The sequence below is a fragment of the Durio zibethinus genome, chromosome 6, assembly GCF_047325235.1.
Source record: "Durio zibethinus cultivar Kanyao isolate XHJ-2024 chromosome 6, ASM4732523v1, whole genome shotgun sequence".
Lineage (NCBI taxonomy): Eukaryota > Viridiplantae > Streptophyta > Magnoliopsida > Malvales > Malvaceae > Durio > Durio zibethinus.
The window spans coordinates 32,157,404-32,290,889 of NC_143167.1; the positions used below are offsets into that span (position 1 = coordinate 32,157,404).

The window sequence follows — 133,486 nt, forward strand, 5'->3', positions numbered from 1 at the left end:
AGGTTGGATGCCAAACAAATTGTTGTTTAATAAGAACCGCACATGCTGGTTGGTGGGTTGGGTGGGTCTTGTTGGTTATGGACAGAAACAGATCATAATTCAAGTATTTTGGAAAAATTAAGATGGTGGGTTAATTCAAATTTTGAAGTCAATGATAAATAATTAATCCCACATCAATTTTTATTGCATTCTGGAATATGGAGCATTATTCCTATTCTCCACTGAAAATGAAAGAAAGCCCATATTGTTTCTTCAAAAGTTTCACCAATAAATTATGCTTGTTTTGATATTATAATGTGGGCCATATCTTCCATTTTAAGTTATTTTTAATTCCAATAAACTAATCATATATATGTTTTAATTTGGATTTATATAATTGCAAACGAAACTGTGTCATATGAGGTAGAATTGCTAGTCATGTTTGACGGTGTGAACTACATTATTCCAATAATGTTGTCATGGAAATTTTAGTTCAGATGAAAGTTTTAAATGAGTTAAATTTGTATTTTTGTTTATTCCATCAATACTCCATATGTGGTTAAGAATGTCGATGTCGTGGGGAGAACTTTCACCGTCGAATCATTGATTCCAGTTTCTTTATTTATTTATTTAAGGGTTATTATAGTAAAAAAAAATTGACTGTAAGACAAGGATGTTCGAATTTCCATCCTTGAATGCAATAGTAGTATTTATTTCTTCTTTCATTCACAGTATAAAAGTGTAAGGTCAATTTCCAAAACCGCGAGATTAGCAAAGAAACTTGACTTGTATTCAAAGCTTTAGATGTTTTTGTTTTCATTAGATAAAGGTTAAAAAATTTGAAATCGATGATTTTGATCAAATTCAAACTTTTAAAATTAATTTTTTTTTTAAATTGAATATCAAATCAAGTGGTATAAAAAAATTTCATGATCAAATTTTAAATAAATTCAATTTTATCTATTCGATATCTATTATTTTTTAATTATTTATTTAATTATATATATATTTAATTTTATATTTATATTAAAAATAATATTTTATTAATTTTAAATCGAATCAAATATAATTTTATATAATATCAAGTTAAATTTAAATATAAAAAATTAAAAAATTTATTAAATTAAATTAAATTTAAATTTTATATATTTAAAATTAAATCAAATTTTAAATGAATAAAAATTTATATCGATTCAATTCGTTATCATCGTTAATTTTTAGTGGGTTGGCCGACATAGCAACTCATGACGCTTGTTATAGCGTTTTCCAGAGCAGTGACGCCCGTTGTCTTACCAGCTGCGAAGTACCAAAAATTTCAATAACGGATTCACATCATTTATAATTTTTTATTATAATAATTATAATTAATCAATTATAATAAAATTTTTATTTTATTAATTATAAATAATATATTCTCTTCGAGTACTTGCACGATTAAACCAAAGTTCTTCAAGTTTTACAAAATGAAAGAACTCTCGGATCTTGGGACACTGTAGATACCGTCCATTGGATTCTCTAGGAATATCACTTCCTCTTCAATTCTTTTGTCAAGTCACGTGGACATTACTTTTTTTTCCCTTTTGGTTAAAGCGTTTACTTAGTCATAGACCTCCGGTCGTGACTCTCAAGTCAGTGGAAAAAGTTGGCGAATTTTTGTTTCTCCAATTTTGTTCTCTCTTTTTTATTTTTTCTAACCATTCTTTTGCATTGAGGAGAATTTACGACGCCCTTGTTTGTTTCTAACCATTCATTACCGAAGCATTCCACGACGAGCAGCTGTACTATAGGCTGGAGTGAATTCTTAAGAAACTAGTTTTTTGCTCAAAGTGATATAATGGGATTAAGAAACTTGTATTTCTAAAACGAACCCCAGCTATAAGCTTGTAAGCATCATTAAATAACTCCAGCTATTGGGTTAAGGGGAATTTACTCATAACCCAAAAGTAGATGTTGAAAGCAGATAAAAGTTTGGCATAATTTAATTCTTTCATTCATCTCATAGATGAAAAGGTCATCATTTACACAGTTCAAACCCTTCTCTCATCCTCAACAAAAACACCAACTGCCTCTGAACATCTCATCATCATCACATCATCCATATTGCAATACTCAAAACCAAACACCTGAACCGCTCCTTCCAAAAAGGCTGCTTTCTTCTATTCAGAGTCAGATTCCATATTACCCATAGCCTTTAAACCTCTTGGTCTCTGCATAAAGATTATATCCAAATGATTTCAGCTTCAATTTAACGCAGTGGTTATATCAAGTCTAATTCATAAAGTTGATGAGCCAACTCAAAAACCAAATTTCCACTATTTTGGTACCTTCTTTGAAATCTTCTTCTCCCTGACCTCGTAGCGCTCAAGGGTTAAATCGCATAGCCATGCCCCCGGACTTACCAGCTGTAAAACAAGTTTCCAAAAAAAAAAAAAATTGTTTAAAACGTTAAATTAATATATAAGAAAAGAATAATAATAATTGGTCGTGTTCTTATGCGTTTGCTAATGTGGTCCATGCTGGAAGACTAACTATTTCAACCACCACCTTAACAAATGCAATTTATACAAAAGAAACCCTACAATAATAGCATATTGCAGAATAGGCCCCGACAATGATGGGTCGACCAACGGACAGTGCCATCTTTTGTCGGTTGCTCTTCATTTATAAAAATTAAAATTAATAGAATACTGCTTATTCAAATATTTTATTGGAGGACAGTAACTGTCTTAGTATTTTTTATTTTTCAAGTTTTGCTTAAAAGAAAAAAACTAGAACACTGCTTTTTAAAGCCTTTTATCTGCCAAAAAAAAAAAAAAGAAAAGAGAAAGAAAACAAATAAATGAATAAAAAAACCTACAACTAGTTTCTTTTAATATTATTTTTATTTGGAAAATCTAGATGGCCAGCATGCATCGCGCAGTTACAGCACAGCAAAAGCCAATGGCAGTATATAAGGCACAACGCACAACATTATCTTGGCAATTAAATTGTGACTGTGTCACAGTCACAGCCTTTCTAGCGGGCCGCAAACTCAGGTCATCTCTTAATTAGGAGCTAGTCCGATCCTTCATTGACATGTATACTATTACGTTTCACTTACTATCGCTTCGCCCACTGCCTTGGCTTTTTGTTTTAACTTTTCTCCTGTTTCTTTTCGTAGTAAAGCGGGCATAAGAAAATAACAAAAGCAAACCAAGCCATTTATTCGTTTATTTGACGTAACTCGTAAGTACTCTCCCCTGCACTAAATGTTGTACCCCAACTATTCCCTGTACCAATAGTAAATTAAATTTCACTTTCAAATCAAATTCTACTCTAATAACAAAAAAAATTCAATTTGCCCAAATTTAAAAATTTTCAGAAATTGTGTAAAAAAATTATAATTACGAATCAATTCAAAGGAAAAGGAAAGAGAGGTGCTTACATTGAGGGTACGTTGAATAAGCTTGGCTCGTTTTTTTGGTCTTTGTGGCAGCTTAGATCCTTTAATGGCCATGAAATCTTCTTCTTTCTCTTTATTAGTTAAAGCAATCACGAATTTCGGTGGCCAGACGACAGGTGGATCTGCCTCACCGCTCCCGGAAGACGAACCTCCCTTTTTGCTATCATGAGCCGTCTCCGAAGATGCCGCTGATTTGTTGTTGTGGTGGTTGTTATCATTGTTGCTGTGGTGGTGGTTGTTATTGTTATGATTGGCACCTCTCTTATCGTGCGCACCTCTGTCTGGCGAAGCCAATCCCCTTAAACCACCGTTGCTTTGGCCTCTCATAGCACTGGAATTCTCAGAGTTCCTGAAAGATTAGGCAAAAATTCACATCGCATAATAATAATACCATAACCCAGAGACAAATATCTTGAATAAGGTAAAAAAAATAAAATAGATGAAAAAAGAATCTAATTGCTGTGAGTTTTAGGAAAGTTAAAAGTCAAAGATGTAAATGCAGAATTACAACTATAACCTTGAAGTGATCGAGATCGGTGGGTGGCAGAGACTATTGCGTAGAAAATGGGGGTGGGATTTTTGTTTGGCTTTCTTTGGGGAAGGGTGGGACTTTGGGGTTGGATTTTTATGTAGGGAGCCGTTGTTAATTTCCTTCTTTCTTTGTTTCGATGAAAAATTTAGATATCCTGAGAGAAGCGAAGCAGAGTGATTCTATCTCGATCTAAGTTGAACTGCTGGTTAAGCCGTCGGATTTAAACTTTTTTTGTCTTTCTGGTGGGTTGAGGATACGTGCTGAAATATGGCCTGGTATGGGGGATAACGTGGACCAGATTCCTAAATCGAATTTGAGATCGGACGGCTGACGAGGGCTGGGATGAAAGTAGACTTTTCGTACACACGTGGTGAGGTATGCGTGAGGCATTCTGGATCAGAATACAAGGTCTAGGATCAGGTGTGGTAAGGTGCAGAAGATTGTGCATAACAATCAATCAATTGTCGAAAGTTTCAAGCAGGACAAGCGCCATTAAGAAAAAAATATTAGTAAAAGAATACTGATAGGTATCCAATACGTAGACAACAGATGCATCATATAATAATACGAGTGGCAATTATTATCAAAATGAGAACAAAATCAAACACTGATTTTCATCGAATTTTATATGGGATTTAACCTTCGTTTTCATGGAAGATGGAGGGTTGTGTAAAGGGAGGGGGCTACCATATTTAGGCCAACCATTAAAATCAAAGAATACAAACAAATAAGACGCAGTCAGAAAGAAATCGAAAAAGAGAACTCAATATCTCATAATCAGTTTTTGCAAGAAAAAGGATCACTAAAATTATAATTCTCCCAATTATGCGTTATTGAAGGTAGCTTAACATCTAGAAAAAAGATTATTCAAACAATGCACAAGAGTTTATTTGGTAGTATAGTGGGAGGGAATTACATTGCATCGCAATATCATTTTACAATTGAATTATAATCAATAACAGATTTATCCTTAAAGATAGAATGTTCATGAATAGCTCAAAAATTGAAAAATAAAAATATTTAAAAGAAAATTTTTCATTGAACCCCTCCAAAAATTTTCTTTAAATATATTTTTTGTTAACAAAATTTAAAAAATCATCTCAAAAATTTAAAAATTTGCCATTGATTTTGGTGCAAGTAGAGTAGAGATCCAATCATAAATCGATATCACGGCACGATGCTAACCCTCCTATCATGTTACCAAATAAATCCTAAGGAAATACTTAGAAAAAGACACTTAATATAGGTATTCAACCAGAACTTGAAGCAAGCACAACCTTATTTATACCATACTACTTGTTAAGATCCTTGTGTTAAAGCAAAAGCTTCAACCCATGATTCTTGTATGTCTATTTAAAGAAAACAATCACTAAATTAGTATGAACAACCTGCTTAAGTCAGATGTAAAAAGGCCTAAACATAGAAGGCGCCTTTAATAAACTCACCATGAGTTTCTCCTGAACCATACACTGGCGCCAACCTGACCAATTGGATTGTGCACAAATACAAGCCTCATAAAAATAATTCAGCCCTGAAATGCATCAATCATATAGTTTTGTAAAAAGCTCAAATCTTTTGATGATTCCGGATCAGAAAAACCTCTACAGCACTAAAAATAGCAAATCTGAGGCTGAAATATTATTTCTATTTTATAAATATGAGACCCATATAATGCCATCACCAACTATCAAAAGGCCCATATGGAAATATATCCATCCAAATTTGTGTAGGTTTTAGGATTTAGGAGTCTCAATGGCACCAACCGTGCAGCTTATCCATTCCTGGAACAGACCTTTCCACTACCAGATTAAAAAAATGGAAAAAAGAAAAGGATAATTGACAATCAAAACCAATCAAGAACAAAGGAAAACCTGTGAAAAGATTGAGAAGTTATGCCTCTCACAGAATTGAGGATCTTCGTAGTATGATTGAGAAGACTTTCTTTCAGATCAAGTGAATTTCAAATTCTCGTGCGGGTAGACTAACAAATTCAGTAAAAAAGTCAAAAAAAAAAAAAAGAAAAGGAAATTGTGATCCTGCTCAAGTAGGAAAATTATTTGACCTCAGAAAACTTATTTCATCAAACGTTATATATTTGTCAGACAAGTTAATCCAGGTCAGTAATTTTTGCTTTTAAAGGTGAAAAAAGAAAAGAAAAAGAAAAGGTTTAAGCATCTCAGACATATAAGACATATAAGGACGTGGGACCCGGAAATGCTGGATCTAAATCTTTAGAATCATTTCACTCGCGCCAATTTGAACTGAAAACCTAACGCAAAACCAAGTGGCAAAAGAAATCAAACATCAAAATATCCAACACTACCCCCTATCCAACCCCCCATCTCAAGGGAGCGTATCCTACACGCGCACAACAGCCAAAGAGCAAATGTAAATACGAGTAAATAAACTCAAAAGAAAGTGCAATTTAAAAAATATACAGTACCGGAGAACGCGCTGAGGTGGCGGAGGCTGAGGAGAAGTAGGCCGCTGACGGAGGTTAAAATATCCATTCCCGTGATTATTATTATTATTGCTTGGCTGATTTGAAGAGTCCTTATCGGCCCTCACGACCCGGCGATCGACTCGAACCGTGGTTCGATTAACCGGGCCGGACTGATCGTCTTTGACCTGGATCTTCATACACCTGAGACGCTTCCGGTTTCCCCACTGCAAAACAAAATCAGACGCCGGCGCTGTTTGCTTGGCCGGATCAGAGGTGGATCTTAACAATCCCCCATCGCCTCCGGCTCTGTCTCTGCTGTAGTTGATGCTATTACCATTGTTATTGGTCCTTAATGAGTCCTTTTCCATCCTTTTCTGCACACCTGTCCCATCGTGAGAGTAAAAATTGAAAATTAAAAATATAATTTTGGATTAAACCGCTCCCATAATAGTGGGTTCAACTTCCGAATTAAAGTGGGAGCGCCGAAAGGATAAGAAAAGGAAGAGATTAGGAGAATTTGATGTGGCTTTCTCTTAAAACTTCCACGCAATTTCAAACAAAAGTTGCATCAGCTTATCTCTAGAATATGTGCACCGTATGGCCAGGAATTTCCTCGGAAACTTAGAAAAAAAAAAAATTAGAGGAAAGAAAGTGGCCTAGGCGTGAAGAAAAGTTGAAGATGGAGAAGGGCAGTCATCAAACGGCTTTACATCTTCGAGGAGAAAAAAAGGTAAACGAATTAACGAGGGAAAACGAAGACGGTGAGAATTTTAGGTGGGGTTGAGAAAATTAAGACTAGAAATAGCTGCCCTAATTTGCAAATTTGTTAAGGAGGTACTCTCCTCATAGTTGTAACTTGGAAGAGACAGGGAAAACAAAACTGTCTTTGGTCGTAGTTAAAAATATAAGTACCAGGGAAAATAATGGATTCGACGTTCTTTTTTGTTAAAAAAAAGGTAACCCAACTCACTTCATTACAAGTTTTGAGGTTTTCTTTTTCTCTTTGTTTCATGGAAACCAAACGGAAAGTCATTGGTAAGAAAAACGAGATGAAAAAAAGAGACCGTCATGAAAAGAAAATTCAACAGAACCAGGAAAACATCGCAGCAAAAGAAGAAAGACGTTTTCTCTGTAGAGATTTTAAGGAAACTAGAATTAAAGATAAAGACAGAAAAAAGCGAAATCAAAACATAGATCCATCGAGAGGAAAAAAACTTAGCGGAAAAGGTCAAATTCTTCTTTGAACTGTTTGAAAAAAGCTATTGAAGGATTAGGAAGAAAATTGTGACTAAAATTGCGAGAGCAAAAAAAAAAAAAAAGGGAAACAAATAACATTTAGAAAGTGAAATTAAAATCTGAAAATACGGACTGCAAATGCCCTCCAAAGAGATGGAGTGGAGGTCGATGAAGAAGAAAATCTAACATTCTCGAAATAAAAATCGACTGTCAAAGGAACCTTCAATTCTCAATCAAATCCAACTAGAAAAAACCGATTACTGAAGCACTGAGCTAGCTATAAAAATCAAAAAAGAAAGAAGAAGACACCGAGGAGAAGAACAATGTAACGGGTGATTTTCAAAAAACAAAAAGCTTGGTGTATCAATGGCGAGTCAATCATCGTTTGGTAGATTTAGAATCGGCACTCCGATTGTCAGATTCCTGATCTTATCGGTGAGATGATGACTCTCATACCTGAATTATTCAAGCTCTGCCTTTACAACTTTGCTTCTTCTAGTCTTTGGTAGGAACACAAAACCCACTTTAGATTTTCAACGAAATAATGACATTCGAAGCCTTTTCTTCCGACTCTCATGTGATGTAAGATTCTAATCTTTTGATGTGTTAGCAATTGATCTGCCGATTTGCAGATGAATTTAGTCCAAATTTCCTCAGAAAGAAGCCCTGCAGTCTTCGAAATGCATCTGTCAAACAAAAAATTGAAACAAAAACAAAATCATTTACAATGAACAAAGAGAACATGGTCGTTGTCGCAAATCTCTTGAACTTGAACTTTGTATACCTTCTTTTTCTTGCAGATTCTTAAATTTTCAACAAAAGAAAAGCAATCATCACGCTCAGTTATTAGAAGTTTAGAACCAGCAAAAACGTTCCTCCAATATCTTCAGTTTTATCTGCAGAAACAAAAAGAAGAAAAAAACAAGGGAAATTATTCGTTAACAGTTATCCATTGAAAATAGACAATGAAATTTAGAATTTAATTAATCTCTGCTCTCAATTACACACCTAACAAATCCTCAGATTCTTCTCTCCTCTCTCTCTGTCTCGCTCGCTTGGATTTGAATTTAGATCCTCAACATTTATTCATCAAATTATCATCAGTTTTTAGTTTTTTCTTATGAATTTTCTGTTTGGTTCTCAAAAAAGAAGAAAGTAGAAGCAAATTACCATAGAACAAGAAGAAAATAAAAAAAAAAAAAAACAAAGACAGAGTAACAGGGAGGCTGTTTGTTCTTCTGATAAAACGAATTGTTCTCTCTCCCTTCCAAAGCCAATTTTTATACCTCCTCACACCCTCCGTTACACCACAAAGGTTCATCACCGATAATTCCTAACCGTTGATCATTAATCCAACGGATCCTATCGCCTTCTCTTTCGAACCGTCAACACCGTCTATCTAAAATCCCCGTTACGGGTTTTTCTTGTGCCTTGCTACCCGTAACTTTAACTCACGGCGTTAATAGATCTAGCGGAATCTTCAAACAACGCTGAAATAAAATAATGCGATTAAGTACTAAAAAAAGCGATTATAATTTTTTTTTTAAGAGAGGTCACTTGTATTAATATAATTTTTACATTTTTTATTTTTAAATCAAAATTATTAAAATTAAAAATTTTATTTTGAGTTTAATTTTAATTAAAAAATAAAAATATGAAAATTATATTAACGTAAATATATTCTTACTTTTTTGTTTATTTTATTTTTTATATTTTATAATTTTATTTTGTTTTATTTTTTCTCGTTGTTCGGGTGAGGTGTGCTTAGCGCAACAAGTTAACTATGGTTGGTTAAAATGTCTGGTTACCTAACCATGGTTAGTTTAAGCCGGTTTAAAATCTCATCTTGTCACTCTTATAGGACAATTTAGTAATTCTTGGCTGATTCTGGATCAAAGGGTAATTGTGCTTTTCTCGGTTTTCAAGTTTTTTTTTTTTTTTTTTCAATATTGTCAAAATGACATGAGAAAGTTCCAGGAAATTATATCCTCTGTCCAAATTACGTTTTTAATATTATTTAATTAAGTTTTTCAATTTTTAGAGTTAGAAATTTAATTTTTATTAAAAAATCATAAATTTAAAATAAAAATAATTATAAATATTAAACTTTGAATATCAAATTTATTAAATATTATATTTTAATGATAATTATATAAATTTATTAAATTAAATTTAGATTCTAAATTTAAAATATTTATTACTTCAACTGATAAGGAACTTTTGAAAAATTAATTAAAGAGGTGGTCAGTAATTGTATTTTCTAATAATAAAAAATACCGATGTTGAATCATTTCAATTCAAACTAAAATCCAAAAAAGTTTCTTGAAATATAAAAAAGAATTGTATGTCGCTTGAATGTGTAATTAATGGTGGTAATTAAGCAAATTTAATAATACCAGTTTCTTGACGGTATTCTTGGTTGGGGTGACGTGGAGTCTAATAGGGAGATGATTCGGAGTAAGGGAGGACATGAAGGGAGAAAATATGGTCAGGAAAGTGTAGGAGTTGGGATATTGAACCGTGACTTTGACGCTGAAGTTAGCAAAGTGGGAGAGGTGAAGGGGCAAAGAGAAGAGAAGGAAAAGAGACTAGGATTCAGAAAAATGGTTAGAACGACTGTATCTTATGTTATCTTGAGAAAAATGGCTAGAATGACTGAATTTTTATCTTCCCTTACTTTATAAATGATACGTGTATGATGATGTAATATGAATAGTTGATAGTTGATAGTTGATCAAACGTTTATTTAAGTTATTATATGATGAGCGATAATCATGAGCAAATTTAGCGAATGTTGACTTCATATGGGTGAGCGATGTGGATATTAATTCTATATTAATTTGGATAGTATGCGATCGACGTATTACTCGATGATGGGGATCAAATATAATTATTAATTAAGAGTTTGAACCACACAATAAAGAGTTTTGAATTTTTTTTATGAAGTAAGATTTTTTAATCTTAATACATTAAAAAAATGGTAAAAAAAAAATTGCTTTGAATTAAAACTTGATAAACAAATAATTTTTTTAAGTAAATATACATATTCATACTTAATTTTATATTTTTACAACAAACTCAAACTTTTAAAGACAGAAATAGCCATCCGTGGGCTGTAGTTGGAGGCTTTTTTGTCCACAAAACATGTTTATGATTTATAATTTTTGTTCTCAATAGCGCGGCCTGTCCTGTCTCGTCACAGGTTGGTTACGCGAAGCGAGCAAAGGGGCGGGAAGGAAATCCCCGATTTCCATCAAACAGTAACAAGAAGGCAAGTTGCGGTTTGTTTTTATTTATTCAGTGTTTTAAAATTTTACGTCTCTTGAATTTTTATGCAATGTGATTTTTCAAGTTCTCGGCGATTTGTCAAATTGGGTTTATCTCTATTTTTATTTATTCTTGTAATTTTCTATTCAATATTGCTTTCTTTTATTTTTCTTTAAAAATCCTTATCTGCTGCTGAAGATGCTAAATTTTGGTCTCTTTGATTGAATAGCTAGGTTCGGTGAGCTAACAAAAAATTGGAAATGTATAATGGAATAGGATTGCAAACCCAAGGAGGGTCTGGGACCAATGGTTACATCCAGAACACAAGTCCTCTGTCAAGCCAAAGCCTGGCGGCGTTGCTGAAAATGCCTGCGTATTTTGGGCAGATCAGGCATGATCAGTAGGAAGGCCGATAAGGGTTGCTTGAGCATGATCGCAAACATCAGATAGAGCCCAAACTCGTGATGCTTGAAGACAAATTTGTCGATAAAGGTTACACCGATTCCGAGATTGCTGTGAAGTTGGAGGAGGCCGGGAAGGCTTTGGAAGCCAAGGAAAATGGTCAATAACTGCACTAAATAAGCAATAGCTGCTGATAGAAGTAACAATAACACTCATCTCTATAATTGTCTCTGTTCTCATTGCCTTGGGTGTTTTTCTTTCGGGAAATTCATGCGTATGTTTTAAATTGGCAATAGATATTGATTTGAACAATAGACTTAGAGTACCTTACTCAGGTTGTAAATGTAGAGAGGAGCGATGAGAGAAAAGAGAAACAAATGGAAGCATTTTCATCCATGTAATGATGTTCTGAACTTGGTGAACAAAGTTGCTCAAGGGAGAAGTGAAAAAGAAGTTGAATAGTCTAGGAAATACAGCAATGGAAAAAAAAAAAAATGTTCTCAGGCATAATGGAAAGGTAGAGGAAATAGAAGAGCAGTGATAATATCGAGCATGGAAACAAACAAGTTACATCATGTTAGAGAAGAAAAAAGGAACGTGTTGGAGAGTTTAATGTTCCTTTTCTTTCTTTTCATTTCATGTATCTTTCGATTCATTATTTTGCGAACTGTTCAAAATGGAACCAGGTCGTGTCCGTCTTGGTCTTTTGATTCTGTGCCTGGCTTATTGAATGACAGTTTACTATGACTTTATGGATGGGTAGACCGACCGAGTGTTTACGAGCCACTGTATTGAGATAAGCACAAAAGTTAACAATTCGGCAAAAAAAAAATTTTCTTCAGTCTCTCCCCTTTCTCTGCAAATCTCTGAGTAGTGACCCAGATGTTACGATACCGGTAATTTTTATTTTTTTTTAATGATAAGGAAGATGATCATGGCATCTAGTTTATTCACCCTCCATCTCCTTGGTTCACTTTCCGCCGAAGTTTCTGGAAACCTTCGAATACCTGATAATGAACCATGTAATTATTGATTAAACTATATTTACGGATTGAAACTTAGAAGGAGGACCCCAATTAAAATTCGCTGCCTGGATTATGCATGACTCAAATGTAGATGTGATCCAACGAATGATGAGAATTTGTTAGTGAAGAAATGGCCCAGTCTTGCTCATACGTCAGCTCTGAAATCACTTCAGGACCTAATCTTTAAGCAGAAAGGTAGCAACTTGACATAGGGATTGTGACTCCCTTATGAGAGCCACGTTGGCCGATCAAAACATGCCGAAACGGCTATTTCACAATTTGCTATCAACCCAGCTTTTAGAAAACATGATAAAGACTGAAGATGTTACCACCTTTGTCTCGATAGGAAACCACAAAAAAGGAAAGATATCCTTCAGGATTTTCACATAGTAACATTTCTTACCCATTCAACACATATGGAAGAGGTTCATACAATCATTTACAGACTCTTTTTTTGACAGAATCATATACACACTTGCATCTGATGCATGTTTACTTAAATTAAGCAGTCTAGTACAGAGCTGCTCCTAAATAATTGTAGACAGAAGCAATCACATGAACAATCATCTGTTTTGGCCTTTAATATTTGCCCATTCTGCTATATTCATGCAGTGAATCCTTTCTGAACAGAGCTCCAATGACCAGTAGGAATGCTGACACAAGCTTGTGCTGCCGCCTCATCCATCTGTTCAGTCTGAATTCCAGCATTGCACACGTTTGCAAGGGAACGCATGTGTTTCATCCCATACTGGGCTAGCGAACCACAATGTGTCTCAAAAGTTCTCACCTGTGTAGATGAAGAGAGGGTCTTCTTAAGTAGCAAGACAACAAAACAAAGCAACGAAAGAAAGGCTGAGAATCAAGAATATTACCATTTTTTTAAGGCATTTCCAGTCATCAACAAGAGGTTGTCCAGCTGGTCGAACAGTCCTTAGAACTTCTGGGCCTCTTTCAATTCCAAATAAGAGCTTGCCAATGAGTTTCATACTGTGGTCTATATGCATTCTATGAGACATGGCTTCAACGAACTGCTTTTGGGCTTCAACCTTCCTAACAGAGCCATCAGGTGCCTTGCGATACTGCAAAGTAGGTTGGAAGAAAGCTTGAGTGAGATAGGCCCTAAAACTAGCAAAGCGGATGCTTTCAAATGTATGGAACAAGTATTCACAACTTACATTCATTCACAAATAGAGCATTTTAAAGAAAAAGTAGCGTATACTGACAGCATGGGTTCCTTTCAAATTCTACCAAAGCATCATCACTACATATGCTTGGTTAAAAATCCACCAGTCCCTTTTATACTTTCTTGAGTTGCATCCATCTTGCAATTTCCTTCAAGATAAGTAGTTACACAAACATAACTCCAGTCTCCTGTTGTTCTAACCCCATAAGATATTACAATGTCCATCTAAATATTCGATTACAAATCTAAGAAGAAGTCACATTCTTTACACTTTCAATATTCCACTCAGACTACTAATAGAAGTTCCTCCTCACCGCTTTGGGTACTACAAGAATAAGGTAAGGAAATGCTTCCCCATAAACATCAAATACCACATGATCTCCTTTAGCATGCACATTAGATGAATTCTGAGCAAAGTTTCATCAGCTCCCAATCACAGATTCTAATTTAGTTACCATAACCTTTAGAAAGAGACAGCTAACATCCACGTATCATATTAATGTCCATTTCTGAATCTCTCACATGTATTGATGCCTCGTTATGTTTAAAAAAATTGATGGGAACAAGCAATTCTTGTGTTTAATATATAATTCAAAAGATGTAAGACACAAACCTTATCCCAGAAATGGACAAGATCAGCATCACGCTGGTTAACAGCTTTTGTAGGTGGATGCAAGGAGTTCTCATCAACAAATGTGAAGTTATCATTTGCAGGATTTGTACCCAAGTATGCGAAGAGATTGTCCTTGCTAAGCCCTACATCACCATATTGCATGACATGAGAGCCATATGCAGAATTGCCGTTGATAGTCCTCCTTTTCACCTGCAAAAGACAGAAAAATGAAATTGCATAATAGATCTCAACAGCAAAACTAGAAGGTTTTTAAAACACTACAGTACTGAAAAAATGAGTTATTGACACTTGAATTTGATGTCAAAGGAATTTAGACCTCCCATTTTCAGGATATAGTTTCATATTTCTTAGATATAAACAGTAATAAATAACTACTGCAGGCAAAATGAAATTTAAGTCTTCCTTTTTTCCTGAGAAAAGAAAGAGTGCATGCAAATAAACTATTTAAAAGCCTTACAAGTTCATATTGCTGGTGCAAAGTCTCTGTCCGCAAATTATGTATGTCACTGCTCAACAGAAACAGAATATTAAAATTCATATCAAGGGATGTAATTCAACAAAAATAAAACAAAAGCTTATTCCACAGCTTTAAAAATCTCCTAATTTAGTCCAGATCATACTAAAGGATCAAATTGGCATGTATATCACCCACTTCTTCTCTGATTTTTTATATTTGTCTACTGATTCTTAAATTCAACAAGATGGAAGCGTGGAGCCATGAAATCAACTGATGATGTTAATTTATATACAACTTTCTCAAATCTTAGAAGAAAACAGATCTAGGCAATCAGTTTCAGCTTCAAAAAAATTACAGATTCAATGTTTTCAAGGGTAAATGAAAAGGCCATATATGACGAACAGGCTCGAATCCGTACCTGTCCTCCATCCAAGCAACACTGTACAAGTCTCCCAAGCAAGTTTCATACTCTGGAGGAGGACTTGGGTGCTCTCCAGGACAATAGGTTCCCCAGCTACTCTCTTCTGCATTTGATGCTGTGGTTGCATAGATATTCAAACCCTCAGGAAGAAGACCCTCAAATATACTTCCCGACTCACAAGCTTCAAGATAGAATACCTACAAAGTTACACGTAAACAAAAAGTTAAAAGGGCACTAAAGTGATGGGTAATGCATCAAGAAATTGACAGTTATTTAAACAACAATTTACCAAGCTTTTATAGGTCCCTAAAGCATGCTTTTTCTTTAAAACGTCAATCAGATCATCAGCATAAAGAAAAGGAACGGTAGGCATCCCTGAATTAACACAAAATGAATCATTAGCAGCTTAGAAACTATGTTAAGTTTCAAGCTGAAAACCATACTACAATCCCAAGTAATAATAGTTATAAAGCGAAGGTGCAAGCTGAAAGCCATCAGAAAGTAACTGCTAATGAGATATTACTAACCAAGCACACCAGCACCACCATGGTCAGTGTAGTATATGAAGATATGATCATTGGGACCACTATCCACAACCTTCCCGCTACCACCAGTGAGAGCAGTTTTGTTTCCAAGGATAGCAGCAAAAAAGTTGTTAACAGTAACATCTTCTCCAGTATAATCCTGCACAAATAACACCAATTAGGCAACGGTGAGAAAGAAATTGTACAATTAACAATCTTTTTTAAAGAATTAAAAAAAAAAAAAAAGACCTTTGGAACTCCCTTATAAACATCATCGCCATGAGGACTATTAATGATGATTCCAGGCCTGGGGTTTTCTTCATTGTAAGCGATATCATCGTACATAAAGACAATGATGTTTTCCTCTGTCAGACCACCCTTTCTTAGGAGTTGATAAGCATGACAAACATCAGCCTGAAACAAATATAAAATATCTTTAGCAAAAATAAGATCGATCAATCAACAATCAATTATCAATTAACCAATAAAATCCAAATAAATAAATAAAACTTTAACTATGTTAACAAATTAGATGTTTTTGAAATGGAGTGAACATTGAAGAATGATCACAAATATTTTCAAAAATCATGTAAAAGAAAAAAAATCAAATTTGGGGAAGAATTTTTTATTACCTGATGCCTGTAATTCCAATAGCCATTAGATCCAGCAATCAGGACCGCCCATCTCGTGCCCTCAACTTCATCATTGTCGCTGCGATGAAAGAACCTAGAAGCTTCCGACGGTAACCGTAGGACGTCTCCAGTGGCATCTCTACCGGCGGAGACGATTCCAGCCACCGTTAATAGCAAAAGAATCACACCGGCCACGAGACGGGTCATGATTTGGCCTAAGCTTTGATCAATTAGAATAGGAAAAAAGAAAATTCTGATTTTTGATGATTATGCAAAATTCAAGACTTTGCAGTTAAGATATATAGCATAAACTTAGATATGGTGACGTACGTGGCGGGCCCCAGAGCTACTCTATTTTATACATTTTTACGTAACTGTGAGATTGCACCTGGGACGTCGATGTAGGATCCGTTTATAATATACGGCTATGATGGGAGTGAACGGAAAATCGGGTGGAGGCCCAGTTGAATTTCGTGGGCTTCGCAGGGACCAGCAGAGTCGGTCTGTCTATTACGTAATTGTTTCCTATTGGCTGGTTATTTCCTGAATTCCAATTTTCTTGCTAAAAATTTGAAACAATCGAGGACCAAACTCTTATGAGGATTTGGTTTTCTCATTTGTTTGTCCGCATTAGGGAATCTGTTTCCCTCCCTTATCTTGAAATGTAGGGCATGGACTTGAATATACTGGAATCGCTGGATGGTGACATAAAGTAAGAATCCCTTGCCCACACTCCTCTTCCTCTGTGCATCATTTTCTTGCCGCTGGAAGGTATCTTTTGGACAATGAACCTTGTATTATTGGTGACCGTAGACAGTAGTTTGGGCTTGCGGAAGCGAAAATTATTTTGGTACAAATTCATACTCAAAACTAATCAAAAATTTAGTGTTTGATCATTTCATGATTTTTTGTTTGGTACTAATAATTTGATACAATTTTCAAGGGTTTTCATTTTCATGAAACTTTTATTATCTTTGTTTTCTTATCAATTATCATACTTCAATACCAGCAAGCAAAGTTGGGTCAAGTTTCAAGTTGGGACAAGAAGAGTTTCCTTCAAAGTAATCAAAAGAAAAAAAAATTCATTTTCATTATTAGCTTGGAAGAAGATTTTTTGTTTTTTAAAATTTTAATCTATTTTTAATGCCTAACTCTTATTTACTTAACTCTTATGGATATAATAATAAGCATTTAAATTTATTAAATTCACATTTTTAAGAATTTAAATAATATATATCACCTGAACTAATACTCAATTGATGGTTTAATCATATATTAAAGTAATGTATATAATATACAAAATTGTTTTATTCATTCTTGTTCCCTGAACCATTAGTTTTGAATCATTTGCCTTGCTTTCTCATCCATGAAATTTTTTTTTAAATATTGATGGTGGGTATTTGATTTTTATGTTTGATTTAAGATAATCTGATTATAAAAAAATATTATATTTTCAATAATACTCAAATTTTCTAAATCAAAAACTCATATTTTTTGTAATATTTTAGGATTTGAGGAAAAAAAAACTATTTTATTTTTAAGTTTAATTTGAATAAAAAATTATGATATAATCGTTACTTTTTATGTCTAAAAGTGACAAAATATTAGTTGTAAGTTTTTGTTTTTGTTTTTGTTTTTTTTTTTTTGGTTTTTACATATTGCAAATAAAGCGTTATAAAAAAATAAAACGAATCATTTAAGTTGTTTATGTATAAATGATAATTCTTTTTTTTTTAATAAAATTATCATTTAAGGTATTTTTGAATAATCTTTTAATTTTTTTCATAAAATAATCATTTAAGGGTACAAAAACATTTTAAATATTTTTTTTATAAAAAAATTAAAATTAAATGATTATTTAAAGGGTTTTTGTACATAAACACATTAAATGATTATTTATTTTTCATAAAATATTATTTAAAATGATCATTTAATTTTAATTTTTTTTATAAAATAATTATTCAAGGTATTTCTTTATTTAAGACGTATCTATACAAAAATACCTTAAATAATTATTTAAAAAAAATTAAATGATCATTTAAATTGGAGATTTGTTGATCTTTTTTCTAATAAATTTTTATATCAATTAAGGCATGCAAAATGCCAAATGAATCAATTGATGATATTTATAAATAAAAATAGCAATCACATAAAAATATTTATTTATTTTTGTTGTTAAAGGCATAATTTATCATTTAAATATTTATTATTAATAAAATAAAATGAAAAGTTACTATCATACATATTAAAAAGATTATAATAATTATATAAGACTTAATATATATAGATTCTCTCAATCAAATAAATAAATTTAAACACAAAATACTTTAAAAAAAAATTAAAAATAACACTTTTTTTTATAAGAAAATCCAGAGATAGATAAACTGTTCAGTTTTTTAATCAGAGTAAGATGTACCGTATTTAACAGTTTATGACAAATGATTGCAGATCATAAACCAATAATTTATTAATAATATAACACTTTTCAAAAAATAATACTTCCTTTCGAAATCTCAAAATTTTCTAACCATATGCCCCCGCAACGAGAATATGGTTTTCTCATTTTTTTGTCCGCATCAGGGAATCCGTCTCCCTCCCTTATCTTGAAATGAAGGGCATGGACTTGAATCTACTGGAATCACTGGATGATGACATCAAGACGGAATCCCTTGCCTACACTCCTCTTCCTCCATATTTCATTTTCTTGCCAATGGGCGGTACCATTTGGACAATGACCCTTGTATTATTGGTGAATGTAGACTATAGTGTGGGCTTGGGGAAGTGAAAATTATTTTGGTACAAATTCATGCTAAATGCTAATCAAAATTTAGTTATTAGTCATTTCGTGATTTTTGTTTAGTATTAATAACTTAATACAATATTCAAGGGCTTTCATTTTCATGAAATTTTTATTGCTTTTGTTTTCTAATCAATTATCATACTTTAATACTAGCGTGCAAAGTTGGGGAAAGTTTCAAGTTGGGACAAGGAGAGTTTCCTTGAAAGCAATTAAAAAAAGAAAGTTTCATTTTCATTATTAGCTTGCAAGAAGATTTTTTATTTTTGAAAATTTTAATCTATTTTTAATAATTAACTCATATTTACTTAACTCTTATGAATATAACAGTAAGCACTTAAATTTATTAAATTCACATTTTTAAGAGTTTGAATAATATATATTATTTGAATTAATACTGAAATAATGCTTTAAAGTAATGTATAAAATATAAAAAAAAAAATTTAGAGATGGATAAATTATTCAATTTTTTATATCAAAATAAGATATGTCGTACTTGATAATTTAAGACAAGTGGATGCAAATTATGTATTCGATATGACCCTAATAATTAACCACTGACAAGATTTGAACCTAAGATCTTTTTCATCGAAAAAAATAAATTTAACTGATTGAACCAACCACTTATTAGTATACAATTTTTTATTCATTAAATTTTCCCTTACGTCTCCTAAACCATTAGTTTTCAATCATTTGCCTCGCTTTCTCATCCATGAAATTTACAAAAAAAAAAATAAAAATGGCGCCGGTCTAATTCTTTTAAAAAATTTAAAATCTTGATTTGAATTTGAAAGTTTTAATAATATTAAATGATAACGTAATCACATATAGTATATTTTTCAAGTATATATTACTCATTACTAACATCTTAAAGCCATAATTCTAAGGCCAATTATATATATATATATATATATTTATAATAATATGATTAAGGGTATTTATTAATTTTGTATTAAATCTAATTTTTTTCTCCCAAGATCTTAAGAATAATGCATTTTCTATATTGACACGGTGCGTTCATGATATTGCAAGTTAAATATATTCAATTGTTCAATAACAAATTTTTATCCCATGAATTATAACTCCTTAAAAAACACAAAAAATTAAGTAAAAAAAAAAAACAAAATGAAAAAGAAAGAAATATGACCAAGGCCTTATAAGATGAATACTAGCCAAACTTGATCCATAGCATTTTGTTATGCATTATTCATTTGGGCTAAATCCATTATTACAGACCAAAGAGGCCCACTAGTTGAACACGTTAGTCTTGGCCCTTGCCAGGTTAATGCCCCAATTAAATATCCATCCGCCCTGCCCAAGTAACCGTCTCAAATCTCTCACCACAGAATCAAAGCCCCTCACACGGACTCGAACGACCAAACCATCAGTTACAGTGAAAGCTCGGCTGACGAACTTCTTATTTTCCATTTAAAATTGGAAGTTTGGGATTTTTTTTATTGATTTTTTTTTTAATGGAGAAAGGAGAGAGCATTTTGGAAGCGATCTACGAAGAGGACGATTTAGGAGATGACGAAGATGTCGAGATGCTTGATGTAGAAGAAGGAGAGCTCGTAGATAGTAACTCGGCAAATGATCTGGAAAAAAGCGACGTTGCAGATGTTAATGGTGAAAATCAAGGGTACCAAAGTAAAAACAAAAAGCGCAGAGCAAATAAGAGGAAGAACAAGAAAAAAAGGGGTGGTTCGGGACCTAAAGCTTTGGATATAAACAGGTAGTTTTCAGTAAAATTTAATTTTCCTTTGCGTCAATAAATAAATAAACATGAGGACTTGTTTAGGCGTAATTTTGGTTTTTGAAGCTTTTTTAAAATTTGGTTTTTGCAGGTTTGTGATAGATACTTGTAGACGGTTAAAAGAGAGGAAGTCGTACATGGTGTACACTGCTGTGGGATGTTTGGGGGTTTCTGCATTGTCTGATCTTGTTAGAGAGGTATTTTTAATTTTATCCCTTTCAAGATTGTGCATAATGTGAGATTTAATGCTGGGTTTAACGTAAATAAGTTGTTTAATTTATTAGTGGAAAGTTATTTGTGCGCTATTGTCGTGTGACATATGAAACTTGTTTAGATTATGCTTTCGTGTTCTTCAGAAATTCTGTATGGTAGATAAAGCCATGTTAGTATTCCCAGGATGATCCGACAAGCTTGGTTGAGTTTGGCTCATGTCACGTTGTCTAGTTGGGATTACGGTGCACTATTAACTTCTATTCCGAAGTTATTAAGTTTGTTGCTCGGTAGCATTTCTGTCCTATAGCTTGTTGTGCTGTCCTATGTAATTTCACTCTTGTCTATTGTTGTTATCTTAATGGGCACCTATAACTTCTGAGTGATCTGAGCTTACCCGTTTACATTGACCACAAATTTTTTTCCCAATAAGATTTGTGCTGTTAGAAATAACATTTGCTGTCAGCAAGTGAGAAAATAGTAATTTCTTTCTTAAAGGGAAGGTGAGAATTTGGGTTTTACTTCATTTTTTTTAGCCTGTCTAGGCTGACAGTGCTTGACCACTCTCTAAAAACCATTTCACTCTTAACATCTGATGATCTACATTGTTTTCCCTCCCATTGCTGCATTTTTCTTGCAGATACCAATTGCCACTTCAAATCCTGTGCACTGAGCTGAGATGAACCCACTTCATAATTTCCTTTTGATATAGGTTATTACCGTTTTCTCTTTCTTGGACATGCACCACACAGCTGTGATGTAAAATAATTTATCAAGTAGATTTTCACTTATCAAAGGCCAACTATAAGAATGGGTATGTACAAAATTTAAAAGACAGCCCTTCATATTTCTTCATCTAGATGGTAGGATAGTGGCAAAAAATTGAAACTTCTTTTTTTTCTTTTTCTAATTAATAACATCAAGTTTGCTGGTATTCTTTTTTTTGGTAGTTAGGAGTGGGATTTGTGAATATATACCTTTTTTTTTTTATTATTTTACTTTTCAAGGAATTTCTTAGAAATAAAGTTGAGTGGTATGAACTCAAAATAAATGTTAAGAATCAATTTTATCGTTGGTTGATAAGCCTTTAAGAATTGTTAGTATCCATTATAACTGAATGACTGATGAGAAGTGCAAACATAATTATGACATAATGCTTGACTTCTTGGCAGAAACGTTTGGCTGTGCATGTAAGTAAGGGTTAAACGCTGACCTTTTGTTTGTTTTGGAGATAATTCGTTTATCTTTTTCCTTCGTTTGGTGTCTGATGGAGTATATTTCATTTTTTCCCTGCCTCATAAGATGTGATGTGTTAAAGTCTTCACCTTTGCCACCATTGATTGAGATGTATGCAGGAATAAATGGTAGAAATTAATGACTTGTTTCTCCTTTTTTTCCCTTTACATCTGTTACAAATCTATAGTTTTTGTTATATGTTCAGTGATTGCTTGAAGTGATAATGGTGATTTCAATGGTTTCAGCTTTGATCAAACAATATACTCTCAATTGTCTACGTACTCTCTCTCCCTTTCTTTGCTCATTTCTTTCCTTAATTGTCTTTGCAAGAGTTTTTGCATTCCTTTTACCTGCTATTGTTCCTATTGGGATGTATGATGAAACCTAAATTCCTCAGGTGGATGCAATTCAATCTTGTGGAGGTCAGATGACAGCTGATGGCAGACGATGTCGGACAGGTGGTGGCATTTTATGGAATATCATAAAAGTGCGGGAACCTGCAGCTTATCGAGAAATAATGAAAAAGGCGAAGGACTTTGAGGTGTGTACTTATAGGCACATCAAGTGCTATTCTTTTCTCTGGACACCCGAATATATACACGTGTGCATGAGAACTTTCAGATTCATTTATCAATTGGATGTCTAAATAATGTGGTTAGGTACCAGTTCTCTGGTTGTTTGTATGCTTTGTTATTCTTTGACAGTTTAGGGTTATTGATATTGCAATATCCTGATATAAATAATCTATTTCTTAAATTATTGCCCAATATTCTGTGACAGTTTTAGAGGCTTTGGTAGTTTAGCTGTGTAATCTAATTGCAGCAGTGATAAATTCCTTTTTTATTAAAATTTATTATGATTCAAGCAACTCCTGTTTTCAATACAATAGCCTTTGAACTTGGTTCAGGATGCCATTCCAACGTGATTCATAGGCATTTGGTTCTTGTATCATGTTATGACCCAACTTAGTAGCCAGCGCTGCTTTGTGCTTTTTGATTTTCAAATAGTAATCTAGGATACGTTTCTAATGGTATTTATGATTTTGCAGAAGCAATTTAAGCAACAAAATATCAGACAAGCACCAGCACAGAACAAAGAGAGCTCTTCTCAAGAAACTGCCTGTACACTGACTAATGGAACTGCAGCAAGTGTTTCAGAAGATTCTCAACTAATTCCTCAAAACCAACAAGAGCAGTACAGTGCTGAAGGAACACGCAAATCTGTTCATGATAGGCTTAGGGTCCCTGTTTCATATGAAGACCTTCTAGGAGAAGATCCAAAAGAAGATGAATGTGATCATTAGAAAAATTGAAATTTTGCTTGGCATCAATTTTGCATGAGTAGATTTGTTGATAGGACGGATTTGATATTATTTGGAAGGCCACAGATGAGAGATCATTTTACAGGTTAATAAGAGAATTATTAGTTCTTGAATCAAACTTGGATCTATCATCGTTGAAGGAACGAGGAATCTAATTCTTTCTTTGGAACTTTTCCTTCTCACGCCCATTCCTATAGCTTTCATGGCTTCCATGTAGGTGATTAGTTTTAGATCATTCATCAAATATGACACATCATTGAAACTTACTGTTCCACGCATCTGTTTTCTTTGGCAACGTAATTGATACGCCATCGCTACAATCCATTGGACCAAGATCATTTCAATCTTAGAACAGTTAATGGTGGTTAACAAATTAGTCACAAGAGTATTTAAAAACTTGTTCTGCGATAAAAAACAGAGGAGGCCGACCAACTAGTTAGGTTTCAACAGGCAAGAAACCTGGATACTGTTGCTTTTTTTGGAGGAAGAGGCAAACCACGGTGCAGTCATCTACTTTTGAAGATGGAAACTTCTTTTTCCATGAGGCGATAGCTGCCTCCACCACTGTCCTTGCCGCTGCCTGCTCGCTCTCTGCCTCCATCACTACGGAGGCAACTTGGTTGTTGTTGAGCACATCCCATACCTAACAAAACAGGCCGAAAACAAATGTTTAAGTTCATTCTTTTATGGACACCCTTTTTTTATATTTTTTTATAAAAGCATTGTTATTTCATTGAAATGGGCTTACCCCATCAGTTGCAAGAACAATGAAGTGATCATTTGGAGTTATGTGGTGATAGAAGATGTCAGGGATTGCAATTATTCCATGGTTCTTGAGTAGAAAGTCTCCAAAAGCTCGAGACATGGCTAGGCCTGGATAATCTTCATGAGGTAGCCACACACGCTGGATATGTGCTTCTTCCTTTAAAGCAAGTACCCTACCATTGCAATTCCTTATTCTTTGGGCTTCACCTGCATCAAAATAGTTGATCAAACCGCTCAAATAGAACAAGGATGGCTTGAAAAATATAATATAGTAAAAATTTAATTCGATGGTTTGTCCTTCGGAAAGACTTATAGCAAGAAAGATGCTGTGAGAAAGGAAACGGAAAAGGGTCATACTGGGTAAACCAGGCTTCAAATCGGTAGTTAATTGAACAGCCTTGATCCCATTCTCGGTTTTTGTTCCTAGAATCGCCCTCGAATCGCCAAGGTTTGCAATAACAAGATTTTCACCCTTCGAAAAAATCAACAGGAAGAAAAAAGATGAAACTTTAATTTGAAAGCTCATCATATAATTTGTGAAAGCAAAGTATGGATCTGACAAAACAATTTCTTAAATCTCAACACTATCTTTCTTACCTGTCTCAAAACAACAACTGCGGTGGTTCCACTGGTAGAGCAATCCAAATTCTCTTGAAGCTTAATCTCCTTGTCCATCACCTTGAAGGCACTGATGCAAGCCTCTTGCCATTTAAGAACATCCTTGTTTGGTACCGATCCACCTTTTGTTTTTGCCACCTGATCTTGGAAATTCGTCTTAATCTTTGCCAGAGCATTCTTTTGGCTTAGCAAGAGTGATGGCAACCGATTTCTCACCATATTGCTCACTACGTGACCATTCTTTCCATGACCATCAAAAACTCCACAGAATGCTCCACCTTCCATTCCATAGTCCTTGAAGAACAAAAAACTAAACATTTTAGCTATATAATCTAAACCAATATTATATATCAAGTTTGATCCAATCTCAATTCAGCCATATCAAAATTTTTTGGTTAAAACTTTTCTCTTGCACAGAATAAACCGATTAAGACATGAAACATTTGTCAGGTTCTTGAAGAAGATTTTCAGAAGGATCAGAGAACAAAAGCAAAATATTCCATTCAAAACTTGAATAATATTATAACAAAGGAGTAGCAGTGGCAAACCTGATAAAGGATGGCAGCATCCTGGTTTAGTCCTTTGCTTCCCTGCTTAGAGTAAAGAGAGCCAAGTTTCTGAATTCCAATAGAAGCAGTGTTTCCAGCCAAGTAGAGAACATTTTCCTGGCAGTCTTCAGCCTCATAAATCTCTGAAGATGCAACGGATATGCAGATTCCCATTCTCAACTGAATACCCAAATTTCCTTATTAAATTCCAATGACTTTTTGTGAAATAGTCCCCTCAATTATGTATTTAAGAACTCCATAATGCGCATTATAGCAAGATAATAATATTAATATATAGCAGAATAAGTGGCTCCTAATTAGCTGATTGCACACTCCAACTCATTAATCAATTTACTGTTTTTTTTTTTTTAATTGTTGAGTATTATCATACGCTACCCCAAGATTCACTTCAAGAAGCATATGACGTGTATTCTTGCAAAGATTAGTGTCTTGACAAAACAATCAAACTGGCCTCAAGTACACAAAGGAAATTTCTTCCATCTTGTCTCAAATTCCCAGTTTCCAAACTTATTCATGAAGATTCCTCAATAAAATACAGTCATAGGAGCCGTAATCATTTATTGTCGATTTTTCATATCATATATGATTAATTTTAGATTTTTTTGCATATTACATGATTTACAAGCCATTATTTTCCTATAAGATTACATAATTTCCTGGAATCTCAATCAACAACTGAGCTGAGTGACCGAGAGGCATTGTATAAGCCTAAATCAAATGTAAAAATGGACAGTCGGTTCCTTCCAATAGTTAAAAGGGGTGGTTGACACTAAAAAAAACTGGATCCGAGGCCAATGGAACTGCTTAAGGTTAACTCAACAGCTTTGGGACAGAATTATGAAAGATGCATCAAAATGTTGGTCAACTGTTAGAAACAGAAGAAAAACAAATAATTATAGCTATTAAAAAAAGCTTAATCCTACCCTTCTAAGTCAAGAGAGCGTAATCATGGTTTATTATAGTCTGCCAAGCATGCACAAACGGAGAAAGGACTTGTTTTGGATACGTCAGGCTGAGCCATTTGCTTAATCGTAACGGTAAAACTTGTGGACTTGCTTTCAGATCGTTCGATTATAAAACTTGGTTGATTATCCGAGTTGACTTTTTCTTTTATAGACAATTAATTGAATTTTGTTTATGCTGTGACATAGGAAGCCAGTTTGATTGGGAGTATTAATAATTTGGTCATTCAAATTTCATGTTTTTAGTTGTTTGCATAAATGATTAAATCAATTTGAATGGAGGAATCGGATAATCTTGCCAACTCGCCCTGGCTTCCATGGAACCATTGACTGCATTTTAACAAGTATTCACTAGAATTTTATTTTTCAATACTTCATGGAGCGGTGAATGTCGCTGATTCTTACTCTTTAAGATCAATAATTGAAACGGTGTTAGAAGTTATCAAAACCCAGAGTTTTTCATTTTTTGTTGGTTAAATTATCTATTATACCCTGATTGGCAAATGCACCAGGCCAGAAGCCTATAAACACGCGTTAATGATGACAAGTATGAACATAATCCCAACATTTTGATTCCTGCCATACATTTTTATAAGCATGCTTCATTTCTTTCTTTAGTCAAATAAACTCACCAGTCTCCTACCCCTTGCATGTCACGTCAGATTTTCCATTGTTTTTTTCCCGTTGTTTTGAATCAGTAGTTTGGATAACCCACACATCTTATCAGATAAAGAAAGTTCATCTAAAATGCCGACTTTCATTTCTGTAACATTATAATTCTTTGATGGAAATCTATTTGTAATCAAAAGGAAACGCTTGGAAACGTCATGCTTTGGAGATAAGACTCTCAAATCAAAGCAATGTATTAGCACGATCAAGCATGCTAGAATGATGAAAAACACCATCACCATTCATGAACTTGGTTTGGTATGCATCAAATCAATGGGATATAAAAGCTTCAATATGCACCTTCTATGTGGAATTGGTCAATTTCGCTGCATCTGGTGCTCTGTGACATGCTTTGTCTGGTATGCCTGTGTACAAGTAAAGGATCAAGGTGACTTCATTACTAAATAAATTGCTAAAAGGGATGCTCGTGCGGTTGCATGCGACATGTTACGGAAATTCACATTGTCCTAGCCATTAATCCATAGCAAATTAACAAGTATGGCGATGCACATAGCAGTCAGTTCACATCGGAGCATCTTTCCTACAAGAAGCTGAAACATAAAAATGTAAAATATACGCCGGATTTGATGAGCAATTACTCTTTGTAGGTGTAACATAGTGAATATTGCATCTTATATTAAATGAAACAGTTTCACACACACACTCGGAAAGGATTATTCTGTACAGAATGTTTGCATAAGATTTAAGAGGTTATCTGGTCCGTTTATTTTATTTCGGCACATCTAGAAATCATACTGATAAGTGATAAGACCCAAGGATTGAAGCAACATGAAGATTTGGTGGTTGATATTCTCACTGGCTGGGGGATACATGAACATTATCTTCACCATTAGCTGATTCAGCTGACTTCTTCATAAGAGGCTTGGGTATATCACAATCGTCTTGAGGGCAACGTTGTTGAGGGTGAGACAACAGCATAGACATGAAACGGAAGAGGGTTCGTGGTAGCCCATGTCCACTCTCATGGATGTATCCTTCATACTCACTAACATGTTCAAGAGCATCAACAAGCGCATCATAGACCGCCTGGGGACAGTTATCTGGTCCAGGCTTGTCGTGGAGGTACATTACATCCAATGTGAAGAGTTTTTGGTTTACAGGCCATTGATGATGGGGTCGTACCGATGATCTGCAGTATATAAGAATCTAAAAGACAGCCAAATATCACACCTGTATCAGAATTTTGAGTAAGAATTGAGGAAATATAAAGATTTAAATATCAACTTTAGGATTCACATAACAAAACTAAACTCTTTACAAGAAATGGGAACAAAGTGAACCAATCATTCATAGCAATTCATTCAACAAAGCATGCCTTGAAATTACAAACAAAATCATCTAAGCATGTGTATCATGAATGATAACTAAGTTACTAAGACAGAACTTAATTGGTAACTAGGAGTCTGAGTTCGAATCCTTTCCACAATATAACACAGTCATTGATAAAAAGAGGAAAAGAAATGGTTACTGACCAATCTTAATATCCGGTTCTGGGCACGAGATTTCTTGGCTTCATAAGCTGCTAAGCGGAATAAACTGGTGAGATCTGCTTGACCAGAAGAGACAGTGGTAGCCGAGAGTGCCCGAACCGCACCAATGGCAGACTCAACATCACTGCTGAACTCTTTTCTCAGCTATAAAAAAAAAAATCACAATAAATGAAAATGAAATATCTAAATAAATGAATTTCAAACCCTTTATTCAAATTAATAAAACCATAGATTATATTCTTCTATTTCCCACATCTCCAATCAATTTTTTTTTAAAGAGAAAAGTACCCAAGAGGCGGATTTGGAGAGAGTGGCGAAAGCGAAGCGGTGATCGGGGTTGATAGAGAGCTTGGAGTTGACGAAGAGAAGGATGGCTTGTTTTATGGAATCCAATCTGGTGATTCCCGCTGTTTTCATTTCAACAAGCGACTCTGCGTCCACATCCACGCAAATTATTATGTCCTCGTTGCTTATTCGCGTCGGTTTCAAGGTGTAACGCCCACCGCCTCCCACCGAGGCGTCTCCTTCGATATCTTCCATTTTCGTTTTTCCTCGATGTCCTTCCTTCGGCATAGAAGACATTGGAACCAAACAAAGGGGAAGGAGAGAGAGGAAAGGAAACTGCCAAAGAGACGATTGAGACGGTGCGTTTCTAGTCTTGCAAAAAAAAAACAAACATATCTTAACGGTGTCGTTCTAGAGTGTTAGAAGAAACGATGCGTACTTGCCGCGTTTTTTAGTGTCTGTATTCTCGAGTATTCTCGGTTTGTTCTATTTGGCTTTTTCCTCTTGGATTGTTTGGCTGCGAAAGTGAGCGATCGGGCGAAAATGGCGTGTACGCATGACCATAGCTGCGAAGATCACGATTGTTCTTCTAATTGGTCTCTTTACAAGCACATCGACCTTCCGAAGGTCCTTTCTCTTACTTTTTTACTGGAACATTTGAAGATTCAACCGACTCGTTACCTTTTTTTGGTCTCCCTAATTGATTTTTGAAGTATAATTTCTTTATATTTTTCCACTCTCATAAGTAAATGAATTCACATATTGCTTTTATTTCTTGGAATTTTTGGTTATTGTCTAGGTAACCGCTTTAAATGAGGCCAATCCAGGAAGTGTTAAATCTGTGTTTAAAGCTTGGGAGGAGCGATTGAATTCTTTTGGGGTAAAATTTTGTTTTATTGTTTAATTAAATTTTCTTTTATATTTTTTGGTATAAAACAAATTAATAAATGCATTTATATATATATAAATTTATTTTGAAAAAATGATTGAGTGTAATGAACTATTTCTGCAGTCTCTTGTTTGTGTTAACATTCTTCTGGGGAAAAATTATTTTGTATTACGCATCGAAGTGTCTGTCGTTTTCATGGTATGTGATAGCTTAATCAGATTGTTTGACTGTGGCAGGAACACTTAGAAAGCAATGAGGGCGATCCCGAGTTACTTGTTTACATTCCGTAAGTGACTGCTTCTAGTTGTTTTAGTGCCTTTTATTTTATGACTTGAAAGTTTGCTTTGAATTTCATGTCTTATTTCCGTGGATTTACTAATCACTATCTACATCTGCGGTTTAATGTTATACCAAAGTGTCCATGTTAAAACTTTGGGTGTTTGAGGCTAATTGAAGGAGGCATGCTGGTTTGAATCTCAAAGATGAAAATTTTATAATTTGTGTTTCATTGCTAATTTTCCATATGTTTTTCACCCCTCATGTCTCATCATTCTGTTGTTCCTTGCATGCTAACTTATATTTTAAGTGTATATTATGATTCAAATGATCAAGTGTATTGGTTCATTTTCAAAATGGTTGAATGAGTCTTGATCGTTGTTCTTTTTCTTGATTTGGCATTTATTATGTTCTAGAAGTGCTTGTCTGATTTCTTCTATACTCATTGGACTTATTCTAATAGATTTACATCAGATGTTAAGATCAAGAGTATATCAGTTGTTGGGGGTGCCGATGGAGCGAGTCCTTCTAAGATGAGAGTGTAAGTTCATATGCCTAACCAAGTGGTTTCATCACTTCTGATATGGTTAATCTTCAGTTAGCACTTAGTTGAATGTCATTTTAACTGCTTTCACATTGAAAATATCTTTGATTTTGGTACCTGATATTTCCAAAGAATATAATATTGTAGCGTTTTGAAAAGGATGTCTTCTGTTTGTATGGCTTTCTTCTAGTTATTTTATTAGAGATTAAAAATTTCAATTTGTTTTAATTAGGTTTATAAATCGAGATGGCATTGACTTCTCTGATGCTCAAAGCATGCAACCTGTTCAGGTATTGCTCAATTCCCTTGCCATTAAATATACTGATAAATTCTACAAAGTTGATCTAAAACGTGTACTTTTGTCTTTCAAGGAGTGGGATTTGATTGAAAATTTGCAAGGAGTGGCAGAATACCAGACAAGGTAGGTACTTACATGCTCCACACAGTGTTACCTTTGTTTAGGAACAGTTATGAACCCTTTCTCAGCGGTCAACTTGCTTGTTTATTCTGCATGAAGACTTGTTCCACATGGCACCTACAATGTTAAGTTGATGCTCATAAATGACTTGATGAAGGTAGTAGACGACTGTTTCATTCTCTCTGTTTTCTAGTTGCTGATGCCATATTAACATGCATATTTAGGTATTCAAAATTTCAAAGCGTGGCGAGTATTACGTTGCATTTCCCTGAGAGTTTTGGTGGTGACACAACTCAAATTCACTACATTGGTTTTAAAGGTGAAGCCACACAGGTACTTCCCTTAACAAATCTCAGATTAACTGATGATGGTGATTTTGTCTGTTTCCCTAGTGAAAATTTGGTGCTTCAAATGATATATTTCCTGAATATGATTGACAGTTGAAGAGGGATGTTGTTGCAACGATTGTTTATGAAATCACACCCAATCCTTCTGATCACAAGTAAGTTTTTGATGTTACTAAATGGTTATATATTGGTGTTGATGTTGAACCAAGGATTTGAGCTTGCCTACTTTCTTGTTGAATGGTGAATTATTCTGTTAATTGGTAGATATGTCTAGATATTGTAAACCTTGCTCATGCCTTCACATATCTACAGCTGACATAGTAAAGCCTATATTATATTGAATAACTTTCTGGATGTCCATATATGAGCTTGGTTCAAATGGTATTTGAACATATAACAAAAGTGTTATTTATAAAAATTGATTATATTCATGCAGGACCAGGGCTGGAACTGGCGGGGGCCTTTCTCATGTGGAATAAAGAATTCGTGTTGCCTCTGGCTGTTCTTATCATGACTCTAACTACTCCTGTATAATAATCTATGGCGAAAATTACACAAATGTTATAATAGTTGACGGAGAACCCTCTACCCCCTACCCACCGGGTTATTATGTTCTTTTATTTCCATCATGTTGCCAAAGATGTATGCTTCATATAATGTGGGAATGATGAATAGTTTAAGCTTTAAACTGAACAGAGTCGAATGGTGCAAGCAACATTGCATCTGCGATTTCCATTTGCTATCTCACTGGGTTTCAATTTTGGAACTTTCAGATCGAGTTGACCTTTTTTCCAAGCTAGCTGATTTCTCGGACTAAATTCGTTTGAATATGTCCACATTATCAAATGAGTTGGTTTAGGTTCATTGTAGTTGAAAAATGTGGCATTTTCAGGTTATATGTACAAACCTTCTCATGCAAAATCTTAAATTTTGGCAAGTTTTTTAAAAGAATAATAAAATGGCAGGTATATCTGTCATTTTTAAACCTTTTCATGATTAGTTTATGTTGTCTAGTATCCTACCTTAAATAAAATGCGTAATCGAAGCTTTTAACTATTTTAAACAACACAATATTCCATAATCAATTGATCAGGACACTTGGCAACATCAGAGTGATATACATACGAGGAGACAAAATAGACTAACCCGCAGAAGAAGTATTTCGCTTCTGAGACTTCTGACCGATGTTTAAAAGTCTCCACTATCTAGCTTTTCCATTTTGTTCTTTATATCATGTATATTTTCTTTGCCTCTAAAGCAAACGGCTCAATTATATTTCTAGGGTTTTAGCTACTGAGTTCATTTCAACCTTTGCACCCTCCAAAAAGAAAACGTGAGAAACCCAGAGAAAGAAAATACTCTTCCTATTAAGTAGGCGTCGTCTTCGTCTTCTTCTTATTGAATTCTATCCTCTTTGTTATTCATATCCGGTATTGGTTTTTTTTTTTTTTTGGGATTTTTGTCAGTAATACTTTTTTTTTTTTTTTAATTTGTGAATTATTAGCGTTTTAAGGTATCCTGTATTTTTTTAGCTAAACATGTTTTAGGTTAAAGTTCAATTTGTAAGTGTCAGCTTTTCATCAGTCTCCTACAAAAACTTCACTTTTCAAAGTAAAATTCCATTTTTGTTTCCCCTTTTCTTATGGATTAAGTCTTAAAGGTTGTTCATGTTTTGCTCTAACTAGCCAAATTAATTGGTGTTGAGTTGAATTTTTTTGTTTTAATTCTATGTTTTGTTCCATTGTAAATTCACAGGAAATTTGTGTGGAATATTAGTGGAAAGCGAAAAATGCAGGCTTGTAGCGGAGCTGCAATGATGGGTTCTTTGCAACAGCCCATGAGGGTCAATAGACCAGCATTTCCTTTAAAAGGGTCTGCTATTACTGGATTTCCACACCAGATTAAGCTCAACTCAGTGAAGCCCTGTAGAGCTCAATTTGAGGGGAGCTTAGTTACTGGGAGGCCTCCCTCTTCAGTCTCTGTTCCCTTGCTTGAAACCAGCTTTGTGGACCACGGCATCAGTGAAGCTGATCCTGAGGTTTGTGCAATTATTAGCAAGGAGAAGGAGAGGCAGTTCAAAAGCCTTGAGCTTATTGCCTCAGAGAACTTTACATCCCGTGCAGTGATGGAGGCAGTTGGGTCATGTCTCACAAACAAGTATTCTGAAGGACTACCTGGTAAAAGGTATATCTAATTAAGCAAAGTGCATAGAGATTTAACCTTCTTTTTTTTTTTTGTTTTGATTTGATTGTGTGCAGCTGAAAGATCTTATTGTTTATTGCAGGTACTATGGTGGCAATGAGTACATTGATGAACTTGAAACACTTTGTCAGAAGAGGGCTTTGGCTGCATTTCACTTAGATGAAAAGAAGTGGGGTGTTAATGTTCAACCATTGTCAGGTTCTCCTGCTAATTTTGAGGTTTATACAGCAATTCTGAATCCACATGACCGACTAATGGTAAGATGCTTTTTGCCTGTTTTAGCCTCTGTAATTTAATTATCTGTCGGGTAATACACTAATTGAAAATTTCTTAATATATTTGGTATAGGGGCTGGACTTGCCTCATGGGGGACATTTGTCACATGGATTTATGACTCCTAAAAGACGGGTATCTGGCACATCAATCTATTTCGAGTCAATGCCTTATCGACTTGATGAATCTACAGGTTATGCATCCTTATTATTAGACTTACTAAGGTTAAATAGTTTTTGCATTGGCTTGGTGGTTGATTCAATTTGTCTGCAATTTGGAACAGGCCTTGTTGATTATGACATGCTTGAGAAGACGGCTACTCTCTTTCGACCAAAACTCATAATTGCTGGTGCCAGTGCATATCCTCGAGATTTTGACTATCCTCGCATGAGGAAGGTAAGAACTAATGCTCTTGTTAGTTGTGCTATAATGCCTACCACATTTTACCTAACATTTAGTGAAAACATTTTTTTCTAAGTATTGCATACATTCCTTATTTTAGCATATAACTGATTAGAATTGGTATCTGTTGGAAGATCGCAGATGCTGTTGGTGCATTTCTAATGATGGATATGGCTCATATAAGTGGACTTGTTGCTGCTTCTGTAGTTGCTGACCCCTTTGAATATTGTGATATTGTGACAACAACTACACACAAGGTTTGGGATGAATGTTTTCAATTGCTGTGTTGAACTCTATATATGCAACATTCACTGGAGATACTGCTATTTTTGCTTGTCGAAATATTTATATTTAGTAAGGGGTGCTCGAGAAAATTTACTTTCTTGTAGCATGGTTAATCTCACTTGATCTTTTCCTTCACCTAGCACAGAATATATTCTTCACTTTGTTTGGATCCTGATTTGGTTAGCATGTGCATTAGAAAGATCTGCTGTTTCCATAAACTTGCCAATAGTGATGTATCCTCCCAATTACTACTTACTTCCTTGTCATTAATGTCCATGTGAATAACCTGCTTAATTTTCTTATGCGTTTCCAGTCTTTGAGAGGTCCAAGAGGTGGCATGATCTTCTTCAAGAAGGATCCTGTTCTTGGAGTTGAATTAGAATCTGCCATAAATAATGCTGTTTTTCCAGGTTTACAGGTTAGTTTGACTTGTCTCCTTTGCTCTTACTAATCTGAATTCTCTTATTCTAACCTTCTGTTGACTTTCACACTGAGGTTTTTAAGTTATGAAACTATTTATATATCATGAGAGGCATAATGTCGTCAATGCAGGGTGGTCCTCATAACCACACAATTGGTGGCCTAGCAGTTTGCTTGAAACATGCACAGTCGCCTGAGTTCAAGGCTTACCAGAATCAGGTACTATCCTTCAAGGATTAAAAATTTAGTTGAAGTTATGTCCTGATCCAAGTGTAATATGGGTACTTCATCCTGCAGGTAGTTTCTAATTGTAGAGCTCTTGCAAGCCGATTGGTTGGACTTGGCTATAAACTGGTTTCTGGTGGCAGTGACAACCACCTTGTACTTGTGGATCTGAGGCCATTGGTAAGTTATTATCTTCATTTAAGACATGCAGACATGTGCACTCTTTATCTTTGAAAATTTGAGTAGCATTGAAACTATTGGCCCGATTCATTATAGACACCCTATGCCCCCTTTGCCTCGTTTCTTTATATTAATTAACTTCTTCTTCACCAGGGTATTGATGGGGCTCGGGTGGAGAAAATACTTGACATGGCCTCTATCACCTTGAACAAAAATTCGGTGCCTGGTGAGTTCTGCATTAGTTACTTATCTTTTAACATCTATCTTTTAAATTCATTATCACTAGTACTTACACATAAAATTTTGCAGGGGATAAGAGTGCACTTGTGCCTGGTGGCATTCGCATTGGATCACCTGCCATGACCACTAGAGGATTTACAGAAAAGGAATTCTCAGCTATTGCTGACTTTATCCATGAAGGTGTGCAGATAACAATTGATGCTAAAGGATTAGTTTCTGGATCAAAGCTCCAGGAGTTTTTGAAATTTGTGGCATCTCCAGATTTTCCTTTGATGGATAAGGTGTCAAATCTCCGTAATCGAGTGGAAGCACTTACAACCCAATTTCCCATCCCTGGTTTATGAATGATATAGATGCATTTTACAAAGTACTAATGAGAGATTCAGAACATAATCCATCCTACATTTCAGGGTTCATGTTTGAATGTAATAAAGATTTATAAAAATTTTGAAGTGTTGTTGAGATCTAATGTCGAAGTACGAATTTATCTGATATTTCAAGAGGAACTAGTCTTCTAATTATTAGTATTCATTGAAAGAGATTAAAAACTAAACAACAATTGGTCAGGTGATCAACTTTCCATGATCATTTATCAGCAATCTTGTGGTGTTTAGAGTTTGAGTTTTATGGAATATTTTGATAATGTTGTTAAATTTGGTCTTTAAAATTTTATGTCCTATAGTATATAGGATTTTCCTGGTATATATCTTGTAAGGAAGGATCCGATTCCTAAATTCCTCTTTAATATTCCGTTTTGGTGAAGTATTGGAAGAGAGTGAAGCGTTGGTGCTAAGCTAAATAACAAGTAGCTCAAAGAGAATAAATGGACGCGTCAAGATTTCCCTTGCACGAGTCGGCCGAACTAAATTGAAATGGTAAACCCAAAGTACAGAGATGGCCCATTCATGAGAAGACCAAAATATTTACCAAAGCAGCCCAAAAAAATGGAAAAAGCTCAGTCCAACTCCAAAACAAACAAAGGAAATACTCCTCGTGTTAGGGTTTTACATGAGGAAAATTTCTCAGTCTCACGCTCTTCTCTTCCATCTCCTGATTTTCTATCGGATCTCACTGCGAGGTAGGCTACTGTTAATTAGAAAGATATTTCCATTCCATCTATGGTTTTTTTGTTTTCGGGTTTTACAAGGAGTGTTTTATGACAGTGTTGTGAATGATGAGAACATCAATAGTTTTACAGTTATCCCTGTCTGATTGCAGTTGCTGATAATTTTTTCTCTGACACAACACTTTTATCTGGCTTTTTTTTTTGAAGAAATTCTCTTTTCAGTTTATTTTTCTGTAAATCTTTTTTTTTTTAATCTTTGTGGGCTTTGATTTTTTTTTTCTTGTGACTTGCAGATTTAACTAATGCCGAAGAAGAGTTCTTCAACGACGCCTTCAAAAAAGGCAGAAAAGAAAGAAGAAGAAGAGCCTGTTCTGGAACAGAAGAAACCGTCTTCAACCCCTAAAAAGGCTGGTAATGAAATTGATGAGATATTTGCTGGTAAAAAGAGGAAGAAACCTGAACAAAAAAAGACTGAGAAACAAAATGGTAATGAAATTTCGAAACCCAAGTCGATAAAGAAGAATAAAAAGAGTAAAGAAACCAAAGAGGAAGGTTTCAATGAATCATCTTCTCGGCCTCGAAAGAGAACTGCAGACGGGTTTGCTATTTACACTGAAGAAGAATTGGGTATTAATAAATCGAATGCTGGAAGTACACCTCTTTGTCCATTTGATTGTGATTGTTGTTTTTGATAATGGGGTTGATGTTTCTTTAGTTTTGTTATTTCCATTTGCAATTTTTTGACATTTCAGTTTGCAGAATTTGGAGTAGGGTTTTAGGCTCTGCTTGTTGTACACAAGGAATGAATTTTACATGAAATGCACTTTTGTCTTGGTTCTCATAAATATGAGCTGATTCTTATGTTTATTTTGAATGATACAGTGCTGTCATTCTTGATCTGATTGGATGGAAAATGGAAATGCTATTAGCTTCCCAACCTTATAAAACCCCATCACTCTGGTTTTCAGTAGTACTTGCATTTTCAATGTGTTTCCATCCTGTTACTCTTGGCATTGAAATAACCCACTGCTTTATCAGAATTTCAGTGGGATAATCTATTCACAACCTTTGCAGTTTTAACAAAGCAATGAAGCTGATGTACAGTTTTTTCTTTGTGCTCAATCAGATGTATTCAATCTGAGCTGTTGCATTTCACTTCCAATTCTGGTTTAGATGTTGATTCGTTCAATCACAATGGAAAATTACATACGGAGAAAAGCCAGAGAGAGCCCTGGCAATTAAAGTCTATCAGCTTATAACATTGCAATTACAGTTGAGATCCCTTCACAGAAGAGATTTCAGATTTCTGAATTACTGGTTATATTTACTAATGATGCACAAATAATCTAAACATACAACAATATTATTCACAGTGGGGGAACTAGTTTTCTTTACAAAATCCACAAGCAAACCAATACATTTGTCTCTGCCAATACGCCTAAACCTCAGAGTTAACAGTGAATCTCTCATAACCAAAGGCTATATAATCCAAGTACAGCTTCCGTTCCAGAAGCCAAAGTCAGGATTGTAGCAAATGAGTAATGAGGTGCATCCTGCAATCAGCAGTGAAAACAAAGAAATCAAAAGGGGGTCTATAGCTCTATATACGCAGAGGAATGAAATTAATAATAATTAAGTATAATATCACCAAGAAAAGAATCAGGAAGAGAGAAGTGGAGTTGACAGAAACTGTTGCCGAAAATTGTATAATTCCTAACATGAAATTAGGAAATATTTCAAGCCATCTTTCAGCTAGTCTCTATAGGCTCCCAGCGGCAGATAAGGCACCATGGAGAAGGCACTCGCTGCTGACTCAATTCTGGAGCCAATTACATGGTTTAGACTTCAGAGTATAAATGTATGCAGGTAACAGAATCATCTAATACCAATAATGCAAAACAATTTGCCAAAAAAGTGTAAACATAGAAAACTGGAGGAATATAAAAGTAACGAATTTAGCTCCTTTAAATTTGAAGGAAACCATGGAGAAGCAAAGGCTCCCTCCAATCGTGTAAGTAGCTCGCTTTGGGCACCATGCAAAAGGTGGATTGCTATTGTAAACAACAAACACCCGTGTCTGACTGGATGCCCCTCAACTGTTGAGCTCCTAAAAAACTACATTGCAACTTACATTTTCGTTCTTAAAGCACTATAAAATAACTAAAAACAAGAACATGAAAAAAAGCTCAAAAATTTGAAGGGAAACAAGACAATAGTGAAATGTGAACGGGTTATTGTGTCATGAAACAAAGTGAGTTTCATGGGTCTTCTCCCGTTTAACTAAATCTACGCTCCAAGCGGCAGTCAGGTCGCCATGGATTGGCACCTGCTGTTGACTCTGATATGGAGCTAATCTGCTATCAGTCTAATCACATTTTACCGGAGAATACTCATTCGCAAACAAAAAAATTAATAGTTTAGCAACCCAGGGAAAAAGGGTTTAATACGAAACAAGACGAAAATCTCCAGTACCTGAAAAAATTCTGGACTCAGCTGACTGAAAATTTCCTCTTCCTGGCAACAACTCCCAAGGTAGCAAGAAATTTGTTCTTTGAGGCTATATTTTAACTGTCAGAGGAATTCCACTCACTGATAGCTACCCAAGTGATCAAATAATAAGATAAGATCCAAAGAAGAAAAGCAAGATAAAAGCATTTACCTCGGTGCCAGAGTATTTGTATAATATGCAATCGTACGGATTGCTGCTGCATAGAATATTAGACGACTGATAGTGAAAAAGGAAAGATTCTGGGTGGAAAGAGCGATAGCGTTGAACATTCTGGCTGTACTATTAAGGTTTGGGATCTAAGATAGGTAAGATAAAAAAAAAAAAAGGCAAGGGAAGGGAACTCAGAGAAATGGAGGAAGTGAAGCAGAGTGAACTGAAAAAGGGGAGGCGGCGTAAGTTGAGTTGAGAAGTGTTGAGATGAGGAGGCTGCAGACGAAGTACGTAGCTTAAGAGTTTAAACTTGCTTTTATAGAGGTTTCTCGAAAACCCTAAAACACTGGTCCTGTCCTAGTGAAATTACTCAAATAGACAGTGATTTAACATTATTTTTTTTGCCCTTTCCTTTATTTTCTTTATTTTTTTTAAATACTAATATTTTTTCTTAAAATAATTTCATCAGTTATTATGCATTCTTCGTGGCGGTCACTTTCTTTTGTTGTCCACAATTATGCCACCAAATCAGAAAATTGCTCAGGCTTCGGGTCGGTGCACTCAGTGATGACAAAAATACTTCGACGAATTTTCATCCGCTTTAATTTCATAAGATTTTTTTTTTTTTTTTAAATTGAGAGTCAAGTGAGTCAGATATTTTTAAAAAAAAATTAAAATCAAATCTAAAACAAGTTTTAAGATATTTCATTTTGATATATATAAAAATATACATTTTTATATAATTAAAATATAATTATATAAATATTATATTAAATTAACTTCAAATTAAATACGAATTAAACACAAATTATACATATATATTTTAGGTTAGAATCGAATATAAACAATAATAATTTAAACTTTATATTTTCTATTTTCAAAGAGGTGTTGATAGGCCGCTTACGACCACATGTTTTACATATATCTGCCACTTCTCTCGAGAGAAATATATAGCTGCCCAGTGCCAGACTGCCACCGTTTTATAAAAAAAAAAAAAAGGCTAAACAAATCACACTTAAACCTATAAAGAGTGATTAAAGATTACTCCAGTCTGCAACATTTTTTATATACGCAATTAACATCTATCGGTTAATTTCTGAGTCAAATGGTTACGCTTAGCACCCTTTTCCTTCAACCTCTAATTGGTCAAATTGCAATGGATATTGGCGTAGCTTATCATGAGATCCATCATTCATGCAATGAGGAATATGGAACGAGAGAATCATTGAAACAAATGGCTTGTTGCTAACTCGGTTATTTTTAAGAAAATCGTATGTTATGACAAAAACATCAAGAAAAAGACCATGGTGAAAGCTGTTGTTGTTGACTCGATTAGACGTAGTAACCAGTGAAGGTGAACCCTCGACCAACAATCTCTCCAGCACAATACCAAGCAAAACATTCTAAACCAAATAAAGTAGCAATGCCGGCGTCCTCGATCTTCAATTCCTTCCTGTTCTTCCACATATGCTTGACATAATCAATCTCCTTCTGGAATGCCTCATAACGACCAGGAACACTGCATCAAATTCAGGAGATTACATATCATTAAAACTTAAAAGCTATTTACCCTATGAGACAGTAGAAAATTTTGATTGATGCAGATAACAACCAAAGAAAATCACAATCAAAAAACACTTGGCCTTCTTAATTCCAGATGTTCTGAATGTCAGCAATGAGTAAATCAGCAAAGACTCAGAAGTAAAAAACTATTCACAAACGAAGTAACAAAATTCAATGGATCAGCAAGAAGGTTTGATCAATGCATGGAAGCATTAGGGTAGCTGATAAATGTTCAAGGCAAAAGAGAAAAACGAATATATGATGTTGGGAGAAGTCTAGACTGGCGTTTAATACTAAAAGGCAGCCCACGCCTTTTATTTCAACCCGCTGCCATGCTTAAGCACAACAATGATTGTTGTAGGAGAGGTTGCGAAAGTCACAATGCAATGCTTGAAACAAGGACAGGGGCCCTCTCCCTTTCCTTTTAACCCTGACACCATCATCAACTACCAGCATAAACTTCCTGCTCAGACCTTTTACTTTCCAGCCATCATATCCATGTCAATCGAAATAATGCAAAGATTTAACACCCCCCACCCCCAAAAAAAAAAAAAACCAAAATTACAATATAACAGAAGAATGAAAAAGATTAAAGGGGTAACCTGGCTAGACGAGTGTAAAACAATTGCTTTGACAAAAGATCACATTTCTCAACAGTGGGTGGTTCCTGAATGTAGTGCTTATTCTGCTCTAGTAGCTGCTTGTAGTATAAAGGACCATGCTTTGCTACAAATTGAGATGCCTGAGTTGCCTTGGACTGCAACTGAGCTAACTTGGATACCAACGCCATCGGCTTCACAAACAAAACCAAGTAACTAACCACCAAGATAGAATCGTAATATGTTTAAGATACACAGAAATTCCATTAGAAATATTCAGCCAAAAAATTTTCAACTCAACAATGATGTTTGCATAATTTGGCAATTTTCCATCAAATAATTACAGAATCAAGAGCTGTTAAATTCATAATACCATAACTTGATTCCCAGGCTATAGATCTAAAGAAGTAAAATTAATAAATCAATTTACAAAACAAGAGACGTAATTGAAGAATCTAAGAATAAACCGAATCGAAACGCCAAAAACCAGAATCGATAAAAATTTCAAAATCTTTGATAGATAAAAACAAGGAAAGATAAAAACGAGAAAAGCAGCATTACAATCTGGATGAAGGAAGGAACGAACGAACGGATACCTATCGATATCTGTTTTTGGCGATATGAGAAAGAGAAAGATATATATAGAGCAGCAGAGGGGGAAGTAGGGTTTTACAACTTTTTATTATTATTTTTTATTTGTATAAATACCTGGTGATTTTAACTTATGTTCTGGTGCGGTGAATCCTCTCCAGTATCCTGCGGTGAATACTCATTATCTCTCCAGTATCCTGCAGTCCCCAACAAACAAAGTCAACCATAAGAGGCACTATCATTTTTATTTTTTTGCAGTTTTAATATACGCATAGCACAAAGGAAATAACTTGCATACGATTTTTTCGAATCTGCTCCCTATTTTTTAGAATTTACATGATTAACATTTTTATTTCTCTAAATTTTGAAGTAAAGATTAGAACTTAAAAATTACTACTATCAATTATTTAAGTTTTAAGAGGTATTTTTCTCCAAATAAAAAAAAATTTTTAAAAGGCATTGATTTTATTTCAATCTGCCTTCATTACACTTAATTGGGTAGAGTTAACTACTAGCTCGCTTCCAAAATGGTGGATTTTTGGGCCAGTTGACTATTGCTTAAAATCCAGCCTTCAGCTAGAGCAGTTGAAATCTCTAGTGAGGTCAACTATGATGTAATGCAGCTTCAGCCTTCTGAAATATCATTATCAACTTCACTGGATTTAGACATTCCTCAAGAATATCAATCGTAAGTTCAACCAAACCAGGTGGAAATATCAGAATAAAATCACTACTTAGAAACAAGCAGGCATAGTACTCGGTTTACACCAAAAGCATAAAGGGAGACAAATAAACTATCCAAAACCATTTGCAGCATCAAAATATTCGAAGTGAAACACTACTAGCAGTGTCTTAAAAACACTGCAAAAACTAACTTCACCTATAACTGGAATACAATAAGCCATCTGCATCAATTACCAAAATATAAATTGTCTTCAACAAACTCACCCCAAATCAACTTTGGGGCGATGCCTTGGCAACTCCACCTTGTTGAGCAGTTTGAGAAGCTGGTGTTGCCTCGTAAGTCCCACGTGCGCTCCCACTTGCATTGCTGTCAGCAGGATATGCTGGAGCCTGTGAGTAACTACCACCATAAGAAGTGTTATAAGGTGCTCCATAGGGTGGGGGACCATATCCTGGCTGAGCAGATGTGGCACCATAACTAGATGATTGAGCACGTTGTGAACCTGTTTCTGGTTGACCATAACCAGATGATGGTGGCTGTGAATGATATCCTGGCTGGCCATAGCTACCTGGAGTGGTGGGCGACTGCTGTGTCTGCCCATAGACAGGGGGATTGGCCAAAGGTTTCTGCACCGGTGGTGGTCCATATCCAGGCCCATAGCCAGTCTGGGAAGTTGGAGGAATTCCATAGCTAGGTTGAGTACCTCCTTGAGGTGGATAACTTGCAGGATTTGGGCTAGGCTGCTGGCTTGTATTGTACCCTTGCTGGCCCATCGCAGGTGGTTGGGTAGATGTAGGTGCTTGACCTGAATCCCCTTGACCAGCATAGGAGGGTGTGTGACCCTCTTGAGTTGGGTTCATTGCATTACCATAGCTCGGTGCAGAACCGTAACCTTGTTGCTGATCATATGATGATTGCTGTCCATAACCTGATTGTGGAGGTGCATGGTATCCACCATAGCCATCCTGAGCATAACCTTGTCCTGGTTGCATATAGCTAGAAGCTGGAGGTTGACTGTAATTATAACCACTGTTATCAGCTGGAGCTGTTGAACCACCAGGTGTTTGCTGCGGCTGTGAAGACTGTTGGTTATAGTAATCATAACCACTTGCAGCAGAGCTTTGCTGGTTTGGTGGTACAGCTGACTGGTCCCAACCAGAAGCATATCCACCAGATGATGGTTGGGAAGGATAGCCCCCATATGGTGGCTGAGACATGTTATACTGTGGTGATGGGCCAGGATATGCCCCAGGCTGCATATAACCATAACCAGGTTGCTGCATTGGAGGAGGCCCTTGGCCCCAGCTTGTAGGTGGTCGTGCTTGATAACCTTGCTGTGGATAGCCTCCAGCCATTGCTGGATTTCTCATACGATTCTGCACAAAATTGTTTTCTCAAATAACCAAAGTGGACTTTTCGATGATGCTGGCAAACACATACAGCATAACAGAATATGCATCTATATACAAATAGGAATATACAAAAAAAAAAGAAAAACTAAATAGCAAGTATCAAAATCAGCATAAAACTGCAAAAATAAGCAAAATATGTCCACAGTGGATTTAATGGAGTTTGCACTATAGTATGAAGGGTATAAATGCCTACATACCGTATGGTCGGAGGGGTTATTGAATTTACTCCTGCAGAAGCCCATCCTCTCCCTATTCGAAGTGAATGGGTGCAAAAAGAAAAAAAGAACCCCACAAATACTAATAGAAGATTTCACATCAAAGCAAAAAAAAAAAAAAAAAAACTATGAACCCCATTGCCATATACAGGCAAGAAACTCATAGTTAAAGTACGTTATCTATCCAATATCCAATCATAGTTAAAAGTACGTTATCTATCCAATATCCAATTGATGCATTGTAACAAACAGAAGCATCAAATAAGGAATGACAACATCCTAGAAAAATCAATCAACATGCATTAAGCAAATGATCTCTCTTAAGAACAGACCCTAGAATTCCCCAAGCAAAAGCAAGGAAAAAAGCATTATAGGTCAAACACTTATAAGATGATTATCAACATTTAGATAAGATAATCAACTTGTATCACCAAAATAGAGGATTTTGCTAAATATTTGAACCCTAGCCACATTGGGAATAATTCTGACAAGAAATACTAGAGCAGAGCTAACTTTTGATTGTAGAGAGAAGTTTTCTAGAATAAATGCAATCAAAATTGCAACTTTTAGATAAACTTTTAAATAAAACAACTTCAACACAAGAATAAATGAGAGACAAGACGCCAAAAAAAACAAATTTTAATCAAATATGCCACCTTAAACTTGAGGTTTTCTAAAAGACAAAATCCAACTAAAGTAGTGAACAACGTGAAATCCAAAGTGAATAAAAATTCGTTCAGTTAATGTTAAGAAAAGAGAACATCAAGCAACATGCTACTAAGAAAATGACATTTAGAAATATGGGGAAGTTTCTATACTAACACAGATGAAAACAATCTTTAAGCAACTATAGGAAGTTTAATTTACAATCCCAGGAAACACGACATTTCAGTGCAAGATATCCACAAATCTAGAGTTATGTGAATTTGTCAACTCCCAGCCAACACTATTAAATTATGATGACAGAAGAAATCAGGGACAATACAAAGAAGTAAAGATAGGATTGAAAAGGTTTAAAGATTCAAACAAAAAAGCCAAATTACAAATCAAAGGCTATATCATCCTTCTTTACTATTGAACAAAAGCGAAGGTTAACAGAAATAGGAATATTGTTGTAATACATATTAAATATCCTGAAGTGTCATAATGTTAAAAGAATCTAGTATTTAGCAACCTTTATATCCAACAATAACTTCAAGCCAATCTCCAGTATAAGATCACTAAATATTAGAAATAGGATCTGAAACCATACCAGGGTAACGGAGAGGAAACACCAACAGAAAGAAATCAATGTTGGTGTCACCAATTGTCCAATACAGACTAATCCTACAATAGTTCCCAGTGACAATATCAGTCTCATCCTTTACAATTAATAAGCACATTTGGTGGCAAAACATGCCATAATCCCAACGAGTCACTTAGACATAAAACCAAAGAATGATGAAAATATTGGAGTTTTATCACCAGAATGAAGTCCTCATTTATACTGTGATATCCTAATATAAAATGAATGGGTAAGACCAGCCTTAAGTATCAAAATATCAGCACAAAACTTGAGCAAAACTAAAGTACAATAACCATCACTCTTCACAAAAATTTGGCAATTCCAACTATTGAGTTTGAACTCTGTCCAAATCCTAAACACACAATTTAGCTTAATAATATTTAAGAAACCAACTGCAGATAAGACCTTGACAGTTTAAACCTAACATGTAAAATTATAACTCTGCCCATAAGATTTCAAGAAGGATACCAAGAAGTGCAAATCTCCACGTTATCCAGCTCCTAATATCAAACTAGAACCAGAAAATTTTGATACAAACAGCCTTGAATCTCTTACAAAGTGGAGGAGAGGCTCATTTCCCACTAGTCATTTTGACACATATTACAATTTCTCAACCAGCTGTCATAGCAACAAGGATCACCACCAAAAGATCTCTGCAACTCTCAAGATTTTACAGGTGGAACAAAGGGAAGAAAAGAAATCGATGATAATATAAAATCCAAGCTATATCTCAAAGCGACTAATAACTACATCAAGAAATGGGATGCAGAAGCAAGTCTAGGATAATTATTCCGCAGAATACTCAGAAGAAATATTATAACCTGCATGGGACAACCATCTACTTCCTCAACAGGTATATAAAAGTAAAAGAAAATGTAAGAATTTTGTTAAAATAAAGGGGTGACTTTCAGAACATTGACCAGAGGCAATGCTTGACAGGTCATAATAATGCAATATCTATTTAGGAAAAAATAAACACAGTATAGAGTAGAAATTTAGTTCCTACTTTACCCAAATGAACAAAAATGGTTTTGCCCTGCAATTAAGAAATTAATACCTCTACAACATCTGAACTAGTAAATTTCTTAAGCAATGTTAATGAGAAAGTCTCGATAAAAGTGAAATTATAAAAGAGTCCTACTGTTACTAATGTTGTAAAGACTAACATGATGCTCCAGAAGATCACAACAAATCAACACTCAAAGCAAAATTAAACTGTAAGAGAAGTTATGGATAGAACTACAGGACCCTACAGGAGTAGGCATACATAATAAAAGTACAAAACAAATACTAAAGATTCTGTTAAAGAAACGGGACAACAATAATTTAAACTGAGGAAAACCTTTACTCCTAACATCACAACCAAATATACCTCACTTATGACCTCATCAACCAATTCTCTTGCATTTTTAATCTGTTCACTTGACCCATCTATGTGTAATGTCCTTTCTGTCGATGTATCACCTGGGGGCAAGTGCAATGGTATCACCTGCACGAGAACAACAGTGGGACTGCTGTCACAAACTGTATTTGCCGGTTCAATTACAACAAGATTCAGAAGGGTTTAGTGAAGAAACTGATTAAAAATACATAAAAGTTTGTCCCAAATTAGCTATTATAATTCAAAAAATACATGTCAGCAAATATGTAGCTAGAGCAACAATAGACAACTTCCAAGTAAAGATGAAACTTAAGATTCAAACCTGAATACGTGCTCCAGTTCTAGCTTGCATATTTTTAATTGTTTCACCACCTTTACCAATCACCAGACCAACCTGAGATCATGCACATATTAATATTACCTTGAAACAAATCAATGAACAAAGTTGGGTAATGATTTTACACAGGCATACCTTGTTATTTGGAATTTTCATTTCAAAATGTTCACTTCCAGCATGTCCTGTCAATCTTCGAGAAACTATGCCAGAACCTCCTGCTTCAGCCTGGACAAAAGATTAAAGAGTATAATTATATTCCATATATTCTGCATAAGGGCAATACATCGATTTCACATAAATAAAATTGCAAAATGAATAACCTCAGCAAGAACATCATTTATCAACTGCTCTGCCTTAGCTATTTGTTCAGCAGTGCCTGTGAGCTCTACAGGCCTAGTCACGGAATTAGGATCTGCATCCATATCTCGTTGGACTTGAATCTTTGCCCCAGATTGTAGTTGAAGATATTTAATGGTTTCTCCAGCTTTCCCAATTATAACACCAACCCTGATTTGTGGAACGTCAATCTTTTTGCTAGTACCATGGTAGCTACCATAAGAAACCGGTATAGCTGAAGGAGCAGAGTTTGACATAGGCTTTATATCTGTATTCACTAAAACTTTTCATTACGCTTTACATCAACTTTCAGAAATCAGATCTACACTATTAGCATGTTAAAAAGAGCAGCAGCGAAAAGCTAATTAATATATATTATTAAAAGTTCGAAATCCTAAATACAAAACCCAAGATGCAACAACCTACTCAAACAATGAACATATCTCTTAAAGAACACGTCTCACAAGCAGGAAAAAAGAAGGGATAAAAAGAGAAGTTATACCAGAAGGAGCAGAGCTGAATCCCTTGTCGTTATCAAAACCACCGCCAGAGCCGTTTTCGACGCGAGGGCGCTTGGTCTCAGCGCCAGCGGAGGCAGCAGAGAGAGTAAGGCGAGCAGCAATCTCCTGAGCTCGCTGCTTGGCCATCTCGATGCCGTCAAGCGGTGGTGGAACGCTGTTGTAGGAAGGATGAACCGAATCTGGGATGGAGGAAAACCCTGTCGCCCTCCTGCCACCGGAAGAAGGCGGTGTCTGGTCATCGTATTTGCGCTTGTTGCTGCCGGCGTCGGGACCCGAAGAGTACTGTGGTTCATCTGCCATTGTGTGCTTGTGTTAGAGAGAAAGAGAAAGAAACCCTAGAGGGATTGAGAGAGAGCGTGAGGTTGGGAGAATATATAAGAAAGAGAAAAAATTATTGTTGGGTTATTTATTTATTTATTTATATATGTGCTGGATGCTGGACTTGAAAATTTTTTCCCCTCTTTGACTTAGAGCAAGTGAATTGAATATTTCGAATTCTGAAGTAAATGGTAAAAGATACTTTTTGTGTATATGGGATAGTAGAAAGGTTGTGTTGCTTTAGTGTAGGTGAAGAGTAGGGGCATTCAAAATTTGATTTTAATTAAATTAATAGATTAAATTGATTTAATTTGATTAATTGATTAATTATTGAATTAATTTTAATTGATTATTAAAAATAATTTTTAAAAATTTTTAATTTTAATTAATTTGATTCGAAAATTAAATTAATCAAAATTTTTATGACAATATAATAAAATTTATATATATAACTAAAATTATAAGAAATTACTCATTTTATTTTAAATTATTAAAATTTTAATTTAATAATTTGATATTTGAATATTTTTATTGAATAATTTTATTTAATTTATTTTAAATATAAAAGATTAAAATTTTAAAATATAATATAATGTAATATATGTTGTTATTTAATTAATCAAAAAATTAATCAAATTGATCAAATTAATTTAATTTTTTAAATTTTTAAAATTAAAAAATCAATTTAATTAACAAAAATAAAATATTATAATTTAATTAAATCAATTTTAAGTAATTCAATTGGAAAATGAACACCCTACCTTGACTAACTTCTGCTTACTATTATTTATTTTACCGAGGTCATTTTAAAGAAGTCTTTCATTAATAATGATGATTAATGCATGGCATGACAAGTTACTAATAACACAGGCTATGGCGTAATAACTTAATTTTAATTGGTCTCTGAAATTTACAATCATATATAAGAACCTGATCCTATTACTTGGCCCAAAAATACAAAGAATCTTTTTCCCCGTTGAGCCCAATTCCACATCTTTTTGTTAAAGAATCTTATCTTCAAGTTTGTAAATCTAGAAATATTTCAGTCTTTACCACCATGGGATCTTACATTCTTGTTGTTGCTATAGCAGATGGAAATATCTCTATCAATAATTTCCTATCTTGGATCTTAATCTCCATGAGAGACCATTCTAATGGACCGAAGAAAATTCCACCTAAATCAGAAAAGAATTCTCGTAGTGCTGCTCAATTCACATTATCGACACAAACTTTACTCAATGAAGTGGAAACCCAAACTCCCCTAACCATGGCAATGGAAACCCAAATCAGCCCTTAAAAATCCACACCATAGGCATTTATGGTCACCATTATGTTTGACATAGTTGCCCGGATATGAAGAAAATACCCCACAAAACTGCCTTCAAAGTTCAAACCATCATATCAGAAACACCACAAGAAAATTAGGAGTTTTATTAAACATCCTCCGAACAATAGCACAGGTAGTTGAAACTTACAAGGAAAGCTATAAGTCAGCGCAAATTGAAGTTCAAATAATAAAATACAGTCACCATAGAAGTAACAGAAACCTGATCTGTAACACTCAGAGACTTTATATTCAAAACCATCTTAATAATCTCCATCTATATGGCATTTCGCCAGAGAACTGATTTATTTGTTCTTAACAATGCCAGTCAAAATAGGCCAGAAGCGATTTGTGATATCCTTACTTGGACCACCAATGAAGGAAATCCTTGCGCCTATTGATCTTTTTCTGCAATTGAAGAACTCCATACAGCAGTGCCTCAGCAGTGGGTGGGCAACCAGGAACATAGATGTCAACAGGGACAATCCTATCACAACCCCTAACAACAGAGTACGAGTAGTGGTAGTATCCACCACCATTTGCACAACTTCCCATTGAAATGACCCACCTAGGCTCTGGCATTTGGTCATAAACCCTGCAAAATATACAACATGATGGTCAAATTACCAAAGCCCAATCGACTTTATACAACTGAAGACTGGGAAAAGAACAGAAAATAGAAAGGAAAGAAGGAAGAAGAAGAAGAAGTAGATAGACATAGACTTGGTTCTTTGCCTCAAGCCAAGAGTAACAAACTTCAAAATAAAAACTGTGTTATACATTATCAAGAAACAAATGAAGGCAAAAAAATTTGGGGAATGCTTCTAAGTATTGTAAAATGCAGTGCAGAGTGTGAACCACCAGCAGATGCAAAATTTTAAGGTTCCATTTATTTGGCAAAACAAGAGAAATAAATCAAAATGTCAAACCACTATTAAAACAACAAAACTTTGCATGCACTTCCCACTCCAAATTCACCATTACACATTAAAGCCTATAGGACTTATCAGACTTAATCACAAGCCAAGTAAGCCAAGCTCAGCCTAGGTTTGGGTAGTTTTCTACATGTGTAGACACACCATAAAACAGTTAGACATAAGTTGAAGGAAACAAGCATCAATGTGTAGTAATATATTACGAATCTAATTACTAAAATACCAAGCCTGTTAGATCACACAAACTTATCCAGGACCATTCAAACTAGACCACACCTTTAAATCCCATGCTCAGCTAACCAAGCTAAGGCCTTGAAAGATTACATACAGAAAATGTTGCAATCATAGTTCTTTATCTTCTTAAATGTTCACCAATTCCCCCGAAATCAGAAAGATACTGATGATATGAATAGACAAATAGAAAACAGAGGTAAACTTCTCTATGGATGTACCAACCACATTGTCTCACACAAAAGAGCACGAAACCGGCGTTTGCTTAAGACTGAAGAAGAAACAACTTCAGCTACCTTTCAGATTATTCTTATTTTATCTACCATATTCCCCAAAATTATCGTGAAATCGAAATCTTCATTATTTGAAATTTACTAACAAACTTAAATCAAAGAAATTATTTCTATAACATCTTAGGAATTCACTCGCAAATCAATATAAATTTTAATTAGCCTAAAAAACCAACAACAAGTAAAAAAATATTAATACTGCGAAAATTCACATTCTCATGAGCCCCCAAATCTAAAATATAAAGATTAAAGAAAAGTTTTATTAAATTGTTAGATAAAAACCCTAGGAAACGAGATTAAACATACTTGCGCAAAGCCGGGGCCATTTTGTTGGTGAGAGTGCCAGCGACAATCATGCAATCGGATTGGCGAGGGCTAGGCCTAAAAATGACACCGAAGCGATCGAAATCGTAGCGAGCAGCACCGGTGTGCATCATTTCTACGGCGCAGCAAGCGAGGCCGAAGGTCATGGGCCAGATAGACCCACGACGGGCCCAGTTCAAGAGGTCATCGACCTTGGAGATCACGTATTCGGCAGTCTTCGAGAGGCCCGCGGGAGGAACGGAGGTAGAGGGAGGGGAAGGACGAGCGTATGTGGTTGGGGTGGAGGAGGACGAGAGTGAAGGGAGGGTGGTGTGAAGAGAGAGGGCCCACCGTGCTGAAAGGAGGTGAGGGAGACGATTGGCGGTGTTTCGGGTGATCAGAGCCATGGCTCGGTGGTTTCTAGAAAGAGAGAATTCTACCTTTTCTCTTCGGAGAGGGCGAGAGATTTGGAAGTTTTGATTCGACGACGACTATCTTTCACACAAAAAATTAAAAATTATTTAAGGAAAGGTGATTTAAAAATTTTATTTTTATTTTTCTTAAAATATGTAATATTAAAAATTTTAAAAATACTTTAAAATTTTAAACATTATAAAATATAGAACTAATTTTTTTTATTCTTCTTAAAATTCTAAAATTTTAAAAATCACAAAAATAACAACAGTAAAAAACAAATTTTAAAAGAGTCGATAAAACCAAAACACAATCGAACATTGAATTCGTAAAAGTAGAAGTTACCGATAGAATTGGTTTGAAATAAAATTTTAATATTAAAAATAATTAATAAAAATATGCATTTAAAAAGAGATTAGAAATTTAAATCTCACCATTCAAAAAAAAAAATTTGATTGGCTTAAATTTAAAACCGAAACCAAAATCCAATTCATCATTCTCTAGTCCAAAAGGACCAAAACCTCTCGAGACTCCTCCAAAAACACTCCCACAGGGTTAAAAAGGTTGGAACTGAAGATGATGAAGCTCCAACCTTCAAGTCCTCTTCAAACCCAAATGAAGAAATGCCATCACCGAGGAAGAAGCTTCCAGCTCGATCTGTTGTTACATTTTTTAGGCACGACTGTTCAAACCTACACTTTGGTCTTGGGCTCCGTGTGGTAAGCACCCTTTTTGGTTATAGGCGTGGCCATGTTCACTTTGCTTTTCAGAAAGATCCCAATTCCCCACCAGCTTTCCTTATTGATCTTGCTATACCAATTAATATTAAACTCCATAAATGAATTTGGCCAAGTACCAGAATCGTTTAAAAAACAAGTCAGGTCTTAACATCAATATTCAAAACTCAAGCCGGGCTTGGTGTGATACATATAAAAATGTATATAATATTAGTGTAAATATTAAAAATTTTATTAAATTATTTATATTTTAAAGCTTGATAGCAGTAAAAATACTAAAGATTAAATTAAAAATTTATCATGTTTTTATTTTTTAAAAATAATAATTTAAGAAGACTTGATCTGTACTATTTACTAATACGAGTAAATCTAGACAAAATTTGAGAGATATTGTCTAAACCGGATTCATAAACACCTCTAGCGCAAACTATTACGATGAGCACCATAGAGTTCACTTGAATCGTGCCCATCAAATTTGACTGCACTAATTAATTCTATTGGATTAAAGCTATAAAAAATCGGTAGGAGAAACGAAAATCATAAATAAAAGAAACGAACCCCAAATGATGATACTTCTGTTGCCTAACAAAAACATCTTTATTGAAAAAATGTTATGACGCAAGTTACTCTGAAAAAATTGAGTCCCAGAATTTAAATGGAGGTCAGAAATTTGATTTAAACGAGGGCTTCTACTTCATCCCAAAACCAACACAAACCAGCAATTCTGTGGAAGAAGAGAAAAAAAAAGTTAGAAATTAAATAACAATAATCATACTGGAATTTCACGTGTTAAATTTAAAGTTGAAATGGTACAAGATTTAAGCACAATGGCACAGACTCAGACTATATCAATGAGAATTGATGCACCGGTATTAGCTCCTTTTTCCTTGGATTTGGTAAGGATCCCATTAGTCTCAAACCCAGCAGCATTGCAGCCTAATTAGAGAAGCTTTTGTTTCATTGGTTGGAGTGCTAATCATCATATTTTCTTCGAACTAAACAAAAAAGAGTAGAGATAGCACTGTGTATATCCCTACAAAGAATATTAAATCAGTGGGCATGATCTGCCCCGAAGCAAAAGTCAATCTACTTCATCCACAAATCAGCTACAGCAACATTGAACTCTGGTGTTAGAAGTTGGTGTTGGAAGACATGATAGAAAATTTCAATGAGTCACCAAGAGTATGATAAATGGCTGTAGCTTATGCATCATTAATTAGGGAAGAAGACAAAGCAAACAGGAAAAGCTCTGCCCAGCAAAATAATCACGAGCTTTGTTGGATCATCTTCATGCATAATACATGTAAAGACTGTTTGATGCAGCACAAGCGAGAGAGTTTTCAGATGGATGCCATGCTAGGTGTAGCAACTTTGTTGTGAAATCAAAAGTAGTTCCGTTTGAATTAACTCCGGAGTTATCTGCTCCTTTCACTGAAAATGGAAAGGAAAGATGCATAGATATATAGATGTTAAATAAACCTCAAGCATACATACAAAAGTCGGAAGTATAAATGCTTTCTATGAATCAAAAATTGTTCAAAATCTAGTTACTTAGAAATCGGTCATAATCCTAATTCACTAATGATCAAATGATATCACAAACCAGTGGTTAAAAGAATTTATTATGCAAAAACAAAGGAAAAACAAATGAAACTGATGGAATAAAAATCAAGACATCTCGATATTTGGACTCTGAATGAAGGACGTGAAACACACACCTCGTCTCACAATACCAGAGAGATTACCAAGGGATCTTGAAGGCCTTGATGACGTCTGACCTTGTCTCCTGGAAATTCATTGCACAACTTAAATGGGAATTTCTAACAATCTGAAGCATTCTTTTGATTCAGGACTTTTCAAACCAAGAAAGGTCAAACAAGTCCCTTTGACAGCGACTCAAATCATTATATTTGCAATAGCCATGTAGCCAACAATATCAGAACATACCTCATGGGGTTTTTGCTTGCTTCCAGTGTCGTAGCTTCTGTACTACCTTCAGAACAGCCAAATACCCGAAACAGATTGCTGAAATCTCAGAAAACACTAGATTATAATAATGTCCAGCTCCTGGCATATAGTGAATGGCTTATTTAAGAAGATAAAGAGAACCATTGAAATATATATAAACCGTACCTGTAGGAACCAGTTGCCACTCGAAGTCCATCTCCACTCAGACAACACTCAAACTTGTCAAAGATAGAATCATTTTCATACAGATCACACAGCTGTCCAAGGTCCAAAAAAGACAGAAAAACAGCCATCATGTGGAAATAAATATGGATTCTCTTTATTATCTAAACCCAACAGAAGAATCTTAGAAGAATATGCTACCTTAGGTCTAAGATGTTCATGGACCTGAAAAGTGGCAACTGGACCAGAATCCATATTTATGTCCCACAACTGACAGCCAATAAATCAAAACCTTGTTACAGAAAAATAGAAGAGGAGGAAAGAGTAAATAAATTTAGAAATTCAACAATTATACTAGCATCATATCCAGTACGTATGATATGACAGCAAAGTGTTGCTCGGAAGAGAAGAAATTAATTTCATATAAAATTATATCAACCTTAAGGGTCATGTAGTCACGACTTAACATATGTCTCCCATCCTTGGCAAACTTAATGTCTGAGATTGATGCTATGATCTCTGTGAAAAAAGACCTGGAGCCAGGAGCTTCTTGTTCCTCAAACCTGTACCATCAAAAAACTTTATAAAACCAGAAAGAAAACAACATAAAGAAAAGACAATAGACTAAACCTAATGATGGCTTTTCAAATCAACATAATAAAATAAACCAAAAAAGAGAAAAACAGAAATACCACAGGCCACTTACAATTTGCTGTGAGTATCACACAGCGCAGACTGTCGCATATCAATAAGACGAATTGAACCCTTTGAACTACTATATGCTAACATATTACAGTGCGCAGGATGAAATTCTGCTGAAGTTATCACCTCTGCAAGTATGAATTCAAGCAAATGAATTATGCATACATGACAAATACAAATATTAGTATTTTTTACAAGAAAACATCATAAATTGATAGGACTGATGTTTGCAAAACTAGGGTTGGCAATCCAACCTGAATTTGTTGGCTTCCAACCCGACCCTATAGGATTGTTTTTTTTTTTTTTTTGGAAAAAGTCCAGGTCAGGTCGGGGTTAGGTGTTTTAGACAAACCCGCCACAACCCAACCCAATATATATATATATACATATATATATATAATATTTTTATTATATATTTAATTTTATATTTATATATTTTATATTTATATTAAAAATAATATTTTATTAATTTCGGGTTGGGTTAGTTGCATTTTTATGCATATGTGTAAAAAAATATTTTGATATCGGGTTGGGTTCGAGTATTTATTATATAAAGTCGGGTTGGGTTCCGAGTGAACAAAAACCCAACCTGACCCGTTGCCATATCTATGCAAAAGCCAAAGAATGAGAAGAGGAAACTCATTGAACAACAGGAGAAAGAGAAAGAGAGAGAACAAGAAGAAGCGACTCAACTGGCGCTCTCCTTTGTTGCCCTTCAATCCCTCCCTTCCCCCCCCCCTAAAAAAAGATAATAATAATAATAATAATAACATAAAGGAAGGAGGATGGTGAAAAGAGGAAGGGAAAGCAAACAGAGATGGGGATACCAGAAAGAATTGATTCTTTTACCAATCAACCATAAGCAATAGAGGATAAAAAAATCCAAATAGATCCATAATTAACAATCTAAAAAACAGATGCCCACCTGTCAAATCCTCCATGTTTGCAGGTTTCACATCAACAATGTTAAAACTTTGGTTACTAATTTCCAGGCTCCAGAGATTAATTCGCAGGTCGTCAGCCGAAATGAAAGTTTCACCATCACTACAAATCAAGAAGAAAGGAACAAAAAGGAACAATTAGGTACTTGGTAAAATCATGAACAACCTTAGAATACCAAGTATTTCAAGTTCTAAAGTCAAGAACCACCCAGAAACCAACATACAGCAACAAAAACGATTCAGCCCCAAGGAAGTTGAAACTCAATGGAAACCGAAAGAGATACACCCTATATAAGTATTAAGAGTGGAGAAAAGGTTAAGGCTAAATTCAATCAAATAAGTATACACACCTGTTAATGGATATGGAATTAATATGATAGTCATGGGCATAAGCATATATTCTTCGACATCTGGCCATAAGGTTCGTCTCACAACTGGTTACCTAATTATGACAGAAGCATTACGTGTTAGATCAGCAAATCATGTACAAGACAACATTGACATATCAAACATTGCCTAAACCATTGAAACAAGACAAAATAACAAACTAGGTTCCAAAGTATCAAAATATATCAAAATTTAATTGTTATTCTTAGAAATAAGCATTCTGGATTGACAACTACCACAGGCAGATGCAATGATGGGAAACCCCCAATGGGAAATGAAAAGTCATTGCTTGGGCATCCTCCATTTGCAATGAATTGTTTGGAGCTTGTTGATATACTGGAACCAACAATAGGACCATTTCTCATGACTTTGGTGGAGTCCACGTTCAAGTCACATAATTTCTTGACCTTCTTTTCTTGTACCTGCCCAAGTTCGAAATGACATTAGAAAGACCAAAATATCAGCAGGTCAGATTTATAGATTTGCTATGCTGCTGCTTTTGGGATATTGACGTTCCTTTGAAAAAAAAATACAGGGAGATTATCGCAATACTAATCTGTGTACAACTTCAGGATTGTAAAATCCAGACTACAAAAGATACATTTAACTACCTTCCAGAACTTGATTGTTTTGTCATTTGTAGACAAAAGAAATAGAGCACCATTAGGGGACTGGCACCACCTTATTTTGTTGATTTTCTCCTCAATTTCCAAGCTCTTGAGATAGTCAAACTGTATTAAACCAATAAATTTGATGATTTCAATGAAAATTCAAGTCCACAAATGTTTTATCATTTAAAACCATACAATCATTATGTTTATGTATGCCATATAACAAAAATAAATACCTCAGGTTCATGGCTCTGAAACTCTGTTTTATAGCGAAATTCAGGCTGCCTATTCATTGGATAATCCATTTTCTCCAGATCTCTCCGGTGTCCAACATGCTATATATTATACATTTTTTGTCAAAGAACAGTGTCAAAAGGTAAGGCAACAGAACACTGGAGCAATATAGTGACTGAAACAACATAGCTTCAGAAATATAAACAAGAAAATGGTGAAGAGATATACATCTCGAGTGTCAGTCCTTTCAAACAGAACCACCCGACCCCCCCGATCTCCGGTAGCAAGGTGGTCACCAGTTCTATCAAATTCAATAGAGGATATGATATCAACTGAGAAAAAAAAAAAAAAAGACATGTAAATGAAGCGTGCAGGGGAAGCAGAGCATGTAAGACAAACAGGTATCAAGCACATCATGCCCACAACTGTTTTGTTCACACAAGCAGAATCATCAAGCAAAGAGCATCCTTAAAATTTTCAATTTAATCCCTCTTACAGTTGGAGACAATGGAAGGAAGGCATCATGGTTAACAACAGCCCAGCCAAAAATTCACATAAAGAAATTATGGTTCCCACAGGCCAAAAACAAAAGTAAATCGTAGATCTAGTCACTCACATTGCCAGATTCTAAGTCGGACCATTTGATTAGTTCATTTGGACCTTTTTCCGTTTTCTACAACACCTTCAATGTGAAGAAACTACTGCAATAAAGACAACATGAAGCTAATATACTTCGATATCGATTATGTTAGTCTAGAAATCACAACCTAAAGTCAAGAGCACCAATCATGCTGGCAAACTCAGTCCAGCAAAGACAGGTTTAATACATTGTTTCATGGTGCCTGGCACCAGGACCAAGACCTTAGTAATTAGATCAACTTACACAAAACAACAGCCAAGCATGTATGAAATAACAGTTTATTGAATTAATTATTTCAATCATTCAGTCAATAACAATTAATATCATCTGAAACTCAACCGATAATTATGGAACATGAACGGATCGATAAACCACAATTTACACGCCATTGATTCAAATCACATTTTGAGAAGCTAGACCTAGATCCTAACATTATACAGTAATCCAACCGAATACATATCGAATTGAACTCACGTATAACCAATTTAAACAACAGAAAATGAAACAGAAATGAGGAAAAGATGATTATATAATAAAATTTGGAGCTATAAGTATTAAAACATTAAGTTTCAATAAGTCATAAACAGTGAGACACAACCAAACCCTAAGAGAAATCGAATCGAATAAATTCAAATATTACACCTTCCTGTACTTCCTCTCCGGCCGTCCGTTCTCCGAACACCTGAGAGAATTTCCAGTCCAGCGTCTGTCGTCCTCCCACCGGAGCCAGGGCTGTTTTGGCACCGCCGTTGTTCATTGTTTTCCCCCCAAAAAACAAAGAAATCAAACTGGTTCCACCTCAAGAAAATAAGATAAAAGCAAACTCAATGCATCAACGAGTCGATCTGGCACTCAGATTCATAACAAAATCGAAACAGTTCATCTATTCGAAGCAATCTCCATTTCACAAATGCAAGCTCTCGATCGATCATCTACATAAGAAACGGCTTTAGCGATGAATAATTATCGACTTTTTTTCTCTATTTTTTTCTTTTTACCAGCAATGAATATCGATTGGTTATATTTTTAAAGAAAAGCAAATTAATTTCTCTTTAAGAGAAAATGAAACTCCACGAGATTTCACTCTCTCATCCCTACTCTCTCTCCGTCGATTGAAACTTTCACAGTTTCTCTTTTTTTTTGGGGGGGGGAGGGGGGGGGGGGAGAAAGGAAGGAGGAATGGAGATTGTTGGCAGATAATGACGAAGCAGGAAATGCGACGTAGCTTTTTGGCTGATAATTGGATCTCTCTCTCTCTCTCTCTCTCTCTCTCTCTTTCTATCCTCTCTCTTTTTTTCTTTTTCTTTTTTTTTTCTTTTTGGGTTTTATTTGGTGTGATTATTTATGTAAATTGGGTTGAAAAAAATGGGTTACTAAAAGCGTAAAAGAGATTGATTTTAGGGTGTGAAAATTTGAAAATAAATGGTATCTGATGGATAACGACGTCGTTTGTTTTCTAGTGAGTGCCCTTCTCAGCTTTATGGAGAGGTGGAGGCGTTGTTTGCCGTAGATTATATGCTCTATAATCTTTCCTTGTCTTTGTTTTTACTTTTTTTTATAGTAAGTCGTAACCATTTTTTTTTTAAAGGAAGACTCAAAAATCAAAATAACAGAAAGATGAATCTTCAGCTTTTAAAAGTTTGGGAATGAAAATAATAATAATATGAGTTTGATTAAATTTTAGTACAAAATAGGAAAAAAAAAAAAGAAAAATTCATTACGTTTTTAAAGGAGATAAAAATGTGAAATGTAAGAAAGAAGAATAATAGTTGTTTCAAATAAAGTTGATTGTGCCCGAATAAGGTTAAAATCAAAATAGAATGTTTTCCTTTTTGGTTTAAAGTACACCAAGTAACATGTAAAATTTTATTTTCTACCTTGAAAGTATTTCAATTAACCAATAATCATGTGATTTTTTGTAGCTAAATCCTAGATTCCACTAATTTTAAAATTTTTAGTTCGTTAAGTCCCTTGCATATCAATCCTTTTCTTTGCGGAAGTTGGTAAGACAAGAAAATTTTTAATTGTATTTTTGTTACTCTTTTAATATTGTTTCATTCATAATTAATAATGTATTAAATAAAAAAAATTATTGTGAGTAAATTTAATTATATAATTATATTTTAATTTATTAATCAATTATTCAATAAGTATAATATAATAATTAATTATAATAATTATATAAATCAGTACGAAGGCCCACACTTCGGGGTGGATTTTTTTTTTTTTTTTTAAGGAAGGTTATTACGTGTTGTAATCATGTTTTTTTAACCGTCAAAAATGACAGTTTCATTGTGTAGTGGTTTGTACTATCAAGCCATCTACTTTCCAATTATCACCTTAACTTTTCAAAATTAACATGTTCATGCAATTTTACATTCTAAACAGTTGTTTTAAAAATTCCAGTAATCTTAAAAACACGTGTCTATGAATTCGAACATATTAATGTGTCCATGCATAGTTGATGAACAAAAAAACGTCATATTAGAGAGAATTGAAATACTATCGAGGGAATGTTGCTGGATGGTCTGATATTGGCTTCACTTGTGCGTTTTTATCGACTATCATTACATTTCCATGGACAGAGTTATGGCTTCTCTTGTTTTTGTTATCAAAAACTTTGAAAGCTGATATAAACTTCTTTACTTCGGGATTAATATGAATTCCATAATCGGACAATCATCAAAATAACATTCTGATTTTGCTAAAACATTGCTAGTTCGAATAATAAATTAATTGTTTAGTTACCTACAGATTTGAAAAAGGTAAGCAGAAGGCCAATAGTTTATGTGATTAGAAGTCAATTACATAGATTAATATTGATGTATACAAATAAGAACAACCTGTTTTATGTTAGTATGTTTTGTCTTCGAAAACAGGCAGTAGGATTCATAACCATAAAGCAACAAAGACTTTCCAGATGACGTGAAGTTTTTAACTCTAACGAAAGTGTAAATGTTACTACTTTGAAATCTAAACATCCTTCCACATGTAACAAGTAACAAGTAATTAATATTAGTATAACTAATAACCGACTTAACGGAAAAGATAATATAGTTAGGAAGAAATAAAAATAAATTAATTAGGGGCAAAAAATGAAAGAAACGTAAAGTAAAATTTTCAAAAATTCTCTAGGAGTACTTTTTTTAAAATTTATTTTTGGTTTTTTATTTTTCTGAAATGCCGTTGGCTCTAATTCAAATGTGTAACTTTATCAAAATACCCCCAATTCCCTCCTTTTTTCCACTTCCAACGCCGTCCTCCCCCCCCCCCCTAACTAGGGTTTCACTCTCTCCCTCTCTCCCTGTATCCCAACTCCCATCACATTTCCTTTCACTTTCCCTCCACAATTCACTAAATATCAAAATTTCAATTCTCTCAACGCTAAGAAAAAAATGATCCAATTCGAGTCGAATTCAAATTCCGCCACCACCGACCATCCAAAACCACCGGACACTTTCCAACAAATGTTAACAGAATCCGTCCACAGGTTTTTAACCGAATACAGTAACGGCGCAACCGATTTCTCTAGTTTCACCTCCATTTTCTCTCGATTGCTTCAGAATTTATCCGATCCACCCCTCGAATTCATCTGGTTTTACTCCGCTGTGTCTTTCCACTCCACTAATAAATTTAACTCTCCAAATTCAATCTCTTCTTCCAAAGACCTTTTCCAGCTTGTGGTTTCGTGCTCCACTTCCTGCAACGCCGTTAAAAGAATCTCCGTCCTTGCTCCCGTTATTTACGAGCTGAACTGTTTAGCTTTCCATCAAAAAGAGTTGCAGAGGGAAGTGGAGAGTTTGTTAGAAGGGATTGTGAGTTACATTAGCATATGTTGCGGTGTCGAAGCTGAGGAAAACGACGATTTGAGTTCGTGTTTTGTGGATTTGTTGCGCGTTTGGATGGTGGATAGAATTGGGGAGGATAGAGGTCAAAAGAGAGATGATTTGAAGGTTTTTTTTCCAATTGTCAGTGAGGAAGTTCGAAAAACGATTGGTGGAGGATGTCGGGTTCGATATTTGGCTGGTGTCGTTATGTGTCAAGCTTTTCTTCTGAGGTTGTGCTTGAAATTTGGGTCTGGGATTCCAAAACTGGAGTTGGAGAAAGATGTGCATGATTGTGCGGTTCAACTGATAACTGGGTTTCGAAATTTTTACTTTTTGGGTAAGTTTTTTCTTTGTTATCATTTTCAGTGGATAAGTTTTATTTGAAAAGTTGTATCGTTGAAGCTTTTTATCTTCATTGTTATGGAACGGTTTAACTTTATTAACTTCTATTGATGCTAATTTTGGTAATTTGATAGGGATGAAGTTGCTTGTTTTTCTCATATCATATGTTGAGTCACCAATGTTGACTTTGATATCAACTTATAGATCATTATCGCTGCATCACTGGCCCAAACCTGGTGGATGTATGCATGTATAAGTAACATAACTTCATGACTTTTGTTGCGTATGCATGTATGCACGTGCATGTGCGCTGTGCACTCATGCCTTGGAAAGCAACGAGCAACCAGTGAAATTCGCAATCAAGCATGGGTGTCAATCATTCTTTTCTTTTCAGTTGTGGACAAATATTTGATTGGCATGTTGTATACGAAGCCACAATTGGGAATCTGATGTCTTTTTCTGCTTGACAATGCTTTTGTTCCTAGCTTAGTGCCAGCAATGACATGATATTCCTTTTTGCAATGAGGTTTTTTGTTTTTATCCTTCTCGCGTTCAATTGTTGATGTTAGTAGCTCTAATTCATTGTTGGTGTGTAACAGATATCCTTTTCAGGATGCTGTTGGAACCCCTTTTACCTGTCACCTCTCTACTGGTCAGCTTCTTCACTTTTTTCTTGCTTTAATTTTTAATGCATCCCTAATTACAGTTCAAAAGTGAATTTCAGACAGTGCCTTTGGTTGTTCAACAAGGCAACTGTCTTGGTCTCAAATCATAGGGCTAAGCAATTTTCTCATTTAGAACGTTTCAAATGAAATTTTGAACAGTATAAGATTACATTGTAGAGAGTCCAATGGCAACATGTTGAAGTAAGACTAGAAAAATATATAGCTATTTGTCATCACTTGAGGAACATCTTCTTCTTAATATGCTAGATCCTAGTCTGGTCCTTGCTTTCTGCTTTTATGAATAATTACCTTTATGTTCTTTACTTGTGGTTAATGTACTAAATGCATAATTAGGCATGACCTTCAATTTAGTGGAATGAGTTGCATGTCTTGTGTAAGAGACTCAGAAAAAATATATATGCCCAGTTGTCATCCCTTCGTGAACAGTGCCATTTGTTGATGATCTTCAGTGGATGCTGAGAATCAGCAAGATATGTCTTTGGCAGTGTGACCACCAAAAACATTCCCTAATGGCAAGCACCAGTGATAATCATCTGTGGATAAATATTTCTGTTTTTTTAACTATCAACTATCTTCACCTAGCATTATTTATGCGTTTAAGTGGTTGTTTCGAACTGCATTTTATCTAACACTGACAATAGATTGTTTTTCTTGAAAAAAGTTCCCCTGAAGATTAATTTAGGATCAAACAAAAATAGTCCAAGCAGTAGTCTTTCTTGGGTGTTTTTAAAATTCCTTGGACATTTGAAATGTTCAAACTATCTCTTTGCACTTTGAGCTTTTGAGTTATTTAGTATGCTCGAAGAATGATTGCTTGTGTTTTCCCCTGGGATACTTGAATAAACCTCCATTTTATTGCAGGGCCATGGAAATGAAGTTCTTTTAAGAGAAATTTTATATGATGCTGTGATAAAGATGGACCACACATTCCTCAGTCCACAGGTGGGGATTCTGCTACCTGGCAAACAACTAAAAAATCTTGCATTGATATGGTCCCTTGTTGCTAACAATGCCATACAGTTGGCAAGGTATGATTATGAACGTGGAGATTGTGGTCGGATACCATTTTTATCTATTAGAATATCTCATCCAACAAATCTCACTAGTCATGATCTAATGCCACAGGGAGAATGGTAACCAGACAAAAGCTAGCTCTTACATAAATGCTTTCTTTGAATCCTGCCTACCTTCTCAGTTGATCAAGTGGGTTGCCAGTCAGACTGGGATGGCGGACAAAGCAAGGAGCTTGAATGTTTCCACTCCTGTAGCTTTTATCAGTGAGTTGTTCTGCTATTTCTACAATCTTGTCATTTGTTGTCACTTGTCAGGACTTCAGCACCTGTTTCAATGGATTGTCTGGTTAAGATTGTCAAAATGCTATGTGATGATATGATGATATTTTGTTCTTTCCATTGTCCAAAGTGGAGCATATGTAATCGCTAGACCAGCAACCTCTGCATTGGATGCGTAGCACTTAGCTAAAAGGGCAAATTTGGAAAGACATCTAATCATAGGATGCTCATGATTCGTACTTCTTTCCTCTTTATTCAATAAGTTATTGACTTTGGTTTCTTAAGTGTCTAATAAGGTGGTTTCATTTTCAGAGTGGCTACTCATCATTGAAGATCAAGGGGTGAGAATATTTGAATGTAACATCTCCAAGGTTTATGCCAAGGCTGTGCTTTGCAAGTCAAGGGTTGAATATGAGATCCCAGTTGTTAGGACCAATGGCAAAAATATGGGTGAAAATCTTGTTTACATGGTTTGTGAAGGGAAAGAAGCCAAGAAAGCTGATGGTGATGTAGAGATGATTGATTCTATGGAAATTGTTTCCTTTGCTCCTCCTGGCTTAATGAAACCAGCAGCAACAGATGGTGTAAGAAAACGTAAAGAAGGGAGCAACATTGAAGAGGAAATACCAGTTAAGTTTGTCAAGTATCAGTTACAAGAAAATTTAGTAAGAGATGAGCTGTTGTTGTTGGCTAATGATGATGGCTTGAGTAGTGGGAGCAAGGTTGAAACTCCAGCTTCGGATGAAGATACTAGAGATATGGAAAAATAATTTCGGATTAGGGCAACAAATTGATTGCAGTAACCAAAATAATTTTGGTGATAGTGGTTCCCGAGATAGTTTATGGTGAATGCTGTTTCATTTGATTTGGAATCAAGAGTAAATGAGAAAGTTCTGCAACTGAATTTCACTATGGCCTCAAGTATATCTGAGGCTGGTTGCATGCTGATAAAGATAGAGAAGCTGCTCGTGATCTTTTTGTCCATTTGCTGACCTAGTTTACAATTCAGCTTTACATGCTGATTGCCTTAGTTTTATCAATGTTGGAAGGCTTTGTAGCTGAAGAAGTCAGAAATTTTCCATTGGATGATGGCTTCTCATTTCAGCATCAGCTCTTAATTTTCCTCTTGAATTGTTCATTACGCCGTTGTAGGGGAAATATCTGAGTTTGATTGTAGTATAGGATCTACAAACAGTAATCAAGTAGTAATAGAAGTGAAAATAACTGCCAATATATTGGAGAATGCATGGATAATGTGCTTTAGTGCATACTCTCTTGATTGCTGGCTTCGGGCATTTGCAGGCTGAATCAATTCCCTTGTTGAGTTTGGGGCCTTCTGGGCCGGGCTGAGCTTGAATATCGACTATTCAAACTCACAAACAATACTTCTTCCAAAAACATTAGGCTGGGCCGCAGAGCTCGTTCTCATTTTGCATTCATTAATCAATTATTCTACTCTTTATTATCATTTCTTTTCAAATTTTCATTCAGTTTTTCGAGTTCAACGAGATTCAATAATGCACTTTAAAGGCAGTCTAAAGAGTGAAAATTATAACTGAAATTGCTCAATGAGATTTTAAGAACTCCAAAATTCAAATCCCACCGACACTAGAAATATACCCAAGAAATATTCGCAAATTTGGCATTGCAATAATTAAAAAAAAAAGAAATAAATAAAGCGAAGAAACATCTAGAAAAGGCCAGATTTGTTTGAAGGGGATAGGCGAACTGATCTCCATAAAATAAGGCTTAGTTCATCACGTGTAATTCATGGTAGGTCCAACCCGAAAACGCTTTTCAACCATAAAAAATAAGGCCAAAGATTTCATAACTTTTTTCTAATATTTTAATTCAAAAAATTTGATCAATACACGTGGTCTGGAATCAGTAAATGGAAGGACATCCCGATCGCTTTAATGAGAGGGCAAGTGAATTTCAAACCATTCAAAAAAAAAAAAAAAACATAAATTTCACCAAACTCTTTTCTTTTTTTTTCCTTTTTCTTTTTGTGTGAACGTGCCACGTAAGTAGAATTCCTACACTTTTATTAAACTTTGCTTTAGTCCAAATCCTCATCCGGCCACGTCATGAATGCCAATCAACTAATCATGTCGCCGACACTTACTATTATTAATAAATAAAAAAGAGAATCAGCTTCCCTTTGGCTTTACATTTCAGAAACAAAGAAAGTAAAGGCAAATACATAGATTTTCATGACTTTGTCTATTCCATTCTCCCATGTAAAAGACATCACCAATAATGTACAAATATCTTTTTTCTTACTTTGTCCACTCTTCGAATTGTTTAGATATTGGAAATGAAGTTTAATCCAAAGTTAGAAACACCCCCCGTTCCAATTACTCGGCTCATCTCATGGGTCGACTCAGTTGTTCAGTTGGACCACAACTGTGTCGGTGCTAGCCGTTGCAAGTGCAAGGGGCTTGGTAGCAAAATGTACGCCAAGCAAGAAATTTGTGTGGTTTGTTGACTTTGTAGACTACAAGCTGATTCAATAAATTCTCACTGATTCACAGATTTTTCTCATTGAAAAGTGGTTTTGTCGGGCCAACGGAAATTAAGAATATATAAGTTTTTTTTTTTTTTCAATGGTTTTAAATCAATACATGATGTCGATTACAAAACTTGTAAATTTTAAATAAATGAGGTTGTTGGGTTATAAATGATAGGCAAAATGGTAAACAGGACATTAGAACTTTCGTATATGTACTTTGCCAATTTCCTAGTCAAAGATTCGAGATTAAGACTGCCATTTCATCAGCAAAATGGTGAAATTAGCACAGCCAATTCGATTTTCTTAGACGGCCTGCTGCAGCCGTTGTTGCCTCTGGGACAAAAATTGGAAATGGCTAAAATGAAAATTTTAGGACGGCTTTGTTTGGAGTTCGTGTTCATTTTTCTATGTCCTTTCATATTAAGGCAACATGGGAACGAATCCAAAGTCCTGTGATGGCACTTTCATTAATTTCTGATCTGAATTTGATATCATTGGTTCAGGGAAGATGTAGTCGTAATAATAATATTAAAGTCACGATATTAATGCTTGATTTTTAGCTTAGAAATTTGAATTTAATACTAGCTTGAGCACGTCAAGAAGTTGGAGATCTCAGCTTATAAATTATTTTCTCCAACATTATTATTACTAGTAGTATTTATTAATATGACATTAACAATTTATAGGTGAGTCACATAAATATATACAACAACTATGAAATTTATTAAGTAATATTTGTAAAGAAAAGATAAATTAGAAAATAATTTTTTGGATATTTTGCTTAAAATGGCTAGTTCTAAAAGTTTAAAAATATAGATTTAGAGTTTAACTCAATTATTAATAATAGATTTGAAATTTAATTTTTAACACATAATTTTTTTTATTTAAATTATAAAATCTTTTATAAAAAAATACTTCGTTCTAAAGCTGAAATTACAAACCATAAAATATAATATTATATGCCAAATAATACATGACTTGAAAAACTAGAGAAAGGTCATAATCTTGATGACAGTGTTCTTAACCCACTCATTACTTTAAGAACAAAATAAAAAAAAAAATCTTTAGCAAATTTATGTGTGATGGTGATTTTGTATCTGCATGACAAAGGAAACTAGCTGCAATTAAGCCAATTGTTTTTAATTTTCTTTATAATATGGTGATTAATGGAGATAGTAATATTATATTATATTCCTTTATTATTATTTTTATCTATTTGTGAAAAAATATATAAAAGTAAAAGCAAAACGTTTTCTAAATTTGAGTAAAACGACATGAAAGCGGTTTGAAGAGGGGCTCGCGGGGGTTACTGTCTGGTGAATGGTAATGACAGATACCAACTTGAGCGGAAAATGACGTGCATTGTTTGCATGCGTTGGATGGATAATGGGTGATTGGACCCCATTTTAATCTAACCCGTATCAACCGTTGGATCCTGTGGCTGATAGCCTGACTTTGCATCTTTTATCCAATTTTTATATCAACAAGTCATAATTTCTCGGAATTTTATTTCACATTTTGAAAATAAAAAAGAGAAATTCTATTATCAAAAGAAAATAATTTAAATTTTATCCACAATTTATAAGATATGATACATCTGGTTTTGGTTTAAAAAAATTAGATAATTTATTTACTCTTAGTTTTTATTATATTAATAATTAAGCTTATTTGAAATGAAATATATTTTTTTATTTTAAAAAAATTCAATATTAGTCGGAAAAAAATCTTGCATAACAAATGCCAACAGAAAAACAACAATAATAAGAAAAATAAAATATATACTTTTGGCTCGCCGCTAAATCTTCGATGGTAAATGAGTGAATTGGGAAAAGAAATGGGGGCGATATTGTAAACTGGAAGAAACTGTCGGCCTCTTAACTGGGGTTAAATAGACCCGACACCCAGGTTAAGGTCCATTTGTACGGGACCCTTGTGAGGGTCGTGGGTTTTTTCTCTGATAAATCGAGCGTCGGTGACTGGGTCCGAGTTAACCCGAGTTAAACTTGAAGTTTAGAAGATAAGCAAATTTTAAAATATTTATATTTTAATTTTCTCGTCATTATTATTTTAAATTTAATTTTAATAGAGAGAGAATCTGAAAGGGAGGGACAGAGGAAGATTTGATATATAAGCATGGAAGCCAATTCTAAAAATGCGTCTTCATTTTGGGGGAGGTAGAGGGGAAATGGCAGATTCTAGCGATTCCGTTTCCATTGATCTGGAAACGTTCACTCTTGGCGGCAAGGTATAACCTGCATTCCTATTATATTCTTGTTTGGTTACCGGGAAAATGAGGGAATGGAAGTGAAAAAGAAATGAAAAAAAAAAATGCTTTTCCTGTTAAAGCTTAATGCAACTATACGTCTTTTCTTTCGCTAAGACGGATTTTGCTTCCATTCCTTGTTTATTTCTATATTTTCAGTTATAAAGCAGATATTTTAAATTATTCATTCCTTTTTACCATAGAAAATTATTTACATTTTTGCTACAATTATATTTGAATGATCACATAATTTGTTCTTTATAGTCCATTGATTAATGGCTTCTGAAATTTTCTCATTTGAGAAGTACCCAGATAAATTAAATTTAATTACATTAATAAAAAAATAAATTCAATGATGTGTTGAAACTTTTAAATGTTTTTTTTTTCCACTTATTTGCTTTATTTGCTAGAATAAAAAAATCTTAGACTAGTAATTTCATTTGTTTGATATCAATGTCTTGTCAAATTAGGAGTTTGGATGATGCAGAATTTGCCTAAATGAGCAAAATAGTTAGGTCTCTTAAAAAGGTTCTGCTGCACATGCTGACTCTGTCTAGTTAGAATATACTCGGCTTGGGCTATGCTTGAAACATTTCTCTGTTTAAACTAAATGACACCGAAATGAGTTAGGTTTTTATTACCTAGCTAGATCATACGTTGTATTTTTCCTCCCTATTTATTTGTTAAAATCTAGGCGTTAGCTTTCAAGAAGGTTTGTTAAATGAATAACAATGCATTGTAAAATCTATCTGCAGGAGTATCTTGTGAAAACTCGCAATGGTACTATTTCAGTTGCTGTGTTTGGAGACCAAGATAAGCCGGCTCTTGTTACCTATCCCGATTTAGCTCTAAATCGTAAGTAATGCAGAAACCCTTACTATACTGTCTATTTTCCTTATGCTTCCCTCCTTATGACAATATCTGATTCAGAGCCTAGGAAAATTTATCTTTTTTCTGCTAACAGTTTTGGCTAAAAAGGGTTCACTCTAGTTTGACTTTTCTTTAATCTTTGACTAATGAATTTTCTCCTTAAACATAGATATTGTTTTAAATTTAAGACCTTCATTTGTGTTTCATCATAATGCATGAGACTTTGAAGCTGTAATGTTTTTAATTTGAGCTAAAGTTTTACATGCTAGTGTAATATGTTTGAACTTTGTAACATTATTTGTAAGATTTCCACAATGACCAAGACCCTTTCATCCAATGATACTGCCGGTTTCTAACCTTAACTTATAATTGTGTGAGATTGTGCAGATATCTCCTGTTTTCAAGGCTTGTTCTTTTGTCCAGAAGCTAGTTCCTTACTCCTCCACAACTTTTGCATATATCATATAAGTCCTCCCGGGCATGAGGTCAGTTCTGTGCATGTTTTAATCTTGTATTTGCTATTTTAATCATCTTTTTTTGGTTGAATCCTATCATTCACACCTTTCTTATCCGGAACTTTCTTCAAGAAATATTGCAGTTAGGAGCTGCCCCAATCAGTTCTGATGACCATGTGCCTTCCGTTGATGACTTGGCAGATCAGATTGTTGAGGTTCTCAACTTTTTTGGGTAACCATAGAATTTCATAGTAACTTTATTTTCTTTCTGTTTCTGAATGCCAGCTGATTAGAAATTTACTTTACTGTAATCTCTTCTGTTCTAGACATTCTTTGACAAAGTTTATTTTGTCATGATGGCTGGTAATTGTTGCAGTTGTCTGAAAATGATGTAAATTGATGCACCTACTACCCTTTATAAATTCTTAAGCTGTCGTTTTCTTTAATATGTTGTCATCATTAATTATTTATATGGAAAAGAATAAAGGCACGCAAGCTTATATTCCTTATCTTTTAACTCTTCTTTTTCCTGTTTAAACCGTAGGCTTGGTGCTGTAATGTGTATGGGAGTTACAGCTGGAGCATATATTCTTACCCTATTTGCTGTAAGTCAACTACCTTGGCATAGTATACAATTTATTTCCTTTTTCATTTCCAAATAAATACTCAAATGTTCTCTTGTATTCATGGTGATAATTATTTCTGCATTTTGTCCTAATAGATGAAATATAGGCAACGTGTCCGTGGGTTAATACTTGTTTCACCCCTCTGCAGAGCACCCTCATGGACAGAATGGTTATTAAATAAGGTTCACTTTCTGGGCCCTTTTATTTTCTCTTAGGGGTTAAATAATTATGTACTTAGATAGATTCTCATATTATTTCAGGTGATGTCAAATTTACTGTATTTCTATGGCATGTGTGGAGTGGTGAAGGAGTTATTGCTTAAGCGGTACTTCAGTAAGGTATTTTTCTGCTTCAAAAATTTACGAGGTTTGTTGTGTTGTCTCTAGAATTGAACTAGTTGAGTGATGAGATTCTGAATGACAATGGCAGGAAGTTCATGGTAGTGTTCAAGTACCAGAATCAGATATAGTTCAGGCTTGCAGAAGAGTTAGTTCTGGAGCTTTTTCTATTTGCTTCCTATTTCCTATTCGCCCGACTTATAATGAAATATGATTAGTTTGTCTCATGGCATTTTTCTGACTCAAATCATGTTTTTTTTTTCCCTGTAGTTGCTAGATGAAAGGCAGAGTATAAATGTTTGGCAATTCCTTGAAGCAATGAACGGGTAAGCCTGTCTCCATGATATATAAATAGACTAGGTTTCTTTTTGAAAGTGTTCTTCAAACAAGTTTCTCGTGGTTGGTTTCCTAATCACCTTTATCTGGGGAAAATAAAAAGAAAAAGAATTCATTGCATTCATACAGTTACTGCTTTTTGTCCGGCATAAAAGTCTTATTTACTGTCTTTCAGGAGACCTGACCTTAGCGAAGGACTAAGAAAACTGCATTGCCGTTCGCTGATATTTGTTGGGGAGAACTCTCCTTTCCATTCTGAGGCTCTTCACATGACATCAAAATTAGATAGAAGATATAGTGCCTTAGTGGAGGTATGCAAGCAGTCTATTGTCTAACCTGTTATAATATTATACTTCTAGCTTTCAGCATCAGATGGCAGTAATCTAACTACCTGGAAATTGTGGAATCTACAGGTTCAGGCATGTGGATCAATGGTGACAGAGGAGCAGCCCCATGCCATGTTGATACCAATAGAGTACTTTCTTATGGGATACGGCTTATACAGGCCAACTCTAAGCATTAGCCCAAGAAGCCCTTTGAGTCCATCTTGTGTCTCCCCGGAGCTTCTCTCACCGGAAAGCATGGGCTTAAAGTTGAAGCCGATTAAAACCCGAATTTCTTTGGAAGTTTGAGAGAAGATGAAAGAGAAAGGACAAGCTCACCTTTCTAATCTATATATGTAAGTTGTTTGCAACTTCTTTTGACCGGTTGGTGACGATAAGAGAGCACTACTAGGGTTGTAGATAGAGAAGTACAGACAGAAAAGGAGATACTGTCAATTTTTTCTATTTGTAACCATAAATTTAGCTGAGGTGAAGTCATCTGTAAATCATTGGAATAATTGTTTACTAGATAAATGCCAATAAAGATAATAACAACGGGTAGCTGGTGAATTTACGCTCTCCATTTTCTATTTGTTGTGTCTACTTTTGTAAAATTGATTAATGGTTCTTTGACGCTGCCGAAAAAATTGACAGCAGACCTTTTAGCACCAAAAGCTTCCACCTAAAATCGTTACATTTGTGCTTTCGCTACAGAAGATAGGAGCCATGGTTCAGGCAGTGTAGCAATTGAACTCCAATCCAGTTCAGATGGCCAACTGTTTAACAATTGTGATCACTGGTTTTGCTGAAAATTCTTGACCGCCGAGCCCAGCTTATATTTCCAATTCACAAGTTTGTATTTACTTTTACTCGTATTTCTAAATCATAAAAAGTTAAAACTTCAAGCAGATAATAATGGGAGAAATTTTTTAACATAAATGGATGAAAACAAGAAGAGAGAGAGATAGAGAGGTGTATTTGCCGTTTGGTACGAGGATTTTCAATTGCTGAAAAAAGAGCAAATACCTTCATTTAGTTTATTGGTAATTTCTTAAAATCTCCTAAAGGAAATAAACATTCAAGTGTTTTTCTTTATTTTGGGCAAAAAAAAGTGTTTTTGTTTAGGTTCATTGTCAATTTTTATCAAATTTCCTTCCCGACGAAGGTGAAAGACAAATTTCCTAGTTGCCATTTAGAGTGAGACGGAAATAAGTGGTGGACACTTGATGCAAACAATTTGTGGCTTACTGTTGATGATGATTCATGAACCACCCTACCATTTCAACTATATAGTTATAGTCTATACATTGTGGGGTCTATCAGGCCATTGTGTTGGTGCACTTTCCAGGAAAATGTAGAATAAAAAAAACCAATAGAGCAGTAGCTGTCACTGAAATAGTAATCTTTGTCATTACCAACTTTCCGGGAAAATGATTTGATTCCCATCAGATTGTTTTTTTTTTTTTTTAAGGACTTTTAGAATTATCCCATGAACGTGAATCCAGATAGTATCAAATTTTTTATGATTGGAACTAAGAGTAAAAGGTAGTAGTAGCAGTAGTAATAGTATGGATTTCCATTGGCTAGTGTGGAACTGGTAGAGCATTTCGAAAGGCTTCATGACGAGAGAGAGAGACCGAACTCGTTCGGAATTTACGGTCAACTGGTATCGACTCCCACAGAGCAGTTCTCTTCAATGAGGATTTTGTTGATTAAGTTGGACAGGACAGTGCCAAGCTCCTCCCCATCATTTCATTCATGAATAGTTGCTCTGATAAGGTCTGGATTGCTGCAAATCAGCTCCTTTGCTGGAAAATTCTTCCGTCGCATCAGAGAATCATCTTCTCCAAGCTTCAACCAGGGGCAAAAATCAGCAGTCCCATCACCCAGATAGATAAATCTTTTCTTTCCGGTGGCAGAAACAGAGGCTTGAATCCTTTCCATGATTACGCTCTATTAAATAAATACAACGCCAAACGTGTTTATACTACAGTTTGGAAGCATATTTTCTACAATTCATTGCAAACTACATATCTAAATGTTGATCATAAAACTTTGTAATAATAGAAAATTTGGGTTTTAATAATCTCTTTGCACATATTGGGAGGGCAGATACTGCAGCCATGAGAAGATGATTCAAAATGTTGGAAAGGAGAGATTCTAAGCCTGCCTTCTCCATTAATATAACTCAGGTTCGTGTTGATTTCAGAGAAAAAATCCAATAGTTCGTGATTCTTCAGGATTGTCTTGATGAAGAAGACATTGGCATCGCTTATTATCCGTAAATCACACCTGAAACATTGCAACGTTAATGGTTATATTAAGTACTTTGTACCATTAATTATACAACAACACGCGAAAATTGTTGGTCAGGATAGGGTACCCCGAAGCATGGGCTGATTTAATAACAGAGACAATTTTGGGATGTAGTGAAACCCTTCTCAAACGGGCAGCAATGTCCTCAATTGTTTTCCCCCTAGATTGGACCTCCATCATCATTCTATCCTGAAAAAATACAGTTGCAAAAGCATCCGACATGAGTCTTTGATATTGTTAAGATTAAAATCCAGTTACACAGCAAGACAAACATGATGGAATTCAATTGAAATTAAATCCTGATGATAGATTTAAACTAACCATGAGAGTGTTACAGGGCAAAGTAGGGCGGAGTTTAGTGAACAGCTCAGTAACACCAAACTCTTCCACAACTCAATAATCACCATCGCATTCGATAATTGTCTTGTCAAAGTCAAAAAACAACGCCACCCCTGCCATTGCTGATCTGATTGCACTATCACCGCAACGATCAGCACCAATATTTGATAGTCAGTTTACTATTGATGAGAAGGACCAAAGACAAGAATATATATATAGTAGTGTATAAGACGAACAATGGGCGAGTTATCTATCTCCGATTATGTGTAGGAAAGAAGAAATAGTGACTCTGACAGTTGTACTTCCAGATTTGCATGGTTTATTGCCAATAATAACCAGTTCCCCCCCCCCCCCCCCCAAAAAAAAAAATCCGAAATATGGTGAACAAACATAATGCTAACATACACTGTCCCAAAATTTTTCTAAGAAAATTTCACAAAGGATACGAAAAAATAATTCTTAGATAATATAATTTATTTTTGAACTATTTGCAGCAGATAGCTGAATAATATAATCAAGGACTTCCCTTAAATCGCAACAAAACAATCCTCTTTATTAAGGGTTGCTTCGAATATCTAATGGCCATATGCAGAAATTATCAGGGACGGAAATAAAATCAGGCAGGGACATCACTGCGGCCAATGCCAACCCTAAGTTTGTCTATATTCTTTTGATGCAGAAATTCGATGAGTCAGACACCTTGTATTACAGGGCACCAAAAGAAGTGGAGTTATGTGATATGTTTCAGAACAAGGGTAGATTCTTTGCCCACTAAAAATAATGAGGTTGGAAGTTAATTGTACCTCAATTGCTTAGACTTCTATGTAACTTATGACTAAAGTTATGTAATCTAATCCCAATGCATATATCAAATCGTCAGGTTCAACATTGAGGTCAACACTACTTCATGAGCAGCAACTTTTAGCCGCCATCACATCATGTATTATTATACTATTAATACTGGTAGTTTGTGGAATATCGTTGAGTAAATTGGTGACCCAAGAATCCCCATTACATAAAAACAAAAGTGACCACACCAATTAATTCCATGAAATTTACAATGAATTCATAATATTTTCAACAAAGGGATTCCTGTTAAATAGAATATATATGCTATTACTAATAGAATCATACCCTTAATGCTAAAGGTCCCAACTCTATGGAGCATCATGTACGATAGTAACCGGGTGGTGGATTTGTTTATTTCCTATTGAAACGTGCTCGAATTCATTGTCCAGTCGATACTATTTTTTCTTTCTTTCTTCAGCTTCAATTGCCGTTAAATCTTTGATTGCTGATGCTTATCTGGCTTCTGTGGTTGCTGTTGGTCCCCTCCTCATTTTGCCGAGTCTTTCTCCTGTTCATCTCTGAGTACATTTCCTCTATCATTGGTTTCCATAGACGAACACGAGCATTTATGAACCAATTGGAGACCTGGTCATTCATTGATTGATCCAAATGTACACAATGAAACGAATAAATCATATAAAAAGTGGGTTAAGAAACACCAGTTAAGCACAAGATACAGTGAAGACCACTCCTTTGGACTCTATTAGTAACAGTCTAACAGAGGATCAAAATACTTCACCAACACATTTAAGTCCAAAGATTAGCTCCAAGTACCTGACTCCTTGTTAAGCCACTTTTTATTGCAAGTAAATGTTTTTCTGCATCCTTAGGGTACCTGCAAATACAAAATCTATCAAAATGTGCAAAATTGTGCATAAATGTGAAATAAGTTATTGTCCTAGTTGACTATGACAAAATGATAGTTATGAACAATTGTAGAAGCAATTCTCCGGTAAGAAGCTCACGGATGAAGAAAGTTCTGAAACATCCATGCACGTAAAACGGACACAGACTTTTCAGGCAACCCCCTCTGAGGCCTCCATAATTGATCCTTCTTCTTTAGCTGCTGCAGTGCCCACTGCTCCTGGATGAATGAATTATGAAAAGACTTTTCCCTACCTCTAGTGCATCCACTGTCAAAATTTGCTCCCATAGCTAGGATTTGGTTGCTGATCCTCTCTCTTAGGTTCTTGTACAAGAAAGAGATTGTCTGTAGAGCAAAACTAGCATGCACCAGAGGGTCCAACTCAGTTGCAGCATGGAATGCAGATATAACTGTATGGACCTCATCCAAGCATTGACTGTATCTTTCATCAACCTGGTCTCATGAAGAGGGATAAAGCCATTTAAGTGCCAGAATGCTATGTCAAATACACCACAAAATAGAGAAAAGAAAGAAAATGGAGAAAAAAAAAACAGGAGAAACAAATAACTCAAATGGTTCGCTACTGCATAAATAAGCCTGCTTGCTTGACAAAGCCAACTTGCCCAATTAGAGCAGGCAAGGCTGAACTGAAGGTTATTCCACTGATTAGTCTCAAGAAGTCTTGAAGTTATGAACTTCAATCTAAGTTTTAACCCACATCAAATCGGCATCCCTCTTATATATTTGAATAACCAAGATAATTAAGCAGTTCATATTTCAAATTCAAGGTAATAATTGACGCAGACCAAAAATTATAAATTTACGAGCATAAATTGGACCAACATACCACTTGCAGTAAAGTCAGCAGTTGGGTTTTCTTTGCCTCAACTGTCCATTTTCGTACTTCTGCCTCTAATTGAACCTCAGAATTACCATTAATCTCTGGAAGCTCACTCGGATCCATCAGTGCCATCCTTCTTCCAGCTAGGAAGCTTGAGGAGAACGGATTAGTTGCTCCAGCTCCAATACTTATCTGGTCCAGATTTTCCAGAGAATAGCTTGCAATTTGAGCAAGTATTTCTTGAACTGCAAGAAGATATCTTGATCCTGATATCAATTCTGACACTTGAACTTGTCCAAGAGAATTGTAACTCGGAGAGAGCTCCTTAGCATTACAGGAAGTTTGTTCTGAGCCTAACCTTCTTGTATTCAAGCAGCAGTGATTTGCACTATAACACTTTATTTCAGAGGACTTATCAGGAATATTTTTCCCTTTGATGACAGCAGGCAGAGAAGTGGCAAGGTTTAAAGACAGCTCATTGCTATGTTTAGATGAGCCACAAGGATAATCCATGCTCATATTTGCACCATTTGATGCTATCCACCCATTTGGATCAGGACATCCTATTGACGAATATGGTTGTAATGCTGTCTTCAATGGGTTTTTCCCAACAAGCTCCAAAGGAGCAGGAAACTTCTCAAAATCCCACTTACTGTTCATATTACCAAATGCTTCATTAAATACACAATTCACAGAGGTTACCATTGTAGAGTTTATGTCATCAGAACATTCAGTTGACAAGTAAGTCCTAAAATCCTCAGGGTAGATTGAAGGGGCTACATTTGCTAACTCGTTTAAGTTTTCTTGAAGACCAAACCTTACAGGTGGAGTTGAAGAGATGGGTGTTCTGCCTATGAATTGCTCTTGAAACTTGAAGTTATCTTCTGAACCTGAATTGCCAAGTGAAGCATCACTCACAACATTCCTTCGAACAGATGCAACCAACGCATTAGAGTCAAAGAACCTGACACGATTAGTAATGTGAAGATCAGCACAGAGATCACTGATAAATTCTCCTTGCACCGAGGGAAGCACTGGAAACCCAGCTAGTGTCTGATTTTCATTGATGTGGTTAAATAAGTTGGAGTCAACTATTGAATTTGGGATTGTCTGTGATGGGCTACCATCAATAACAACAGAATTTTGGCTTACCATGGCTTGTGGAATGCTGAACATATCATTCTCCATTACACTGTGGGCAAAAGAATCACATGGCCACAGGCATAATCAGCTCCATCATTTGGGGGTTCTTAGGCTTCATATGCACGTTAAGCCAATTTAATTTCACTATATAACAACTTCCTTAAGTTCAACTCTCTGGTGAACTATGATATTATGTCCTCCTGATCAGTCTATATCTGCCTATATGATCCACCAAGAACCTGGAAAATTGGTAATGAAATGAAATCACCAAATTAATGTACTATATTGAAAAGAACACTTCACATACTCGCAAAGAAGATAGAGGAAGAAACTTGTGATCACCATTCCGAGACCAGAGTTTTAAGGTGGTAGCAATTTTATTAGATCCCATTTTTCTTAATAAGAGTACAGAATTATGGTACACAGACTTCTCATAGGCATTATGTGAATGATTTAACCTTTCAAGATCATTAAGGAGTGAGGACATTTCCTGCCCCACTCTTACAAAAGGATAAGATTGTTGATAGAGAAATCTTTGACCACAAATTCGAAGCGCAAAGGATCTCAGACAGAGTAAATGGAACTCGCAAGGCCACAAAAATAAAGCTGATTTGAGTAACTCAAATCCATGCGAAAGTAAAAAAGAACAAAAAAAATCCTATGTCAATGAATCGCTAGAGAGATTGAGCGGAATTTTTAAGATGATTGATTATACGTGTTGCTTCTTTTTGTGAAATAAGGGGTCATCACATCAGTACCACAGCCGCATTAATTGGAAGAAGATGTGTCTGATCAAAAATACATGCAGAGTACTAAATAAAAAACATTAATGTTATCAAGAAAATCTATCCGGGAAGATCAAGATATGAAAAAGAACTTTAATGGCTGTAGTACTTAACAGCTGGAAGTGGTATGGAAATGCACACAAAAGCCAAAGCAAGGCAAGAACAGCAGGATACAGCACAGTGACAAGAAAGTCTAAAGTTGAACCAAAGGAAGAAGATGATAAAACATAGAAAGCCTAGAAGTTCATGTTTGAACAGTTCATGTAGTAGAAAGTAAACCTTGAAGCTTTAGAGGCTTCAAAATTCAATTGCTTTTGTGCTCGTATGCTTTCGTGCGTGTCTGAAACAAAAGTTAAGCTGAAAAAGATGACCAACCTGCATTTATACGCAGAGTAGCTTTCAACCTTGCATTTATCTAGCAATAGAAAACCAGCTGAGGAAACTATTTTTCCTCGCCCAAACCTTAATTATAAAAGCAAAATATTAGAGTAGAAGAATTTTCGTGCAGATTCATAGGAATTCCAGGGGATCTAGGATGTGAAATCCTTCACTCTACTCAAAATATAAAGTGGGTTGTAACTATATTGATTGACAAACGCATGTAAGCTTTTCTCAAAGATCCCCAAAAGAAGCCATTGCAATGCAAAGTTCACATGAAATCATTGGTTTTCTGTTTCTCCATAAAAAAGGAGCATTGTCAAAAAGCCAGAAAACAGTGGTGAAAAACTTTGTTTTCTTCTTTAACAAAAAGAATAAGGTGAAAAAGCTAATAGGATTCATGCATTATCCCCACCTTTCAGATGCTCATAAAAAAATGAAATAAAGAAACAAAAAAAAGCCAACACAAAAAAGTGGGGTTAATTTGTTTGCATGAACAGAAAAGTGGAGTTTTCTCCAATAACTCGACTCGAACACCAAAAAACTGAGATTTTCACAATATCAGACCCCAACAGGATTCATAATCTCTCCCTTGCTGTCCACGAAGATTTAAATACACCAACCTCAAGAGTTTTCTGTTGCAGGCTTTAAAGGAGCCCTCCTGTCGCTTCTCTCTGTTTCTCTCTGATTTCCTTTGTCCTCCTCACTATCTCTCATCTGCTTCTCTGCAATCATCACAATCAAAATATCTGGATTCTCTCTGTTCAAACTTGTGTTCTTGGCAGGTCCTCTCAGCACCATTTTTTAGAAGAAAGTGACTTGCGTTTTTAGCTTATTTTAGACAAGGAAAGCCTAATGCTAATGTGTCTGATAAGAAAGATGAGTGAAGGGAGTAACAAAAGCCTTATACTTTCCCCTCTCGGCCTGAATCTAACAACTAAAGTTTTAAGCCAAACAAACAAATGCATCTGTGGAGGAAAAGAAACAAAGGAAGAGGGTGCAGTGTGCACTCTGAATATGATGATGCAAGCAATGCCAAAGTTGACGAGAATCTCTGGTGGAACAATATCTTTGACGAATTTATTGAAGTAATTACACGCTCCATCTAACACCTTTTTGGCTTTCTTTTAACTCCTCCAAAATTCCAAATTTCAAAAGCAGTTCAATTCTAGCGCTTAAAAGAGTCTTTATTAAAGAGTCTTTGTAGCTTGTAAGGTTAAAACCCTAGCCTAGACTAGTCATGATTATGGTGGTCTATGGACCAAATATTTTTGTAATGATGAAATAGTGAATAATAGGATCAGCTGATCTTCCTCTGCTCCTTGAATTTTTATCTTTAATGCTAATGTTTTAACATGTCTCAGAAACAAATAGACGTGCTTGTGGATCCTGATTTGATAATACAATCTTTTCCCTTTAGGAACTTTGTGTGGTCTGTGGTTGCATTGCCATGTGCAGTTTTTAAGACTAGTTAAAAAACAATCCTTGTTGAGCAACCAGCAGATATAAATAAATGATGGTAGGTAAATGTTTTTGCAGGCCTTAAATTTCAGAATGTAGTAGAATGGTTAAAATTATATATATATATATAAACTGAAAATATATAAACAGGACTCTTAGTGGAGTAGTCGTATTTAGTGAGAGGCCAAATATTTCTATATCAAGGAAGAGGGAAATGGGAAAAAGAGAAGAGCCGGAATCCTTGTCCGGATGTCCCACTCGATCGAAAACTGGGATGCGATCCCAATATTTGTATCAGACAAAAGCATATGAACGAGTTTGCCTTAGGGACTAGGGTAGTGGTATTTGACATGTAGAATATGAGGAAGAGTGGAGCCTTCCCTAAAGACAAGGACAAGGCAGCCCAGTAGAAGGAAGCGAGCTCTTCTGATTGCACATGCAGACAATAGAGCTTCAGAGCTGTATTTTCATGCAAATTATGCAAAGCAAAGAAGGAGACACAGATTCTAATAGTAACATTGCTTTTTTAACACTCTAAACATTATTCAAAACCATACAAGAAATAGTAAAATGTCAATTGCTTTTCGATTGCCTGCAATATAAACAAACATATTTACTATTAAATAAATGCATTGGCAGTTGAAACACTTATCGGTGTTTGAATAGTTTTGATCCGCTGAAACTTGGCAGCTCCAAAATCCACAAACATAATAATATGATTAGGACAAAAAGATAAACAAAATGGGCCGAAGGCCAACAAAATACAAGTTCTGCATTAAGCTAAGCCCAATAACTAATAATCTAGGGCTTTTGACTATGGTTAAGAAACTGGCATGAAAATAAGGCCCCTAAATATATTTATTTCAGGGCTTGGCACTGCATTGATTTGTCTATTTAGCCTCTAGCTAGGCCCAGAATGAAAGCTCAAGTCTAATCAGTTTGTGAAGCCCAGATATCATTGTTTTGGGTTATACTGGGAAGAAATTGAGATTGAAACTGTAAATTGTGGTACAACTTTTTACTTACAAAATATCACAAAGTCATCTGATTATTATATATTTGGGGCTTGGAATTTCCCCTTCTAACAGTGTTGAAAAAGTGATAGGATCGTGAAGGCTCACAAACCTGAATTATCAGATGGAAAAGAAAGGCAAGATATGATTATCCCCACTCCTTTTCTTGACTCCCCTTATCAAATGTGATAGCATCACGGAAAAGAAAACTTATGGATTTGATCTCTTTATTTGTTCTGAAAACATTTAGTTTTGAAATAGATAAATTCATGATCGCTTTTCTTTCCACTATATGATATATAGAAAAAAGTGGGTAACATGGGGTTTGAGGCACAAATTAAAGAGAAAAGTCTTGATGGGGGGTTTCTTTCTTAGTCACATGTCCCTTGAAGTTGTAGCTCACAACTTTGCAGAAGGAAAGGTAAATATTTGATCTTTGCTTTGCCGTTGAATTAAGGGTTGACATTGAACCCACAGGAAAAAGTGGTGTACCAAATTGTTCACCTACTCTCTGCTCTTTCAACCCATCTCTTCAAAAAGTTCTCTCTCTCTCACTCCATTTCAAGTTAACCGGCATATCATCCATGAAATATAGTATATGCGTACAATTACAGCTCCGAGTTTTCCCACTTCCCACTAACTATTAGCAATGATAATTGAAATTTCATAATCCCCAAAAAAGCTTAATGGTCAATCCTTTCTATTATCAAACCATCAGACTTATATATAAGTGGGAAGCTGATGAAAATGTAATTAAAGTACTGCTCTATGCTCTGTATAAATTACATATGTGCACTGAAAATTCAGGTGAAAAATTAAAGTATTGCTCTATGCATATAGTTTTAATTTCCTGATCAAAATCATCATCAAAATGACTCGAATATCGCTTCCATTCAGTCCAAGCTGATGAAAAAGGACATTATTTCATGTTTAGGAGGAAATTTCAATTTTTCTTGTCAGGGATTAATCTGTGAATTTTTACAAGCATAAGAGGATGATCCTTGTCAACTGATGTTAAAATATATGCATATTAATTGTACATATTTTGAAAGCCTTCCTATGAACAAATATGAAACTGGCAAGAGAACAAAACAAACTGAATTATTGTTTCTTATTTGATTGGTCAAGCTTCAATAAAAATGAAGATGAATGGTTTTTCAATCATGTATTTAAGAGATTAAAATAATATATATGCCATAACAAATTAACAATATAACTGGGTTCGTCACCCGACAAAAACTAAGATATACAAACCAATCCCAAACTTCAAACCCCATTAATTAATAAATAAAAAAGAAAAAAAAATCCAACTTTCCCGAAATCCAGACTAACAAGAGTTCCAAAGAGATATCTAATCCATCCAACCAACTTCAATCTTCTTCTCAATCATGTCCATGAAGAGAACCCATTGCCACAACCCCAAGTTTCTGCAGATTCAACTTCACAACTGTATCCACAAACATTTTTGTATCTTCCCCAGTGTTCCCTTCTGGTATATCCACTATATAAGACTCTAAAACAATGGCGTAGACTTTCCCTTCCATATGAAACTCATTGACCGAAGTGACTGACCTGTAGTTTCTCAGCCTATGCTCACCTCCAACAACCCTAAAGCTTAATATATGCTTTTCATCATCCAAAATCTCTAGTCTTTCAGTACTTGTCGAAGCTGGAAGACCCGAGACGACAGTGACTTCTCTAATGCTTCCAACGTTGCCATCACCTCTCATGTTACAACTCTTGATGAAGTGTTTGTATTTTTGGGGGTTTTCGAAGCTTCGAACGAAAGGCCATACGGCTTGAGCTGGGGCGTCGATACGCTGCGTTATTAGCGATGTGCATGTGTTCGGTGTTGGCTCAAATTTATGGTATATGTCAATGAGAGGCTTCAGCTCCGCATATTCTTCTTGGGTTAGGCCCTGAGGAGGCGTTTGGCTTGAATCCATTGCTAGCTAGCTCTCCTTAGTCTCCAAGCTCTGTACCAGTTCACGGTTGCACGGCTTGCTGGTGTGGTTTTGGGTTGCAGGGCTTACAGCCAGACGAGCATACAAGGCAGGAGAAGGGATGAAGCCAATGAAGAAAAGTTGAGGCTTTTGAGTTCATGAAAGAAAGACCAAACGAGAGGCTTGCGGATGGGTTAAATGGGGTTATAGAGCGAGTATTTTTCGTGTGTGTGTGTGTGTTGTTGTTGTTAGACAGATATGCCCTTTGGGATTGCACTTTTTGACCAACTTGTCAGTGGTTTGTGTTTGTCCTTTCCTTAAAACTGTGTTTACTTCTAAATGAAGAGATTTCGTGGTTGGACCGTAAAATGGCTACATCAGGAAAAGATTTTGTCTTTAGCTTAAATCGATTGTGTTTGGGATTCTCTTCGTGGCGAAGATGACAAATAGATTATTGAACACTAGATAAACTCAACAATATTATACCTATAATGTGCTCACGAAATGTTATTAACGCATTCTCAATCCTTAGCCTAATTTGCCTAAACAAAATACTTAGCTTAGAATGTTGCCAATATCAACTATCATCCTTTCAATGTGAATCACCATTCATAAATTCTCTTCATTATAATTAACAGAACATTACATGTTTTTCTTAAGAAGATTTTTTTTTTAATTTAATGATAAGGATTCCTGGATTTTAAGTGATGACTTGTATTTTTAAAGTATTATTTCTTGTTTGTTTGTTTCTGTAGATATATAATCATCAAATTTGAATCGGTTTAAATTGATTGATAATTCATACATAAAACCAGACATGTGCATGAAATTGCTTCATTTAATGAGCTAGATTTGGACAAACAAGCACATATAATTATTTTGATACTCATACCGTACGTGTTTAGATTTAATTTGACAATGATATCGAGCATTAAAATTTTTTGCTTTGGCGTAAAGTCTAAACTCATAAACAAAGATATGTTAAAAGTTGAAACACACACACACACACACACACATATATATATATATATATATATATATATAGGATGTTTACATTCAAATCCAATTCCTGCGTTAATAATAACACATATATAAAGTATTTGTATAAATAATCAGTACGTTATTATGTAAATACTCATTAATATTTCCTTTGTATGGAATAAAAAATTATAAGGTAGAAAATGACAAGCAAAGAAGAAGACAAACATGTTGAAAAACCGAAGACAAAGTTGGGAAGAACAAAGCAAAGCTCATTGCCCTAAAAAAAAAAAACAAAAGGTGAGATTGTTCTTGAAACATCTTTAGTGATCTGTCAAATAATGTTAATGATAAAAGTTTGATACTACTTATTAAGTAGTATAATTAATTACTAGTTAATGATAAAATGTAGGGGAAGGGAGAGGGGCATTGTACGTGAATACTGAATAAAAATAGTAGGTATAAAATAAACAAACAAGATAAAAAAGGAAAGAAATTAATAATAAAAGAGAATAAAGACAAGTAGACTAAATGAAGGGTTGAAAAGGCAAGCTGGAGATTCGTGGATCATGTGACAACTCTAACAAACCCTTGCGTGATCATCTATAACTCCACTTTGCAGTTTGCAGGATTCACCAGCTGGCCCCATCCCCTATTCTTCACTTTTCCCTTTTATTTTTTTTAAGCTGTGTTTTCGTTTGTTACTCACTTTCAGAGATGTAATATAACGAAGTTATCCAGTGAAATAAGAAAGGGTCGTCATGTATGTGAGTACCGTATAGTTTCAGTTTCAGTTTCAACTTCCAAACACAAGCAAAGTTGAGAAAAGGAGAGAAAAACAGATATGGGACAGCTTTTGGATGCATGGCTGTATCTGGAAATGTGGAATGTATATGACTTTTAAATTAATACTATTATTATTATATATGGTATTTGCTTCTCAATATATCAAACAAAACAGATTCATTGCTTTGGGACTAGTCTCATCTCATTCTGATAAAATTGTACGGGCCATTCAGCTGCGTTTCAGCATGAAGCATCAAGGAAACATAAACTTCGAATGACGTTAGCAAGGAGGTAACAATTTAAATGAAGAGGGAAAAGGCCAAAAAGAAGCTGGTCAAAAAAATAAACAAAGGACACCTAGAGCCTAGAGGGGAGGTCTAGCAAAGGGTACAGGGTAGTAGTAAAGCACAGGACAGTTCATTTCTTAGGATAAAAGCCTTACCTAATGCCTTGTACTAAATATCACCATGCTAAAAAAACCTTAGCTTATGTTTCGGTTAAAGTTTGTAAAAAGAAAAAGAACAGGTTAAAAAAACCCTATCAATAAACCACTCAATTGATTAACTAATGGTCAAAATTTTTGGTTTTAATCCTAGGGAGGCTAGTTGTTAATAAACATTTAAGCATGCGACTTTTGTTTTCCTTCCTACCGGGTAATTCAATTCTGGGAAAAGAATACTCTAGTAGTGGTATATAAGAAATGTCATGCTATACTTTTTTTTTTTTGTGGACAGCAAAATGAAGCAAAAATATCTTGAATGGGAATTCAAGACAAAATATTGTAGATTTGAAAGAAGTATTTATTAACACAAAAAGAGGAATGCAAATTATGCAGTGGTCGTTTCAGTCTGACAAAAGTCCAAACAGAGAGAAAAAAAGGGCTTCTTGGACTTTACTTCATTTGTCCTCTACCATGTCTCCAACCTTTTGTGATAACCATTGGGCATCGGCATTGGAGGAAGACTACCATGATTTCATTGGCACATGACACAATAGTGTCCGTGGACTGCCTTTACTCCTTCCTCCAATCAGAGTTTGGGCAGCTTTTGTCACCATTCTCTAATATCTGTAATCCTGCTAACAAAACAATGACGAAAGATATTCCACCACTTTTTTTTTTTTAAATTGATTCTTTTAAATTATTGTAAAGATGGGATTCAAAATTCTATCTTAAATCTTTCATATTTGGTAAATATTATGCTTTAAAGCGTCAAGTGTTCGAATTATTATTTGGCAGGCACAATCACTCATTATTAGACTAGCTAGGTCATGAATGAGCGTAAATGCAACATTGGCTAAACAATTAACCAACACATTCATGCAAAAAAATATGGCTAGTCCAAAACTATATCCATGTGGGTAAATTGGGCCATTCTTTTGAGAGACAACCTAACTCTAGACTATGAGAAAAATGCCGTAAAAAGAAAGTCAGCAGAAAATGACCCACTTCTAACTTATGAAAAGATGGACCCAATGACCCGATTATTGAAAATTGAGGATTAATAGTTGGTCAAGTGTAAATTCATTTAAAAATATTCTAATTCTAGTTATCCTTCTTCGAAAGCTCCAAAAATTTTTTTCTTACTACAAATTATTGGGTGAGTTCGATTCGATCCGTGAGTTCTTGTATATTCTAGTTTGCTCCTAGAATTGCACTGCTAATTAGTTATCCACTTGAAATATTCTTTTTTCATACTAGAATTGCACCAAAGAAAAAAAATTGCAAGAGTGATAAAATTACAACAATAAAAATATAAAGCGGTAAATAATAAGTTGATACTGAGCTAAACTCGTAGATGATGATGTTCTCTATGTGAGAATCTTACATTCAACTACATCTAATACATTTAAAATTTCTAAATGTCTCTTTACCAAAAAAAAAAAAAAAGTATGAGAAATATCAATAACAAATACAAATATCATTCCTAATTCCACGCCCAATACTATGATAAACTGAATACAAACAAGTCGAATGGCTCCGAAGAATGATTAGAAGGCTTTTTTTTTTTCTTTAAACCAGGAATTGCGTCAGCCATTGGTTCTTTTAAGTAGGTAGGTTTCCTCATTTCCACTGCTGTTTGAAGAGGCTGAATCCAATTTGCAAAAAAATCGAGTAGGGTTAGTAAACCAAATTAAAGAAACAATTCAACTCTGGACAAACTCTGTTTCAAAGAGACCATTCAGTAAATTTCATCAGCACTGCAGAAATAGCTGACAAAGGTGAATAATGCTCTGTCAGTAATGGAGAATTTTCTTCTCAATTAGTTTACATGATATGATCATCACGAATCATGGGATTCTTGGACCATCGAAGTAATGCGATGCTTTCCACCGTCTGAACGGAGGTTATCCCCTTCAATTCCAACCTGGAAAAGAATTTTATTTTGAGTTACTTCGGGAATTAGACATGATCCTTCCAACACATGAAATTGGTAATTACCTCAATGGAACCTTCTCTCTCAGGGGAGAACCAGCGCAAGAGCACCCCAAGATGTAAAATGGCAGGAATTAGCTTGAACAGCAAAGGAGTCGTCACCTGCAGATACCAATTACACTCATAAAGCTAAATTACTATTTACTACAAAAATAACCGTCACTGCAGTTGTATACATTTTTCTTTTTTCCCTTTCACACCATCTTTCCCTTTTTTTCGTAAGTTTAAATTTCTCATCCTCTCGCTTGACACTATTGATAGAGTACCATATAATCAAGCCAAGAAACAATCATACCAGGCTAAGCGCAGTTGTCCCAAGAAGTAGCAGGTACACTTTCCCCTGAAATGCTCAAGGTTTCAGTTATGGAGTACATTATAATGCCCAGAAACTGTTCTTAGCAAGAGATGTATTATATCACCCATCTTGCCAAAGTAACAGTAAGAACTTCGATGGTAGCACTGACCTCAACGAGCTGGAGATTAGAAGCAAGGCTGAGCAGAACAAAAGCAAATTCCCCTATCGCCAGATACATTCCAACCTGTGCATGTAAACTCAAGTTACTTTAATATTCAAATACTATATAATCAAGTATAGATTAAATAAAACTTACAAGCAGTGAAGTCTTGCTGTTGTAGCCAAAACCCTTGACAACCAAGGCAATTATTATTGTTTTTATGGTGATAACCAATATAACAGATGCAAGTAAGATATCAACATGGTTCCAAAGAAAATGAACGTGGATCAGCATCCCTATGCTGGCAAGGAAGAGAACAGTGAAAAAATTGCAAATGGGTTCAATCTGCACAGAGAGACTAACTTTAATTGTGGGGATGCTAGAAGGATAGACTGATAATACCACTGAATCTAAATGATAGAAGCCGCAAAATAATTGAAGGCGAAAAAGTTGTGTTGCACACTGTAGGTTAGTTTCTTGTCCTGCTATTTATAAGTTGATGTCATAGAAATTTTAAGATTTCCTGATGAAAACTAAGTCTGTTGTTTTGGTATCGAGAAATTGCAGAGCAGGTGACAATATGTTTGAGCACAAATCTCTCTTTCCCCTTCACACCACAAATGAAAATGTTTTTTGAGTGATTGGGATGGAAGAAATCTAGGATTCTAAGATGGTTGTGCATGCCTAAACCACAAACTTTTTGAGGACAGGAAAAGATGACTTCAGCTATCTCATAAATATTGAGATATAATGGAGTGTGTAAGTGTAAACTTAACTTGTTCAAGTGTATGTTGGGCAAGATCAGTTGTTGACATCATCACTCCAGCAGCAAATGAACCCAATTCTAAGCTCAGCCCCAGCTTGTCACTACAATGAATTTTACAGTCAATCAAATAAAAGTTCCAAAGCACAATTTGCAGACGTCTGACTGGCTTAAATTATTCTAACAAACAATTGAGTTCAGCAACCGCATGGTTTCTTTTGCATGTAATGTACCTGCAGAATTCCAATGGTCTACAGAACAATGCAGAGAATCCAGAACTTCATTCACAAGGCTTTTTCACTAAGCAATTATCAAGTTAAAACATTCTAAAGCATTCCAATTGCACCACTGGCATAGGGGTAAAATTATGCACTTCTGCTCTTCGAATCTCAAGCAGATGCCAAAACACAATTAACTGTCTAGTTAACATTACATAAAAGTATGGACAGTTGAGCATCAGTATTTAAAAACCAGAAGGTTAGGCTTCATCACTAGCTCTGCTTGTCAGAGGTTCATATGTCAACAAAAAGTACAGACAAATGTCGATAAAATTCTCTACAGATAAAACAAACACCATTAATGGGAACAAAGGGGTTTTTCTGTGGATATTGCATACAAAAAAACAGGATGCTTGACAAAGTGAAAGTAAAAAGAAGACAATCGAGAAGAACCAAGAAACAAACCCAGGCTACAAGTAAGCAGAATGCCACAGATGCCAGTTGATAAAGTTCATTGGTCTGCACATATAAGAGGTAATTAGACAAATCATATCAAGATATGAATCTCACTCATGCATAAGCATGTTTTCAGGACATACAGAGGAAAGAAAAATTCAATATGTGATTCCTTCAGCAAATAAAAGTATGCACCTGTGATGAAAGGCTTATCATCAGTTTAAGCAACCAAGGAAGGCAAATATGAGACAATATTGAACGTTAAGAAGTAACTCCATACTCAGTGCCTAAAAATGCCAAAAGAAAAACCAGCTAGTGCAAAGAGAGGTAATGAGGAAAAACAAGAACTTATAGTCTTAATCATCCATTCCCTAGTTACCACTTCTTATAACATCACAAGCACAAGACATCCAAAGTAGATGCATCAACACAATAATATATTTGACTTCTGATCAAAACTAAGGTGCCTAAATGATATATATTTGAATTAAAAGATGATCTATCTTTCTAGTTTGAAGTGAAATAGCTCATGAATCTAACAAAAGTGCAAGTTACTATGCCCTCACTGAAAACTAAGCCTAATCATTAATCACATAATTTCCCTTTTATGGCATCTAAAAGACATGAATAGGACCCATTGATATTTACCCGCTAATGCAGAGAGAGATATGAAACTAGGAAAGTGACATTTCTGCAAGTTTTCACCATACAGTTTAGTCATGGATATTACTCCTTGAAGTAAACCAGAAGTTCCACCAAGAACTGGAAGCAACGCAAATAGCAATCCCACAGCACAATCCTGCAAAGTTAAAAAACTTCTCAGGACACCAGAGTAATTGAAAAAGATTCATATCATTGAGTTGACTGCCAGAAGGCATAAATAAATTCTAGAAAAGAAAACAAGAATTCAAGATAGGACAATGGATTGAAGGAATCAATACCTGCAGGATAAGAGTGCCAATGCCGACCTGGCCATGAAGCATATTCGTAGAATTCTTCTCCATCAAAAATTTTAGCACCTACCATTGAAAAATAGAAAAAAACAACATTAAAACAAAAAATACTAAACAAAGATAAAGGACTCTACAAGGAGTGCGAGGGTGTCTAAACTCGTGTGAAGTGTATCCATATGTGTGCTCATCAGTGAGTGCAAGTATGAATGTTTAGGTGCTGTAGGTGTCTCTGAAAGATAGGTGCTAAACTTTACCACAGCTGTTGAAGACATTGAAAGGAATACACCAACAAAGACACCCTCTGAAAGTCTACCACCACATAACTGCAAACAGCAAACAATTTAAACAGCAGGATTCAGAGTTAATATTGAGGTATAACATGGTCTATAATAACAAGAAAAATAAGAAAGAAAACAAGTTAGCACTGAAGCATGTAACTTAACTATATTCAGCTAAAGCATATCATAAATGCAAAAGCAAACTAAAGATCATATTTGAAGTCAAGTAGCAAGTAATATTTAATTTTTGAACAGCATAGCAGCAAAAATTTCTTTATGATCAGACATAATGTACCTTAACTATATTCAGCTAAAGCATATCATAAATACAAAACCAAACTAAAAATCATATTTGAAATCAAGTAGCAGGAAATATTTAAGTTTTGAACAGCATAGCAGCAAAAACTTCTTTATGATCAGACATAATGTGAAATGATGCTAACTCACTATAGATACAATTTCTTTCCCTTTTGATTAACTTAAATATAACTTGTGAAACCTCAGTGACTTTAAAGATAACTCATGCAACCTCAGTGAGCTCAGATTCAGGTGAAGGTGATGACATTACTTAATAAAAGATTACTGAACCAAAACCTACAGACTTTATGTTAAAATTAATAGACATACTGAGGCTGTAATTACACAGAGACACATAAATAGAATTATCTGGAGTAGCCCTCCTAGGACAGCAACTGCTTGAACAGCTCAAAGCTTAAAATAAGAAGGATGAGGTTAGATGCATGATTTTAAGAATGTTGTTAGACAAGTATAACATAAAATAGAAAGTAATAAGTTCAGAAACATAAGCCAACCTTTCCAACGGAGAACTCTAGGCCCAGTGCAAAAAGAAGAAAAATCACGCCAAATTGAGCTACCGTTTCAACCTGCATGATTCACCTGAAAAAGAACAAATACAAGAATACACCAATAAACATGGAATTAGAATGAAACAGCCTGCCATGGACTAGGATCACGATCCTAGCAAATAAATAGTAAGGAAACATCAGATGTCCAAGTCATTCCCAAGAACTACTAGACAATTCAAATTCAGTTGCCAACTATTGCACAACAGAGTGTAATCACACAATATTACTTACTGGCACTTAAAATCATAAAACCATGGCCTCTATGTTTATTGTTAATCATTACCCTCATTAGATAGAGGCACCAACTACTGACTGTAATATAATATGCCCATTAAAATAAATTCCTTTTTTAAAAGGAAAAAAGACAAAGACATGCTTCACAAGAACAAGTCAACAAGGGCTTAACGTTGTTTAGGCTTTGGATGAACTCTAACGAATCATAATAACTAATATTAATTGAGATGAAGAAATGAAAATTAAAACAGCAATCACTTTTCATAATAAGGGCTCCATATGCAAAAGAGTGAACTGTGACATTATGATAAAGAAACCATCATTCAGAACAGTTATACAGGATTCAATAAATAAGCCATCAGGTAAACTTTAATGAAATAGACAACATACTTGCACCATTTCACTGACAAAGCGAAAACCCCCAGGTCCAATAGGAGATCCTGCCAACAAATATCCAGTAATCACCTGTATAAAATAAAACAGTCAACAAATATATAGGAAATTAGTAAACCAAGACATTCAGGTAGAACCCAACATTGAAGTCAAAGATTAGCTAAGCTTATATCAATACAATCAGACCGGTTGCCCAGCACAAGCAAATGCAATGCCACAACAAGTTGCAGACATGATGACAACTACCAAATCTGATATAATTCTACATAGAATAAGCAAAAAAGGTTTAGATCAGCTTATTAGTTGAATGTAAAAAGAAACTTCAATAAAACTGAAGATAATAAAATGTTTACCTTAAGTCTAGCTATAATACAGGATATTTTGATTTAAAATTAGATATAATGAAGACGTCCTGAAAAGAAACCAACATCTCAGACTTGTAACTGTGAAAATATATTTTGACATGAAGTTTCAAGTCAACCAATCTAATCTTTCAATCTATTAACATAGGTGTATCTTCAGCTCTGTTATCATTGTCTAGATTGAAAACATCATGGAGTTGAAATGATCTATAACGAGGATGCAAAAGGTGAGAGAGACTACATGTTTCTAATTAGTTATATAAAAGAAATGGTATGAAATACGTTCAACTCTTTTTATCATAAAGATAAAATACATTCTTCTATTAACAGCTAAAGTAATCATAACTAAAAAGCTACAAATGAAATCTACTAATTACTACGGAGAAGCACATACTTTTCCTCTTTTGTGTCATTTTTCTTTGGCTTAACTCTGGCTACAGTTTCCAAAACAGCCTGATAAACAAACACATGTAAAAAAATAGGTTAGCAAGTTCTTCAAGCAGAAAAGTTTTCAAAAGAATAACTACTACCAACCTGCTGTTCTGCTACACTGTTGTTGAAACTTCCAGCATCATCACTTACTGCCAACAAAAAAAGTCGGCATCGGAATTTCCTTTGGATTTATATTCTATAAGGAACTAATGGCAGCCGACAACTCCAAAATGGGAATTTGAGCCAGACATTTTTGGAAACCTTTAATACCTTGATTTTTTTTAATAGATATCAATATTATCCGTACCCAATGGGGAACCGACTTTTTATTTCAATAGGGATAGAGATAGATATTACATTATGAATATAAAAATAAAGATAAAAATGGATATAATTTTAATTTTTTATTGCGTATGAGGATGAGAAAAGGTAATATAGCACCCACTCCGTACCCATACCCTACACATATATTTATATATATTTAATAAATAAATTTTTTATTAAATAATATAAATTATTATTTTAAATTAATTAAAATTAATATATTTTTATTGAAAAAATATATATTAATATATATTTATAAAAATTTAAAAAGCTAAAAAGATAATTATTGGTTTTTATTTTTATTTTTTAAGTTAGGGGTATGGGAATTATCACGTAACTATTAAATACGCACGAAATGAGTATAAATTTAAAATACCTATTGAATACAAGTACGGAAATAAATATGATATAAAAATTCAGAAATGAGAAATGCTATACCTTTTCTGTACCCTACTCATACTCATTGACATCTTTTTTTTTTTTTTTTTCCTTAAACGTTGAATTATCCACCGAATTTATTTAAAATTCCAAAGAGCCGTCCGTGCATGCTTAGTATCACATGAGGAATTTATACTATAATTGACACAAAGTTTTAAAGAAAAAAATGGAAAATTAATAGCAAATATAATTTCCAGGAAATGTACGTAAATGCACTCTCATTAAATCTTAAGATCTTATAAACATTGCATTAATAACAAAAATCATAATCTAACAATAGATCGCGCTCAAAAATCTTTAAAAAAAAATAATAAAAGAGGAGAATTAATTGCTACAGTAAATAACATTTTGAAGTAAACAAGTATAATTGAGTTCAGTATCATTATTAGTAAGGTTCTGATGCATGGATTTAAGCCTAAACCCTAATCTAAGCAAAATCTGAGAGAGATAGAAGTGTACCTTGGTTTTGTTCGCTCTCAGTGATCTTTCTCGAGAGCACGATCAATGATAGCAGCCAAAGTACCATCCTTTGGTTTAGTTATAGAGGAAGAATTTGAAACGGTGGCGTTTGCATCGACGTCGAAGCGATCCGAATCAGCGAGCAGTAGTTGTTGTTGTTGTTGAGCGAGCGAAAGCGAAGCCAAACAAAAAGAGTAACGAAGAAGAAAGTAAAAAACTCGTAAGAAGGCAAGTCTGATCTTCTCACCATTTGGAACGACACCCGGCGCACGTTACGCAGACTGGCGCAGGGAAAGAGACGGGCAATGGAATTAAATGGAAGAGACAAAGGAAAAAAAAAAAAAAAATGGCCGGAGAGCGAGACTGGCAACTGGTAAGTACAAAGATTCGGGAGTCAACTTGTTATTTATTAATTAAAATTAAGGCTACCAAAATTGGAATATTGTCCTAATAATTTTCTTTTTTATTTTAGGTTTATTTTTCTTATTCAATATTTTTTTAAATTCAATTTTAAAATATTGGATACGATGGGTTAGTTTTAAAAACGTAGATCGCAGGAAAGAGAGGACGGCCTCCCATTCGGCATGAGAAGAAGAGAGCAAAAATGTTATACCACAAAGCTTTTGCTTGCCGTACATTCGGCCTTGATCCATCAAATTACACATCTCATTAAGTTAAATTATTTTGATTTGATTAAACCTTTATATTACCAAAGATAATCCAAAATGAACAAACCAGTTTCAATCTGACGCCAATTTCGATGCAGCGATTCAACGTTGGGCCAACCAACATTCTGAATACGGCTTCGTATCCCTTGTCTGTTGGAGTCGAGACACGGGTCCAGAAACACAGCAAATACAAGAGAAAAAGACGCTGGCGAATGGCAGCAGCAGCAGGCAAATGGACCGCCCTGTTAAATGAGCTATGCTACAACTTTGTAATTACAAACTTTTAGTCATGAAACAAGCTTCTTTATTTATCAGTTATTCAATAACCCTAGGCGTCGAGGAAGACAAGTAGGGGCAAAGCTAATCCTACGGTATTGCCTTGCAAACAACGCAAAATTATGAACATTACAACTTTCTATGATCTTAACCAATCTATGTGTAGATTATCGGACGCAACTGCAAGGTTAACTACCCAGCAAAAGAACCACCCGACACAATCACGAGTATTATTGCTACAACTCGTACTTTTTCCTAATTTCTTACCCTTATTGCTTGGTTATATAGTTAAGGATCGTTCCATTTACAAACTCACGAGGAAAGCTGAATTCGTGCCTTGAAATCATTCAGAGGAAATGGCATTTATCATAGACTGTGTATAATAGCAAAGGGGCCTATCAAGCGTTTATCTCAGGTTTATCTTCTTCCATAGCGAGGGGACAGATCTATCAAGCGTTTCCTTGAGAGGTTTATTATGGAATCTGCTACGACTCGGGCACTGGTTTTCATATAACCACCTGAAACGAGAAAAAAAAATAAGGTCTGTTAGGATGGATTCTCCAAGATGCTCAAAGAAAATCTGCCATGTCTATCCTACATGCATTATCTCAGGTTGTGGGTTCACAACAATGTCAGATAATCTCAAACCTAGCTTCATCCCACATTTTTGTTGATATAAAGTGGAAAATGTATAAGCCAGTCTTTCTATTTTTTTCCCCACTAAAAGAAGGCGTAAGCAGGAGAATGATATCTTGGCAGCTGCAAAAACGACCAACAACAATCACTGGGTGAAACAAAAATTACGTATTGCTTAACCTAAAGAGGTCTGAGGTTTAAGCCTAGTTGGTTTCTGCAACATACACGTGGAGGAAATGAAATTGTCAATCACAGAGAAATCAGCATCTTTTGCCTCTGCAAGGGATATTGAGGCCATTTAATGTGGCCATCCAGAAAAGGAATAAGTAATTATTAGGGACCAATATTTTTCTTCAATTAGTGATTTTCTTCTTAACCATGTGTCCAGCAAGATGAAATTCTAGAGTAACTGATATCTGGAAACACCGACTTATAAACTATGTATTGAAAAGGAATATAATCAACAAGCTTAGAAGGCAAGGCAGAGGATCAGAATCAATAGAAGATTTTCTGCTGAATAAAGTCATAAGTTTCCACAAAAGACAGGTGATATAGATTGTAGAGAAAGAAAGTCTCAAATCTCTTTCTTGTGTGGATGCATATGTCCCTATTTGTCGTCCACATACAAACATAAATATAAAGTCTGGAAGACACGGAACCTGAAGTGACCATGACAAGAGGGATGTTTCTCTCACGAGCAAACCTGAAGACCTTCTCATCTCTTTGGGCTACCCCGTCTGGACTAATCTGAAAATTAAAGGCAACAAATAGCCATAAGTGAAAACTCACTAATATTAATGATACGGAGATGCACTATCCAAAAAAATTTCTCTTAAGTTTTACATGATAATCTTACAAGTTACAACTTACAACCTCATTGCTACTTATCTACTGCCTGTTGATTCAGAAGTAATTATTGAACTGAATGCACTATAAATGAAGGCTTTCTTTTAAAGCATAAAGGAAAAGAAAAAACATTCTCTTCTGCTTCTAAAGGTCCAAAGATGCATCATCATCAATGCCACTCTCATTCAGTTTAACTATAAGTTGGCAAATCAAGATTTGCGGAGTTCATAAGATTATTATAAAATTTTTATCAATCAGCATAACCATGTAAGCACATAATATGAGATAAAACAGGCATGTGTTCCTTCCACCAACTTCCTTCTTTCTGTATGATAATTTAGGCTGCTCTCCCAGCCTATTATCAGATAGACAAATCTCTACCAAAGTTAAGGTGAATTGGTAAATCAGAGACCATATAATCATAGTAAGCATGATTCCAACGAGGATCTCATTTTGCTTCTAATAAAAGGGAAAAAGTACAGGACAAAAGAAGAATAAGAAAGCACAAAATTAAGCAAATGGATCCAATGATGAATTACCTTTAATCCACCCAGTGGATCTCCATCAAGGATATCGGTGCCAGCATTGTAAATAATCAACTCAGGGGCAAAATTATCCCTAGCTACCTGACATTCACAACCAATAACTATAATGTGGTAATAGCATAAGAGGAACTTTTTACGACACTATTTATAACATAAAATTAGTTAAAGATAACAAGTAATTAAAAAGAAAGACTAAACATAACAGAGGAAAAAATGCAAAAGCAAGAGATGAAGTACAAATTGGCAGAAATGCTGATGAAGTCATGTCTGAATGCACCAAAATTAAAGCATCATGCATTATAACAACAATAAATAAAAGAATAGATGTAGAGACACAGTAAAGGCATTAAATGTATCTAAAAACAGATGACAATAAAAAGAAAATGATGAAAAGTCAAAACCAAGAAACTTGTAAACTGTCACATAAAATGGAAGAATTGTTGGAGAGAAGGCATCAGATAATGATGTATAAGTGCACCAGATCAACTAACAGAGTATATGGACATCAGAATTGAGAAAAGAAAAGATCCAGCAAAAAACAGTGACAGAAACATGTGGAAGATAGCTGAAAGAAATCTTTACCCGAAGTGCTTTATCTAATTCCTTCAAGTACCCATCCGTTGTTGTCCCAGTCTATTCATATATGGGAATATTAAATCAGCTAAAGACCTAGGCAGCAATAAACTAGATTCATAAATAAGATGCCAGAGGCTCACCGCCACTTCAACCTTCTGCTTAATATAATTTCTAGCAGTTAGATCCTGAAAAAGGGTTTAAAGAAAGAAAATAAAAGTAAAAGGTGAGATGACTTGCCCTCTTATATAGATATTTCAAGAGGTGAAAGCCAAAACTCATTGCATAGAGCAAAAACATAACAGTTACAAGGACGAAGTAAATTGGTTTATAGGATGAGGCTGTACACAGATTCAATTAGAGAAAATGCGGTACAAATGTAGATAGCAGGCACTTACAAATGGGTATATATCAGGATTGTACATATCCAAAATATACACACGCCCTGTCAGTTTAAACACAATCATTGAAAGTCCAAAATAACATCAAGTTAAAGCAACATGAGCATAAACAAGCATCCTTACCATCACCAGCAAAATCCATTTCATGACCATTTCCTTGATGCGCATCTAGATCAATTATCATCACCCTGAAAAATAATGTGAAGTATAAGGAAAATAGCCCATTCTTAAAAGATAAATGTTAACTGAGGAGTTGAGATTAGGATTCCACACAAGATTGCAAGGACTGCATTTATTACTTTTAAGCTTTAAGGTCTATTACCTTGATATTGTGAACCGAAAAAATGCAAAATGAATGCAAAGAGAAATGTCTGCATATGCACAAAATCCACCTCCCCTTCCACTAGAACAATGATGAAACCCTCCTCCAACATTGATAGCCCATCCTTGCTCCTTCGCGAGCTTAGCTGCCAGAATAGTTCCACCCACCTGTAGCAATATGATCAGAATAATCCTAGTCCCAAATAAAAGTCAAACTCCATTCTAAAAAAAGAAAATGATATAATTAGCTCCAAGAGAGATGATGACTTCACCTGCCTCCGGAACGGAGAAAGAACTTTCATCCGAACAAGCCAATTGGGTAATATTGCTAAAGGAGGAACCTGCACAACACATTGCTTTGAATTAATCTAGAAGTATAATAACATCATTTGAAACTACCTAATCCTCAACCAAAATCGTCAAACCATAACAGACATAGCCACTAATATACATACAAAAATGTCCCATGAACCCAAAATCATAATAAATAAATAAACCAAGTAACATGTTATTTTTTTCTGGATAATCCGATCTTTAAGCAGAGTTGTGCAAACAGACTTGATAATTGCAACAAAATAAATAAACTCCAAGAAAACAAAAATTAACTGCGTACTAGAAACAATGAAATTATGGCATAAAGGAAATATTATAAAGTACCTCGGTTATCATGGCAACATTCACACTGTTATTCAGGCTATTCAAGTATGCTTCTGTATGCACCTATCCAGAGATTATCAAAAAAAAAAAGTCAACATAAGTTTACTGCACCTACTAGAGATAGATAACTCATTATCTAAAATTTCTTCACTAATTACCTATGATTTTCCTTTTTCCTCAATATACATGTGTCACGGACCGCGCATGACTCCGGTAACTAGGCTTAAGCTCCCGGCCCGTGACACATGCAGCCTCAGTGCATATAAACAAAGAAAGGGAAAAAAATACAATTACCACAAGTAGATCATCTGTTGAAGCTTCAAATGGCTCAACAATAGAGTTTTTGTCTAGGTGACCTTCCGATATCAGGAACCCGCGTATTCGGTCCCATTTTGAAGAATCAAACGGATGCCTACATCAATCTCGAATAACAAACTTACTTTTAAAACTAACTGATTATCTGAATAACCAGAAAAGGAACATAAAATTACTTAAAAGAAATGAAAATTTAATTTCAAATTCAACTTATCTTACAGTTTTTCAATTCCGAAGAACCTGATATCGTAATAAGACGAATAGATAATCGGAACCTGTAATTTTTCTTTTAGTTAAGAGTTCAAAGCTTCTAGTTAGAAAACAAATACTTGACAAAATAAATTTTACCTTGGGGGTAGTTATATCAAAATAGAGCTTGCTTTTCTCAATTCGTTTACGACGGAGAATTTCGGCGTCGGTTTTGGGAGCGGAAGTAGACGAAGACGAATACATTGAAAGGAAGCGAATGCAGCGATACAAAATGAAAGGAGAGACAAATGTGAGGAACAAATATAGCGTCGATTTGCAGAGATTCCGAATTGACTCAGTTGTCTTTGGCATGACTCGGATCTTCATGTGGGAGTGAGGGCTAAGCATTTTGTCCCCGCGTTGGTTTCAAGCATTTTTAAATTCGATTCGGAAGCAAGGCGGCAAGGCGAGAATAAAGTAGTACAGTAGTTGTCGGAATAAAGAAAGATGCTTCTCTTTCTAAATGGTTTAGATAAAGATGACGTGGCAGAAGAATGGCATTTGCCTATCGGTTAGTCCATCCCATTCTCGGCCCAAGGAAAACTGTAAATGGGTTCTAAAAAAATTAAAACAATTGCGGAGCAAGGTCTTAGTCCAGTCCAGCGGAAGCGGCTCGATATTAGCATGCATTGCAAGGTTTTTGATCTTAGGATTTACTGGTTATTTTATTTGTTTTAGTTTAATTGTGGGCATAAGTTAGGTTATTTTATTATATTTTAATTAATTAATTAATTAATTAACTATTTATAAATATAATATTTGATTATATTATAATTTTATTATGTTTATAATTTCAAAAAATTTATTTTTATAGCACACATTATTAAATCATAAGATTTAAAATTTTGAAAAAAAAAAAAAAAAAACCTTCAAGGCTATATTAATTTTTTTTTTTTAGATTTATTTATCCACATCACTTAAATTGAAAATTGACACGTTGTCATTCAAAGTTGATTTTGTTAGCTTGAGTCTTATATTATGAATGGAATTGATTGATATTATCATTGGGACTGAGAATTAATTTAATATTATTATTATTATGGTTATAAAACTTTTTATTAAAAAATGCGATTAAAAGTATGTTGAAAAATATGATTTAAAATTTTTAATTTTTTTGATATACTGAAAAGGAAAAACAATGATGATTTGAAATATAAATATATATCTAATAATAATAATTAAAAATATACAAATAATAAAATTAATTTACCCATTAAATTATGATTAAATACAAAAGCAACCATTTATTAACATTAAAATTAAATAAAAAATTAAATTTGAATGTAAAAATTAATTTTCACCTCGATGCTAAACTAGCACTTGAAAATGTTTAAAGTCATCAAATGTAACGAATATTTTATTGATTAAGCTAAAGCTAATGAAGGAAAATTTTCATTTTATTAGAATTACTATCAATTTATTTTAGAATAAAAAAAAGTATTGTATAAACCATTTATATCATTTTAATATATTTTTTCATTTAAATCATGTCATATAATTAAATTAGTAAAAAAATTAATTATTTATTACATATCATATGTGATAATTAAACGATAAATATTTATTTTAATAAATAAATTAATTATTTATAACAAATAATTAATTTTTTAATAATATAATTATATGACACAATTTAAATAAAATAAATATATATTAACATAATATAATTATTTCATATAATTTTTTTATAAAAATAATCAATTTTCATTTTAAAAGTATTAGATTTTGTTATCACGTGTTGCGCTTGAATATTTATTTTTTTTATTTTTAAATAATAATTATATGTTATATAAATAATTAAAATTAATAAAAATTTATTAGTTTTAAATAGTTATTTATTTTTAAGTTTGTCTCGGGTCAGAATATATCATGTATCGAATTTACTATTTTTCAGTTTCTTAAGCCTAGTAGGACTCGATCTTTCTTAATCAAATGGTCCTTTTTAAGTATGTAATTAAGTTGAATCGAATTAATATTAAAAAGTTTAAATTTAAATTTAATTCTTAATCTGAAATTTGATATTTGATTCAAATTAAATTGAGTTTTATTTTTTTAATTTAAGTTCGATTTATGATCGTAATTGAACTACTTAAATTTATTCAATTAATATATAAAAATAAATTTGATTTTTATACTCGATAAGAGCTCGATTATTTATATTCGAATTTAAATTCAAAATATTTTATTAATTAAAATATTAAAAAAATTTCAAATATAAAAATTCGATTAAATTTATAAACTTCTTGAATCAAATATAAAAATACTCGAATTCAACTCGATCTATGAATCGAACTACTCAAACTCGATTTAATAATAATCAAATCAAATTTAAATTTTATTTAAATTAAATTCGAATAATTTAAAAATATTAATAAATTATTTACAGCATCGGATCCTCTTAAGCCACCGTCCAAATCCCTCGTAGCGAGAGTTCTCAATCCGCTCTCTAAACAACAGATCAACGCTGAAACAACAGTACTACCTGGTTTCAGAGACAGAAAGATTTCGCAGTTAAATACATTAGATAGAAAAAGAGATTCAAGGACAAAAGCTCTCTGTTTCTGATGTATGGTTGTTTGAAGCCATGGATTCAACCAACGAGAACAAGTCCTTTGTATTACCCTACCACCCTATCTTTTTTCTTTGTCTAATCATTGAAATAACTTCTATAGCCGCAAATTTTTTTATTTTGTTTTGTATTTTTTATTAAAATATTAAAATGAAAAAAAAATCTTCATTATTAAAAAAGTAACGAAAAGTTTTATTATTTTATTCAAAAGTGATAAATATATCTTTAATTGAATTTAAAATTAATATTTATTCAAATATTTTATTTTTTAATTAATTTATATTTTTTAAATTAATTTAAAATCATTAAAGTTTAATTACAGATTTAGTAGAGACTTTATTATTCACTTTGAATAAAATAATGAAAATTTGGACTATTTTTTAAATTGTAGATGATATTTTGATATTTTCCCTCGAAATTACCCTTATAATGCGATCCACGTGTAAAATATTCTCCAAATATAAACATCCACGCTTCCCAAAGAAAGAGGATTCTCCGTCTCTCCTTCCTTCTCTTTCTTTTCTCTTTTTTTTTTTTTTTGTTTCAAGCCTGTTCGGGCATTTGAGTAACAGCAATGGCGGACAAGCCAAGCCGAGGATTGGTGTTATACGGGGACGGGTTGGCTCGTTTCATTGAGCCATCACATACCCATCCCCACTCTCTCGCATCTAAAGCCAACTGTGGTTTCTTGAGCCTCCCTAATGCTCCTCCTTCAGGTTCCCATTCTCTCTTTTCCTTTACTTGTCATTTTTCCTTTTCATCTCCCACTTTAGGCAGTGGGTAATGAAGATATAACCTCTTTAAGATACAAGCAAACGTAGAAAGAGAGATTCTTTGCTTCTTCTTTTTTTTTTTTTTGGATTGTTGGGAAAAATACCTATTTTTTGCTAATTGTTTTCGCTGTTATTAACGAAATCGTAGGTTGTTTGTGCATTAAGAAGCAAATTAATTGTTTGAAAGGGATTGATATAATAATGGGTTGCTTAGTTTATCGTTCTTTTATTTGATCATTGGCAGAATAGGCTTATGGGTTCTGTGTTAGTTTTCCATTCCATTGCTAATTCATCTCTATTCTCCTTGTCATTCCTATTTGTATTTATTTATTTTTATATTCAGGTACCATTTTTTCACTTGCTCCCCTTTACTTTCTTAGTAATTAAATCCATGCTTCTTTTGGCATTTCTAATTGTTGTTATTCATCCACCATTATTGGGATTTACTTGGATTTAGATTGCAGAAAGCGAGGATGTTAGGATAGTAAGAGAGTTTGCACTCCTGGTGGATGCGTGTGAAGCATATTTTAACAAGGTAAGATACATATTATTCTTGGTAATTGGAAAGTGAAATTTCATGATAAATTCTTTAATGCTCTTTGGTTTTGTCAGAATGGGCAAAAGTCTCAGGAGTCATCCGTGATTCCAACCATGTCAGAGAGGTATTGTCATGCACTTGCTTGCTTCTCATTATTAGTGCTCAGAATATGCCAGCCAACGTGCTTCTTTATCTCACTTCAGGTTTATGGGAATGAGAGCTGCTCTATTCACTAACAATTCTAATTTGAAATCATTTGGAGAAAAAATTGGCTTCAGTGTATTGGACTTGAATAGATTATATGGAAATAGCAATTCTCCCCCTGCATTGTCAGTTGATAAATTGGCTTCCGAATTGCTGACCTTACTTGGATTCCAAGAAGGAAAGATAATGGAATCCGGCCAGTTTGATTTAGTAATTTTGCACATTGGGTCTGGGGAGAATTTGAATGTTGAAGAGGGTAAAGCTACTGCAAGTGACATGGAATTCATGAATGCTCTGCTTGGTGCCATTATGCTTGTAGCTCAGCCTGGAACTGAAATTGGTTCCCGTCTACACTTGTCCCTCGTGATGGGCTATGGCTATGTGTCAAAGGCTGATGATCCTGATTTGTCAATTTTGAGCCCAAACTTTGAGAAGAATCCTCATCTTTCTGCACTTTTCCCTCGACAGAGTTACAACATGAGAGGAGAAAGTCCAAGAAATGATGTTCGGTAAGAAAACTTTGTGGACACTTACTCTGCATTTTGTGACGCTTTGTGTGGATAAAAAACCTAATTTATGGTCTACAGGCACCACAGTCCCATGTTAATTGCTCAATATCAGTATGCTGTAACCCGCAAGGATATGGTAGAGTCATTTTCTTTTGAAGATTTCAAAGAGGTACAAATTGACACTGTGAGATACTTTATGAAGCTCTATTTATAGTTTGTTAGATTAGGTTATAAAGTAATTTTGACTACATCATGTCTCCAAGCCTGCCTCTTTCCAATTTTATTTCATAACTTAAGTGAAATGGTACCTTGTAACTTGAAAAATTACCTTGGTATCCTATGTTCTTAATTTGGACGGGTTCTTTTGCATGCATAATTCATCCAGAATATGGTATATATTGGTGTTATTGATTTAATACTTGTTTCAGCCTTTTTTGCTTATTATATTAAATACTTTTTCGTTGCAGCATTCTGGAAATCTCACCATACCAGCTGACAGGTTGCTGCATGAGATAGCATTTAAGCTTTGGAAGGCGCCCAAGTATGGTGCATAAGGGGAACTTTATTTGTCTCCATTACATGACTTAAAATTCAACCTCCTCAAAATAAGAAAGTGATAAGCTTATCGAGCATCCTATACTCTTGAAATCCTTTTTCTTTGGTGATGTTGTTCTTGATCTTATCTCAACTCAAGCTGACTATTTTATTTTATATTTTTGTTTCAACTTAAAGATGACTGTTGTCCTTGAGTAAGTCAGACATGATCTTACTCTTACACTCAATTGACAGGAGCCAGTTAATGTTAATGATCAGAATTGCAGTTTTGATCTGAATTTATTTATATGCTCACAATTAAGTGGGTTTCAGTTCTCATTGAATCCAATCTCTGAGCCTCCTTGGCTGGAGAGCTGGGGTGCAAATGCTGAAGTGATTGTTGTTCATTTATGCTTTGCTTGGGGTTTTTGGGAAAGCAACTTGCATAAACGATAAAATGTAGTATGCTAATTCTGGTACAAAATGTCCCAACTTCAGGGGACGATAGATGTCCCTACTCTAACTTCTTGGTAATTCAAAATCACAACAATGCAGCCTAAGAGGATAAAAATTTGGGTTAATGTAGCCATGGTGCTGTTGGCAGCCCCGGCCAGCCCTTTCCACGGGCTCGCTGGCGCTCAGATACCGGTCATTTCCCTAATTGGCCTATTTTGGGGTCACTGTTGTTGAAATTGTTTATATTCAAATGCTTTTGCCATGATTCCTGAAAAGCTGTTTAATTGAGTGTTTAATTTTAGAAAAAAAAAAATCCAAAACACCCATTTGACAAACATTCTAGCAGAATGATGTCTTCAGTGACTTAGAGACAAGTCAGTTAGCTCAACTTCTCTCGAGGCAGATTAGGACTTAAATATTCAAATGAAGCAATGTCTTGTTCCAGTGGCATTCACATAAGAATGAAATCTCAATAACATCTGCATCTGAAAACAACATTAATTCAGTCTTATTCTAATGTTCAATTTCTGTTTATGAAGCAAATCTACAATTCAGTTTCTTGACGGAGGGAAGAAATTATATCTCTTGGCATTAGCCAGTAGTTCCACATGGAACCTACTGCCACTCTCTGTCAGATATTATAAACCTAGGTTTTTTAAAGAAACACCAAACTGTACCAACTATGCATCTTTCAACTAACAAAAAATCAATTTTAATGAAAAATAAAAAGCTCTAGCTTTCCAATAAGGTTTTGACACAGTAAGTACCCAACAGAAACCACCCCATAAGGAGGAGAGAGAATGAAAATAGTCCAACCAAGAATGGCCAGCCAACCAGTACTAACCCCAGGCAGAGCACTACTGTGAAAGGGAGGAATGATCTTATTATTGACATGCTGTTAACCCAATGCCCCTTAAAAAGTATTAGAGCTGCCACAGTTATCATGTTCCAATCCATTGATCCACCATAGCACAGTCGGTTGAGAAAATTGGCAACAAATGAGTGAGAGTTGCATATGAAGAGGTTGTAGCTCTTGTGCTCGAACTGACGCACACTAGACCGCAAGGCATCATCCCATGTGACTGCAGTCCCATACTCTGCATGCTGATAACCATGCTTGCATGTGTGCCCAGCCAGGTTTGGAGGAAAGCAACACTAATTCCACAGTAAAAATAGTTAATAAAACAACTACTTGTTTTAAGCAGCTCAATTTCTTTTTCATAAATGAAAAAAATCAACTCACATAAAAGCACACGAGGAGAAATAGAAATGCATCATTGTTTCCAAATAAAGAGTTCTACTAGTTTGGAGAATAAGGTAGCATTATGATGGCAACGTGTACATGGAGAGATGTAAAAGGTTCAATTCAGAACATCTGCTCAAAACTATACCTTGCTTCTATCAAGTTGAATATATCGAGCTGCAGCACCAAAAGCAAAATCCTCAACATTCACAAAATTTGATCCTGAAAAGTCCAAAATTGCTCCATCCTCCCTACAAATGCCAACATGTCCAATGAAAGGTGCCAACCATGAGGCAACTGGGAGTGGAGTCCAAACTAGACAGCAAGGAAACTTTGCTTTCTTTGGATCAATTTCATCTAGAGGCCACAGGTCATGCTGAATTTTAGATGTAGAACTCATATGTTCAATATCACAAGCTGCTTTTAGATCCGTTATAGGAAGTCTTCCACGCGGCATATGGCTCTGTGCAATTCTAGGTAGAGAACCATCACCATTTCAAACAACACCCTTAGACATAATGGACATGTTCTCAATTTGATAAGCAATTATCCATTCACAAAGACGGTAGTTTCATTCTACGATAAAATACATAATAGTGTTACTTTAGAAAAAGAATGAAATAAATGATACCAACATGTAGATGCCATACAAAAGAAGGCAAACAATTGTGGTAAGATTGAAGAACTGCTAAATGTCAATACATGGTGAATAGTTATCAACATAAATAAATGAACAAAACATCTTTCAGATCGACCAAACAAAATTTTGAAATTCAATAACTTAATGTTCACTATCATACAAGGATTACTTTGTTGTAGTTTGCACTTACACTACCATTCATAATTGGGTGACAATCCAAGCCATTACCATCCATAATTTGAAAATCGTATTGAGGTACAACAGTCTTATATTTGACATTCCTCATATTTCATTTCGTTGATGAATAGAACAAACTCCAAAGTGAATGAATTACATCAGTAACAGCTTAATTTCTAAATGAGTGCAGTGCACATCTTAGTAAGTTCATCAAACCTTTGTGTAAATTTAAAGTTCATCGAGATCCAAAATATTCTATAGAATAAATGGAGGTTCATTACCTTGATACTGGGACATTCATGAATCCTAACTTTTTGAATTCACCAAATCAAATGCAACATTCTTGTCTATTTCAACACTCACACTCACTTCCAAGAAATAGGAATGGTGCCAAACCTGATTGACCTAGCATCTAGCTATCATCCTTATAACCTCAAGACCTCGAATAACATCCTTTTTGGCCCTTTATTGTATCTACTTCAACTCAAACCAGATCTTCTCCCCTGTATTTGGAAACATCATTCTAAAATAAAGACTCATTATGGCATTGAAATTCCCCCATAGCTGAGAGTTAACATGAGTTCAACGGTGTCACTGGCGAAATATCCACATTATGAGTGGAAGAAGCACCAAACGGATAAAATCTCCTTCATTCACCATCGACTAAAAACAACCATGAAAGACTCCACTAATTGACAAAGCAATTAAAAACTTTCTAATTCAGAGGCATAGAGGAATGCAAAATTTGAATCTTGAAGTTAAATCTTCTAAAAAAACGAGAAGATGAATAATTTTTTCCTCATATACAGAACCAGAACAATGCCCACTTTCTTATGACAAGAAGGCCGGAAAATATTAAAAGCGCAAAAAAAAGACTAAAATCCCAAATTTTACAGATAGCATAACAATGTCTTCAATGCTCCAAATAAATAATATACCTAAAGCATTCACCCAATGTATCAGATCCTGTTCCTTCAGTCAACCAATAAAATTAAATGCTCCATTTTGTTACTGGGAAATCTGCAGAAATGAATCTTTTTACAAGCCATTTTCTCTACCTAACAGCCCTCAATTCAACCAACTCAAAAATACTAATCAAATTCACTTCCCATATGTTCTGAATCACTTCTTCAGCCAAACCAAGCAAACCCCAGAAACTATATCATAACACATTAAAACAAAACAAGATTTTTAACTCCATGTAATGCATATTCAATCAAGAAAAGAAGAACAGGAAAAAAAAACTCAAAGAAAAATCTAGAATTTTGACCAATGATGAAAGATGTTCACTAACCTGCAAGCACAACTAGGCTGTAGGACTTGAAAACAAAAAATGGGGGTGAAAAATGAAACAAAGCAAATATCTTTAAAGGTTGGGAAAGAAAGGAAATGATAAAGAAGAACAAAGGTTATTCCTTTAGTTTTTGTTTTGGGTTTGGGTTTTTGCGCGTGTTGGGTGGTGGTGTTGTTCATTATGAACAAGCAAAGATTGAATTGATATATTCTGACAAAAAATCAAGCTGGGAATTAATCAGAATAATAAAAAAAATATTAGTGAAATATTTTTCGCGTTTTGGAATGGGAAAGACAAGGGAAGTGGGCAAGGTGCATGAACCATTCCGGATTTTCACTTTCAGGTGGGACCCTTACCCCCTCTCATTTTATTATTTATTACATTTAATTAATGCTGTTTATTTGCTATTCTTTCTAAACTCATTGGCAGCAAAGATTTAAGGTTACACTTGGTCGTATCCACTAAAGAGTTTCTTGTTTCCCTTCCTTTTCCAGGTTTTATCTTTGAGATGGATGGAGTTTTGTTGAGACTAAAAATAGCATCGGATGTAAAATTGGTTGTTGTACAAGGGATAATAAAATTAATGATAAAATATGTATTTATATGTAAAAATAATGAATTATATTTTTAAAAAATTTATTTTAAAGATATTAAATAAAATTTATATATATGATAAAATTTTAAATTATTTAATATTTATAAAATTAATAAATAATTATTAAAGTATTAAATTATTTTTATATTAAATAATAATTTTGAAAATAAATAATTACTTAAGAAAATCCACGAATGTCGATTGCATCCAAATGACACCTTAACCAATGTTTGACTACCTGTGAGCATTACTTATGGTTTTGGCCATAAACTGCACCATTTTTCCACAAAATCAAAAACCATTCTGGGGGCCATTGGAACTGGTTTTCCATCTCTTTCATTTTCTTTCCTATTTTTATCTGGAATATTTATGTTGGATGATTGCAATTTTAGGACATGGGAGGAGAACTTGTCGGATACAATTTGTTGTTGAAGAGTAGACATGGTTGGTGGCTTAGTGCCACTCTTTCACTTTTTTTATTTTATGTGAAATATTATGTTCCATTGAATCTAGAAAAGGACAATGAATGGCTGCCAGGCTGCGTCAAACTTTCTTCATAATTTTCTAATTCCTTTTGCTTGAAAATGTTGTCTTAATTGTTCATCAACATGTATCCCAATCTTATATATTTATCATTCTTAAATTTCACATGAAAAGCTAAAATTTAAACTAGGCCACTTTATAATTATAGCAGTAGTCGATGATTTCACGCTAAAAGCTGAGTTTTTGTCACATTTTGATGGATGGTGCTTGATTTAATAGTGAAATACAGTGTAGAGGGACAATATATGTAACGTGAGCTTAAATATTGGCACGAAATCAACAAAGGGTTCTAACCTTTTAGTGTAAAGGATAAATAATGATGGTCAGGTGCATGAACCTACCTTTTAACTTTTTGGAAAAAATTTTACAAAATCAAACATTTTTACCTTCTGAAACCCGGATATCCCTATCCTATCATGCCAGAACCATGTTTTACTTGGAGAAAGAAGCTGTTGGTGGGATTTGCTTTGTCTGAAAAACGTTGTCATGATATCAGGTTTCCTAGCCAAGCATCAAAGTTAATGCAATTTCAGGGGATCCATCTTATATAAGCTTGAGTTGTCTCCAAATTCAAGCCATTGTGATAGAGGAGACATGTTGCTCATTTGTGAATTTCTGATGAAGATTTTGGGTATCAATTTGTTTGGCAGTCTTGCGTTCAGTAACTCAATCTCTCTCCAAGATTTATTGATGTGGAAAACATCCCTTTTGCAGATAAGAATAATCTTGGATGAGGATATAAAGGATATAAAAGTAGCCGGCTAAAGGGAGCAGGTAAATTTAAGTATTCAAGTCAAAAAGGATTGCAAGCGAGAAAAATCTTTGAATGAAAGCAAAATGGGGAGGGGCACCGACTTTGACCTCAGATATTAACAGAATGGGTACACGATACATCTAAGATTTCAATGGTGCTATCTTCAATCATTCACCTTCTTTTTCTTTTTGATAAAAACCCTGATGAAGGGAACAAAGATAACCGCATCACCTTAGTTCTTTCAACACTAAGTCGTCTGTCTGGCAAAACGTTGGGTAGCTTCACGCAGTAGAAGTTTAAGTTTGGGGAAACAAAAAAAAACCTCGCAAATGAGGGGATCAGTGCGGCAGAGAAAGGACAGGGATAGGGCTTAAATTCAAATCACTCCATCCTTGTACTTTCTCGCGCATAACCTGCTTACAGGTTGCATTCACATGCAATCAGCTACCGACCAAGACAATAATCCATCGGAAACAGATTCTATTCTTCCTTTTCTAACTTAAATATTTCAAAATTTTCATTTACTAACATTAGCTTTGAAGGACAGGGAAAAAGAAATATACAAGCTACTGCAATTACAGCTAAAATGCAGCAAATAGAATAAAACTATACATGAAGGACTTGAAGGAGATAGGATATGCTCTTGAATATATAAATTAATGGACTATACAAAGTATTACCAGCTGCACAGATAGTGAACTAGGGAAGACCAGGTTCACCACAGAACGCATCCGGCTCAAATGATCTTGCAGAATCATCATTGTAAATTCCTGGTATAGCTCTAACCCCAAAATCTTTAGATGTCGTGTAGGAACCCTCTTGGCCTCCCAGATCAACATTTATGAGGGGAAGAACGCATACAAGCAAAGATACTGCTAGGGTTACTAGAGTGTATTTTAATCTGCTCAGCACAGGCTTGACCTGCGGAGGGAATTCATAGCAGAGCTTTTAAGTGTGTAGAAATAAAAAAATTGCTTTTTATGGTGTTAAGTGCAACGATCATTGGATTATCTCTCAAATTAAGAAGATTTTCCCAAGAATAAATTCCCTGAACTTCTAGTCCTGGAAAACTACATGTCATTAGATATCTGCACAATGCTGATCACAATACTGTGACGTGGAATGAGCCATAAATTCTGAACCTCATTTTTTTTTCCTTTAATGGAAAAAAATTACCTTCTTACCAGCCTTCAAAGTTCATAAAAATGTCATTTCGTCAGTAGTAGTCAGAGGAAAATTATTGTGTTGATTTAGGCATGGTCAAAAAAGGCTTACAGCAGCATAGGCCAATAAAAAAAGAGGGAAAGAAGAAGAAGAACTCTGGCCTGAATAAAACTCCAATATAAGAATACTTACTGAAAATGAACCAAGAAGCCTGTCACGTGCCAAAACTTCCGCAGTCTTGACCCATATCTGTTGAGGTAAACTGCATTAGCCACTACTTTCTACCACAAAAGATATTCATTTAACTAAAATTTGTTCACTATAACTGAAAGTCTCAAAACTTATATGATGGCAAGGAGCTGGGATTGAACCTTAAGAAGTAGTTTTTGAAAAAACAAAACAACAAACTTCTGTAAAATTGGTTTGGTAGCAATCCCTTCCTCATTTGTGAGGATTAAGAAATCATACTGCATAAAATCCCAAATTACAAGAAGCTATTTCTATCTAATGAACAAACTACTGACATTGCATAGTCAATAATCACAAATGCTCAAAATACTGTAGGGACATGGAATTAACCGTTTAGGAATCTAAGTGGTTGAGTGAATTCTTAGGTTACAGCCTCTTATAGTACAGGGTATACAGTTTAGAAGGATCAATTTTGAACCAAGACTGTCAAATACTGTAATCCATCATATTGCAATATAGTTGCCAAATGCCTTTGTAACGGGTCAATTAGTTAAAGGTGGCAACATTTCAGAGAGGAAAAATCATCACTTAAACTGCGTAGCATGCAGAAACTTAGAAAGTTACTTGGATTTGAATGTGAAGGAAAGGGGAAGATCATATATATGTAGGGATTCAAGAGAACACCAAACAGAAAACAAGAACATTACATGAAAGTAGCTACCAATAGGTGGAAGCATTGCACATTTAGAAAACAGAAGATTAACATAAAATGAAGTGGCAATTAATTAAACTAAAACAAAAGTTAAGGAATAAAAGTAGACATGAGCAATACCTGTCCATCATACCACCCTGTTTCTTCATCTGCAAGACATGCAAAAGAGAAATCCCATAAGCAATTCATAAAAGGGGGGAATTTTGTTTAACAAAGAAAAGCAAAAGGAGCAAAATTTTGAACGAAACAAAAACTTGAAAAAAGCAAAGGAGTCTACATTCAACAGTTGCACTGAGCAAGCGATTCCCAACATAAGCCCAACCCAAATACATCCTCAAAACAGCAATTGTAACCACAAGAATACCACTCGAAGCCGCTGCAAGAACTAGCTTCAACAGCTCGGATTTGGGTCCCACTGAACCGAACCAGGCAACAGGTAGACCAATTAAGAGCGCGAAAGAAAAACCTGTAACGAACAAGCGAGAGCAGTATTCTACAAGGTCCCCCGAGGCCCAAGAGAAAGGGAAAGATGTGGAGAGAGATTGGTATTCGTGCATGGGTTGTTGCTCATGTGGAACAGGGCACTCTGTTTCAGGGAGGGGAGGGGTGTTGCTGCCATTTCCATTTTTGTAGGATGAAACTTTTTTGGTAATAGGATTAGTTTCTTTGATGGGTTGAAGAGTGAGAAATCTGGGTTTAGAGGATGGTATGATCGGGGAGCGGAAGGCTGGGGCGGTAGCTGCTCTTGGTTTGAGTGATAGGTGGAGGAGTATGGTGGCCATGGTTGTGTAGTTCACTTGGTAGCCGAGATTTTTTTTTTTTATTTTGAAATTTTTATATTTAAGGAAAACTTTTTTTGGGTGAAAAGAAAAAACAATTAAAACTTTCATTTAAGAAATTCGTGAAATCTAATTATCAGGGAAACAATTACTGTTCTTTTTTGGTCTAAGCGTGACGGGAAATTACTCACATTTGAAGTGCATAGAAGCACACGAAGAATTCCATACATAGATGTTCGTCACTTGGCACAAAATTACTCTCTCCGGGAAAATATTTAAAGCAAATGTTTTCTTTTTTTTTTTTTCTGAAAATGGTAAGGAAAAATTCCAAACTACAACACATATCCTTAAGTTCAAGAGGAACATTAGAGATAAAGGAGCACATTATATGCAAATAATTCCTTTCTCTTTTCCTTTTTTTTTTTTTTGGTTTCCACAATGAGCTGTAGAGATTAGATGTTTACAATTCCTGGGATTTGGATTTCTTACCCAAAACAAAGACCTCAATAGGTGAAGAACTTGGAAGACTATTTATTTTCTTTTTTCTTTCTTTTTTTTCTTCTGTTTTTTTTTTTTTTTTTTCCCTTTTGGGAACTTTCATACATTTGACAGATGCTACCTATTCATAATACTAAACACAAACTTTGAGTGGTATCCTCCACTGCTCTTATGCAGCTGTGCTTACTTAAAGAGGAATCCACTCTATTCAGGATGGGTAGTGCTGATCCCCCACTTCGAATGGGCCAACACTTTCCCAGTCCTAACTCTTAACTTTCTTTGCACATAAAAGGAAAACCTTCCGGCTGCCAGGCTCTTTGAGCCAGGAGATAGCTAATCAAGTACTTATTACATCAACAATGCATTTGATCATCCTATAATTTGATTTGTGGAATTTGGCCTTTCAATATACAGATGTTGAAGATGTCGCAGACGGGACATGAGCTGTGCAAATGATGGTCGTAGATGCGGCTCCCTGCAAAAAGAAAACAGACCAAGAAGGATTAATGCAAAATTTTCAATTAGCAGACTGTCAAAAATAGTAAGATCTCATTAGAATCATTATCACTGTTTGATTTATATGACACAAACATAGCCATAAGCAATGACTTAACCATAAAAGCTGACTAACAAGGTTTATTGACTTTAATCACAAATTCTTTAACTTAATGCAAGGAAAAGATTGTCAGATGATTATACACGTGCCCATAAATCAGAGACCAATTAAACATTCTAAAGAGATTGAGTTGGTGCAAAGATCACCAGAAAGGATTATATAACCATTCTCCTGATATAGAAAAATGTGACATAAACAACGTCTAGAACTCACGTTTGCCAACATTCATGTATAATCTGTGCAACCGTTGGATCAACATCTTCAGGAATTTCTAGACGCCTATTCTGGAATCCAACAGCTCCAACAACCTGCATTGGATTCAAACCCTTCCAGGGAATTCGTAAAGTAACCAACTCCCATAATATCACACCAAAACTGTACACATCACACCTGCAAGCAAGCCAGTCTATTTGCATAAGAAACAGAATAGAAATGTCAAAAAGTAACACATGCAAGCTATCGTGCTGTTAAAGTCACTTACTTCTCATTGGCCGGTTCATTCCTTAAAACTTCTGGGGCCATCCACTCAGGCTGCAATCCAACAGAAAACTTTTACTTTATAAAAAGAGGACAACAGATTTGGATAAATAAGAAAGTAAGGCAAAACACCAAGTGAACATGAGGATTATCTTTTAGTAATACTACCGTTCCAGCAGTAGACTTCGAAGACAGGAAAGTATGATGCTTCATGCGTGACAACCCAAAATCACAGACCTGAATAGAGAAGCAAACATGTTTGAAAAATTGAATAGACATCTTTTGGCAGAAAATAAAGCAATCTGTAAAGTTGCTTAAATAAACTATGAGCAAAATCAAGACTTTTGGCCAGAAATTAGATTTGAGATAAGCACCTTTACAACCCAGTTCTTATCAACAAGGAGATTTGGTGTTTTCAAATCTCGATGCACTATAGTAGGATGGCTTGTGTGCAAATAATTCATTCCTTTAGCCTGCTAACAATAAGAAAGCTTCAGTTAAATAGAAAAACAATCAGGCAGGGAAGAAGTGTGAAAGGAAAAGGAAGACAGGAAGACTTTAGTGCAAAATATGAAGCAAAAGATAAATAATTTATTCCCCTGTGATTCCTACCACATCAAGAGCCATTCGCATTCGTCTCTTCTCATCAAGTTGAGGATTGGGTCGATGCAGTAGCTTATACAAACTTCCCCTGCATAACAATAAGGAAGGAACAAGAAGAATGTAAGACAGGATGGCCAACCTTGTCCTTTTAAATTAATCAATGTCTTGGCAGAAACCACAAAAACAAAAGAGAGGTGTAGTATTTATCTGAATAAAAAGACACATCTAGAGAAGGATTCATTGTTTTCATACACAGCAAAGCACAAAATATGTGCACTTAGTATGCATCAAAAAAGGCACAAGGAAGTGAGTCCAACACATAATATCTACAAATATGACATCAGTGACAAAATATGCACACAACATTCCCGTGAGAACAGAGTTCAAGCAATAACGTGATTATCTGGATTCATCCTTTAAAACCAGAGGGAAAACACCATGAAGTTTAAAATGCCCACTAAATACCCATAACAAATGAAAAAAGAACGTCCAAACAAATGTTAATGTACTAATGATGAAAACATTGACGACTAAAGAGAGAAGTATATAGATTACAAAGAAAATCAACCTGGGGAGAAACTCTGTCAGTATAGAGAAGTGTGGGGAGCGAGTAACAGCTCCCATGAAAAGAACAACATTTGGATGCCTCAACCTTAACATGATTTCAACCTGCAAAGGGTCATCAAACATAGATGATCACAATATAAATTCATTCAGTTCTACAGGAAACATGAGAGGAAGTGGTAAGAAGTTATTTTATGGGGGCTTACTTCACATTTAAATTGAACTAATGCATCACCAGAGAAGTCTTGATCTAAAAACTTCTTCACAGCAACCTCCTGAAGAACCAAAAAGACAATTAGACAAACAGTCACAAAGAGAATTCCATTAGAAGGCATTAAAGAGACTTTTGGAACAAGCCACATACACATACTGTTATCAATCACTAGAAGAATTATTTACTAGACACTAACACTGATGCTCTTAGTAGACTTACTATAATAGTCAGATTTTTTAGATTTAAGTAAGTTTGCACCACACAGTACCACAATTATTCAATCATAGTGACCTAGTCTCTCTTCCTACTAGCAAACTTGGCATAAACAATGTCAATGTCACTGCTCAGTGAAAGATTAATAACTTTTGAAATTTTTTGCATGCAGCACCATAATTGTGGTCATCATATCATCAAGTAGTATATTACCCCTACAAGTTCCATGAAAGAAAATGGAGTAATAGCAAATGTAACTCACAGTGCCATTCCAATCTGCTCTGTAGACCTCACCATATGATCCTGCAAGAAAAGAGTTCATCTATTAAGCATATTCAAAAACTGGTAGAGAAAAGTCAAGCCATATTCAAGCAAGTACCACATTCTATGACTTTGGAGATCCAATTAAACATAAATATAAAAAGGAATCAATCAACAAAGGTAGCTCCTATTCTTAAATCTATTGCACCAAAAAGCAGGTTTAACCTATTTCGCAAACATCATTTGCAGCTATCAAGTTTAGCAGGCTTGCACAATCCTGTTCAGATAGAATGTGAACCATACTGGATTGACTCATAGAACTGTAAGTCGAATGCCAGAATAGCCAGGAAATATAATATATTGATAGGTTAAGCTGAAAGTAGGATGCACTGTCAAATAACTCATCTATCTACTGCTGATTAGACTCAGCTTTTCACACTATATGTCCAGCCAATAAAAAAGAAACACCAGGACATCCTGGCCAACATTTTTGTAATTGTGTTACAAACTGTATCACATTAATAATTGAAATACGATATCCGAAACATAAAAGAATAATAGAAAGCATAGCCTTACATGTATAGAAATGAACAAGATTAATTGTTCTATTATGAGACCTTACCAATACCAATGCGATCACCAATTTGAAGATCCTCCCATTGAATTTCCCACTCTGAAACCTCCCTTAGCATAGGATAAACCTTCTCACTGTGACCATTACTAACCAGATGCAAGTCACTATCTGTGGTTTCAATCAATTCCAATGCAGATTCTTTACTGAAATCCGTATCAGAAGTCCTTTGTATCAGTTTCTCAACCGCGGCCAAGACATTTTCTGGCTGTATTTGGCAAAACTCAGCAGCAGAGCAGAAGGAAGGCTCACGAACTTGTATCCAATCATTAGTTGTATTACCAACAAGAAGAAATCCCTCATTTGAAGCATCAGAGGAAGATGCAACATTAGTTTTTATGGTATTCGTTTCCAACTCTCTTTGATGCTTAGCCATTTGCTTTTGTCTAAGATTTGAATTAGTATTTTCCAAAGACTCCATTCCAGGGGGTACAAGACAGTGCTCATTGCTTGACAACTCATTTGATTGGCAGCTAGCAGTGGCATCGGCATTTGTGCTTTTCACTACTTGTTCATGCATACTTTGTTCACCAATATCCTGTGAATTAATATCCATGAATAAATCTGGAGGAGGTGATGCACCACTCTCCAACAAAACAGCATGTAATTTTTGAGCAAATTCCGGGTCCTTTGCTGCACTAATAACATACTTAGAAACATTTTTAACCTTTCTCTTTTGTGCTGATGATGTTTTTTCATGAATGCCAGAAAAAACTTCACTAGATTTAGGTGCCGAGGGAAGAAGCTTCCCAAACTCCTGTTCAGATCTCTCACAGACAACTCTTCCAGCAAGGTTCCTCTCATCTTCATTTGTCTGACTGCAGACAAGTTCCGCTGACCTCGTGGCACCAACTTTAGGGCCTGTATCTAGAGCAGCTGAAGCTTCCACATTTCTAAATCCTTTGTCAAGCAGCAAATATGAACATTGAGAGGCTTCAGAAACATCAGCAAAGTCCCTTACATCCAGTGCAGAATTTAGGAGGTGACAACTTGGTACTTCAGCAGGAATTAGTGTCCCAGGAGCACCCATCAGATCAATAATATATTCACTGCATTTTTTCAGATAATTAGTTACATCAGCAAAACTTGTCCCAATACAAAATTGCCCTTTTCTCTTGGACTAGACAGCAAAACTGCATAAAGCACAAGACAGGACGGAATTGAACAAATAGAAAACTCAAAACTTATGTGCATTTAGCATAAAGGAAAAAATTCGCATCAACTAAAGAACAGGGATGAACAGAAAATTTTAACTGGTATGACACCATGTTGAGGTACTAAAGAAAAACGGCCCTAATATGCACAAATTGTAGAAATGCAATGCATAGTTACCAAAATCAAAGATAGAAGAATTTGTAGATCTGAGCTGGAGGAAACTACCTTTCATTGTTGATTCTAACCAAGTTCACAGCTCCATCATCAGTACCAGTGTAATAGCTCCCTTTGACCAGCATGCATGGGAGATTAATTCTATCAGCCAGAACCTAGAACCAGAAGCATGAAACGATATCCTCATAAAAGGCCCAGACACATTTATCCTTAATGCAAGGTAAAATTAGACAAAAGTGGCAGGATACTATGACTAGCAGAAAAGCAAGTGAAACGATAGTTATCAAATGAAAATGAAAGAGAAGGGCTAATGTAGACATGAGTGAAGTTAAAAGGAAAACATATTTATTTCATGAGTTAGTTTAACTTATGGAAATAAGATGGGTCAAGGGTTTTTACAACCTTAAAAAGCAAGGCTCTGTGGCGAGATAGTCCAACATCAAGCCGGCCAAGTGGTAGAATGATACTGTTAAGAGAATTCCGTAACTCGTAACTTCTTGAGGTCCACATTCTCAACATATCTTCAGCATCAGCAACGGGACCACCCATTCTGTTAACAACTATTTCCGCAATTTTCTGAATCATGCCACTTAAAACTGGGCCACGGCCAAAAGCTCGGGACTGCACATATAAGTTATAAACTCTTTTCTCAAGCTCTTGCAATTCAGGATCAAGCAACCGGTTAACCAAAATTACTTCATAATCAACATTATCTAACACTGATACTGCTTGAAGATCAACCAAAGAAGGCATCTTCCCTTCCACACCCAGAGTTGAGGCAATGCCATACACGTCATAAAACCCATCCACAATTTTTTCAGCATAGTTTACAACATTATAGTTCTGCAAATAACACGGCCTAGAAATTAGTTTTCTTTTTCTTTTCAAAAGAAAAAGAAAAAAAAAATCAACTTATGGGTTCTAGCACTTGTCTCACAGAAGAGATGAACAGGAACCTTTCTGTGTACACAGCATTGATAAACCCAAGGAGGAAAAGGTTTATTTTCAGATTAATTCAATATAAAAAATCCATAACAAGAAATATATAACTTCTCAAAGAAACATACATGTAAAGTTTATGGCAAGAAACCATAAGGAAAAAGGCTTCCAAACTAGCTATGGTTAAAAAGGACTTTAGCATTATATAGCATAGTTTAAAAAAAAAAAAGGCAAAACGCCATGCCTATATAATAAAGGAAATTTTCATATAATAGAAACACGAACCATAGCTGGCAAGTGGCAAGCAAAATTTTACGTAGTTAAACAATGAGAAATTATCAGAGAAAGTCGATAAAACCAATAAGGATGTACTAATTACTATATTTAGCAAAACTTCAATTAATAGAGGGAGCAAAATCAATCGAGCTTGACATGCAAATCAAAAGCATCTGTAAACATAAACAATAGAAGAATGATTTAACAAGTGAATTTTTATCCCAAACAATCCAACTAAGAATTTCCAAATTATTACTGAAAAAAGGAAGTCTGGAAATGAGATCTGCAGTTGACAGCTCCTCATTTTAAAATATAAATGAAAATAAATAAACAAATATGCTAGAAATTTATTATGAGGAAACATGAAATGTAATCAGAATTTATTAATAAAAGATGCTACCAATTTACAAAAAATTCACATAATTATTCAAACTGAAATGAAGATAAAGGTGTAAATATAATGAAACCTAATAACCAGATTAAGGGGAAAATATAAAATCGTTTGGCCATTAAAACCGATACAAAAAAGGATATGCAATTTCGAAAACCTAAGAATGAGAAACCTAATTATATGGAGTAAAAGAAATTCTTAAAAAATTTGAAATACGAAAGAATAAATTACCCAATAACGAAGCGAGAGGAACTCAACGAAAGCGTTTGTGTCGGTGCCGGCGAGGCTAATCCTTTTAGCGGCGTCGATCTGCGCCGTCTCGGGATCCGAGGCACTGATCGCCAAAGCCAACTGCATCTGAAACTCTTCCTCCAGTAAATTAAAATCCACCTCATCTCCAGCCGTCCGATCTCCCCCGACCGATTCAACGGTCCCGATTCTCCCCATTGTCCCTGAACTAACCGAAGACGATGAAGAAGAAGTCGTTGTTCCCGTTCCCGGTCCCGTCACGTTCGTCGAGTTCGGACTCGGGCTCGGACTTGGGCTGATCACGGGCCGCGCCTCCGCCAATCGTTGGTGCTCATTTAAACCACCGCCGATGTGGAGTTTTCTTAACAGATGCTTCATTCTCGACATCGATCATCAACGGCGACTTTTTTTTCCCTTTCTCTTTCTCTCTCTCTTTTCTTTTTTGATTTCTCTTTTTTCTTTGTAAGAAATAGGTTTTTTTTTTTTTACTATTAACTTTTTTTTTTTAATTTTGTTCTTGTTTTCGCTGTTTATAATTCTATTCTATTGTAACAGGCTTAACCTACGCCCACTACTTTCAAAGCATATTCGCTTAACCTGCGCACTCTTCTCCATCAAGCTACCACCACCACTTGAAAGACTTGAATTAACCGCTCACCCATTCCCTCCCATACACACTCGCAAAAATCATTAACTAACAAAAACTACTTCTGTTCCTTCTACTACTATTTATGTATAGTCTTGCACTCTTGCTCTTTCACCATTTTTATACTCTTAACATACCACAATTCAAGGACCCCACTTTTATGCTAATCTATGTTCACACACAATTATTTTACCTGGACTTCTTTTAATCATGACCGTCGATCAATTTGTGATGTTCTTGATTTGATCGCAATTACACTACAGGTAAAATGTAAATCGCTGGCAATTTCGAGCAAACTCGAACCGTTGGATTGGTTTTTAGTGAAATGGATGGTATGATTGTTTTTTTATCATAAAACAACGGAATAATCAAAACTCGCATTAAAAATAATAAGAACACTTACATACCTAACATAAAAGAGTCTTATTAGTATCAATAATTGCATTTTAATTTTTAATATTTGTAAATGATTTTTTTAATATCCATAATTATATTTTAACTTTTTAATACTTGTCAAGTGTTATAACTCAAATACAAAAATGAAATAAAAATATCATAAATTCAAATAATTCAATTGATTTTTAACGAAATCAAGGATATAATAATTTTTGTGATTAAAAAATAATAAAAATAAAAAATAATAAAACTCATATTGATAAGAATCAAAATAATTACAAATCTGAAATAAAAAAATTTGTCGATATCAATAATCACCTTTTAATTTTTTTTAATCTATCAATAATTTGAAAATAGATATAAAATTAAAAAATTATAAATTAAAATCATTTGATTACTTTTTGATAAAATAGATGATACGATAGTTCTTATAATTAAAATATCATAATAATAAAAATTAATAAAATTCATACTGATAAGAATTTAAACAGTTACAAATATATAATAAAGAGGCTTATCAATATTAATAATTACATTTTAACTTTTTAATAATATCAATAATTTCATTTTAATTTTTAATTTTTTTATGATTTTTTTTTTCAAATATTACAATTCAAAAATAGAAATAAAATAAAAAGATTGTGACTATTTAATATATTTCCCTCTTTGTGAATTAAATAAAAGTACTTTAATACGATAGTCTTAAACGAAAAATTTGCTTATCAAGTTTGTAATAAGTACTAAATAGTCTTTTTTTTTTAATGATTTTGCCATTTTTAAAGCATAACATGCATTATTACGTGGAATTAAATGTATTATTATATTTATAATACATTTTTTAATTAAATAAATATAAATATAAAAATTTTAAGATAATATATAAAAATTTAAATAACTCCCGATTAGTGTAGAACGAGAAGATGGCAGGCGAGGGTGCACCGTCACTAATGCTGCTGCAATGCATGGAATCCTTTATTGAACCGCGTATTTGAAAATTTGACGATGCAATGAATGTATGGAAACACATACAAAGGAACGAGCGGCTTGTGAGTTGTGACTAGTTTTTTTGAGTTGACTTTCATTTTTTTAACAGATTAATTACTATTACTGCTTTTTCAAAGAGAATAATTATTACTTATTTTATACACGCAATCACAGCTAAGATGCAAGCCAATCCCGTTAATTATAATATTCTCAAGAGAAATTAAAAATAAAAATGATTAAGACATGCTTAAGGTATGCACAGCAGAGGGTACAAAAATCCGAGTTAATGACTGAGTTCAGCTTAATCAAACAATCTATCCATATATAAATGCTGATCATAATACCACTACTAATTAAAAATGAAATTTTCATAGCCTTTTTTAACATTATTACCTATATATTTTTTTCAATTATATTAGTCATTAAAAAGACAAAATACAGAAGAATCAGATAATATGTAAAAAAATATGCTATTTCACTCGGATTAAGGTGAAATTTCCTATTATGTTACTATTCAAAATTAATTTTTCATTGTATTTTAGTTTTTTTTTAATTTTATCAAAATATTTTAAATTTTATTATTTAAAAAAATAATATAAATATTTTAAATTTTGTTGATTTGTAAAGTAATAAATTTGAAGTTTTAAAGAAGTATATATTAATATAAATGATAAATTTTCATCAATTCCATTATTTTTATGTTAAAACCAATAAAATTAAAAACAAAACATCAAAATTAAACAAAATTGAAATATAATGATAAAATTTAATATTTACCTATATTATAACGATAAAATTGACATTAATATTTTATTTCATACACTGATAATAAATTTTTTAAACTTTGATCAATGTATAAGATAATTTTTTATAAAAAAATAAATTTTTGACAAATTATATATTAACAAAGTCTACAAAATATCAGAGGTTAAAGGTGTACAAGTAGATGTCAACATTGTTCAATGTTTTTTTTTTCTTTTTTTTGGTTTAATTTGGAGGCCTAATACCTACCCAAAGTGAATTGAATATAATCATCTTTGCTAATGAAAGACTCCGTTCGTGCATCCCATCAACCACATGCAAACTTTTTTTTCTCCTATAGAAGAACGGTTGTAGAGTTGTTAAATTTTAAATAGTTTTGTGATGAAGACCCTTTGACCTATGAAATGCAGATAGCTCAGCCAAAACAAATAAATTTGTTCTAAGAAATAATTATATAATTAAAAAAATGTTAGAATTATGGTTTTGAGATTTTGAGAATTTAAATAAGAAAAATTAAATCAGAATTTAATTAAGTTAAATCATATAATTATTTTAAAATTTTAAAAGATAATATTTAACATATTTTACAATGTCCGTAATTTTTTTTTCTATCTTTGTGCTTAGATATTTTTATATAAAAAAAGCCCTTTTTGTAAATATAAACTTGAGGAGCAAGTTGGTAAGAATGGCACTTAGGTGGAGGCTCGATGCGGGGATTGGTCCCAAGCCTGTATTTTTATTTTTTGTTTAGGTAACGTTTAGGGGAGGGCCAGTCAACCGAGTGACTTTGTTTTTGAGAATATGAACGAGGGCCGGTTGATGAAATGAAAGAGGAAAAGTGGAGGGGAGAGTCATGGGTGAGAGTCTTATATTCCAACAAAAATGGATATTCCATCTTTTACCTTTCCATGTTTGTTTATATATATATTAATGATCCTGAAATTATTGCACAAATTCTGCCTGTACTCGATGCAATTATACCTAATGCCTAACTTTACGAGTTATCAACAGCTTGGTTTTAAATAATGTTATGTTCATTTGGTTATCCAAGATTTGAAGGAATTAAAAGGGTTTAAATATTTTTGTATATTTGTTCTTTCATTTTCAGACAATGTCATCCAAAATTACTTTTTTTTTTTTTTTTGGCCTCAATTCACAAACCAAAGTTGGGTTTAAAAGGAAAAAATAAGAATAACCCAAGAACAAGAAAAACAAAAGGAAAAGATGAACATTTATGATTCACCCACATTATAGTTTATCTTCTTTTCTTCATCAGTTTCCTGAAAAAAGAACATTGTAGGACGTAGAGAAAAGAAAATTGAATTCAAGCACCCACCCTTTGACACATCAATCCTCTTTACAATCCCCGTCCAAACTTGATGGTAGTTTTCTAGATTCTGAAACTACAACTTTTTTAAGTGGTAAAGTTCGTGCATAATGGATAAGCTTTTGTCCCAAAATAGAAAAGAATTGACTGGTCCTATGAAACTTGAACACATGCATTGTAACAAGTAGGCTATTCTAAGCAAATATAGTTTTTATAGTTTGGGCAAAATTTGCTTTACCGGGGTTAACTAGAAATGAATTAAAAAACAAAGCATTTATCCTCTTTGTTTGTTTTATCATTTTTAACAACGGATTTTGTGTTGTCATCTTTGATAACAAAACAAACTCATGTTTGCCAAAGTGACAGAGTCTGCTTTTTATGTACAAGATTGGGGTATAACTTGATACTGAACCAAATCTTATGATCATTTTCTTTATCTGTTTATTGTGTTATGCTCATACATTAGGAGGGGATAAATTTTGCAGCCAAAAGGATGTAGAGAGTTGTCTGGCTGGCTGGCTGGCTGGCTAGCGGACAAAGGATTTCTAATATTGATAACAGGCTGGCAAGAACCTAGCAGACTGGCAATGCCATTGACTGTGCCATAAATATCTGCACAGGACATTAAACAGAGCTGGCAATGAACTGGGTTAGAGAAGACAAGGGCCGACTGGAATTTGAACTGAGGGAGTCGAATTAGAAGCCCATACCCTGTTCAAGGAAATGAGTAATAAAAATCTTCCTTTGGTGGAATTTGGAAGGAGGAATCTTTTGCCAACAATCAAAATTCAAAACCCTTGAAAAAAGTATTAGTACTACTCTCATTCCAACAGGATATAGTTTGGTGTCTTATTATCTCTAATGCAGAAAATGCAATCCATCTTGTGCGCATGACAAAGCTATATTTCTTGACCAAAAAAGATGAAAACGCTTAACAAGTTTTTTCCTTTTTTTTTTTTCTCAGGCAGCTTAAGAAATTAATAAGAGTACCTTTTGTTTCATTATTGCTCATTCGCTCTGTCTTTTGATGCAGTGGTTTTTTATTTGATCAGGCAAGTGCTTGTAATTTGTTCCTTTGAATCAGCTGATAGAATCGTTTCTTTGTAATAGACTCGAGATTCTACTTCCTAGAGAGATACAAAATAGAGCAACCATAATTACAGCATTTGAGTGGCAATTAGCAACAATTTTGTTATTAAAGCAGCTGATTATAAGTATATCAATCAAATGAAAGTCACAGCTGTAGTTGAGAATATGCAAATGGCGTATAGTTTATGTACATGAGCCACAAAGACGTTGGGGATTTTTTTGTTCTTCTGATGGATAGGAAGATGTTGGTTTCAACTTCCATCTTTGTGAAGAAGTGTCAGATCAAGGGCAACAGGTACGATTAGCGAATTAGGCATTGGCTGCAGCCTCCTCTTCAACCATTTGTGAGACTGGAAGAAGGGTACAAACGACGTTGCGATCACCGTATACATTGTCAACACGTCCTGATACAGCAATGCAATGACTTCAGTTGTCAGTATACCTAAGCATGCTAAGAATAAACATGTAGATTCATGCTCAACATAGTGCATCAATAATCGATATTATGATGGCCAAACTCAGGGCAAATAATGTAATATTGTAAATGTTACTAGAAAAAGATTTAAAAGCAGATCAATTACACAACCAATTTCGTTGTTGTACACTTAAAAGTTATAAGAATAACAAATTCAGTGGTCAGTCTTATATTTTGAAATTCAAAATACCAGTGCTCTTATGTGACATGAATGATGACAATATTGAAGAAAGCAACAATATAAGTTTTTTCCCAGCAAAGGGGAAAAATATAAATAAAGGCGACTTAGTTGGAAGAACAAGTAAAGAGCATGTTCAGACCTACCTGTAGTAGGCCAGAACTTAGCAGTACGAAGCCAGGAAGCAGGGAAGGCAGCATATTCCCGAGAGTATGGCTTTGACCATGCATCTCCCATTAGCAAAGATGGTGGATGAGGAGCTCCCTGCATGTGCACATTTTAGACAATCACTCTGAAAGCTCATGAATAAAGCAGTAGCCTTACCAAACTAAAAATACATTGGTCATTGCATATTGTTATCCAAAAATAAGACGAAAAAATATGGTGTAGAGGAAAGCCATTTCACCTTCAGAACATTGTTGTGGATATCAGCCTTTCCATTCTCAATTTGAGCAATTTCTTCCCTAATGGAGATAAGAGCATCACAGAACCTATCCAGCTCCGCCTGCAAAAGATATTGGACATGGACATGAGAGAGAGAGGAGGAATATCAAATGTTGGTAGACAGAAAGATACTTAGTGAATCCTACCTTACTTTCACTTTCAGTGGGTTCAATCATTAGTGTGCCTGGAACAGGCCACGACATTGTAGGAGCATGGAATCCATAGTCCATAAGACGTTTGGCAACATCTTCAGGCTCTATTCCAGCAGTATTCTGCAGCAATGGTGGCTTGCAATCAGACATGGAAACAAATAGAAGACTGAAGAGAAGAAAGTTGAAAAAGTTGTATACTACAGCTACCTTAAAACCTCTCAAGTCCAGAATGAATTCATGAGCAACTGTTCCATTGACACCACGGAAAAGAATGGGATAGTGGTTCTGAAAACACAAATAAATTACCCAAAGAGAAAAATGAGAAAGTTAAGATTATCATAGGAGCAATAACTCAACCTTGAGCTTCTAATTATTACTGTAATTTTACTATAATAAATACCTTTTTCTATAATTTTAACAAAAAAATAAAAGAAATATACATGATCCTCAATAACATGACAGAAAGGTTAGAACTTTTGACATTCAATTTGGAGGTCTCAAGTTCAATCAGTGGCAGGGCAGGGTTTATGGGGAGAAGTAAGTGGGCTGCCTCTTGCTGTATAACCCAAGGGTACAATAGGTCTGAGGTCTCATTATATGTAAAAAAAAAGTGAAAATCACCAACACGACAAGAAAAAGCCAATTTTAAAGCTCTGATAATTGCCAAAATGGTAAAAGAGAGGTCATGCTTTTTCATGAAGATCAAAATGCATTTTGATTTCTACATATTATAAGCACAGAGTTTCAAGGAAAAAGACAGGTACCTCCAAGCGTTTTGCCATGTAGTTTGCATTCAAGATAGCTATCTTTGAGGCTTCAGTGAGTCCCTTAGAGCCCATCATGGCTATATAAGTGTATGATATAGGCAAGATAAGTGCAGAGCCCCAAGGTGCAGCAGAGATGGTACCAAGAGGGTTTGATTTGTCAGGCGCTGGGATACCTCCAGTAGGTACCTACGGTATGATTACAAAGAAATGAACATTGGATGGAAAATATCTTGCGGCAGAAGAATCACCACTAAATGCCATTTGCAATGTGATGTCAGTGATAAAAGGTAATGAATAAAAGCCATTGCTAACATTTGAAATGATATGCTCATAATTTCAGGGGCAGTTGTCTTTGTTGCTATGATAAGATTACAAATAATTAGCTAATTCCAAAGATAAGACACAGAAATGAAATCCAATCCAAACCAACTTTTAGGATGCATTTATTTCACAGGGATGTTTAAAGATTCATAAGATGAACATGAAAAAGCCAAAGAACTTAGTACATATACATGCACATGTATATCTCAGGGAGCATATACCACAGGATGTGAAGGCAGAAATGGTGCCAAATGCTTCTTGACACCAATAGGTCCCATGCCAGGTCCACCACCTCCATGTGGAATGCAGAAGGTTTTGTGGAGATTCAGATGGCAAACATCTGCTCCAATAAAACCCGGACTTGTCAAACCCACCTGTAAAAGAAAATAAAAAATAGTTTTCTTTAGAAAAAATAAGTAAAATCAGTAAAGAAAAAAGGATAAAATTAGCCAAAAAAAGACCTGGGCATTCATGTTAGCCCCGTCCATGTACACTTGACCTCCATTGTCATGGATTATTTTACATATCTCTTCAATCCCTTCTTCATACACTCCATGGGTTGAAGGATAAGTGACCTAAAATTAAAATAATAAATTCGATTTGCGTTAGCAATTTCCTGGCCTTAAAAAGAATCGTAGCAATGAATGTAATCATTCATACCATAAGAGCAGACAACTTGTCCCTGTTAGCTTCAGCAGCTTTCCTTAATTCTTCAATGTTGATGTTACCCTTGGAATCAGTTCCAACAGAAACAATTTTCATTCCACACATAGCAGCACTAGCAGGATTTGTCCCATGTGCTGAAACGGGAATGATACACACGTTCCGGTGATGGTCTCCTCTTGACTGCAGTATTCGTCCAGGTATGTGTCAGCATAATCAATAGAAGCATTGCATGTGTTAAAGGATTTCCTTTTCTTTTATTGAAGAGGATTATAAGCTGGTTAGTGTCACTTACCATATGATATGCACGGATAACCATTAGTCCAGCATACTCACCGGCAGCACCAGCATTAGGTTGCAAAGAGAAAGAGTCAAACCCAGTGATGGTACATAATAGTTCACCCAAATTATTGAACATTTCCTAATCGAATAGAAAGCTATAATTCGTCAATAAACTAATGATTTAAATTTACTCTTGACTACATGAAATTAAAAAAAAAAAGCATAAAGAAGTTCTAGGCTAAGATACATTTGCAAATAAGCACCTGATAACCCTGAGCCTGCTCAGGAGGGACAAAAGGGTGGATGTCAGTGAAACCAGGCCATGTCACAGGCATCATTTCAGCAGTTGCATTCAGTTTCATCGTACAAGATCCCAATGGAATCATACTATGACACAATGAGAGATCCTTTGATTGTAACCTGTGAATGTATCGAAGCAACTCATGTTCTGAGTGATACCTGAAAAGAAAACAAATAAAAGTGAGAGTGGCACATTTGATTTATAAGCTACAAGTAGTTCATCTTTTCATGAAAGTGTCATACGTGTTAAAGATTGAGTGAGTAAGATAAGGACTCTGTCTTAATAGTCCAGAAGGAATTGCATTTTCAACCTCTGGTGCAAGAGATGCAGCAGTGAATGAGACCTGAAAGTTCAGGTAGAGGTGATTGTAAGTCAAAAGGAAAAAAAATGTGTGAATATTATCACTATGGAAAAGATTATTAGCACTCACTGGTTTGCCACTAGCAAATACTTTGAAAAGCTTGTCCACATCATCCAAGGTAGTTGTTTCATCAAAAGAAACAGTGATCTGAAAATGAACCAAAGTCTTGATAATCTCACAATATATAATAATATTTGACCAAATAAAATTGCAGAAGCAATCAGACTCACAGTTTTGGCGTCTAGAACCCGCAAATTAATTTCATTATTGTAAGCAGCATCAGCAATTGCACGGGCATCAGCACATGTAACCTTCACAGTATCAAAGAAGGGAAGGCCCTGAACTTCCACAGTGCCAAGTTTTTTCAGTCCCAAAGCAAATGCCCCAGCAAGACCATGAACACGTTGTGCAATGGTTTTTAGGCCTTCAGGTCCATGATAAACAGCATACATAGCAGCCATGTTTGCCAGTAATGCCTAGATAAAACAAGATATCAAATCAAACAAAGCAAAGCAAATTCATTCAAATAAGGACTTGCTCTATTAGTTTAGAAAAAGAGAAATTATGTTACTAACATTACCCTGACAATAAGTTTGCGCCTTCAAAACTTTTAAAGCTTAGCATTTCAAGAGTTTACGAACCTCTATAGAAGTACTTCTAAAGGAAAACACAAAATTAATGAGATCAACAATGAATCTCTTACTTGAGCTGTGCAGATGTTACTGGTAGCTTTGTCCCTGCGAATATGTTGCTCCCGGGTTTGCATTGCCATACGCAAAGCAGGCTTCCCTGAAGAATCAACACTAACACCGATAATTCGCCCTGGCATCAACCTCTTATACTCTTGGGAAGTAGCCAAAAATGCAGCGTGAGGACCACCATACCCCATCGGCACCCCAAACCTCTGTGCTGAGCCAACAACAATGTCTGCTCCCAGTTCACCTGGGGGCTTCAACATTGTCAATGCCAACAAATCAGTTGCCATGACAACCTTAACACCCTGAGCATGAGCGTTCTTAACAAACTCTCCATAGTCCAAAATCTCACCCTCAGTACCAGGATACTGAACCAAAACCCCACAAACATCACCAGAGCTGTAATCAATATCCTTAAGATCTGCAGTAACCACTTTAAGATCAAAACCACCAGCTCTGGTCTTACAAATATCAATCGTCTGTGGATGACAATTGTTAGCAATGATGAAAGTCTTCTTCTTTCCTTTCAGTATATTGTTACACATGGCCATTGCCTCAGCAGCAGCAGTTCCTTCATCAAGCAATGAAGCATTTGACATAGGCAATCCAGTAAGATCCGTAACCATAGTTTGGAAATTAAGCAAAGACTCAAGACGTCCTTGAGATATCTCAGCCTGATAAGGAGTGTATTGAGTGTACCAAGCTGGATTTTCCATTATATTCCTCAAAATCACAGGAGGAACATGAGTATTATAATAACCCATTCCAATGAAAGACTTAAAAATCTTATTCTTTGATTCCAAATCTTTCATGTGTTCAATCATTTGGCCCTCAGTTAACCCCCCATCAAACTTAGAAAACTTCATGGAATCAATACGTATAGCTTTAGGCACAGTGGCATCAATAAGGGAATCAAGGCTATCAAATCCACACGACTCAGCCATTTTGGTCTGCTCTTTAGGGGTTGCAGAGTTATGACGGCGGGGAAAAGTATCACTTGGTTTCAAGGCCTCGACAGAAATGGATCGAATTTGTGACCCAACACCAAAACCAACATCGTTCGATACATTTCTAGTCCCTAACAAATTTGATCTGTTATAACTCTTAGAACCAAATGGTGACAGTGAAGACACATACCTTGAAGGTGCGTACGAAACAGGTGATCTAGAGCTCATCTCACCATTGCGTGATTGCTTGGCTTCATTAACCAAACGTTTCAGGATTGCCCTGTTAGCCACCTTCCTTGCACGCTCCATGGAAGAGTTTTTTTTTTTTTTTTTAAGGTTCTAGTAATGGAAATGCAAGGAAGAAGAAAAAAAGAAACTTCGGTTGTTGAGAGAAAATGCTAAATGTCTATCGTTTGTTTCATAAGCTAGTGATAGGAGAAGAGGTTTGGTGGAATTGTTAGAAAAAATTGTCTAATATATATATATATATATATATATATATATATATGGTTGTGCTTAAATAATAAATGAATATCTAAAAAATTAAGCATTTTTTGTGGGAAAATAAAGATTTTTGTGGGCTTCAAAGTATGGTGGTGGTGGGTGACTCTATACCTATGGAGAAAAAGACAGATTTTTTCGAGGATATAATATATCAGAGTCTGCAAAACAAAAAAAAAAAAAATCACAAATTTCCAAAAGAGAATGAACGGAAGTAATTGCAAGTTAACAGATTGAGATTTAATGGATCACAATTCATTTCATCCTCCTTATTCAAACAAAACCCTGGAATAAAAATTTAATCGTTTTATTTTTTTCTCTGCTTTTGAATGAAGCATGGAGATTCTGTGTTGGCAGAATATCTTTCACAATCTCACAATCCAGCTTATCCCTCAGCCTCCAGCTCACATGTTTAAAATTCAAATACAAAGAGGATTACCGTGGGCAAATGAATATCTTAGATTTTTTTTTTGTTACCTTTGTACAGTAGGATTGGACCACTTGTAATGGGAAGTCCCTCCTGGAGAAACCATCGTAGTCTGAATTCTGAAACTGTGAACGTGACATTCAAGTTTAACAGATTTTGTTTTCTAATTAAATTTTTTAATGGGAATTTTTTGGTTTGCTTTCTAGGTTTAGATAGGACCCATAGATTGGGTGGAGGCCATAATTGGGAAAAAAAATTATGTGATCATCCTTGGAAGTTGTCTGTGGCTGAAGT

At 34.7% G+C, this 133,486-nt stretch overlaps 23 protein-coding genes, 2 long non-coding RNA genes, 1 other non-coding gene and 2 pseudogenes across 47 annotated transcripts; 8 read left to right on the forward strand and 20 right to left on the reverse strand.

The window, feature by feature from the left end:
• Positions 1–1,946: 1,946 nt before the first annotated feature.
• On the reverse strand, positions 1,947–8,882 carry LOC111284982 (uncharacterized). 3 transcript variants are annotated; one of them, XR_016343155.1, is made up of 8 exons: positions 8,641–8,882; positions 8,417–8,528; positions 8,089–8,318; positions 6,397–6,778; positions 3,404–3,770; positions 3,080–3,248; positions 2,304–2,381; positions 1,947–2,186 (listed from the first exon to the last, which is right to left on the reverse strand). XR_016343155.1 is itself a non-coding variant. In XM_022874165.2 (7 exons), exons 4-7 carry the CDS (start codon positions 6,762–6,764, stop codon positions 2,136–2,138), a joined length of 864 nt encoding a protein of 287 aa, XP_022729900.2. In that variant the 5' UTR covers positions 6,765–6,778; positions 8,089–8,318; positions 8,417–8,528; positions 8,641–8,882; the 3' UTR covers positions 1,947–2,135. The 3 variants fall into 3 exon arrangements, 2 of the variants coding, with proteins under 2 accessions (XP_022729900.2, XP_089619105.1); XM_022874165.2 differs by lacking the exon at positions 3,080–3,248; XM_089762979.1 differs by lacking the exon at positions 3,080–3,248 and having other exon boundaries at positions 8,803–8,880.
• LOC149518583 (uncharacterized) lies at positions 4,208–6,388 on the reverse strand. Its single transcript, XR_016343156.1, has 4 exons — positions 5,825–6,388; positions 5,399–5,484; positions 5,231–5,302; positions 4,208–4,344 (listed from the first exon to the last, which is right to left on the reverse strand). It is a non-coding gene; the product is annotated as an uncharacterized LOC149518583 (long non-coding RNA).
• A 3,823-nt stretch (positions 8,883–12,705) lies between the features above and the next one.
• Positions 12,706–16,450, reverse strand: LOC111285101 (vacuolar-processing enzyme-like). The gene is made up of 9 exons (XM_022874344.2): positions 16,178–16,450; positions 15,795–15,959; positions 15,549–15,705; positions 15,311–15,396; positions 15,019–15,218; positions 14,601–14,649; positions 14,123–14,332; positions 13,199–13,405; positions 12,706–13,113 (listed from the first exon to the last, which is right to left on the reverse strand). The coding sequence occupies exons 1-9, from the start codon at positions 16,382–16,384 to the stop codon at positions 12,931–12,933; spliced, it is 1,464 nt and encodes a 487-aa protein (XP_022730079.1). The 5' UTR covers positions 16,385–16,450; the 3' UTR covers positions 12,706–12,930.
• A 3,851-nt stretch (positions 16,451–20,301) lies between these two features.
• Positions 20,302–23,663, forward strand: LOC111286265 (phosphorylated adapter RNA export-like protein). Its single transcript, XM_022876148.2, has 4 exons — positions 20,302–20,706; positions 20,819–20,924; positions 22,571–22,714; positions 23,222–23,663. Exons 1-4 carry the CDS (start codon positions 20,447–20,449, stop codon positions 23,474–23,476), a joined length of 765 nt encoding a protein of 254 aa, XP_022731883.1. The 5' UTR covers positions 20,302–20,446; the 3' UTR covers positions 23,477–23,663.
• Positions 23,664–23,818: 155 nt separating this feature from the next.
• LOC111286264 (putative protein phosphatase 2C 72) lies at positions 23,819–25,690 on the reverse strand. The gene is made up of 5 exons (XM_022876147.2): positions 25,426–25,690; positions 24,857–25,171; positions 24,617–24,731; positions 24,243–24,466; positions 23,819–24,137 (listed from the first exon to the last, which is right to left on the reverse strand). The coding sequence occupies exons 1-5, from the start codon at positions 25,597–25,599 to the stop codon at positions 23,931–23,933; spliced, it is 1,035 nt and encodes a 344-aa protein (XP_022731882.1). The 5' UTR covers positions 25,600–25,690; the 3' UTR covers positions 23,819–23,930.
• Positions 25,691–27,678: 1,988 nt separating this feature from the next.
• Positions 27,679–29,358, reverse strand: LOC111286332 (uncharacterized). Its single transcript, XM_022876246.2, has 3 exons — positions 28,877–29,358; positions 28,571–28,732; positions 27,679–28,244 (listed from the first exon to the last, which is right to left on the reverse strand). The coding sequence occupies exons 1-3, from the start codon at positions 29,168–29,170 to the stop codon at positions 27,891–27,893; spliced, it is 810 nt and encodes a 269-aa protein (XP_022731981.1). The 5' UTR covers positions 29,171–29,358; the 3' UTR covers positions 27,679–27,890.
• LOC149518584 (uncharacterized) lies at positions 29,352–32,119 on the forward strand. 2 transcript variants are annotated; one of them, XM_022876245.2, is made up of 9 exons: positions 29,352–29,500; positions 29,673–29,753; positions 29,999–30,048; positions 30,502–30,579; positions 30,815–30,872; positions 30,954–31,003; positions 31,225–31,333; positions 31,441–31,502; positions 31,784–32,119. In XM_022876245.2, the coding sequence occupies exons 1-9, from the start codon at positions 29,417–29,419 to the stop codon at positions 31,824–31,826; spliced, it is 615 nt and encodes a 204-aa protein (XP_022731980.2). In that variant the 5' UTR covers positions 29,352–29,416; the 3' UTR covers positions 31,827–32,119. The 2 variants fall into 2 exon arrangements, with proteins under 2 accessions (XP_022731980.2, XP_089619106.1); XM_089762980.1 differs by lacking the exon at positions 30,502–30,579.
• A 449-nt stretch (positions 32,120–32,568) lies between these two features.
• On the forward strand, positions 32,569–36,080 carry LOC111286330 (serine hydroxymethyltransferase 3, chloroplastic-like). Of its 2 annotated transcripts, none has more exons than XM_022876242.2 (11): positions 32,569–32,777; positions 33,103–33,531; positions 33,632–33,806; positions 33,898–34,015; positions 34,106–34,218; positions 34,359–34,481; positions 34,823–34,927; positions 35,062–35,148; positions 35,227–35,334; positions 35,488–35,560; positions 35,644–36,080. In XM_022876242.2, exons 2-11 carry the CDS (start codon positions 33,137–33,139, stop codon positions 35,916–35,918), a joined length of 1,572 nt encoding a protein of 523 aa, XP_022731977.2. In that variant the 5' UTR covers positions 32,569–32,777; positions 33,103–33,136; the 3' UTR covers positions 35,919–36,080. The 2 variants fall into 2 exon arrangements, with proteins under 2 accessions (XP_022731977.2, XP_022731978.2); XM_022876243.2 differs by having other exon boundaries at positions 32,569–32,718.
• Positions 36,081–36,345: 265 nt separating this feature from the next.
• Positions 36,346–37,485, forward strand: LOC111286333 (uncharacterized). The gene is made up of 2 exons (XM_022876247.2): positions 36,346–36,652; positions 36,934–37,485. Exon 2 carries the CDS (start codon positions 36,943–36,945, stop codon positions 37,330–37,332), a length of 390 nt encoding a protein of 129 aa, XP_022731982.2. The 5' UTR covers positions 36,346–36,652; positions 36,934–36,942; the 3' UTR covers positions 37,333–37,485.
• On the forward strand, positions 36,738–36,821 carry LOC149518585 (small nucleolar RNA R38). The gene has a single exon (XR_016343367.1). It is a non-coding gene; the product is annotated as a small nucleolar RNA R38 (small nucleolar RNA).
• A 497-nt stretch (positions 37,486–37,982) lies between the features above and the next one.
• Positions 37,983–39,590, reverse strand: LOC149518586 (uncharacterized). Its single transcript, XR_016343161.1, has 3 exons — positions 39,300–39,590; positions 39,113–39,208; positions 37,983–38,459 (listed from the first exon to the last, which is right to left on the reverse strand). It is a non-coding gene; the product is annotated as an uncharacterized LOC149518586 (long non-coding RNA).
• Positions 39,591–40,524: 934 nt separating this feature from the next.
• Positions 40,525–41,652, reverse strand: LOC111284489 (uncharacterized). Its single transcript, XM_089762981.1, has 2 exons — positions 41,465–41,652; positions 40,525–40,818 (listed from the first exon to the last, which is right to left on the reverse strand). Exons 1-2 carry the CDS (start codon positions 41,650–41,652, stop codon positions 40,632–40,634), a joined length of 375 nt encoding a protein of 124 aa, XP_089619107.1. The 3' UTR covers positions 40,525–40,631.
• LOC111284485 (uncharacterized) lies at positions 40,525–48,570 on the reverse strand. 6 transcript variants are annotated; one of them, XR_016343159.1, is made up of 9 exons: positions 48,206–48,570; positions 47,688–47,971; positions 47,503–47,592; positions 47,353–47,424; positions 47,022–47,138; positions 43,001–44,113; positions 42,170–42,249; positions 41,465–41,655; positions 40,525–40,818 (listed from the first exon to the last, which is right to left on the reverse strand). XR_016343159.1 is itself a non-coding variant. In XM_022873139.2 (6 exons), exons 1-6 carry the CDS (start codon positions 48,522–48,524, stop codon positions 43,007–43,009), a joined length of 1,989 nt encoding a protein of 662 aa, XP_022728874.2. In that variant the 5' UTR covers positions 48,525–48,570; the 3' UTR covers positions 42,767–43,006. The 6 variants fall into 6 exon arrangements, 3 of the variants coding, with proteins under 3 accessions (XP_022728874.2, XP_022728873.2, XP_022728871.2); XR_016343158.1 differs by having other exon boundaries at positions 47,688–47,980; XR_016343157.1 differs by having other exon boundaries at positions 47,688–47,986.
• A 1,373-nt stretch (positions 48,571–49,943) lies between these two features.
• LOC111284488 (NADH dehydrogenase [ubiquinone] iron-sulfur protein 7, mitochondrial-like) lies at positions 49,944–52,118 on the reverse strand. Its single transcript, XM_022873145.2, has 2 exons — positions 51,629–52,118; positions 49,944–50,461 (listed from the first exon to the last, which is right to left on the reverse strand). The coding sequence occupies exons 1-2, from the start codon at positions 52,030–52,032 to the stop codon at positions 50,227–50,229; spliced, it is 639 nt and encodes a 212-aa protein (XP_022728880.1). The 5' UTR covers positions 52,033–52,118; the 3' UTR covers positions 49,944–50,226.
• A 1,222-nt stretch (positions 52,119–53,340) lies between these two features.
• LOC111284487 (serine/threonine protein phosphatase 2A 55 kDa regulatory subunit B beta isoform-like) lies at positions 53,341–59,630 on the reverse strand. 7 transcript variants are annotated; one of them, XR_016343163.1, is made up of 16 exons: positions 59,064–59,630; positions 58,398–58,479; positions 58,010–58,113; positions 57,784–57,882; positions 57,548–57,667; positions 57,173–57,358; positions 56,900–56,991; positions 56,534–56,652; positions 55,613–55,736; positions 55,346–55,469; positions 55,108–55,176; positions 54,910–55,001; positions 54,724–54,801; positions 54,495–54,562; positions 53,615–54,207; positions 53,341–53,500 (listed from the first exon to the last, which is right to left on the reverse strand). XR_016343163.1 is itself a non-coding variant. In XM_022873144.2 (15 exons), exons 2-15 carry the CDS (start codon positions 58,420–58,422, stop codon positions 54,065–54,067), a joined length of 1,443 nt encoding a protein of 480 aa, XP_022728879.2. In that variant the 5' UTR covers positions 58,423–58,479; positions 59,064–59,630; the 3' UTR covers positions 53,515–54,064. The 7 variants fall into 7 exon arrangements, 3 of the variants coding, with proteins under 3 accessions (XP_022728879.2, XP_022728878.2, XP_022728877.2); XR_016343162.1 differs by having other exon boundaries at positions 53,590–54,207; positions 58,398–58,482; XR_002689517.2 differs by lacking the exon at positions 58,398–58,479.
• A 2,068-nt stretch (positions 59,631–61,698) lies between these two features.
• On the forward strand, positions 61,699–65,836 carry LOC111284486 (SNF2 domain protein). The gene is made up of 5 exons (XM_022873141.2): positions 61,699–62,585; positions 63,190–63,242; positions 64,138–64,304; positions 64,402–64,553; positions 64,881–65,836. Exons 1-5 carry the CDS (start codon positions 61,817–61,819, stop codon positions 65,336–65,338), a joined length of 1,599 nt encoding a protein of 532 aa, XP_022728876.2. The 5' UTR covers positions 61,699–61,816; the 3' UTR covers positions 65,339–65,836.
• Positions 65,837–69,154: 3,318 nt separating this feature from the next.
• Positions 69,155–72,881, forward strand: LOC111285148 (protein NDL2-like). Its single transcript, XM_022874429.2, has 11 exons — positions 69,155–69,325; positions 70,099–70,198; positions 70,601–70,698; positions 70,812–70,900; positions 71,213–71,273; positions 71,390–71,476; positions 71,555–71,632; positions 71,724–71,780; positions 71,903–71,958; positions 72,144–72,279; positions 72,382–72,881. The coding sequence occupies exons 1-11, from the start codon at positions 69,233–69,235 to the stop codon at positions 72,598–72,600; spliced, it is 1,074 nt and encodes a 357-aa protein (XP_022730164.1). The 5' UTR covers positions 69,155–69,232; the 3' UTR covers positions 72,601–72,881.
• Positions 72,882–75,957: 3,076 nt separating this feature from the next.
• Positions 75,958–80,792, reverse strand: LOC111285832 (homeobox protein ATH1-like). 2 transcript variants are annotated; one of them, XM_089762982.1, is made up of 6 exons: positions 80,431–80,792; positions 78,654–78,883; positions 77,508–78,465; positions 76,761–77,113; positions 76,570–76,630; positions 75,958–76,380 (listed from the first exon to the last, which is right to left on the reverse strand). In XM_089762982.1, the coding sequence occupies exons 2-6, from the start codon at positions 78,680–78,682 to the stop codon at positions 76,216–76,218; spliced, it is 1,566 nt and encodes a 521-aa protein (XP_089619108.1). In that variant the 5' UTR covers positions 78,683–78,883; positions 80,431–80,792; the 3' UTR covers positions 75,958–76,215. The 2 variants fall into 2 exon arrangements, with proteins under 2 accessions (XP_089619108.1, XP_022731187.1); XM_022875452.2 differs by lacking the exon at positions 80,431–80,792 and adding an exon at positions 79,805–80,424 and having other exon boundaries at positions 77,508–78,883.
• A 2,629-nt stretch (positions 80,793–83,421) lies between these two features.
• LOC111286102 (abscisic acid receptor PYL2 pseudogene) lies at positions 83,422–84,475 on the reverse strand (annotated as a pseudogene).
• A 3,250-nt stretch (positions 84,476–87,725) lies between these two features.
• Positions 87,726–89,749, reverse strand: LOC111286708 (K(+) efflux antiporter 4-like). The gene is made up of 6 exons (XM_089762984.1): positions 89,654–89,749; positions 89,034–89,222; positions 88,887–88,961; positions 88,718–88,762; positions 88,429–88,524; positions 87,726–88,354 (listed from the first exon to the last, which is right to left on the reverse strand). The coding sequence occupies exons 1-6, from the start codon at positions 89,693–89,695 to the stop codon at positions 88,271–88,273; spliced, it is 531 nt and encodes a 176-aa protein (XP_089619110.1). The 5' UTR covers positions 89,696–89,749; the 3' UTR covers positions 87,726–88,270.
• On the reverse strand, positions 89,604–94,133 carry LOC149518587 (K(+) efflux antiporter 4-like). Its single transcript, XM_089762983.1, has 10 exons — positions 93,935–94,133; positions 93,795–93,853; positions 93,036–93,110; positions 92,358–92,442; positions 91,522–91,590; positions 91,256–91,333; positions 90,963–91,113; positions 90,458–90,509; positions 90,324–90,377; positions 89,604–89,744 (listed from the first exon to the last, which is right to left on the reverse strand). Exons 4-9 carry the CDS (start codon positions 92,433–92,435, stop codon positions 90,329–90,331), a joined length of 477 nt encoding a protein of 158 aa, XP_089619109.1. The 5' UTR covers positions 92,436–92,442; positions 93,036–93,110; positions 93,795–93,853; positions 93,935–94,133; the 3' UTR covers positions 89,604–89,744; positions 90,324–90,328.
• On the reverse strand, positions 93,884–95,331 carry LOC149518588 (uncharacterized; annotated as a pseudogene).
• A 671-nt stretch (positions 95,332–96,002) lies between these two features.
• Positions 96,003–100,969, reverse strand: LOC111286706 (histone deacetylase 2-like). Of its 2 annotated transcripts, none has more exons than XR_016343165.1 (13): positions 100,640–100,959; positions 100,511–100,566; positions 100,271–100,388; positions 99,977–100,039; positions 99,592–99,660; positions 99,321–99,487; positions 99,122–99,186; positions 98,996–99,042; positions 98,741–98,785; positions 98,607–98,657; positions 98,019–98,101; positions 97,293–97,380; positions 96,003–96,515 (listed from the first exon to the last, which is right to left on the reverse strand). XR_016343165.1 is itself a non-coding variant. In XM_022876846.2 (13 exons), the coding sequence occupies exons 1-13, from the start codon at positions 100,886–100,888 to the stop codon at positions 96,415–96,417; spliced, it is 1,206 nt and encodes a 401-aa protein (XP_022732581.1). In that variant the 5' UTR covers positions 100,889–100,969; the 3' UTR covers positions 96,003–96,414. The 2 variants fall into 2 exon arrangements, 1 of the variants encoding a protein (XP_022732581.1); XM_022876846.2 differs by having other exon boundaries at positions 98,019–98,105; positions 100,640–100,969.
• A 2,626-nt stretch (positions 100,970–103,595) lies between these two features.
• Positions 103,596–105,966, forward strand: LOC111284878 (rhomboid family protein). 2 transcript variants are annotated; one of them, XM_022873945.2, is made up of 6 exons: positions 103,596–103,825; positions 104,347–104,417; positions 104,495–104,544; positions 104,624–105,133; positions 105,212–105,302; positions 105,601–105,966. In XM_022873945.2, exons 1-6 carry the CDS (start codon positions 103,684–103,686, stop codon positions 105,685–105,687), a joined length of 951 nt encoding a protein of 316 aa, XP_022729680.1. In that variant the 5' UTR covers positions 103,596–103,683; the 3' UTR covers positions 105,688–105,966. The 2 variants fall into 2 exon arrangements, with proteins under 2 accessions (XP_022729680.1, XP_022729682.1); XM_022873947.2 differs by having other exon boundaries at positions 103,603–103,825; positions 104,340–104,417.
• Positions 105,967–106,609: 643 nt separating this feature from the next.
• On the reverse strand, positions 106,610–109,725 carry LOC111284879 (protein REVERSION-TO-ETHYLENE SENSITIVITY1-like). 3 transcript variants are annotated; one of them, XM_022873948.2, is made up of 3 exons: positions 109,478–109,725; positions 107,515–107,839; positions 106,610–107,278 (listed from the first exon to the last, which is right to left on the reverse strand). In XM_022873948.2, the coding sequence occupies exons 1-3, from the start codon at positions 109,654–109,656 to the stop codon at positions 106,856–106,858; spliced, it is 927 nt and encodes a 308-aa protein (XP_022729683.2). In that variant the 5' UTR covers positions 109,657–109,725; the 3' UTR covers positions 106,610–106,855. The 3 variants fall into 3 exon arrangements, with proteins under 3 accessions (XP_022729683.2, XP_022729685.2, XP_022729688.2); XM_022873950.2 differs by having other exon boundaries at positions 107,515–107,942; positions 109,478–109,654; XM_022873953.2 differs by having other exon boundaries at positions 107,515–107,874; positions 109,478–109,617.
• Positions 109,726–111,836: 2,111 nt separating this feature from the next.
• On the reverse strand, positions 111,837–114,414 carry LOC111286777 (YCF36, putative (DUF1230)). The gene is made up of 4 exons (XM_022876974.2): positions 113,712–114,414; positions 113,555–113,583; positions 112,726–112,782; positions 111,837–112,290 (listed from the first exon to the last, which is right to left on the reverse strand). The coding sequence occupies exons 1-4, from the start codon at positions 114,322–114,324 to the stop codon at positions 112,069–112,071; spliced, it is 921 nt and encodes a 306-aa protein (XP_022732709.2). The 5' UTR covers positions 114,325–114,414; the 3' UTR covers positions 111,837–112,068.
• Positions 114,415–114,602: 188 nt separating this feature from the next.
• Positions 114,603–121,905, reverse strand: LOC111286776 (putative serine/threonine-protein kinase SIS8). Of its 2 annotated transcripts, none has more exons than XM_022876971.2 (13): positions 121,457–121,905; positions 120,022–120,462; positions 119,671–119,774; positions 118,282–119,339; positions 117,661–117,701; positions 117,178–117,246; positions 116,976–117,076; positions 116,417–116,495; positions 116,179–116,277; positions 115,973–116,041; positions 115,809–115,858; positions 115,541–115,717; positions 114,603–115,186 (listed from the first exon to the last, which is right to left on the reverse strand). In XM_022876971.2, exons 1-13 carry the CDS (start codon positions 121,859–121,861, stop codon positions 115,081–115,083), a joined length of 2,799 nt encoding a protein of 932 aa, XP_022732706.2. In that variant the 5' UTR covers positions 121,862–121,905; the 3' UTR covers positions 114,603–115,080. The 2 variants fall into 2 exon arrangements, with proteins under 2 accessions (XP_022732706.2, XP_022732705.2); XM_022876970.2 differs by having other exon boundaries at positions 116,179–116,280.
• A 4,849-nt stretch (positions 121,906–126,754) lies between these two features.
• LOC111284907 (glycine dehydrogenase (decarboxylating), mitochondrial) lies at positions 126,755–132,720 on the reverse strand. The gene is made up of 15 exons (XM_022874000.2): positions 131,326–132,720; positions 130,853–131,098; positions 130,692–130,769; positions 130,504–130,604; positions 130,224–130,419; positions 129,974–130,099; positions 129,676–129,861; positions 129,477–129,590; positions 129,237–129,389; positions 128,692–128,880; positions 128,135–128,212; positions 127,922–128,047; positions 127,738–127,836; positions 127,478–127,595; positions 126,755–127,082 (listed from the first exon to the last, which is right to left on the reverse strand). The coding sequence occupies exons 1-15, from the start codon at positions 132,571–132,573 to the stop codon at positions 126,988–126,990; spliced, it is 3,153 nt and encodes a 1,050-aa protein (XP_022729735.2). The 5' UTR covers positions 132,574–132,720; the 3' UTR covers positions 126,755–126,987.
• Between the last annotated feature and the right edge of the window lie 766 nt (positions 132,721–133,486).

Coding starts and splice junctions, on each gene's coding strand:
- LOC111285832 (XM_022875452.2), bottom strand. CDS start 78,689: ATGGAGAATGATATGTTCAGCATTCCACAAGCCATGGTAAGCCAAAAT. Junction 76,631..76,760: donor TTTCAGAACTTTCTTCATCC/GTGAGCTTCTTA, acceptor TTGTATTTGCAG/GTACCCTAAGGATGCAGAAA. Junction 76,381..76,569: donor GTGGCTTAACAAGGAGTCAG/GTACTTGGAGCT, acceptor ATGAATGACCAG/GTCTCCAATTGGTTCATAAA.
- LOC111286330 (XM_022876242.2), top strand. CDS start 33,137: ATGCAGGCTTGTAGCGGAGCTGCAATGATGGGTTCTTTGCAACAGCCC. Junction 35,149..35,226: donor TCAAGGCTTACCAGAATCAG/GTACTATCCTTC, acceptor TTCATCCTGCAG/GTAGTTTCTAATTGTAGAGC. Junction 35,561..35,643: donor GAACAAAAATTCGGTGCCTG/GTGAGTTCTGCA, acceptor AAAATTTTGCAG/GGGATAAGAGTGCACTTGTG.
- LOC111286776 (XM_022876970.2), bottom strand. CDS start 121,861: ATGTCGAGAATGAAGCATCTGTTAAGAAAACTCCACATCGGCGGTGGT. Junction 119,340..119,670: donor GTTAGAATCAACAATGAAAG/GTAGTTTCCTCC, acceptor GAAAAAATGCAG/TGAATATATTATTGATCTGA. Junction 116,042..116,178: donor ATAAGAACTGGGTTGTAAAG/GTGCTTATCTCA, acceptor TTCTCTATTCAG/GTCTGTGATTTTGGGTTGTC.
- LOC111284486 (XM_022873141.2), top strand. CDS start 61,817: ATGATCCAATTCGAGTCGAATTCAAATTCCGCCACCACCGACCATCCA. Junction 62,586..63,189: donor TCGAAATTTTTACTTTTTGG/GTAAGTTTTTTC, acceptor GGTGTGTAACAG/ATATCCTTTTCAGGATGCTG. Junction 63,243..64,137: donor TACCTGTCACCTCTCTACTG/GTCAGCTTCTTC, acceptor ATTTTATTGCAG/GGCCATGGAAATGAAGTTCT.
- LOC111284489 (XM_089762981.1), bottom strand. CDS start 41,652: ATGGCGTTGGTATCCAAGTTAGCTCAGTTGCAGTCCAAGGCAACTCAG. Junction 40,819..41,464: donor TTTTACACTCGTCTAGCCAG/GTTACCCCTTTA, acceptor AATTTGATGCAG/TGTTCCTGGTCGTTATGAGG.
- LOC149518587 (XM_089762983.1), bottom strand. CDS start 92,435: ATGCAGGTTGAAACGGTAGCTCAATTTGGCGTGATTTTTCTTCTTTTT. Junction 91,591..92,357: donor TAGAGTTCTCCGTTGGAAAG/GTTGGCTTATGT, acceptor TGCTGTTTGCAG/TTATGTGGTGGTAGACTTTC. Junction 90,510..90,962: donor ATCTCTCTCTGCATTAGCGG/GTAAATATCAAT, acceptor CTTTCATCACAG/GTGCATACTTTTATTTGCTG.
- LOC111286333 (XM_022876247.2), top strand. CDS start 36,943: ATGCCGAAGAAGAGTTCTTCAACGACGCCTTCAAAAAAGGCAGAAAAG.
- LOC111286265 (XM_022876148.2), top strand. CDS start 20,447: ATGGAGAAAGGAGAGAGCATTTTGGAAGCGATCTACGAAGAGGACGAT. Junction 20,707..20,818: donor AAAGCTTTGGATATAAACAG/GTAGTTTTCAGT, acceptor TGGTTTTTGCAG/GTTTGTGATAGATACTTGTA. Junction 20,925..22,570: donor TGTCTGATCTTGTTAGAGAG/GTATTTTTAATT, acceptor TAAATTCCTCAG/GTGGATGCAATTCAATCTTG.
- LOC111284879 (XM_022873948.2), bottom strand. CDS start 109,656: ATGAACAACACCACCACCCAACACGCGCAAAAACCCAAACCCAAAACA. Junction 107,840..109,477: donor CAGCCTAGTTGTGCTTGCAG/GTTAGTGAACAT, acceptor TTCTCTACCTAG/AATTGCACAGAGCCATATGC. Junction 107,279..107,514: donor TTCAACTTGATAGAAGCAAG/GTATAGTTTTGA, acceptor CTGTGGAATTAG/TGTTGCTTTCCTCCAAACCT.
- LOC111284487 (XM_022873142.2), bottom strand. CDS start 59,178: ATGAACAACGGCGGTGCCAAAACAGCCCTGGCTCCGGTGGGAGGACGA. Junction 58,114..59,063: donor CGGAGAGGAAGTACAGGAAG/GTGTAATATTTG, acceptor TTTTTTTCTCAG/TTGATATCATATCCTCTATT. Junction 54,208..54,494: donor CTCTGGTATTGTGAGACGAG/GTGTGTGTTTCA, acceptor TTCCATTTTCAG/TGAAAGGAGCAGATAACTCC.
- LOC111286332 (XM_022876246.2), bottom strand. CDS start 29,170: ATGTCTTCTATGCCGAAGGAAGGACATCGAGGAAAAACGAAAATGGAA. Junction 28,733..28,876: donor TCTCCAAATCCGCCTCTTGG/GTACTTTTCTCT, acceptor TTTTTTTTATAG/CTGAGAAAAGAGTTCAGCAG. Junction 28,245..28,570: donor AGAACCGGATATTAAGATTG/GTCAGTAACCAT, acceptor GCTGTCTTTTAG/ATTCTTATATACTGCAGATC.
- LOC111286264 (XM_022876147.2), bottom strand. CDS start 25,599: ATGGGAATCTGCATATCCGTTGCATCTTCAGAGATTTATGAGGCTGAA. Junction 24,467..24,616: donor TTTGAAGCCTGGTTTACCCA/GTATGACCCTTT, acceptor ATTTTGATGCAG/GTGAAGCCCAAAGAATAAGG. Junction 24,138..24,242: donor TTGTTCTTGCAACTGATGGG/GTAAGCCCATTT, acceptor CTGTTTTGTTAG/GTATGGGATGTGCTCAACAA.
- LOC149518584 (XM_022876245.2), top strand. CDS start 29,417: ATGGCGTGTACGCATGACCATAGCTGCGAAGATCACGATTGTTCTTCT. Junction 29,501..29,672: donor AGCACATCGACCTTCCGAAG/GTCCTTTCTCTT, acceptor GTTATTGTCTAG/GTAACCGCTTTAAATGAGGC. Junction 29,754..29,998: donor AGCGATTGAATTCTTTTGGG/GTAAAATTTTGT, acceptor TGACTGTGGCAG/GAACACTTAGAAAGCAATGA.
- LOC111284878 (XM_022873945.2), top strand. CDS start 103,684: ATGGCGGACAAGCCAAGCCGAGGATTGGTGTTATACGGGGACGGGTTG. Junction 105,134..105,211: donor AGTCCAAGAAATGATGTTCG/GTAAGAAAACTT, acceptor TATGGTCTACAG/GCACCACAGTCCCATGTTAA. Junction 105,303..105,600: donor CTTTTGAAGATTTCAAAGAG/GTACAAATTGAC, acceptor TTTTCGTTGCAG/CATTCTGGAAATCTCACCAT.
- LOC111286708 (XM_089762984.1), bottom strand. CDS start 89,695: ATGATGTCAACAACTGATCTTGCCCAACATACACTTGAACAA. Junction 88,962..89,033: donor ACAGCAAGACTTCACTGCTT/GTAAGTTTTATT, acceptor TTACATGCACAG/GTTGGAATGTATCTGGCGAT. Junction 88,763..88,886: donor CTAATCTCCAGCTCGTTGAG/GTCAGTGCTACC, acceptor TGAGCATTTCAG/GGGAAAGTGTACCTGCTACT.
- LOC111284488 (XM_022873145.2), bottom strand. CDS start 52,032: ATGGCTCTGATCACCCGAAACACCGCCAATCGTCTCCCTCACCTCCTT. Junction 50,462..51,628: donor ATGGCCCCGGCTTTGCGCAA/GTATGTTTAATC, acceptor TATATTTTGCAG/GGTTTATGACCAAATGCCAG.
- LOC111284907 (XM_022874000.2), bottom strand. CDS start 132,573: ATGGAGCGTGCAAGGAAGGTGGCTAACAGGGCAATCCTGAAACGTTTG. Junction 130,100..130,223: donor AGCAGGCTCAGGGTTATCAG/GTGCTTATTTGC, acceptor CTATTCGATTAG/GAAATGTTCAATAATTTGGG. Junction 129,862..129,973: donor TTATCCGTGCATATCATATG/GTAAGTGACACT, acceptor CGAATACTGCAG/TCAAGAGGAGACCATCACCG.
- LOC111285148 (XM_022874429.2), top strand. CDS start 69,233: ATGCGTCTTCATTTTGGGGGAGGTAGAGGGGAAATGGCAGATTCTAGC. Junction 71,274..71,389: donor ATATTCTTACCCTATTTGCT/GTAAGTCAACTA, acceptor TTGTCCTAATAG/ATGAAATATAGGCAACGTGT. Junction 71,781..71,902: donor TAGTTCAGGCTTGCAGAAGA/GTTAGTTCTGGA, acceptor TTTTCCCTGTAG/TTGCTAGATGAAAGGCAGAG.
- LOC111286777 (XM_022876974.2), bottom strand. CDS start 114,324: ATGAAAGTTTTAATTGTTTTTTCTTTTCACCCAAAAAAAGTTTTCCTT. Junction 113,584..113,711: donor GCTCAGTGCAACTGTTGAAT/GTAGACTCCTTT, acceptor CATGTCTTGCAG/ATGAAGAAACAGGGTGGTAT. Junction 112,783..113,554: donor CAGGGTGGTATGATGGACAG/GTATTGCTCATG, acceptor TTACCTCAACAG/ATATGGGTCAAGACTGCGGA.
- LOC111285101 (XM_022874344.2), bottom strand. CDS start 16,384: ATGACCCGTCTCGTGGCCGGTGTGATTCTTTTGCTATTAACGGTGGCT. Junction 15,706..15,794: donor TTTATAAGGGAGTTCCAAAG/GTCTTTTTTTTT, acceptor TTATTTGTGCAG/GATTATACTGGAGAAGATGT. Junction 13,406..14,122: donor TTGTCCATTTCTGGGATAAG/GTTTGTGTCTTA, acceptor CCTACTTTGCAG/TATCGCAAGGCACCTGATGG.
- LOC111286706 (XM_022876846.2), bottom strand. CDS start 100,888: ATGCTTAGCCCTCACTCCCACATGAAGATCCGAGTCATGCCAAAGACA. Junction 100,567..100,639: donor TTGATATAACTACCCCCAAG/GTAAAATTTATT, acceptor GAAAAATTACAG/GTTCCGATTATCTATTCGTC. Junction 98,786..98,995: donor ATCCTGATATATACCCATTT/GTAAGTGCCTGC, acceptor ACCCTTTTTCAG/GATCTAACTGCTAGAAATTA.
- LOC111284982 (XM_022874165.2), bottom strand. CDS start 6,764: ATGGAAAAGGACTCATTAAGGACCAATAACAATGGTAATAGCATCAAC. Junction 2,382..3,403: donor TTATTCAACGTACCCTCAAT/GTAAGCACCTCT, acceptor CTTGTTTTACAG/CTGGTAAGTCCGGGGGCATG. Junction 2,187..2,303: donor AGAAGAAGATTTCAAAGAAG/GTACCAAAATAG, acceptor ATCTTTATGCAG/AGACCAAGAGGTTTAAAGGC.
- LOC111284485 (XM_022873136.2), bottom strand. CDS start 48,524: ATGGCAGATGAACCACAGTACTCTTCGGGTCCCGACGCCGGCAGCAAC. Junction 47,425..47,502: donor TGAAAATTCCAAATAACAAG/GTATGCCTGTGT, acceptor GCATGATCTCAG/GTTGGTCTGGTGATTGGTAA. Junction 44,114..47,021: donor TTGATGAGGTCATAAGTGAG/GTATATTTGGTT, acceptor AATTTTGTGCAG/AATCGTATGAGAAATCCAGC.